Source organism: Parasteatoda tepidariorum, chromosome 1, assembly GCF_982258835.1.
Source record: "Parasteatoda tepidariorum strain Cologne lab strain chromosome 1, Ptep-v5.0, whole genome shotgun sequence".
NCBI classification, from domain to species: Eukaryota; Metazoa; Arthropoda; class Arachnida; order Araneae; family Theridiidae; genus Parasteatoda; species Parasteatoda tepidariorum.
This window is the reverse complement of record NC_141755.1, coordinates 97419657-97553180: the sequence shown is the minus strand read 5'-3', so window position 1 is coordinate 97553180 and position 133524 is coordinate 97419657. Positions and strand designations below refer to the sequence as shown.

The 133524-nt window shown below is 29.0% G+C and overlaps 6 protein-coding genes across 9 annotated transcripts; 2 read left to right on the top strand and 4 right to left on the bottom strand.

The window, feature by feature from the left end:
* The first annotated feature begins 9220 nt into the window (after positions 1-9220).
* Positions 9221-26228, top strand: LOC107455940 (uncharacterized). Of its 2 annotated transcripts, none has more exons than XM_087169489.1 (5): positions 9221-9297; positions 11077-13946; positions 15292-15454; positions 18387-18470; positions 24985-26228. In XM_087169489.1, exons 2-5 carry the CDS (start codon positions 11112-11114, stop codon positions 25158-25160), a joined length of 3258 nt encoding a protein of 1085 aa, XP_087025615.1. In that variant the 5' UTR covers positions 9221-9297; positions 11077-11111; the 3' UTR covers positions 25161-26228. The 2 variants fall into 2 exon arrangements, with proteins under 2 accessions (XP_087025615.1, XP_087025612.1); XM_087169486.1 differs by having other exon boundaries at positions 9265-9434.
* A 6935-nt stretch (positions 26229-33163) lies between these two features.
* Positions 33164-33938, bottom strand: LOC107455958 (SOSS complex subunit C). Its single transcript, XM_087169475.1, has one exon. It carries the CDS (start codon positions 33800-33802, stop codon positions 33458-33460), a length of 345 nt encoding a protein of 114 aa, XP_087025601.1. The 5' UTR covers positions 33803-33938; the 3' UTR covers positions 33164-33457.
* A 62-nt stretch (positions 33939-34000) lies between these two features.
* Positions 34001-41805, top strand: Srp19 (signal recognition particle 19). Its single transcript, XM_043040176.3, has 5 exons — positions 34001-34149; positions 34236-34311; positions 36799-36870; positions 38051-38162; positions 41614-41805. Exons 1-5 carry the CDS (start codon positions 34109-34111, stop codon positions 41739-41741), a joined length of 429 nt encoding a protein of 142 aa, XP_042896110.1. The 5' UTR covers positions 34001-34108; the 3' UTR covers positions 41742-41805.
* Positions 41806-44230: 2425 nt separating this feature from the next.
* Positions 44231-63186, bottom strand: Prosbeta7 (proteasome subunit beta type-4). Of its 2 annotated transcripts, XM_087169459.1 has the most exons (9): positions 63086-63186; positions 54251-54604; positions 52810-53016; positions 51189-51272; positions 49625-49687; positions 49416-49497; positions 46983-47099; positions 46115-46202; positions 44231-44349 (listed from the first exon to the last, which is right to left on the bottom strand). In XM_087169459.1, the coding sequence occupies exons 2-9, from the start codon at positions 54373-54375 to the stop codon at positions 44333-44335; spliced, it is 783 nt and encodes a 260-aa protein (XP_087025585.1). In that variant the 5' UTR covers positions 54376-54604; positions 63086-63186; the 3' UTR covers positions 44231-44332. The 2 variants fall into 2 exon arrangements, with proteins under 2 accessions (XP_087025585.1, XP_042896109.1); XM_043040175.3 differs by lacking the exon at positions 63086-63186 and having other exon boundaries at positions 54251-54729.
* On the bottom strand, positions 58580-86699 carry LOC107455970 (uncharacterized). Of its 2 annotated transcripts, XR_015435961.1 has the most exons (10): positions 86561-86699; positions 77378-77502; positions 73386-73544; positions 67158-67240; positions 66951-67046; positions 65247-65459; positions 61958-62107; positions 61777-61880; positions 59165-59323; positions 58580-58928 (listed from the first exon to the last, which is right to left on the bottom strand). XR_015435961.1 is itself a non-coding variant. In XM_043040174.3 (9 exons), exons 2-9 carry the CDS (start codon positions 77476-77478, stop codon positions 59255-59257), a joined length of 975 nt encoding a protein of 324 aa, XP_042896108.2. In that variant the 5' UTR covers positions 77479-77502; positions 86561-86699; the 3' UTR covers positions 59123-59254. The 2 variants fall into 2 exon arrangements, 1 of the variants encoding a protein (XP_042896108.2); XM_043040174.3 differs by lacking the exon at positions 58580-58928 and having other exon boundaries at positions 59123-59323.
* Positions 86700-91476: 4777 nt separating this feature from the next.
* LOC107455879 (uncharacterized) lies at positions 91477-103269 on the bottom strand. The gene is made up of 3 exons (XM_087169444.1): positions 103125-103269; positions 97300-97601; positions 91477-91718 (listed from the first exon to the last, which is right to left on the bottom strand). The coding sequence occupies exons 1-2, from the start codon at positions 103134-103136 to the stop codon at positions 97308-97310; spliced, it is 306 nt and encodes a 101-aa protein (XP_087025570.1). The 5' UTR covers positions 103137-103269; the 3' UTR covers positions 91477-91718; positions 97300-97307.
* Between the last annotated feature and the right edge of the window lie 30255 nt (positions 103270-133524).

The window sequence follows — 133524 nt, the reverse complement described above, 5'->3', positions numbered from 1 at the left end:
ATACTAATAATTTTTTCAATCTTTCCTATCCACGAAAATGTGGGTCAAATTTTTTGATCTTTATTACTTTTTGCAATATTGGCTTTGAAACTCAAGTCACTTTCTACCTTTGGCTAAGGGAGGGAAGCAACTTTCTCCCCCAAGCTCATACGACTGCGGTTTCACCGTGACTAATCTTCTCTGTTGGGGGTCTTCCTCCCTCTCTCTCTGAAATACTTTTACTCTGTTCACATTCTTTTGGAAATCTTTTTCTCACACTGCCCTTTTGAAGAACTGGTACGGGGACGGCGTTTTAAAAATCGATAGCTTACTTTTCATTTATAAGCTTATAATGTATTATGAAAAATATATTCGCTGTTAATTCGTTCCTTTCGTATAAATTTTATTTACTTAGAAGTAATATTTTTCTTGCATTTTACTAATTTTGAGAGTAGAATTTATTTTTTAAATATATTATCTCCCTCCCCCTTTTTTTGTAATTTTTTTCTTCTTCTTGTTTTTTAAAGATATTTTAGAATCAAAATATTTAGCTTTTGAAATAGTGAGTTTAATTAAATCAAGATAATGACGTAAAGATCTTCCACTATACTATAAAGTCGAAACTATAAAGACCAATATACAATATGAAAAAAACCTAATCTTTTCTTTTCCTTTTTTTTAAAAAAAAAAATCTGTCGTACACTCATTTGTCGTCTTAAACATTTACATTAAATATAAACGTAAAGTGGTGCAATTTTTCCATCTTATAAATAGTTTTAACTACTCTAATGGCTGGGATAATTTGTTTTTCCACGGTAAAAAAAAATAAAGTAAAATAAGCTAGTACTCAAGAACGCACATCCTCCAACCATGACCAAGCACTTAGCCCTGTATTGTGAAATTTCTATTCAATTCAGTAAACGAAGAAAAATATGAACATATGTATATGTAAGGTGTTAAGTAATAAAATCCTTTATTGAATTTTTAGAAATTTTTTAAAAAAATGAAGTAAAAGAACATTAGTGGACACATATAATATTTACGGGAGAAAAATACAAACGATATCAAAATACAATGAATCACTGCTGAAGAAGGTAAGACTGAAAATATTAAAACCAGTTTGATTGCCAGGGGAAATAGAAAGAATGCGAACTGTGATTATTATAAACACCACGAAATTTCATCGTGATAATTTAAAAATTAAGTTGTAATATTTAGAGTTAAGCTTCTCTTTGTTACATCAGGCAATCAAATTCGTTTTGATGTTTTCAGTCCTGATTCCTTTGTTGTATTTCACTAGATTTTGAAACTATTGCTTTTTTTTTTTTTTTTTTTTTTTATTATTGCTTGAACATTAATTTGTCATTCCAAATGTATACTTTTTAACACTTTTTTTTTGCAAGATTCTAAAAATATATATTAAGGGTAGTAATTATGCAATCACTTAAGTATTTAATAGCGAGAAATTTTTCAAATTCACATTAAAAGTGTATAATATAATTTTTCTTCACATTTTTTCGTTCTTTTACATTGGTAGAATAAAGTATGTGAGCAATGTGTTATTTTAATTTCTCTTCCATGCCCCTATTAGCCATTCCCAGAGAAGTGTTTTCTGAGAAAAAATTTTTGCACTGCAAACAATGACGGAATTAACTTTAATTAATCTAATTATAGTTTATTAAAATATTAGAAAGCTAAATTTAAGAAAGCAAAATTTAAAAAAGTGAAGTTTTAAATAAAGTTAAATTGAAAATTTGAAAGTTAAATATAATAAAGGATATTAATATAAGAAAGTCCAATTTTTTTATTACAGGAATTTACAGTCCTTGTTGTAGAAAAATTTTTTTGCTCAGCCCTTCGTCAAAATGTTATAAACTTTAGGACATGCAGAAAAGTGTTCTTCAAAAATTGAAAAAAAATTTAAAATGATGTGGAATTAAAATTTCCGTATAAAAATTAAATTATTGCGTGTGATGTGTATTTGGTAGAACATTTATTAAAATGATTTTAATACTCTTGTTTGAACGCTCCACATGTTGGTATCAAACTTTGGACGAAATATTCTTACAGATAGGAATGCTTTTTTGTAATTTTTTTTTATAAATGTCGTGAAACTGCCGACCCAATTACGAATATTAATGCTTAACTTCGTAGTCTTTTTATCTTGAATCCAATCCAAATGACAAGGGAATTTTTCGATCAAGTATTGGGAGAAAATTTACCTTCGTGAAAGACTTTTTGAAGGAAACTAACCCGCATTTGGGTTACAAGGAGAGGAAAAACACGAAAACCTCCCAATGTTAGATAGGAATTCGCATCGACCAGTCATGACTGGGATTCTATTCCGGTTCACCACATTGGAAGTTAGGTATGTTTCAATAGATTTCATTTCTTTAAAATGATATGAAAAAAAAAGCTTTAAATAGGTTATTTTTATTTAATATATTCCTTGAAATAACATGGAAAAAAATAAGCGAAACATAGGATAAATAAAAATGATATTAAAACTATGTGTGTCTCAAAAGTTGAAGACACTACTATTTGTGCTTATTCTCCATTTCAAAATTAACTCCTATTTCAGCTAGTATATAATAAGTTATTTAAGGTATCAATGGGCACAACCACTCACAAGTTCAAATTATTGCATTAAAAAATTTCCCATCTACTTTTAGACTTATTTTCTATAAATTAAAATTCAAAGTTTCTATAATTATATTCCACTCCACATAGTATAATATTCCACTCATACGATAAAAAAGAGTGGAATTCTAATTAATATAAATACTTCTAAACAGGGTTGGCAGGTTTTTGACATGTGACAGTTTTTGACAGTTTAAACCATGGTTTAAACCGTCACGTCAAAAACCTCACTGTCAAAAATGTCGAAAATGTCAAAAACCTATATTCATATGTGAAATTTAATTAATACATAAAATTTATATATTTTTTATAAAGGATAGTGTTTCTAAATATGTTCTAGAAAAAATAAATTCTAAATTTTGAAGGAACACTTATATTTTGAATAGTAACCAAAATCTTGTACTTTTGAAAGCTCACATCTTTTGTAATATTATGTATTCATTTTCATGTGTTATTGAAAATCTGCAGTGATATTATTAAGAAATTTATTTATAACCAAATTTAGTGTATAGTATAGATTATACTAAAAATTAGACATTTTTAAATATAAACATTAGCAGTTTTGCACATTAGACATCTTTTAAAGAAAAATCTTTTTAATATTCTTTTAAATCTTCTTAATAATCTTTTAACATAAGACAATACAAATTTAAGTGCTTTCTGTTAAATACACAGAGTAGTTAGTGTCGATTTACAGTATATTCAGCCTATTCATTTACTATGCTGAAAATTTAGTTTATCCAAATACTTGCGAATTTCATTTTGCTGAATACTATATACATAGTTTTGTTGAATATCTAAATATTCAGCTGTTGAATAATTACTTCTTGCTTTCAAGATATGCATTATTTTTTATTCTTAATACAAGTAGGGGGAAAAAATTAAGAGGTAAGAATTGTTTTAAAATGATAAGTGTAATAATTAAAAATAAATATAATAAACAATATGAATTATATTTATCATTATTCACAAATATAACTACTTTTAAATTCAAATTAACATACTGGATAATAAAGATATTCGGTATAACATTAAAATTTTTTTTCATACACTTGTATCAAGTTTGTATTTATACAACATAACTTGTAAGTTCCTTATAAATATTAGTTATATGTTCCTTATATGTCAAAAATGCATAGTAATAAACTTTTAATTTTCTTAAGTATCAAAAAAAAAATTTTTTTTTTCAAAATATAAATATTTAAAAAAATTTTGTGCAAAATTTTTCTGCACATGCATTTGAATATAAATTTTTGAGATTTTAAATCTGTTATTTTACCTTAATTTTAATTAAAAATATTTTAAAACCTGCTGATTACCTAAAGTATAATTAAATTTCAATATAATGCATGGCAACTGTTGGTAGTTTTGAAGTTTATATATTTTTTTGGCAAACTTTAGTTTTTGACATTTTTGACGGGTTTTTGACGGTTTAAACCAGTATTATACCCTTGTCATGTCAAAAACCACTTTTTGACGTCAAAAACCCAACCCTGCTTCTAAAGACATTAACCTTTTATTTACCATATTATTAAAAAACTATCAAAAAATTGCGAATATCTTTTGTCCCACTTAATAATATCAATTTTAAACTTCTACAAATATATATTTAATATCCAATATTACTTCCTCGTTTTTTATAAAAAAAATCAATTTGGGACTTAAACCATTTTATAAAATTTTAATTAAAGTAGAAAATTTATTACTTTGTCTTATAACTGTTTGAAAATGTTAATAAATCAATAAAAAATATGAAAGACGTACTACTTGCAAATTTTAACGAGATCGAAAGCTGAAAATTAAGGAATGAAATTTAAAAACCATAAAATGTCGTCCTCGAACGAAATATCAATAACTAAATAGTTCCATAACCATAGATGAAGTTCAACTTCAAATAATCGCGTGGTGTCAATAATTAGTGATAAACGGAAAATCAGATTTCTGTAGGGAGATATTTGTTCAGATGGGTTATTTTGCTCTGTTTAAATGCTACAGAATTGGTGTTAGTGGGATTAAAAAGTCCCGCTGGTATACAAAGGCTAAAAAAAATTTTTAAATATTTACAGAAAAAAAAACACTGAACTTTTTCGTATGAATGTGACAGCTAATTAATTTGCGTAATGTTATGTAAGGCATCAAAGATTATTTTCAAAAGTCACATTCTAAAAAGTAAATCTGAAATATCCTAAGAATTTTCACTGAAATGGCAATAAAAACATTCGTTTGTTATAATTTCTACAATAAAGTAGTACAGCACAAAAACTTTTATAGAGAAAAAGTGATGACAATACAATTAGTATTGTCGTACTGTTGATTTGAGTAAACTATTGTGAGTAAAACTCTTTATATATATACTTAGAAAAAAAGAAACACAAGTTATGTTTCATTAATAATATTAATTGAATAAATTTAGTTAGCCTAATATGTCTTCTTCTCTCCAACTTAGAAACATTTTTGCAAATAAAAAGTTTAGTGCTCTAGCATTCTTATGATTGACAATCTACACGGATTCAAACTTTAAGCTTCCAGAAATATTTTTAATGTATGCTATGAAAGGTTAATGATTAAAAATCTACCAGGGACATTAAACAAATAAACATACTTAGCATATAGTAGGAAGACTGATAATTAAAAAAACTAATGCTCATTAGAATTCAAATAATTGATTATTATAAATAAATAGATGAATAAATATAAATAGAAAAACAAATAAAAACAAATCTTACAGATTTTACCAATTTAATTAATATCTAATCAAATTATTAAGAAACACCTCATTCATCTTCTGTAAATTTAAATTTTTGTCTTCTTTGATTGTCGATTAAAAAAAAAAGTTAAACCGAAGAGAGACAATTTATAAAAGGGAACATCTGCAACACGTCATCGTAAAACCATCTTTTCAAAATCGACCATGGAAGAAAGCTGGTCATCCTACTCCTTTCAGTATCATATTGAGCCCATTAAACTATTTCGTTTAGAGGGAGGAGGGGAGAGACCAGATAGGAACTCATGAGTATGGAAATTGGTTTTGGATCTTTTTATTTTCCAAATCTAAGTGTCAATATTTTCAATCTCATTTCTTTTTATGAATCTCTTGGAAAGTCATATTTCTGTTCATGAAATTATTTTTATTTATAAAAATAAAAAATTTAGATGGTTTAATTATAAAATCTGGGTAATCTCTTTTACGTAAATAATATTTCTTAAAAGCCATTTAATGATTCTTTGAAAAAATTGCATTCAACTCGACTGCAACAATTTCAATTTAAGAGAAAATAACCAAGTTTATAATTTTAGTTAGCAATTTTTCAGAGTAGTTAATTGGACAATGTTAACTTTTTCGTCCAATTAATAAGTGAAATAATTTTCATAGTCACTTTCCCTTTTTGTCAAAAGATAAATGTTGTATACTTTATTTTCAATCGTGCAAGATACTTACAACGAGTTCTAAATTCGAAATTTACTTTATGATTTGTTTGAAGCATAAATTTTTTGCTTTCAGGATTATCTATGTTTGATATTCTTATAATTTTTAACCAGGTGTTGCAATAAATTTAGTTAAAAAAAATATTTTTATTTCTAATTCATTCTAAGTGTATAGCGTTCGACTTTTTGTTACATATAAATAAAATGAGCTGTAAAATATTTTGTTAGAACGTCAAATAACTTTTGAAATTTTGACAAAAGATTTGGAGATTGAGCACCAAACGCATGAAACGTGCAAAAGTGACTGAAAAATAGGATTACAGTAAACAAAAATTTACATTCTTTTAGTTATTAATTCGTTCTACGCCTAAAAATTACATGATTAAATTACTAATAAACAATATATTTTTCGCAATTCTCATAAATCTTTCAGATAAAAATTATTATTGAAATAAGTTTGTAGTTTGTTTGTTTTTAAATTCTATTTTAAACGTTTCTAGAACGAGATCTCATGAATAATTACAAATAAATTTTCAATAATAGATGCATCATTATTGATTCAAAATTATTATTATTATTGATTCAGAATTGATTCAAAATTAACAGTGAGAAGAAGGAAAAGTGATCAAGCAATCTTGAATAAAGAAATAACAAGAAACAAGCATTTGAGATTTGTCAGAGAAACTAAAGCAGAAAAAATGAAATGATAAGATGAAATTAGTTGTAAACCTCAGCATAAAGTCTTAAAATCTGTGATGAAATTACTAATTACCAACATAGGGGGAGGGAAATGAATAAGCAACATCATGAATATAAATAACATCAAGAATTATAAATAGCTATATTATCTGAGAATTACGTTAAGTTAATAAAAAAACTTGACCTTGAAATATAAACCCTATTACCGGTAATCGTGATTTCTCCCTTTTGAATTAATTTTTACGAACAGAAATCGGGTCGGAGCACTATTCATTATGGTATGTATGATAGATAATCTAATTTTTTGTTTCAATTTTGCATGTATAGTCATCGATATTGATACAACTATTTTGCAGATAATTATTATTTTGCATTACAGATATATTGATTACCGATATTATATGTACTATATTTGTTTTTACATCTATATACTGTCTTTTTGAATGTATAAAATTGATAATGATAATGATAATTTTGATACTTGATAAAATTCTGTAACTGAAACTTGTCTCAATCTGTTGTTAGTTTTAATGAAAATCAATAAATGCCTTTTCTTTCGCAAAATTTCGATATCGTAATTTTTTATTTTATTTATATCGATTATTTTGATAAATCTTAATATTTATTACAGTGAGCAGCCTCATAAATCTGAATCTTGAAATATAAAAAAAAAAACATAGAATTGTTTTATTTTGTTGTTTTTCAGGATTCTTCGAAATGATCTATTAGAGAAAAGAAAATTTAAACTAACTGTCACTTCAGCTTATTAGTTGAAAATGTTATAATTTATTTTTACAACAGAAACGATGATATTTTTTATGAACCAGCAAGACTGAAATGAAAGATTTAAATCAATTTTCCTATAATTTTACTTTTACGTTTAGAAAATTACACAGCTTATCAAAGATAGCTTTTAAGGATCTTCTTCGAAATAAGTTATTCCTTTGAAAGTTATTTATTTATCATGTCTTTTTTTAACGGCATTTACAAATAAAGTGCTTTTATTACCCACTTTTAGCATTATTCTCTGTTATAATTATTATGGTTATTATAATTTTAACTTAAAGGCCTAAAATTAAAAATGACGTTCCTTCATTATATAAAGTAATCACAAGACATTACTTAATAATTTAGTACTATTTGATGAAAATATTAATACCGTTTAACAACAAAAAGTAATAAGTTATATTTTTTTTAAAAAATAGACTTCATATAAGACTATGCTCTCTCAAAATATGCAGTTTAATAAATTTATAATAAATAACTGTTTTAGATCAGTAAAAAAAAAAAAAAAAACGTATTATTGTAAATAATATTTTTGCGATAAGTTTTTAAAGTAACAATAATAAAGTAGAAATCATGCAAGTAAAAATGTCGAATATGAGTTTGTGGATAAAGTTGCTATAGTATCCGAGTTAAAGTATTAGAATAAGTTTAGTGATATAATCGGAAACCAGATATGTATTAATATAATTTAAAATGTTGCGATCATTTAATCGATTAATTTTTAATTTTGATGTTACAATTTGCTTGTGATAAATAACAAATATCCCTGGTGTTTATTTTTTAAGATCGAATCATAATTCTAGTTTAGAGATATTTATAGAATAGTAAATGTAGTAGACAAAAGTAATAATTAAAATGAAGTTAGTTTCTAGTGAAGGTGAATTTAGTTCATTCAAATTGCAAAATTCAAATTTTTAGATCTAAATTGAATTTACATAGCAAGCAACCATATTTGTTTAAACAATGGATTAAATGTCAACATATTTTTTTAAAGTGGCGGAATTTAATTAGCTTCAAAACGGTGTAACTATCCTTAAAAAAATTGTAAAAAAAGAAAAAGAAACATTTGTCTTTGTAATTGAAAGAAAAAAAAGTAATAAAAATAAAACTCTTAACATTAAAATTTTTAAAACAATTTATCAAATAAATTAAAATTTTTTTTTAACAAACTTTATTTTATTTATAGAAAAATTTCAGATTTATTTTTTAATGAATAATTACTTTAAATGAATAATTAAATTAAATGAATTACTTTTATATGACTATATAGTAAAATTTTATAAATTTAAATATTTGGGTTATTATTAAATCCCAAAATAATTAAATCAAAATAATAAACAATTCAAGATATAATTAGAAAAAGTGCATGTTAAATAAAATGATAAAACATTTGTGTAAATAAAGCCGCTTTAGAGTTAAAAAGAAATATTTCTAAAATTTTTCTAAGAAGCGAGAAAAAGAATACGAGAAAAAGAAAAATAAGAGTTGTCGAGCGAGTTTCTTCAGATATCTTTTGGAAGGCACTCGCGGGTTGCAAGAGACAGTGGTCAGTCAATTAGTTTCGAGTTACTTAACACCCCTTACCCACCAAAAAAGTAGGGGAGACAGTGAAACGGGTTTTCAATTTGACAGCTTTGAATTATTACCCTCGCGGAGGGAGGCTGGAGGTGCACTATATTTTTGTTTCCACACTTACTGTAGGCTAGAACGGGAAAGAGCGGGCCTCTATATTTTGGTGGCCAAGGAAATAAACAAAATGTTGCCATGGTAAACAAAATAAAAAAAATTTGAGTTTTTTACGTGAAGTTAAGTTGTATAAATTGTTTATGAAAATGATTCCCAATTAATATTGCCAAGAAATAATAACAATAATGAAGAACAATTCTCTGTCTGTATATTCACCGGTAATATTTGTTTTGAAAATCGTAGCAAGTCTTAACTAATTTAAGTTTGTTATTTAAAGAGTTTAAGGGGGGAAAGTGATAAGTGACACTCGAGTGAATTTATAAACATCAACTTAAACACCAAGAAGTAGCTAATGAATCATAATTTTCTATTAAAAACCGATTATTTTTAATGACTGGTTGAGGAAAAATAACGTTTTATATTTGTAGCTGACCATGACATGCTTCTAAACTAAATATTCGGAGCTTTTTCGGAATGTCACTTGACATATTTTTCCTCTAAGTTTTAAGTAAGCTAAACATTTTCAGAATGTCACTTGACACATTCTTCCTCTAAGTTGTGATATAAGCTAAACATTTTCAGAATGTCACTTGACACATTCTTCCACTAAGCTCTGAATATAAACTATACATTTTGAGCTTTTTCAGAATGTCACTTCACTTTGTATCATGATTTATTTCCGTATCATGATTTGTTGTGTAAATTACAATCGCAAAGGAGCTTAATGGATTTAAAACTTTCAAACTTTTATAAAATAAAAACATATAGAGGATTGCTCAACGACTGCGATGAGTATAACCCTTCGAGTTGGACCCCTTCTGTGTTTTTTAGTTTCTCGCGAGCCACTACTTGGAAGACTTGGCGATTATTTTTTTCTTCGATCTGTATATGAAAATATTCCATTAAACTGTGTTATAATGATTTAAAGGAAAAGAAGTAGACTTTTTTTTTAGTGAGCATAAAATTTTTGCCGAAAAAAATTTATTTAAATGCTTTGTTATAAATACAATACTATTGTCCATATCTGTTTTAAAGTGTTATTTTTATGTGTATGAAACTCATTTCTAAGCACTACCTTATTTTTAAATACAAACTTATGGATAATTGCATTAAAAATTACTAATTAAAGTCAAATTTTGAAAAATAGGTTTAAAAATATAGCTCTATTTGAATTAAGAAATATGTATCTTAGTTATTAATGTAAGAAAAATGTATATTATCTTCAGTAGATCAAAAAGTTTTTAGTAATTGGCATTGTTATTTAATTTAAAAGTTGTAAACTTAAGGAAAAAAATCTCATTTATAATATAAGGGACAAATAAAATTATTTTACAGTTATATTTATTTTAAATTCACGGCTAAATGCTTTAGAATATTGGTTTTAAAATTTACATCTAATTCTAATTAAAATAGCTGTTATAGATTTTCATTAACAGTGTTTTTCTTAGAAAAAAAAATCCACTGTTAAGGTGCCTTACACTTGATGCAAAATCATAATTTTAAACTATATATACCATTTTGCTGTGAAGAATTATCTGGATTTTAGAACTTAGGTATTTAAAAAGTTATTTAACCTTTTTTTCCACTTGATGAAAACGATCAAGATCAATTCTCAATTTTTGCAAATTTTTATGAGCCCCGATAATGCAGCCTTGGAATAATTTCTTTTTATACTAGCATTAGTGTATAGTTATTAGCATAGTATATAGGCATTAGCATAAATTTATATTATCTCCACCTGTCAAATTAAGAACAAAGTATGATTATTTCACATCCATATAAAAATACCATTGCTGTCAATTCAGTATTTTGATATTGTATTAAATATTCGAATACAGAATATGTATTTTTTATTTTTAGAATGTGGATTAATTTGAACATAGTTGATTCTGAATATGGAAGATTTCAAAATTATTAAAACTTTAGGTGAAGGCTCATTTGGTTCTGCTTTCTTAGTTGAAGATATTGTATCCAAAAAGTATTATGTAATTAAAAAAATTTCTTTATCAAATCTGAGTGAAAATGAAAAAGCATTGGCTTTAAAAGAAGTTGAAGTGTTATCAAAGATGAAACATCCTAACATTATTACATATCATAAATCATTTGAAGAAAATAATAACTTGTATATAGTAACAGATTACTGTGATGGCGGTGACTTGTACTCCGCAATTAGAGCTCGAAATGGGGTATTTTTTCCTGAAGATCAAATTCTTGACTGGTTTGTACAGGTATGCCTGGCAGTAAAGCATGTGCATGATCAAAAAATTTTACATCGAGACATTAAAACACAAAACATTTTTTTGACAAAATCTGGCATAGCAAAGCTAGGAGACTTTGGAATTGCTCGTGTTTTAAACAACACTTTTGAATTAGCACAGACTTGCATAGGAACTCCATATTACCTGTCTCCAGAAATCTGTGAAAATCGTCCTTATAATAATAAATCAGATATATGGTCCTTGGGATGTGTGTTGTATGAATTAACCACTTTAAAACATGCTTTTCAAGCAAAAAATATCAAAAGTCTTATTCTAAAAATTATTAAAGGTTCTCTTCCTCAGATACCTGAGATTTATAGCTCTGAACTCAAGAACTTGATGGAACAAATATTTAATAGAAATCCTCATACACGCCCCTCTGTAAATGCTATTTTAAGGAAGCAGTTCATTGTAAATCGAATTGGCAAATTTCTTAATGAGTCAAAAATGAGAGAGGAATTTAAAAAATCAAAAAGCACAAAAATTCCATTCTCTTCACCTACAGCTCAATCTAAACTTGATAAAATGAAGTTTACTGATCCAGCAGCAAAGTATGGTATTTCTTTGGCTAAAAGAAAACCTTCAAAACAAATCAAAAAGTCTGCTGGCAAAGAAAAGCAGGTTGACAGCCATAATACTAACATGTTTAAACATGCCAAAACTCTTGCAAATTTGACAAAACATAAATTATCTCATAAACAAACTGAAAACAATGCTGATTCAATATTAAATAATCTATTACCCAATAAAGTACCAAATCATGAAGATACCAAGTTAAATCAAGAGATATCTGATGCAAATAAATCTATTATTGAGCTTTCATCTATTGAGTTCTGTGAGAAATCTCACAAGTTAAACTTTCCTTTGTTGCCATCACAAAACAGTTCAACCTATTTAGAAACGGATGCTTCTGAAGTTCACTCAGAAATTTCATTCCAAAATTCAACAATCATTGACACTGTTTTATCTGCAGATAACTGTTTTGATGATAGTCTTCAAAAAACTGTATGTGAAGTAAATCTCCCTGATATTTCTGATAATGTGCTTTTTAGTCAACAATCTCCCAGTCCTAAAAAGAGATCTAAATGGTCAAAGTGTGAAGTTGACTTTTTAAAAAACTTGCCACTAGAAGTTATAGCTTCAAAAGATGTTTCAGCTTCTAATAAAGTTACGTATCGTAATCGACCTCACTCTGCACCTCATGTTGGTCGAACGAGAATTAAATCAAAAGACCCAGCTGGTATAACTTCAAGTTATATGTGCCCTGTCATTTATCATAAGCAGGATTCCAATCATGATTTGTGTAATGATAATGAAGAGAGTAAATGCGAACCTACTGAAAAAAATTTGACTGTCAAAGAAAATGAGATTACGAACTCTGAAGCTGATATTATGTCTATTAATCTGTTTTCAAAAAATGAACTCCAAGTTTCAAATAAAAACATTGCTGGAAGTAAAAATTATTTGGAAAATGAGGACTTTGATTTAAAATCTGGCGTTTATTGCAATAAGACTTTCAAAGTGAACAGATGTGATTCTGATTTCTCTCCTTCAGTAACTTTGAATTTGGAAGAAGGAGATGTTATCTTACCAATGATTTCCCGTGGTAAAGTTAGCAATTTAAAATCAGACATCAATCAGAATTCTGATGCACAACAGTATAAAGATCGTTTTCACTTACCAATGATGATTGATGATGATTTAGAAACAAAAAATAATATCAGAAATAAAACATATTTGCTTAGACGTAATAGTGATGTTGCTTCATATGGCTTGTTTCATTTACCCACTCTGTCTGAAGAAAAGTCAGAATGTAAGAGTATTTCTGAAGTTTTTAAATGGGAAAACGAGAATGAGAAATCAGTCATTAATTCTACATTAGACTTGAATGAAACTGAAGGAAATTTGACTAATAAAGAATCAGGCATTAATTCTACATTAGACTTGAATGAAACTGAAGGAAATTTGACTAATAAAGAATCAGTCAGTAATTTTGCAATAGACTTGAATGAAATTGAAGGAAATTCGAATAATAACGAATCAGTCGTTAATTCTTCATTAGACTTGAATGAAACTGAAGGAAATTTGACTAATAAAGAATCAATCACTAATTGTACAATAGACTTGAATGACAATGAAGAAAATTCGATTAAGAATGAGAAATCAATTGCTAATTCTATTTCAAATTTGAAGGACGGGGAAGAAAAATTTTCTTGCAGCAATTTAAAAACAAGCCTAGCTGAAATAGGCATTCAGTGTAACTTGGGACTATATTCCGATGAATGTTTGCTCTTAAGAAACTCCTCTGATGCAAATATTGAAACTTCCCTTCTAAAGAATATTGCAAATAAAGATGTCTTGAACAGTAAATGCCCTTCCCTTCCTGATTTATCTACACATCATGAGGATTTAAAAGTGCCTTTCAAAAGAGGAAAATTGTATCCATCATCTTCTTTAAGCCCAATCCATTTTGTAAGTTCTTATGGCTTATCTATTCAATTTTCCATTATTGTTTTTATTTGGCCATTTTTTTACTGATAACCAATACTTTTTTAATTAGAAGATGTTTATTAAGTAAGGACGTTTAATTAACCCCTTATGCTGAGCGCAACCAACTTTCTTCGTTCCTCAATGGAATAGATATCCCACAAAAAAAAATTGAAAGAAATGTTATATTCCACAAGAACAAATTGTTAAGATAAGGCGTTCTGCATTCTAATTCCTGTTTAGTGTGCTCGAATTAAGTCGAGCGCACAAGTTAAGGTGTTAATAATGTTTAATTATTTGGTCATTGGTATGTATCCTAGTTGGTTTCTGAAGATTGATAATTGTGAGTTTGATAATTGTTAGATGGATTAAAAAAATTATCCCAAGAAACTGAATCGGTAAGGTATTATTTGTGTAAGAGCTTCATTTTCTACAAAAATATACAAATTGGAAATAGCAGTCGATATGTTTCAAGCATTCAAAAGTGGGCATCTATTTTTGAGAGATTGAAACATGTTGACTGTTGTTTCTAATTTGTATATTTTTGAAGTGAAGGAAATTTTTAATCAAGTAACTGTAGAAAGTCAATTAGAAATATATATTTTCAAAATTTTATATATAATTAATTCAATTGTTATAGTGTATTTAAAATTTAGATACGTTATTTTATTAACTCAGGAATATTTCATTATGATATTTCAAAACAGAATATCGATAAGAATAATTTTCAGTGTAGAATATTTGCTTAATTGATTGTTTTTAGGAAATCTTTCAGATATTTGAATATCGATTAATGATTTTTAACAAAGGAAAATAAACTTTCTGTATAAAGAAAATTTTACCTACTGAGAACATTATCAAAAACTTTACTGTAAATATTGATTCTGAAAACACTTTTGAAAATGTCCCTTTATATATAGTTGGAATTTAAATTTCCGTAAATGTTGTTGGTTATTTGCATTTATAAGATTCGAATTATTCAAAAAAAAAATTTCTTTTTTGGAAGAAATCTTTTATTTTTAAGCTTACCTATATAAATTAAACATTTAAAAGCATACTTTAAGCATTAGTCAATATACCAATATCATTAATAAAATTTAAATTTGTAGAGATTGTATCCTTTATAATAATGAAAAGAATATGTATTTTTATTATGCGATTTAGTATTTGACAGTTAAGTATTTTCATTTAGTCGCTGTTAAATAGTTAAATAAAAGGGAAACATTTATGAATTTATTATTATGGAATATTTATGAATTATCTTTCAAGTTAAAAAAATACAATAATCTTTCACATTTTTATGAATTTATTATGTTACTTTCTATTTCAGAATTCTGAAACAGAATCAGAAGAGCTTTCTCAAACTTCATCATCATTAGCACAGGAAACCAGTGAAGAAGATGATCTTTATCAGGTTTGCCAGACTCTAAGAGTTGTCTTGAAACAATCTCAAAATTTAGATTGCAGATCGATTTGCAGCTACTCTTCATTTGGTAACTCTTCATTTTGGTATTTCTTAGATTTTTTTGTTGTCTTTAATGCTGAAATAAGCTATAATGGGCAAACTAATTATAAGTTTTTTTGGGGGGGGAGAAATTTTACAAGGCATTTTTGATAATATATATATTTTTTTAATTTCTAGATAAATATACTGGAAAATTTATGCAATTTTATTGTTTAATAAATATTTATATGTTTAATAACTTGTGCCTGTTTATGAGCAGTCTATTTATATTTTGAATTTGATGCAATAACTACTCATATTCTTTCAATTTTGAATTTAACTCAAAAGTCAGATTAGTATCTAAATCAAATTTTTTACTTTAAATTAAAAAGTATATTAGAACTTTGATAACTGTAGTGAAGTTTTTATATATTTGATAGATTTCTAGAATGAGAAATTTACAATGAATATTTTATTAGCATTTCTGAATTTAGCAGATGTTTTCTTTAAAAACTGCTATGTCATCATTTAATAAATATTTATTTTGTATTATTTTGATACTAAACATTATTTTATTTATAGATACACCTTTGAAATGTGTTTTCATAAACCTAATAATGTCGAATAAAATAAAATAAGAGAAATTATGTACTAAAATAACAATGCATCGGGAAAATTGCTCGACTTTGATTTAAGTCTTGAATATAAAGTTTTAGATGCGATCAATAGTATAATTTTTTTTATGTCTAATAAGTTAATATTTTAAATTAGTTTGAATATAGTCAGTTTCTCTTTTGGTGAATTGAACGTCTTAACAAGTTGTTTTATTTTAATGAAGTAAAGTTTCTGGGAAAAGCAACAAACAATTAAGAGAAAAAGAATACTTGAAATTTTTTTTAATTGTGTCACTATAGGCCTCTCAGCGTTATGCATGATTGCGTAGTGTTAACCAACATTCTAATTGATTATTTACTATTTTTTTCTTAACCTTAATGAAAAACTAGTTTGTGCTGAAATTGAAGGAATATTTTTTCTATGGATAATATTTGCATAAGAAAATAAAATAATTATGTAGTTTCTAGAATGAAACTTTACAATTAGTATTTTTTTAAAAAAAAAACATCATTGAATAAAATAAATATATTGTCTAGAAAATTTCTACTATTATATTATTAAATAAATAATATTATTGTGCATAATTTGGAATTCTATTTTGTTTTTCTCATAGTGCATCTAGTTTGTAATTTTTATTTAATTGTATTTAATTTTACCTGTTAACAAAAAATCTCCATGTATGGAATGATTATAAGCATTTATTTCCATATCCTTGAAATTTTAAACCTCACGAAAACATCTAAATCAATATTTTTTTTCCCTTCTGTTATACTAAATGGTTATTTTTTTTATGTACTTTGATATTTGGTTAAGAAAGCAAAATAATTATTATAATTCTAGAATGACTATTTATAATGCATTTTAAGGGGAATTCTTAACTTCAGTTGATAAAATGCTGAACAATTTTTTTGCAATTTCGTTTTATAAAGTTCATGTGAATGAGAATTACAATAAAGCTTTCTTATTGCCTTTCTTATTTATGAGCTTTACACTTTATGTGTTGTTTCATCATATTCCTGGTTCATTTAAAAGCTTTGAAACAATTATGTACTTCCTTTATAAAATATAAAGTTTTGGATATACATTATTTTCACCATTTTGAGAATTCTCATATTTTCTCCCCATGTGTAACTTCTCAGTTCCCTTGAAGGATAGAGGTATGTTATACAAGGCTGCCAACAACAACTACGTTTCTTTCAAAATATTCTATAGCAGGGGGGGGCTACCTGCAGCTCGCGAGCCACATGCAGATTATTAGTGGATCTCAATAAGTGTACTGGAGTTCCCTTTTCATTTTTGTGCTATTATATTTTAAAACATTATTAGCGTTCCGTATGTGTTCTAAAACGTCTTTTAAATTACTGACAACAAAGATGAGAGACTAAGTGCAATGTTGTAGCAAATTTCATTTCCGTCCAAGTTAAGAATAATATGACTCATCGAAAACTGCGTGAATGTGAATCATTTTATTCCATTATTTAAATGATTCACTTATGTGAATCATTTCATTCATCTTTAAAATTCGTGAAATCCAAACACCGACCAGTATTAACTAACCAGCATCTCAAAGAATTACTGAGAAGTGCTGTCACCAATTATTCACCAAATTTTAAAGAATTATCAAGAGAAGTAAAATAAATGTGTTTAATTTTTAATATTTGAATTCAATACTCATATTTTGTAATTTTATTTATATGTTTTCAATAAATATAATTTCCTGAAAAAAGAAATTTTTTAATACCTTTTTTGCATACCTTTTAAATACGTATTTAATTGCGGCTCGCAAAAAATTTCGAATTTCGAAAAATGGCTCGACTATTAAGGAGCTTGGCCACCCCTGTTCTATAGAGTGATAGGCAGTTAAAAAAGCAAAGCTTTCAAATTTATGGTAATTTTGCCAACATCTTAAAGGCCTCACCACAAGAGAGCTGGAGCAAAGTGGATTTCATATAAACTTATGGAATCCACTCATATAAGTTTATATGAGTGAAATCCACTCATACAAACTTATGAAATCTACATGTAGAGTGGTGAGGAAAATAATTTGAAATCAAGTTTAAGAAACAAGGAATCATACACTAAAACATGAACTTAGCTACAATCAGAAGAAATTATCCCAAAAAGCATAGAATGTTGGAAGCCCTGCATTATATTGAATGAAAGGAAAACAGGGAATCTGGGAAACAAGATGCTCTCTCATACAAACAATAATGAGAGAAAAAAATATTCCATATTTATTTAAAGATGAATAGTGACTGTGAAATCTATTGAAAAGATTTGAATTTATTTTCACACACATTGAATTTATTGTCACATTATTACTGGAAAAAAAAACATGAACTTTATTCTTAATGCTCTTTTTTTAGATGAAAGTACTGATCTTTTTAATGATATTGAACAAATAAGGGTTGAATTGGAGAACAAGCTTGGCACAGAGATATTTTTACAAGGTAATTAACAAAAATATTTTCTTGTTTATCTCACTTTTAGTAGATATGAAGAAGAAATAACTTTTGCTTACTAAAAATTTCCTAAATCTCTCTTTTTTTCTGTGTTATTCTCTATTAACACTGATTAGTATGTTACTCCAGTAGTTACAATGCGCATATTTTAATTTAACACACCTTCTCACAATTACTTCTCTGGAAAAGTAATATGTAAGAAATGCTTATAAGATTTGGATACAATAATACATTTATGTAAAATCAACCGGTCAGTGCAAATGGAGTATTACTCTTCTAATTGAGTAAACATTGTTCAATGGTTTTAGTAGCTTATTTTTTTATCGCATTTATTTTTTGAAATAAAATTAAAGCTTGATATAATGAGTATATATATATGAATATTAGACTTAGACTTAGAGGTTGGGCAGCTCTGACGAGCAGGGCACATCGACCAGAGGTCTATTGTACCCAAACCCTAAAATCATGATTAGCATGAAAGCCCTATGGCTGAAATAAAATTCAGCAAGCACCTTACAGGAACATCTTGCAGTTCCCAGGCATTGACAATATGCTGTCCTAAATGCTCAAATCTTTGAGCAGAATAGACCTCACAATCACAGAGTATGTGTCGTGATGTCTCTTCTTCTAGATGACATCCCCGACAAAGAGAATTTGATTCTATTCCCATAATGTTTAGGTGTCTTCTGAGGATACAGTGGCCAGTAAGAAGACCAATGATCTTCCTTATACTGTTTCTGTTAAGCTTTAAGAGCTCCTTTTGACGTACACTAGGACAGTCTCGATTCAGCTCCTTAGCTTGTCTTTGACCGTCAGCAGCGCGCCACTGCTCATGGGCGATCTTGCCGTAGAGCTTGAATATGGTTGCCCTAAATGAGGAGGGAGAAATTCCCAGCGCAGGTTCAGGGCCCCAGAAAATTGCATTAGAGCCAGCCCGTGCTGCTTCATCAGCTAGCTCATTTCCACCGATACCCATATGACCTGGTACCCAATGCAGGGATACCTTGTTATGAGTGGACAGGTCACAGAGGACCGAGAAGCATTCCCACACTAACAAAGAGGTGAATTTACACCTTGAAACTGATAGGAGAGCAGCCTGACTGTCAGAACAGATGCGGATAGTCGTATTTTGATATCCTTTGTCTATGCATAACTTGCAGCACAAGATAATGGCATAGACCTCAGCCTGAAAAACGGTGGCATAATTTCCCAGGGGAAAGTGAAGTTTGGTACCATCATTGGAGCAGTAAATTCCTGCTCCTGATTTGGCACCAATCTTTGACCCATCAGTGTACCATATCAGGCATTTGCCTTTAAGCCACCGAGGAGAATTGAACCATTCATCTCTAGTAGGAAAATGGATCTTGAAGGGCTTGTGAAAAGCATATCTTAGTGACATAAAATCACTAGGCATAATAAAAGAGGATAAATCCTTCACTTGTGAAACAAGATGTCCCCATGACAAGTGTTTGAAATTCTCTTTCCATAGGCCAAGGTACATAAGACGCTTTACGCCTGTCTGAGCTTCAACTTCAATGCGTAAGTTCAATGGAAGAAGCCCAAGTAAGCTCTCTAGAGCAGCTGTAGGAGTGGTCCTGAGACAGCCTGACAGGGCTACACAGACCATTCTTTGTAGTCTGTTAAGATTAGACCTTGCAGAGCTCAATCTAGTCCTTGACCACCAGACGATTGCGCCATAAGTGATGATAGGACTAATAATCATTGAGTATATCCAGTAGACTATTTTGGGGGACAATCCCCATGTTCTACCAATAGCATTTCTACAGGACCAGAAAATTTTTCTGGCCCTGTTGGTGCAGTATTCAAGTTGAAGACCCCAATTTAGTTTGGAGTCAAAATAAACCCCGAGAAACTTGACTTTCTCTGTGAGTTCCAATTTATTGTCCAGGTAGTATACATTACCTAGATCAAGTTGCCTTTTCCGTGTAAAGGCTACATAACTTATCTTGGATGGATTGACAGATAAGCCTGATTTAAAACACCACCTAGCTACTTCTAGGAGTGCATTATTCATGATATCAGAGACAGTTTTTCCATGTTTGCCTCTGACAACAATAACACCGTCATCAGCGTACCCGATACAGGGAATGCCAAGAGTAGTTAACCGAACTAACAGGGAGTCCATTACCATACACCATAGGATAGGGGACAAAACCCCTCCCTGGGGGCATCCGGCAGTTGCATGCACTTTCATGCTTGCATCCAATAGAGAGGAACAAACATACCTAGAGGAAAGCAAATTCGCTATCCATCTGGTAATTATTGAGTTTATGCCTCTGTTCCTAAGTGCATTGATGATAGTCTCAACAGGGACTTTATCAAACGCACCTTCAATATCAATGAAAACCGCGAGAGCCATCTCCTTATCTGTGATAGATTTCTCAAGCAGGTAGGAGAGCTCATACAGAGCGGTGTCTGTAGACTTGCCTGGTTGATAGGCATGCTGTGAGGAGGACAGTGGCCTTTCTATGAGCACAGTGTCTCTGAGGTGTCTGTCAATTAGCTTTTCTATCGCTTTCAACAGACAGGAAGTGAGGCTGATTGGTCTGAATGATTTAGCCTCAAAATAATTCTCCTTACCTGGTTTTGGTATGAAAATCACCCTGGTATTCCTCCAAGAGAGAGGTATATACCCAAATGCTATGCAGGATCGAAAAATCCTACATAGAATAGGGGCCAGTGTATTCACCCCCTGGATAAGCATCATTGGTATGATGTTGTCCATGCCTGGTGACTTGTAGGGCTTAAAAGACTTTATGGCCCATACAACCTTCTCATAGGAGACCACCATTTTGGCGGCCTCCCAGTCATTCCTACTACAAGTAGTTGTGGTAGTAATATGTAGATTTTCATTCTCCACAGGATGAGATCCAGGGAAGTGTACTTCTAGTAATTCTCTAAGAGCCTCTTCTCCTGATTCACTGTATCTTCCGTTTGCAAGACGGATAGCATTTAAACTGCAATTAAAGTCTTTAGTAAGAATTTTTGCAATCTTTGCGGTGGCAGAATTAGTATTTATGCCATCGCAGAAAGTCTGCCATGAGCGACGTTTAGATGCTCTGATCGCCTTGTTATAAGCAGTTAGAGCGTTTCTGTAGGACTGCCATTCACCAGATTTCTTTGCTCTGTTAAATAACTTCCTACATTTCTTACGTAATTTACTAAGCTCAGAAGACCACCAAGGAACTCTCCTTGGGGAGCTAGTAGACGTAACCTGACAAGAAATATGATATGAATCGAGTATGATCTGTTGCACTTGGTCAACAGTCCACTCCACATCATTAACATTATTGTACTTACCAGAGAAGCTCCCCATCTTCCTCTCCAGAGCTGCTCTAAAGAAACCCCAATCAGCTGTTCTGGGGTTCCTCCTTACGACCTTCAGTCCTGAGAGGCCTTTAATAGAGAAAGTAATTAGTTGGTGATCTGAGGCAGTGACGGCCCCAGATACCTTCCAATCATTAACGTAATCTACTGTTTTAGAGTTACATAAAGTAAGGTCAATGACTTCCCTTCTGTTACACGTAACAAAGGTAGGTTCATTGCCTTTATTAAGGACATACAAATTAAAATTTAAAATATGTTCCATGAGTACATCCCCCGCTGGTTACAATCACTGCTACCCCACACTGTGTGGTGAGCATTTGCATCACAGCCAAAGATGAATCTACAGCTTGAACTACAGTGGGCAATTAGGGCCCTAGTAATGTCAGCTAATGGGTCCTTCTCCTCATAGGGGAGATAGGCTGAGACTATGACAAAATCAGAGATTGACTTATTATCATAGAATTTTAGCTTTACTGCAACTAAATCCCTGTTAAGAAATTTAACAAGATTAAGGGCATTTAGATTAGACCTAGCTATTATGCAGGTCCTGGGAAGATCGCAATGGGTATCATATAAGATATTAAAACCTTTAACATTGAGACCCATTATTTTGCCCTTGCGGGTCCAAGGCTCTTGTATAAGAGCAATATCAAGTTCTCCATCATTCAACCTTTTGGCCATAAGGCTTGAGGCAGCAATGCTATGATGGAGATTAATTTGACCAACCTTGATTGTAGCCATTGGTTAGCAGTTAGCAGTATGAATGAAACCAGAATGGCTCCTATCCTGGTTATTTTTTGGAAGAAAGATCTTCCTTTATCAGCTCCATTGCTTCATCAATACCAAGCATGGAAACTGGTGAGTCAGGTTGTAATGTTACGTCTGACCCAGAGTCCAACCCAAGCTCTGAAAAATCAAGAGCCCCAATTGAACTTACCTTGGAATCAGGGGAATTTGCCGGCCAAGGTTCCTCCTCCTGTTCCATGTCCTCTTGGACATCAGGTTCTACAGAGAGGTCCGATGTTGTTGGAGCCTCAACTGCTTTTTTCCTGTTAGGATCGTGGATAATTTTAAAAACTCCACGATCCACTCCAGTCAGTGCTCAAAAGTTAGCCCTTGCAATTGCTTCAGCGTCTTCAGGCTCCACCTCAAAGATCCATCTAGAGGTGCCAGGTCCCACAGCACTTTGCAAAACTCTCCACCCCATCGACTTCAACCCTGGGTTTAGTCTCTGAAGACGCCATAAAAAGGTGCTCTGGTCAGAGAATTGCTCCTTATTTTTAAAGGCAACCTTCACGGGCTTGGGAAGCTCGTTCGCCCCTATGACCTTGAGCTTAATGTTACCCAAGGCTTTGTTGTTAAAGTGGTCTTTAATCCACCCAACAGTAAAGTCATTACACTGAATTACCAGCGCTCCTCTTTGGAGGTGGTTATTATAGATCTCGGGCATTCTTTCGCCACCAGGAATGGCGTCAGTCTGCTCCAAGATTTCCTTCAAGATGTTATTTGAGTTTTCCAGAGAAAGCTTGTCCGGAGGAAAATCCTCCAGGACTATAGCAATCTTGGTAGACCCAGTTGCACAGGCAAAAGAGACCCCAGATTGGAGGCCCCCGGTTGGATCCCCCTCTCCAGCTCGGCTATCCCCACTAGGGGGAACCACTCCGCTGGATTGAGCTTTCCTCCCAGGAACAACATCCTCCCTGGGCTTCTTTCCGGTTTGGGTTGGCGCATTGGGAGAGGGTGTTGCATCAGAAGACCTAGGTCTCTTAGCTCCTCCACTCGCCGCAATGGCCCTCATTTTTCTCAACTTCTTCTTCCGGCTCTTGGACAGTCCAATGGTACCAGACACACTGTCCCCCGAGTGCCTCTGGGGACCAGAGACTTCTACAGAGGAAGGGCCTGAACCTTTGGACGCCTCACCAGCATCCGAAGCAGACTGCAAAGCAGCGGTATTAGCACTGGGCTCACCCGAGGGCTTACCATATGCTACTGGAGACTGTATTACACTTTTCGAAAAGGAACCTCTGCCTAATTCCTGAACGCATCCCTTGTTAACGGATCCCTTGCGCGACGGATGATGCCGTATCCAAGGTTATCTTTTCGCTCATCATGATGTTTGCCTGCCATTTAGTTACCCAGTGAGGGGTATCCAGGGGGCACCACGTGGAGGCGGCAGGCATTACCCCCCTATATGAATATTAGGAGATGTCTACTATTATGTTAAATAAGTTAATATAGTTTTACAATTCACCATCAAAATTCTAATATTAAAGACAAAAATTTTACATGCATAACAATTGTTATGACATATACATACCTGCTAACTTTTACGCATTGCCCGTAAAATTTTATTTCTATATTTAAAGTGGTAGTAAAATGTATGCTTTCTATATATTCCTTGCACTTATAAACTAAATTTATGATCTTATTGATCACCACTATTTTTAAAAAAATTTAAGCATGTATATAAATATGAAATACTGATGTAATAGTCCGTAGAAGCCTCCTAAAATTACAACGTAAGTTTCTCCCTAAAAGTGTAATTTGCATTCCATTTTACTACCACTGGGGAAAATCATCCTCGAAAGGATTAAGAGTTGGCAGGTATGCATATGACAACAGCCACATTTTTTTGAGAGCTAAAATATCCTTTGCTGTTTAAGTATGCAGCATTTTATGGAAAAAAGCAAAATGGGAGACACATTTTCTTATTTCTGGCATCAATACAGAAAAGTGAAAATAACATCATTTCGCCTTATTTCTTTTTGCAATTGTTATTATGCTTAGAAAGTAACTGAGTTGGAACCTTGGTCAAGTCATTTTATTATTTATACAAGGAAAGTTCTTCTTCTATTCTTAGAAGTCATGTCACATACTTCAAAAGAATGTACCTTTTGTTGACCTGTACCACCATACCCTTTTGTTTTCCTTTTTAACATCTTGCCATTGGAATCAATATTTAGTGTTATCAATGGCATCAACAACTACAATTGCATGATACTTTATCTTCAAGTCTTTCATATTTTCGTATAGTGACAAGCTCGCTATTTTGATAATTTCGCCTGTATTGGAGTATATTATAATAAACTTTTACTATACTATTTGAAATTTGTATTCATGAATTTGTTTCTAACTTCATTTTTTTTTCTTGTAGTTTATCGAAAGATGTTTTCTGTTTTCGAAAATGAAAATATTTGTTTTGAAGATGAGAAGAGCAAAATAGGGAAATTTTTTAACATAGATAGCGACTCTATTATAAGTGATATTTTACAATTGATAATTAAAGAAGAAATATACACTAATTCTTCCGAAGGGAAGAAATATGATTGAAAGATATTTTCTATTTATATCACTTTACTATTTTAGTGAAATGAATTTTCACACTCGTTTTTTTTCATTAATTTATCAAGAATGCAAAATACAAAATGAATAATTCAAAAATCATTCGTTTTTTGTAAAACAGTATTAATGAATCTAGTCAAAATGTTTAAACAGTATTTTTTGTGATGATGCATTTTACAAATTAATATAAAAGTATTTTGTAAGTACTTATATGTAGCTATTTTATGAAGCTATGGCAGTCAAGAGAGTTATCATTTTATAAAGTTTATTAAATTAAATGCATTGGTATTATAACTTCAAATTCACTTTTATTTAAAGGGAATAAAACACATGTCCAAGTACAATTTACAGTTAGTTTCTGTAGAATTACATATCTTCACATTTTAAAATTTTATTGTTGAAATGTTAGTGCAATGCCATCACTTGAAATAATTTATGTAAGACTGTTTGTTTACCTATTGAATGGATTTTACTCTCATGTTTGTCATTAATGTTATAATTTTCTCTATATTGCTTTTTCGATTTTTTTTTGTTTGTAAAAAGTGCCATTAATCTTTTCACACCAATTATTTTGAGTATTGCACCAACTTTTGATTAAATATAACCTAATTAATTACCTCTGATAAAATAAATTCTTTCGCTAAAAAAAAAAAAAGGAAATAAAGAAAGATGACACTCTACATCGTTGAAGTCCATTCCTTGTGTTATGAAGATTGCACTACTTTACATGAGAATATAATCATTGATCAAATTTTTTGCATTTTATACATATAAGTTTTAAAAATGAGAGTAATTATGAAGCTTTATTTTTCATTATTTCGCTATAGTTTTATATTTCAATACACTTTTGCATTGCTAATTTCTGTTAGAGTTCCTCTACAAGTTTGTATTGTATCATTTTAATAATTTTTATTTATTTATTTTAATTTTTTTATAAAAAAGAATTTTTGTACTCTTAGCAATACACTTTACACTATGAACAGTAAATCCTTGCCTATGTTTCATTTGTTGATTGAGTTGTAATTTTTATTTAAATAAAGTTGTGAACAAAAGTTTTATTTGTTTATTTATTTTCTTTTTGTGAATTATTAGTTTAGAGTCCCCAACTCTCACCAACTGACACGATTGATTCACAATCATCTTCGAATCTTCATGTGACATGATATTATTCACTTAAATGTGTGTATTGTACGGCTTTCAGGAGTCCTCCTCCAGATATTCCAGACATTGCTTCGCTTTATGGTGGATGCTATGGTTACAAGGAAAAATTACTTTGAATAGGAGTGTTGAGTGTATAAAATTCAAAGATGATCTATTGTTTTAAATAATAACAAAAATTTATATACTTTTAGTCTGGAAGAGTTCTCCTTACAGCTGCACGATACAAAGAATATTTTTCTATATTGTATATAGGTAAATAACTCCTTTCCCTTAAAGATTTCCTTTGTAATTCTCTTGAAATTCATTTGTGAATCCTAATTACTTTTCTTGATAATAAATTGTATCTGAAAAAAAAATTACTGGATAACAAATTTAATAAATTTGTTTTTATACTAATATGATGTGTTACAGATTTAGTAAATACAGCTTTTATAATATGATTTATCTTTTAATGACTTGCTAATTTTTCAGTTTTGGGGTCTGAAACCTGATTAATATTTCTCGCTAAAGTTTTTATGACAAAAGTTCAAAATAATAATAATAGAAAATAAATAAATGAGTTAAAATTTTGAACGTTTATTTTATATTCATTTCAACTTTACTTACAAATTAAGTTCTTGTCTGGACTTAAAATATTTGGACTAGATTTGTAATAATAATTTAAATTCAATTTAATTTTGAAAAGTAGCATAACAAAGATTAACAGTCTTTATTAACCTAAATATCTTTTTTAAGTGAATTTTTTTTAAAATAATTAAAATTAATGTTGATTGGTTGGTGTCGTGTCATGGACAGAAAATAATTTTAAATGTGATCAAATGTCCTATATACAACATCTGCAATTTGAAGACAATTTTCTTCATATAAGTCGGCCCACGGATTGTCACTTATTTGCTGCAATTGCGCCAGTATAGCGGGACAGTTGAAAAGATGTATGGGGGTTAGTTTTATGTCTGGGCAATTTTTGCAGCGGCAGAAAGTCCTTGTTCCGTCACCATGAATCTTCATCCCCCTAAAGTGTCCTGTCTGGAGTCTTGTTAGTGTGCTGGTGAGAGTTCTATTGGTACTGATTTCAGGTATTTGGTGTTTGATTTGGATTTTCCTATCATTGAATTTTGCTTTAGTCACTGAATTGATATCGCTGAGAGTGACATGAGTAACATTACACTAATTCATTAAATTAAAAAAAAATTAATGTTGTTCTGCATTGCATAATTGCTGAATCTGACTAGTTAAAAATTGTATTTACAATGTTGGTTTATTACCAAACCTACAAATTATCATGAAAAGCTATATTTACATAAAGATAATATTTGTGATGTAAAATTACAGCTTGATAAAATAATTTTTAATTATCACAGAACAAATAAAATTTTAATAGAACAGATGTTAATATAATACATCAAGTAAAAGTTTGTTAATTTTAACAAATAATTACAACCTTATTTATAACTTTTATTAGTTTCACGCTAATGACTATTTAATATATGTGCCTGGAGAAAAATTATATATTTTGTTTCTTGAGAATCATGACAAATTTTTTGGTACAATAAAAATAAGCGATATCTTAATTGGAGCTTTCTTTCTCTTTTGCTATCAACTTATAAAAAATGTGATATGATTTAGACTTATGTATTTCTTCTGTGATTAGCTATGCATGATCATTTAACTTTCATATTATTTAGAGAAATATATAAATGTGCAAACCACCTGATAACAGGCTTACTAATCTTGGTATGATTTAACTAGAAATATTAAATCATATTCTCTTTTAATGAAAATTATTTCTAGTTTGTATTAACTAATTCTGCCAAATGTTACCCTTCCATATAAAAGAAAAATTAAGATTAAGGCAACATGAATTTTTATCTTGAATTCCATATGGGGAGGGGATGACTTATTTTTTATAATTCTTGTTTTTATTAATTTCTAGTTAGCAACATAGTTAGTATAACACCCCCTACAGTAATTTGTACAGATAACTGTTGGAATATGTGTTGTAAGGTTGTTATGTCTCAATTTCTCTGCATATATTTTTTTGATATATATATATCAGGGTGCGTAACCAAATTATTCAACAAAAAATAGGCATCTTTTAAGCGCTTTTCAAGCACTCAAATAATATTTTTAAGCACTTTAAAAAAATATCACAATTAGGCAGGGTTGGAAAGTTTTTTGACAATCGACGGTTTTATCTGGTTTTAACAGTGACGTCAAGAAAAAAAAAAATCTTTTGGCATTGTTTTTGACAATTGTCGGAATTTTTGAATCATATAAATCGAATGACGTTTTCATATGCTACGAACTGACGATGTGCCGCAATCAACTGGGGTTGAATTAAGTGTGAAAACGTTGAATAGAACTATGTGATTTTTTGGTTTAGAATCATCTCATCTTTCTTTACAACAGGTGCTTTTAAAAACATTTTACAATGGTTAAAAAAAAAGTTATATCTTTGCCAATAAAATGTGAAAAAACTAGGAGATCTATTAAAATATTGGATAAAACCTCGGTTGGAGAAAATATTGTGGACAAATCTTGTATGAATTCAAAATTTGTAGGATAAAATTTGCTACGGAATCTATTATGAACAAAATACCATCAGATTTTTTTTTTTTTAAAATTTACTTACTGTAGTATTCCAAAGACTTTGTAATAGAACCAAATTTTGAAAAAGAAAAAAAATGGCTAGAGCAAACTAAATAAGCATAACATGTTATTTATTTGAGACATAGATATAGCAAAAAAAATTTTAAGGTGTAAAAATACTCCTTGAATACAATTTCATTATAGATTACTGATGTCCTACTATGGACTGATTGAAAAAAACATGGTTTCCAGTAGGACAGCGAAGTCAAGTATCGCTGGCTGCTGTCTGTAAGCGGGTGGGTCGCCACTTAAATTAGCCCGAGTAGGGACTGAAGGTGCGCGATATCAGTCCTCGTTAACACTGTTCTTCCATAAAGTGCTCAACTTCGCATGAAGGTTGTCGAGCTACCAAAGTGAAGGAGCCATCCCCTCTGCAGAGGATCAAAATTGTTTCGGAATGTCTTTGGATCATCTTCGGGGATGTTTCCCAGATCGCCGTCAATAGTCCATTGTGCAGCTTTCGCGCAAATTAAAGAAAGTACCTACCTATATATTACGAAAACCAATTTCATAAGGAAAGATAATTTTTATAGATTAAATAGAAGAGAACTATACTATTTTTGGCATATTTTGAATAAAAAAAATTTATTTAGATAAAATACAGTAAAATCTGAGGCCGGGATTGCCTGGTCGGTAGGGCGCTGGGCCCATGTCGGAGAGTTCGAACCCCACCGGCCGAAGACTCCTCCTAGTAAATGGTGACTGATGCACGTTAAATCTGTCGAGTCGCAAGGTCCTCCATGTTCCCACAAACAAATCAATACTTCTGGGGGTACTGGATTGGAGATCGATCGTTCTCTGATTGAGGTCAAAATTACGATCTGTGGATGAATGGGTTCGCCCTATAAACGGGTGCGGCAGAAGTTGAATTCTTGGCCAAAGATGGCGCAACTGGAAAACAAGAACAATCGCACCCCTCTGCCTAAAACAGGCATATGCCAACAAAAACAACAGTAAAATCCCACTCATCATTTTCCATGATTTTAAAGCATTATCAGAATTGAAATAAGTAACATTTCCGTCTTGTTCTTTAAATTTAAGTCCTCATCTTGATACTTAAGTCCTCATTCTGATACTTAACTGTTCAGTTGCACTATTTTTTATTAGTTTATATAACACAGCAATTGATGAGAAAATTGCTATTTGTGCTAATGTAGTACAGCATGGAATATATTGGAACACCATATAAAGATTATGCAAACATTAAATTATAAAACATAAAATTTTAACTTTTACACTTGGAACATAATTCCTGCTTCAGACCACCTAAGACTGGTTGGTGTTTTGGGCAAAAGGAAAAAAATATATATAAACTAGGAGGCTTCGCCCCCTGCTCGCTGGCGCTCACCAACCCCCGGAACTGCTTTTACAGTTCATTTCGGATTGCTTCGCAATCCAATGCTCGCTCATTGGATACGTTCTTAACGTCTAGTTTTTGTATACTTTTTTTAATACTGAAGTTCCGAAAACTTTTCGCTGTAGAAAATTCTAAACCTGTACATTTCAATATTCATTTGAAATTGCAAACAGATCAGATATTTTTCTTAATCACACTATTCTAAATTTCAGTTGTTGAGAAAAGTAACTGTTGTAAGTTTTGTTTTAAAGTCTTTCCCACCAGAAGGCTAAAGCCTTGTGTTGTAAAACAATATGAAATCGTAGTCTGCCACTGAACGCCGGATGTAAAGCATCGGCTTTGATGAAGATAATTTGTATTTTTTATTCTCTGATGATAGCCACCTTAATAATATGGAATTTGTAAAATAAATGTAGATATTTTTGATTGTTGATGAAGCCCATCCTTTTGTGTTTTCATCAGTGTTCAGAAGCAGAACAACTATAAGTTTTTTATTTTATCACAAAAAAATAAAATGTATGAAAAACAAAGAAAAGAGTAAGAAAATGAGTATAGTCATAGAAAAAGTTAAAATTATAATATAGTATTTGTCAGTTAAAATAAAACTTTTTGTTTAAGTCATTGCTAACAATTCAAATTTCTCCGAGGCAATTCTAAAGTATAAATTAAGGCAGTATTGTTAAGTTGAAACACAATATTTTTAGTTTTGATGTCAACAATACAATTCAATTTTTCACAAAAATGATTGTTTCCATTGTTAAATTCAATGTCAACAATTCAAATTTTTCTGAGGCAACTCTTAACCTCTAAATATTATTTTTTTATGTACACATTTCTAAATGTCAGTATTCAACCACAAAACAACTTAAGATCCTCAAATTCAGCATGAAGTAGTAAAATGTAATGAAAGAGGGTCATAGCAATAATGAAAGTAGAAGTAAAGTTAGTACTGTAAAATTAAAACAATATTTTTAATCAATGAGCCAAGTTCTTCAAGAAGCAGTTGTAAAAGTAGGTTGTTTATTTAAAACTTTTTATAGAATTTCTTTAAGAACACAATTGTTAATTTGGGCATTTGGCGATACAACACTTAGAATTGAAGGATTTGTTACGTCAAGCGCTCAGGTATCATAATTTTGATCTAGTTGCGCTTCTATGTCATTTTGATTTATGTTGCTAAGTCAACTTTCAAAACATTCTATGGCTGGCAACAGCATTTTTATTTTTTAAGTTGTTTATTTTTATTTCTTTTAGAATTCGTTATTTTTTTAGCGAAATGTTTTTTAACCTAACAGAATTCTTTGCCGACTGTTTTCTCTATGAATGAAGAAAATAAAGTAAATATTTAACTGTTGTAAAAAGAATCTTATTTAGTTGTACAAAGTACTTCAGCCAAAATTTTGGAGCCACGTAAGAGAATTATATATATTAGATCAGAAACACATCATTGAAAGGCAGAATGCTTTGGTGTTTTCAAAACAAAGCAAACGTTGCCACCGGCGGAAAAGAAATACAGCCAAAATTTGGGAGCCACGTAAGAGAATTATATATAATAGATTTAGGGAATACGGCTTTTGCTGTATTTTTATTTCAGATACAAAGTATGAAAATGCACCTAAGTACTTTTTAAGGCATATTTTTAATCTTCAATGTGTTAAATACACTTGTAGAGGCATAAAATATATCTCTAAATCAGAGAAATATGTAAAAAAAAAAAAATTCTTCATTTGACGTATATCTTTAATTTTTTAACCTAATTATCATCTATATATAGATTTTATGACAAAACAATTTTCTAAATGAAATGAAAACGACTATTTGAAAAATAGAATAAATTGCAGGTAAATCAAAGGAAAAAAACCCAGTAAAGTGAAAGTGCTTTGCATAAAAATCCTGCTTAAAAAAGAAATCTGACTTATGATAATATTAAAATTAAATTTCTTATCTCAAATGCTAATTTCACTAAATCTAAAGAAAAAAAAATGCTTTAAATATGAATGTTAAAATACACACTACATACTCTTAACAAAACTTAGAAGCTTTTTTAAAAAGAACAAAAAATAAGGATATTTTTTTAATAGATTCATATAGTTTAGAGGAGAAAGTAGAGTATAAGTTTTGAAGATACTGATACCAATTAATTTCTAGTTTAAGGCTGCAAAGTAAATTAAAACCCATAAGATATTTAGTAAGGCTCTACTAATCATAAATAAAGACAATACAAAAATTTACATGTTTGCGAAAATTTATATACAGCTGTAAAAACACTGATTAAAAACTTTAAAATACTTATGCCAATTTATTTGCAGCAGGGGTGGACCATCTATGGCCTGTCAGACAAAACTGGTCTCTAAAATTCATGCCTTTACCCAATAACTGATTAATGAAATATCAATAAAAATACATAAAGTCGTTTTAATGATCTTTGTATATAACTGAAGAATAGTTTCTTTTTTACTGGTCATCCGATTCTCTTATTTAACTTATTGTTTCAGTACAAGCCTGAACTCATTTGTAACTATTTTATACTTCAACTTTTATTTATAGCCATGAAATCTGTGCTTGTAGGAATTTTACATGTTATTATATATAATAGCACTTTCAATTAAGATCTAAATACACCTTACGATTACATATAGAACATTCTCCTGTTATTCTTCCATGTGGCATTTTTTTAGTTTCTTTGGCTTACTATTAAAAAGGATATATATGTTTGATGTCTAGTTTAATGTATCAGGACAAATTACCTGAGATTTATCAGAGATCTCTAAAGACTTGTTAGAGATCTGATAGTCATCTCTTTAGAATAAAAACAATACAAAAGTTAAGAAATGCATGATTTACTTCCATTCGAAACAATTCATATTCTAACAGAGGTGAACAATTTCATAGAAAAACTCCTATAATATTCGGTGTTTATTGATACAAAATAAAGAGAGAAAATGAAATTTCCCTTATAAATTTACACATGAAAACTGAAAGTTCAAACAAAGTTTTAGATCATTACATAATAATGGCGTGTATACGAAAAATTCGAGAACAATCGATCATCTCTTCGCCAATAAACACGAAACAAATGACCGGAAACGACATCTCACAAATTGTTTATTTCAGCCAGTTACTTATCGAATCTTGGCATTACAGGGAGAATAAGATTTCCAAACGATGAATCTTGAGGGATGAAACTTGCAAATGAATTCGCATGAGCGTGTTGCAGAGCGGTTCTTTGATTTTTATTAAGTCCTTGGTAATCTATAGAAGAATTTGACGGTGTTGGAACAGCTGAACTACTAGATGAAGGAGTTACGCTCGGAGTTAAAGTGGGAGCAACTGGAGAAGCAGGATTACTGTTTATTGTACCAGTTGTTTGTTGCTTTAACATCAACTTCTTTTTCAATTGAAGTTCTTCCAAAATTTTTCGATTTTGTTCTTGTTTTGCGTTTGGTTGTTGAAATGATGACATATCAGATTTTACCAAGATTTTTACTGCAATAATATTTAAACTAGATATGAAATTCTGTCACAGAGATCTCAATCTGAATAATGTATCACAAGGATTAAACTCATTTATTTCAGTTGGTAATGAAACTCCATTCTTTATCTTTGTGCGTGATGCAACATTTGCTTATAGCTTTCATAAATTAGTATAAGATATTAATTGAAAATTTTTTTTCTCATATTATTGGCAACAGTAAGCTTGACTACGAAACGAAACGTAAACAATCGTGAATGGTACTCTATTGTGGTAATATCACGAAATTTTGAAAATATGGTTCATTATTCCGAAAAGAATTATTCGGATAGAGAAAGGTAAACTCCCTTTTTATGTCATAAAAATTTATTTCATAATCTATTCTGTTTTTTTAAAGTATTTAATTCCATTCAATGATAATTAGGTGGATTTGCATTTATCCTGCATACATCAATAGCAAAAAAACAACTGCTGAAGGACGACGTATTAGCAAAGAAAAGGTAACACAATAAAGATTTTTATATTTTAATTTTATCCTTTCTTGTATTTTCATTTATTAATTAGAATTTCCGTATTACTGCTGTTATCAGAAGAAATAAATGTTAGATTTTGTGATCACTGGCCTTTGTATAATTTGTCTACGGTAAGAACTCCACCCGCCACAAAGTCTGAGGCCGTCTGCTGACATGGAAAAAAGAATAGCGCATTTCAGGGAGGGGAGCCCCTCTTCTTCACTCTAGGGCTAACACAATAAACCGAATAAAAAGATTACCTTTCTCCTGCTGAGTCAAAACTTGTCATAAACAATGATTCCATACCCCTACTTGAAATAGTTATACCTCATTACCATAGTCACCGCCACGGGTTCGGACGAATGGCCAGGGGAGTTCTTACTGTAGGCAAATATCCATAATTTTGTTTGTATACTAAGCAAGGTTGACAAGTTTCTGCCAAGGTGGTTGAAACCACTGGTAGAAACTGGCTAAAAGTGGCATGGCAGAAATCCATTTCTGCCACATTTGTGGCAGAAATTCAGAAAATGACATAAAAGTAAGTACTGAGATTGACATACAATGGATAATTCATAGAAAAAAACAATAAAATGTTAATCAAAGTACAATCTATTTACAAAATTATAACCATTCAAAATCAAATATTACATTGTTTGCACTCTGAAGTAATCTATAACCAAAGGCAAGTTTTGATGCAGTTTCTAAACCTAAGCAATTTCTCAATTTGCTATACACAAACGAGAAATTTGAAAAGATTCTCTCAAGTTCAGCAGAACTAGCAGGCATTGCCATCAAGGAACAAGCAAGATTTGTGAAACTTTCATCTATTGCATATTTTTTAAAACTGGACCACCAGGTAGCAGTCTAAGCAATTATATTACCTCTTGCATACAGCAAAGATTAAAAGTGTTACTGTTATAATAATTGGATTGTTGTCATGCAAATTATGTCTTGAAAAGAAAGAAACTATTTGAAAATAGCTCTATTCAGTTATGTTAAGAGTTAAATGATAATACAGTACAGAACCCGTTATCCGGAAATCAGAAAACCAAAAAACCGGAACGAAATTTGATACATTTTCCTGCCATTTTTTTAAAAACAAATGTTTTTTTCCTCCTAAGATTTTAGGATTTTTCTTTCTTTTTTGAAAGATGTTTACCTTACCATCATTTTGGAAATAATCATTAGTGTATTACTTCATCTTTTTTTCTTCTTTTTAAGATTATTTCCAACTATTTTTGTTTTTTTTTTAGTTGGGTTTAACAATAAAAAAAAAACGACTTTTTGTATCGATTCAGAAAACCTTTAAAATCAGTTATGCGGAATAGCGATGGTCCCGATCTTTCCGGATAATCGGTTCCCTACTGTAAATACTGAATTTCGGAGTTTAATGTAATAAACTAAAATCTAGTATTTATATTTATTATTACATTACTTTATTCTTTATTTCATATAAATATTTGATATACTGCACTCTTTATATTTAACATAAACAAAATAATATATATTTACAAACAATGAATTAAAAAGTTTGTTGCAGTTACATGGAGTTACATTTTTCAGTTTACTTAAACAAAATGTCATTAAGCAATTACTAGAACTAGTATAGAAGTTTTTTTTAGTTACTGCCAGTTTTTACCGGTTATAACCAGTTTCTGCCACTGGCATGGCAAAAACCAGTTTCTGCCGGCAAAAAGCCAACCCTGATATTAAGTATAAAAATATTTCCTTTACAAATTTTTGTTGACTAATCTACTAAGTTTATTAAAACATTTTCAGAATAATCACCAAGTATTGGAAACTTTCGGGCAGCAACCCGCGAGAAACTAAGGGGGAAGATTTTCTTAACTTGATCTTAATTTTACACGCAATTAGGATCACTTCTTAATAAAATAAATTGTTTTTGAAAAAGTTCTTCCTGTCAAATATAAAGATTTGAGTTAAAATGTTACTAACTTCAGATTAAGTAACTTTTTTGTTGTAAATTGTTGTTTCTAACGTGTTTTCTTTTGACAGAAGAGGAAGTCATAATGCTAAAAAACTAATCTGCAAAAAAAAAGTAGATCTAACATAATATTTCAGTTTCCTATTTTAAAAACTAAAATAGTTAATTATGTTATTGACTTTCAAAAAATTATTTGTTTTTCAGTACTAATAAATGTTTCCTCATTTATAAAAGTATCAAATTGTCCACCCCCTTTCAATTATTAAAATGATAATGTATTTGCAAAATTTCCTATGATGATGAATTCATTTATTTCAACAGAATTTTAAAAATTCGAGTCTTGTCTGCGTATTACAAAAAAGGCATGTGAGAAGTGTTCGGAACATCCACAAAAAATAGGCCTCTTTCAAAATCTGTAACTTAAATTAAATTTTCTTTTGTAATCTGTATATAAAATTATTAATGCATTTCTTGTCTTTCTATATCTGTAAAATTATGTATCATTATATCTTTGCATATCCATATTACAGTGTGTCGAGAATCCAACATGCCAAGAAATCAGAGATGTGTTAGATGCTGCTGCTTTAAAAATTGGAGTTGAGGTAACATTGATTTTTATAACTGCTTTATTTTATTTGGTATTTAGTATGATAAAGTGATTTGATTAGGCCATTCAAAGCTGTGATATATGAAAGGTAAAGTGAATTGTAATTGTCTGCATTTTTGACACCAAAACTGTAGAATATACTGTTACACTTTTCTGGCAGTTGACTCTTAATTTCTTTGTAAAATCAAGTTCTAATGCTTATGGTAAAAAATATTTTTCTTCAAAATGTAATTGCATATGCAATGTATGCTGATTTAAATTATCAAGATTCTGATAAAGAAGTATGTAAAAAAAAGTAGGAAATAAGAAATAATAGCTTGAAAATATTTGAGTTCTTAGAAAGTGCTTATTTTTGTTGAAAAATTTGGCTTCACAACCTGAATTTATTTTGTACAGGGTATCCACACACCTGGAAAGTCATGAATTTCGGTATTGAACAAAATTTGTCATGAAATGTCATAATTTTAACTATTTTTTTAAAAAAAATCATGGAAAGTCATGGATTTAGGTCGTCAAGAAATCTAATTTTTAAAATGGAATCCCACCCCCTAATTTTATAGTGTTTTGAATATCTGAATTTCTAACAAAATCATCACTCACAGTCATATTTTATTAAAATATGAAATGTTTTTATCATGTTTTTTAAAAATTATGGTATTCTCTCAAAAAATTAAAGAAAAAACATCATTTCTAGAGCAAATTATCTTTTAAAAATCTGTGATTTCGGAATTTTTATTATTATTGATTTTTTATTTTGTCAATTTAAAATTCCATCTGATGCAAGCCTGTCATTAGCGAATTTTTTTTTAAATTCCGAAATGAGAACAGAAAAATCAGGAGTATTTCTTTCCTTTCCGATGAACAAGAAAAGTATCTTTAGAATATAATTCTACAGAAAAAAAATTATTTGCTTTTGTATTATTTTCAGCTATTTTGTTTTTAAAATCAGTAAATATGAAGAGGCAGAATATAACAGTTTTGGTTATACCTATCGTTTCAATTAATTTTATAATGTTTTTTAAATTTATTGTTGTGTTTTTGTCGGAGAAAATAGTAACTTCGTTAAGTCATGAAAAATTCTAGGAATTAGTCATGGAAAGTCATGAATTTGAAAATCTAAAATGTAGCAGTAGAATAATATTTTTTTGCATATAACATTTTTTGTTTCTTCATAGAACAAATTGTATACCAGAGAACAAAATAAAGACAGTGTTGTATTCAGAGGACGTGTTCGAGTTCAGCTAAGAAATGATGATGGATCTTTAATGAATCCCAAATTTCAATCAAGTAATGAATCACTCTTATTTTTCTTACCGTTTTTCTGTAACATTTCTGAAATTTTTTCTTACATTATTTTTATCAATCCAATCTGAGACAGGATTGGCAAGTTTTTGAAGCTAAACACATGGTGCGTAGCATTTTTAAAAAGTGCTTAAAGGTGCTTATTTTATATTTTCGTTTTTTAAAATCCCTTAAAGGTGCTTTTTTCATTGGGTGTTTTTAAAAGGTGCTTAATTTTTCCTTTTCGAAAATGAGATTTTTTTACCATGTCCATTTTCTCCACATTTTATGCTAAAGCCTGATTTTCTCATTGTTCTATTCAACGTTTTCACAATTCATTCAACCATCATGGTGTGAGCGTTTTCAAAAGGTGCTAATTCTCGATTTTAGTTATTTAAAAGCCCTTAAAGTTGCCAATTTTTCCTTTCAAAAATGATTTTTTTCTTCTTTACTATGTCGATTTTTGCCACATATTATGCAAAAGCGTGCTTTTCACATTGTTCTATTCAACTTTTTCACAACTCATTTCGGCGTTACATCGGTCCATAGTGTATGAAAGCATCAATCATTTTACATGTTTGATGAAATACTTGTGAGTCTGTATGTGCGTCTACTGAGCTGGGTTCTGCAAAATAATTGCCTTCGCATGTGCAACTCTGCTGCATTTTGCAAGATATTCTCAATTTCAGACTTCATTTTCCACCGTACTGATATCGAACCGAAAAATCTCTCGATCATTTTATAATGGCTAATATAATCTAGAAAAGAATTCTTTGTCAGAAACTAGTTATTTTCTCATGATCATGTAAAGTCTTGGAAAATTATTTTGCAATTTGTTAATGTATGTAGTGCTTAAAAATATATTTTTTGAGTGCTTAAAAAGTACTTATTTTTTGGTGAAAGATTTGGCTATGCACCCTGACCGCAATCTATTTCGGCGTGCCGTTAGTCCATAGCGTATAAAAGCGCCTATCAATCGACATGTTTGATGAAATACTTGTGAGTTCGTATGTGCAACTCTGCTGTATTTTGGAAGATATTCTCAATTTTAGGCTTTATTTTCCACCCTCTGATATCAAACAGAAAAATCTCTTGATCATTTTATAATGGCTAATATAATCAAGAAAAAGAGTTCTTTGTCAGAAACTAGTTATTTTATCATGATCATGTTAAGTCTGTGAGAATTATTTTACATTTAGTTAATGTATATAGTGCTTAAAAATATCTTTTGAGTGCTTAAAAAGTACTTAAAAGGTGCTTATTTTTTGTTGAAAGATTTGTCTATGCACCCTGTGGACAGTTTTAACCATGGTCAAAATTCTATTATATGTATTTTTCTTTCATTTCAAATAATTAAAATTTAAATGAAAAGTGTATCTTAACTCATAAAGAACTAAATTTAAAAAAAAATAAATTATAAAAGGTATTTGAAGAAATGTGTCTTAAGATTATTGATAAAATATGATAATGTATTTTTACGACTTGGTTGTGCAGAACTAGTGATTTGCTATTTTATGCTTTGACACGATGAGACTGATTACTACAGTGCTATTCTGTATGCACTTGTGGTTTGTGTTAATTTGAGTTAAAACTAGATAATATAGCATTGGTTCTTCATTCAGTTTATCTTTAATTACAAATCTTTGATAAATTATTTACAATATGTATTTAGTTGTATGATTATATGCATATATTTAGTTGTAATGTAATAAATATAGATGCTGAATGACTATTGATAACAAAATAAATGTGTACAGCACAAAATGTTTTACACACATTTTAGTATTTTTAATTGCGAAATTTTAATTTTTAGTTTTATCGCAAATCAAGACTTAAAGGTATGCGTCACAGTTTTTAATAATTTATATTATTGAAATTTATTTAATTTATGTTATTATCTAATGTATTATCAATATGTTAAAATATTTTATATACATGTAACTAATAGCCAAAATTAATTGTAAATTACAAAGAAAATTTTGCTAAAAATATTTTTGTCTGCAGTATCATAACATAAAAAAGTAGGTTTTTGATGATTTTTACCTCTTAACCCTGAACTGATATTGTCTAAAACTTAACCCTGATCTGAGATTGTGTCCCAAATTTATCTTGTCATCAAGAGCAACGTAATCTGTTTTGAACCATTACTGGTATGTTCTATTAAGAAAATGACTTTTGGCATACGTAGTTAGTATTTAAAAAAAAATTTCATAATATAATGCTTTCAGTTAATTCTTGTCAAGAAATGCAAAAATATTTCTTTTAATACTTTTTTGATGAAGCTATTGTTTTTGTAAATTAAAGAAAGTGTATGTATAAATGTAATGTTAATAATAACTGATAATGTACAATTCAAATTTAAAATTTGAGATATTATCGAACAGAATTTTTTTTTGTTGCTCTGTCAAGATGTTATCAAACTAGTATTTTGTAATTGTCAAAAAGTATTTAATATAAATGTGCAAGAAAAAAAAACTTACTAAATTTTGACCTAATGAATTAGGTTTTCACTGACCAGGGGTTCTAGCAGTTGACATTCTGATAATTTAGTGCTGGAGATGATTTAAGTTATGAAATCAGACACTCATTTGTTATATTTTGGACTACCATTTTTATGTATTCAGATTTTTGACTCTCAAAATTTAAGGAACAGCCACAATCTAGAAAATTGTTTTGAATAAGGAATGTGGTTAAAAAATGGTAAAAAAGTAGTTTACAAGAAAAAGAATTTCATATTAAGTTTAGGTATTGTCAATTCAATTTACATTATTTAAAGCATCGAAAGGTGTATGTCTTAAAATTAAAAATAAAAAAAAATTCATTCATTAGGTAAAATATTTAATTATTATAAAAAATATTTTTTGAAAAGAAATATCTTTGTATAAATTAGATTTTAATGAGCAAAAATGCTAATTTGCTTTAATTTTTCCAGGAATTTAAAGTACTTAATAAAATTAACATTAGCTTAAACTCGAGACTTCTTTCCTGAATAAATAATTCGAAATCTATTTTTAAGATTACAGCTACTGCATTAATTAATCTGTGTACATATTTACTTTTTACCCTTCAAAATATTATAATAACATTTTAGTGTGTGAAAATCTGGTCATTACATCTAAAGTTATTCAGTGTGCTTTTAGCACTGATTTATTCAGATGTTTATTTAAATTATTGTAAATTAGTGGGTTTCAGACTAAAAAATAATTAGTGCCATCCTAAACAAAATGTTTAAGTTACAGTTGAACAGGAATCATAATTACTAATACTATATACATTAATAAGAATTTTGTTAAATAAGTAGTTTATTAGGTATAAGAACTACTGATTTTTAAGTAAATCATTGAGATTGTTTTACGATCTCAGTCTTTTTCTTTAAAAGATTATATTAAAACTTAATGTGTAGGTATTTTATTGATTTTTCATTTATTTGAGTGCATTTCTTTTTTTTTTTTTTCAGGAAAAGATATTATGATGCATGTGGCTGAAATGATCCCAAAATTAAAAAGCAGAAGCCAGAGTAAAACAGCAGATCAGTCGCAAAATGTTCAAAGCTCTAAGAAGGGAAATAAAAAGAAAAGAAAATGAATTTTGTAAATAACTATAATATTTCATTTAATTTTTGTTTATAAAAGTTTAATAATAAGCTGAATGATTTATTTTCTTTCAATAAACTTTTGAAGGGATAAAAATTTGAATTGTAAATTAAGGAAAATAAATCATTACTTGAACCAGAAAAGAATAGTTCTTATGTTTTGGTTTTAATTAAGAAATGAGTTTCTCTCTGCAATAAATATAAATAAAAAGTTTAAAGGAAGAACATGTTATTTGTCTATGACTCAAAATTTAGGGTTTAAAATTGTGCTAGGGTTAGTTATAATTAAAAAACAATATTTAGGCTGTTTTTAGTTGGAAAATATGTTTTATAAACCATTTCTTGCTGCTGCTACTGTATTTTTTAATCATGAAGCCTAATTTAAAATTTAGTACAAAACTGTGCAATAGAATTATGACATGCAACTTATTTAGTTTGATTGTTGTCCAAAAAATATCATTAGAATATGATAAATAGATTTAGAATATAATAGGCAGATTTTATAGTTGTTACACATATTTTAAAAGTTATTCCTTCTATTTATCAATTATTTTGAAGGAAAAAAAAAACTAAAATCTGTGATATGTTTGTGTTTGCTTTAACTAAAATTAAAACTTTGTTTTTGGCAATTTGTATTCATATGTAAAAGTAAGAAAATAGTATATGAAATTTTACAGGATACAGAAAATGTAATTCAAACAAATTAATTAAATTAAAAAGTGTAGAAAATTACATTATAAAGTGTAGCAATTTATCTAGTTTTTATTTTTTATAACTTCTAAAATTTTCCGTGGTTGTTTACAAGCAGCAAAACTTTACAGCTGCCTGGTTTTCAAATTTAGGTAATTTATCTAAATGGTATATAACTTTTAAAAGTTATGAATTATCGGAATGGCTATTAGGTAATTTATCTTGATCATTCAATTATCATCTCAAGGTTTTATATAGTTTTATTTAATAAGAAAACATTTGAGTTTTATATTAAATAAACAAAAGTAAAGTGATACAAATGCAATTACATATTTTTTTTATGTCAGTTATTTTGAATCAGGTTTTTTATTAATTTTTGTAATTTCACTACATTAAAATTAGAAAAAAATATAAATATATGAGTTTCAATGTTTTGTTTATATTCTAATGCTATGTTATTATCAACAGTTCTGAAGTTACTGTAATGGTTTAGTTTTTTTCCCAATTTATAACAGAATTATTGTTAGGTAAGTAAACTTTTCCTAAACTAATTTAAAGGTTTATCTTTCTTTAAACTCCAGATAGTATTGAAATATTTTTTTATAATTTCAAGCATTTACATTTAATTTCAATAATTTACTTTCGCAAAACTTTTTATCATCTGATGTATACATACAAAAGATTTACAATTTCTCATAGTTACAAATTATACAGAAATAGTTTCCTGAACAAGGGGAAAAAATTTCATCTCTACAAAAAATTAAATGCAGGTTTTGAAAATTTTCTATCCAAATTATAGTTTTATAATGTCATATATTAAATAGCTTTTAAAAAATTGGAAAGTAACTCCTATAAGTCCTTAAATTTAAATATAGGTTAAGGGTGGGCGTCCTGTAATTTTTTCATGTCCAAGTGTGTGTTTTTTGCATGAAAAGCAACAAAGATTATTTTTAGTCACATTTTTATATGCAAAAACTAATTTTCTTCATTTGAGAGAGGCATTATTTAATATATTTTACATTTTTAAAATAAAACTAGTCCCTTTCGATGGTCAATCAATTTCCCTTACCTAATTAATACATAATATTTTGGGTTCTTTGCAATTTAAAATTATCTACAAAGATGGGTCTGCTACAGCACTATTCAGAGTGTTTCTCATGCGTCCCTTCACTATCTCAACTATACTTGACTGTGATATAACTATGGTAAGGTGATGATATAAGGTAACTGATTTGACTATAATTAACATTAACCACCCTTATTTAGGTGTTCAAAATGCAATACTGCTGAAAAACTGCTCTGAAGTCGAGACCTTTTAATATCTGAAATGTCTTTCACTACACATGGTTTACTAGGTTAAGTTAAATAGAATTTTTACTGGTGCACAAATACCATAACAAAAGTTAAGGCTTTTTTCTTTAGTTGAAAGATAGCTTTTTGTTATGACTCCCCCTTATAGGATTTTTAAAGAGATAGAAATGAAATATTTAAAATTTTTTTCTTCCAAGTAATAGACTTGTAAGAGTGATAAGGGTTAATGAATAATTTCAAATAAAAAATTTAACTACTCATCCCTATGTAAAATGCACTAATGTGGTCCTCATAAATATAGATGTGTTTTCCTTCAGTAAGGAAAATTATTAATATGTTGGCTGTATTAGAATTGATTGATTAAATTAATTTTTAAAATACTAATTATTTTGTTTTAAAGTAAATGCTTTGAATGAATGCAGTAAATTTTAATGAAACCCATTTTGATACTGAAGATTGAAAGAGAAAAAATATGAAACAATTCTAACTTTTAAAATTTTATTTTTCAACATAAAATGTGTGAAAGGAGAGTGAAAAAAAAAGTAGCAAAATAAATACAGTTTCCATGTATTTCTTGATTATTTTAGGCTGAGTCATTCCCTGAAAATAAAATAAAAAGAGTTAAAACAGTTCAATGCATTTGCACAGTTCTATGAATGTTATGTAAAATTCATTTAATTAATAAATTAAACAATTTATAATAGTTTTTTTTAAATGAATACAGTTTGAGTTGCTAAAAGGTATAGAACTCAAATGTAAACTGTTCTAAATATGCATGTATAATTAGAGTTGTTCTATAATGTTAAAGAATTAGCTTGATTCAAAGTTTCTCATTTTTGTAAGAGAAATCCTTATTCCCCCCTTCCAATTTAAAGAAATCTTAAACTATTTGAAAACCTTCCAAGAAAAGCGATTATACTTGACAGCATAAAATTATTCGCTATTGTTTTACAAAACTTGAGTCATTTTTCTTAGTTAAGTTTTAAAATCTATAATGGGCAAACAAGAAACATCATCAATTTCTTAATTAAATTCTAAGAAATTTTCATTTGTTATTTTTTGTCACAAAATTAGAGGGGAAAAGATTTATGCACTGTAAAACCAATTTATGACAGACTATTTTAATATGGAAGCTTTTACATTTCTATATTAATCTATCTAATATTAATTAAAAAAGCAGTAATTCGTTTTAAAAAAAATATGTTGGCTTTAAATGAAATTTTAAGATACTAAAAAATTCTTTGTTTTTAAAGTAAATGTTACAGATATAGTGAATTTTGACTCAATTATTGATTCAAAATTCCAATAAATTTTAGTTTTTTTTTTTTTTTTTCTCTTGAAATTAGAGGGGAAAAGATTTATGCATTGTAAAACTATTTTATGAAACTAACTTAAAAAGGTAAACCTATACAAAGTGAGGAATTGGAGAGAAAAAAAAGGAGGGGGGGGGGCTTTTTTTTCCTTTAGAAAAGAGAGATGTGTGCTTTGCAGGTACTAGAGTTTTAGGTCTATTCTATAATAATTTTAAAAAAATTACTTTACTTAGTTTTTTACACCCTTATTTTCCATTAATATCAGTTATATAAATCAAGCTAACTTCAAAAAATAACCATTGCTTAAAAAGTATGTTGATATATTTTTGTTCATTGTGCGGAATAGGAAACTATTGTAAGGCATTAAAAAAAATCTGCTGTTTAAATTTCTCTTAAATTGTTGCACAAGACCTTTTTATTATGTGTTCTTATTAATATGGGACTAAGAATAGAAGAATACAATAAGTTATCTGAAAAGAATAAAAAATAAATATTTCTTAAAAGACAATAAGAAGAGTAACATTTCAAAATGAAAGTTAAAAATAACTGTGTATCTAAATTTTTCAGAAATAGTATTTAGTAAAATAATTTTACAAATTAAGTAATAACTTTTTATGTCTAAATTAACGATCTGTTAATATCCAGAAAAGGAATTTTAAGTTCAGCTAAACTTCTTCCTTTTAACATATTTTTGTGAGATTCCCACCCCCAAAAATGCTTGTTCTCCTGTAATCAAAGAAAAGTTAGAAGAAGAATACATCTTATATGGGAAATAGAAGACAATATTAATAGAAATTTAAAGAATTGAGAAAATTATCTAATTGAAAGAAAATATAAATAAGTAAATAGGAATAATAAATAGTTAAGAAAATATAATTAACTTGGAAACAAATCTAAAATGTACAGAGCAATTTTATTTTATTTTATGAATGTATATGTGGTAAACTAAAAGAACGGGAAAGTTTTAGAGAAGAAAAGATTACCGAAAATCTAGAACAAAAACTAAAGGGTTTTCTAACTTAACACAAACAAACCAGAAAATGAAAACTTACATGTCAGTTTGGCATTTGAAAAGTCTGAGTCTATTTCAAATGGACCTTCCATTTTTACTCCCTCTTTAGTACAGGTAGCAAGGGTAAACTAGAAAAGAAATAGTTTACATTGTTGCCTTATTTAGCTATTTAATTTTACATTAATATATTTCAAAAAGTCTACTGTGATTTCTTAATCAATCTATCGATATATATATATATATATAAATTTCAATTTTCTATACTGCAGTAATCTTTAAAAATATTTTATCTGCAATTTTTTATTCACAATGCTTAATTTTTTATAATGTTTAAATGACTAAATTTGAACATCAAAGTTCAAAACTATAAAAACCAGCCTAAATAGAATAAAGTTAACCATTTTAACATGTGTTGAAATAGGAGTTTAAATCTCCCTCAATAGGCATTTATAAGACACAGAATTTTGTTAATCAAGCCATTTATGTATTGCTGACCAGAAGAAACTTTTTTGAATTCTGCATATAAAGTGAAACTGGTACAACCACTTGCAATGCATTGCTTTAGTATACAACTTAGACAAGTGGTCTCAGTTAGAAGATGAATTTTCTTTCAATTTTATTAATATGAATAAATTTGGCTACTTTAATTAATTTCTAAAATTTGGATAATTTACACCGTGAATTTGGTTGAAATAACTAGATTTTATTTGCTGTGACTAAAAAAAGAAGAAAAATATTTAATGCAAGATAATGGCTTATCAAAAGCAAATACTTACGAAGTTAATTCATACAAAATTATTTGAGAGAAAGAAAGGAAAAAAAAACTTTGAGGAACTCTTTTTGAAGTTTACTTTGTTTTCCCAATGCTACTAAAGTTCAAATAAAATATGACATATAATGATACTCACTCTGGTGAAAGCCCTGGAGTCCCTATAGTATAATACTCTCAAGCTATCTTTTAATAATACTAAGGCTTCCTCTCTACTTAGATCAGGTTTCTTCTCTACATATGTTCGAAGGATAGGCTAAAAATTGGATTAAAAAAATTTTTATTTTTTAAAACTTAAGGCATTTTCCAAAACATTATTGATAATGAATAAAACAGAGAAACGTTAAAAAAATAACTTCAAACTTTATATTATTTTATTCCAAGCTTTTCAGAAAGAAAAAATATTAATTTAATTTTACATAATAAATTTATTGAATTTATATAAACCGACTGAGCATTTACAGCACCTAGAGGTGTTATTTTACCTGATTTTCTCTCTCCAAAAACCAGTTATTCACAGAGGTATTCAATGAGAAAATAGTGTCATATGGTGAAATTTTTCCACAAACTTGCTCAAATGTAAAATGCCCACTTGGTTAAAAAGCTATAATTTATTTAACTTAAATAGTTAAGTTTAATTAATGAAAGAATAAATGCACACATTAAAAAGTATATGAAAGCAAATTAAATTAAGTCTTGGTTATAAAAGGTTAAGAGCTAAAACACTGCAATTAAAAAAGTTTATATCAACAGCATCAATAAAATCATTGGATTATAAAATCAGCAATTAAAAATCTCAAAAATAAAATCAGCGCTGTTGTTGCCCCCTCCTTAAAAGTCTAGCGGAGCTAGACTAGGTCAATGAGGCCAAACACCCTCCGGAAGTCCAAGACCAGTAATGGACTACCAAGAAGAACTTGATAACTGAGCCCCAGGCACTTCAAGGTGCGAGTTGGAGAAGCCTGTTCAGAGAAGCAAAATCTTAAACCACCTGTGAAGGTGATAGTTCTGATAAGGCGGGTGAGAGTAGTCTGTCCTTGCCTGTCAAATTTTAGTGTTGAAGAACCTCCAGGTCTGTGGTCCCGATACCACTGATGCACCAGGGGAATGGACCATAATGCTTTTCCACTCGACCTGGCTTGCGAATATATTTCTGTATAGGTAAGAGGCTCAGGTGGAATCAAGACCTCATTGGTTCCTGCTTTGGCCAATGTATCTGCTATTTCATTACTCTCAAGATCCTCATATGAGAGCATCCATTGTATGTGAATCATAAAATCAGTAAAATATTAGAGAATGTTAAAATCATTTAAGTAAAATCAACATTTTAATAAAATCAAAATGTTATGAAACCACATGTTTCATAAATAAAAAGATTAGGCGTTTGCATTCTTTCTATATATATGTTACCGGCAAAGTATGAAATGCCGGCATTGTATATAATGCCGGATGTTTTTAGGCAAGTATGAAATGTGAGAAGTATTACATACTTTCCCTAGACATTGTATAAAATACCTAGGCATTCTAGAATGACAAATGCTATTTAGGCAAAGTGTGAAAAAAACATACTGATGAGGTTATTATGTAAATTATGTTCATTTCTGAAAAATAAAAATGTTATTCCAAAAAAATAATGAGAGTGCCATTAAAAAAATTTTATTCAAAATGCGTAAAGAAAAATGAAAGTTCTACAAAACATAATTTATGTCTTTCTTATTATGGGAACAAAATGTTCACATAAAAAATTCACATTTATGTCACAATTATTTTCAGTTCAGAAACAAATATTGTACAAAATATCCATTTCATCACCTTTACTAACATGGCCACAGAAAATTTTATACTTTGCCTGTTTCTCATTTGGCATTCTATAGAATGCCAACGAAATGTGTGAAATATAAATCGTTTCATACATTGTCGGCTAGTTTTAGGCATTATATACAATGCCTAGGCATTCTATAGAATGCCGGATTTCAAACTTCGCTGGTAACATATACATTACATACAGATTAGAAAATCTATCTACTGGTGTAAATAAAGCTATTTAACAACATGTTAAGAGGAATGCGAGTGTAAAGGCAATTTTGATGTACAGTAATTATGTTAATTAATTAACAAAGGAATTTAATACAATTCTTACTCAGTAAGTTAAATTACAGGATTAAAGAATATCTGTATTGTGAATAATTTCTTCGTGTAAAAACGCAGGCAGCAAGCAATGAACAATTAGGGAATGTTTACTTTTAAAATTCTGATACTCAATAATATACTTATTTTAAGACCCTTTTATATCAAATTCTTGGTTTAATAAACAATCAATTAAAATAGATAAATCTTGAAATATAAACTAACTTACCTATTAATGTGCATATGGATTTAAGAAATTGTTAGATATTTTTGGAAAAATTCAACAGCCTATTTATGAATTTCATTACTTTGATAATACAATTTCCTCAAGAGTGAAGGTGATTTTAATGTATGATTTGGTACTGTACATTTAAACTACAATAAACATTTAGTAAAATAGCATGTTTAGGAAACACTTAATCAGTCGTAGATTCAAAAAGCATACCTGAGCAATATGACTGCCAAAGCCGGTAGCAATAGTTTGGCTTTCATATGCTGTCCCAATTTTGTCAACGTACCCCAAAAAGCTATAAGAAAGAATAAAATATCAATCAAAACATAATTTCAACTTGAATTCTCTGACATGATTTATTTAACAGTCAACAGTTTCTTAAATATTTTATACACAAAATACAATTTTCAGAGAAAACTTACGGCTTATCATCTTGCATTCCACCTACAACATAAACATTCCACAATGGATCAAACTTGGATCTCCTGATTGAAGAAAGATAAATTATTAAAATCCTTGTTATCAACAATAACTTATATTTTAAATTTAAAATTACCAACATTTCAAAAAAGAAAAATTAATTTCGGTACAAAAGCCCTAAATTAGAAACATCTTTTAGATAAAATAAAAATTGTTTAGAATCATTTGACATATTTAGCTTTACTAACATTTTTAAAACAAAAATTAAGATTATTTATCCTTTTTTAGTACGATATATAAAAATGTGCTATATCATATCAGAAAAGAATATTTTGGAAATAATGACTTAATAAAAAATGAAGATTGATCAATCAAAACAAACATAAAAAAAATCAAAACAAGTTATAACATAATAGAGGAAATATAAAAGATGGAGAATTAGGAAGAAAACAAAAAAATTATAAATAAAAATATTCAAATAAGTCTTTCCTCACAGAAGATATAAAGTGAAAATTCGATTTATTAATTTACGATACCATAAACACTTCAGGTTTCATAAATGAAAAACATTGTTTTAAAAATAATAAATTCATTCATTAATCATTCTTGCAATATTGTTAATTCGTGAAAAATTTCTATGTGCTTCTATAATTTTAGTAGGTATACTTTATTAATAAGGAAATATTAAAAATAAAGCCAATCACAAGTTGGGATTTTAACATAATCAAATCTATATAATTTTTTTTTTTTTTTAATTTCTCATAAATGTTAATTTGTGCCTTCACATTTTTAATTGCAAAATTTAAGAAGCACACACACAAAAAAAAAGTGTTAACTTCCAAAACAGCAGTGAAACTAAGTTTTTAATCTAGAGACCTAGCTGCCAACATGGATACAGAAAAATCCAGTAGATTTTACGAAATACTGCAAATTTTATGATAATTGTTGCAAAATGTACTAAATATTTTACCCATGGGGAATTTTAGGGATTTTTAAATAAATCAAAACAGAAAAACTGCAATATTTTCCAGTTATGATTAATGATATGATTAAAGAAATTGAAATGTCATGTACTATGTTTACTCATAATTTCAAATATTAATAATAACTAATTCATCAAAGATAGTTAAAAGATTTTTTTAAGTAATTTTAAAAGAAGTTTTGAATAAAAATAAACATTTTAGACAAAAAAAGTTAGAACTGATTTCTATAAATGAGGTTTGCTTCATTTTGTATTAATAATACTTATTAAAATATTTAAGCAATAATCTGTATAAAAATTCTATTTCAATAGAAATATTTTTATGAAACTTACTCAATTTTAGAGAATTTTTTAAAATGTACAAACACCAGAATTTTAATTTACAAGTAGATCAAGAAAAATTGATGAAATCTAGTAGTCTACTGGAAAATCTAGTAGAGTTGGCAGCTATGTAGAGGTGTTCACCGATCTCTAAGAAAGGTTGGAGAGGTGCAATACTTGCAAAAAATAACTAAACATTTTGGGGGAAAAAAAACTGAAGTAAGAACTTTGTAACACATGAGAACAAGAAGACATTTGGGTACCTGTTATATAAAGCTCTAGTTAGCCAAGTATATAAAGACTTCGGTTTTAAAATAAATCCATCATTTAAGCACTCTTCATCAATTCTGAAATAATAAATGATAATATACTGAACAAAAATAGCTTTTGACATAGAAGAATTACAAACACACAAAAATGATGAAATAAAATACTGACAGAAATTCCAGAATTTAAATTGATATTTCTAATTTAAATTATACAGATAAATATAAGCAACATTTTTTAATCAAAATATTTACTGTTTCGAGAAGTACTTGTGGTTTGGCCATAAAATATGTTTAAAAAAAACTTACAGTTTATGAGAAAAGATAAATTAAATATTAAGATTAAATGCAATAATACAAAATGGCAGAAAACCATTAAAGAATATCCTTAAATCGTTTAGTAGGAAAATTAATATTATTGAAGCACTGCACTGATGTTTTTTAAGGTTAAAGAATTACCTGGATATTTTTTTTAAAATCTATCTACATTGACGGGAAAAACTAAGAAAGTTCAAATTAATTTTAAAGAAATGAGCAGAAAATTAGTACAACATGAGTGCAAGACTATAATTTTTAGTCAGGGGCATGTTTTGTTTTAAATAGAACCCTGCAATGTTGACATTGCAGCTTTATGTGTTGAGAAGTAAATTTACAGTAAGTGAAAAAATTTAATATGACTGTAAGCTCAATTTTATATTGCTGTGAATTTAATAAAATGATGATTAAAGATGGGTAGGATTTTAAGTTATTTTGAAGGATAGAAACAGGATTTTGTTAATGAGAAACTTCAATGTGTATACATTGCTTTATTTTTTAGAGCACTGCAGCAGATATGTAACAAAACACATTTAGCATTGTAAAATAATAGTATATATTGCTATATTTTTAAGAAATTTGCAACAGGCTGGTAAAAAAAAAATTGTTACCATGGGGGCTAACATTTGATATAGATTTGCAATTTTTTTATTCATGAAATGTGTGTTTTGTGTTGTCAAAAGAAATTACCATAATACAAGTGAATTTTGAATTTAATAGGATTGCGATATTTAATTCCGTTTTCGAAAGTGGTTAGGAAAAAAATTCTCCGAATATCAGGTACGCATAACAAATCAATTATGTTGTGCTATGATCTGTGTCTAAATGATATCCTATTTCAATAATCACATTTAAATTATATAAGTTATTCAATATTCACATACAAACTCATGTTTCAGAATAAAGTAATCTAGTTTCAATTCTTCAAATTTTGCTTTTTCATTTTTTTCTCTTCAAAGCATAAATTAACAAGTTTTAGTAGCAAATATGCGTAAAATCAATTTCTAATGATGTATTGAATTCTAATGATGTATTGATGATTGATTGTAAAAAATACAATTTTATATTATTCTTTATTAAATCTACTCAAATTTCCCCAAATAATATTTTGCCGAATATTCGCTTACATATATATTACATATACATACTTGCTTACATAAACTATATTATATCTATGCATTAAAAACAAAATAATTGTTCAAAACTTCAAAAAAAGTATTTTTGAATGAAACCTAATAATGCATAGTTCAAAATACAGTACATAATAATTTTGAAATATGATTGTGAATTCTGCATTACTCACATTTGTTGTTCAATAACACCAGTAAGGTATTGGAAATCTGCATAATCTCCTTCAGCTCCTAAGATAATTTGCTTATTTACTTGCAAAACTCTTGGACAGTCAAAGTACCGAGCCAAAGATCCATAACTACCCATAGTATCAGCACAGATCATTACGCCTTTGTCATAAGCAATGCCCAAAACTGAAGAACCGGTTACAATTGGATGTCTGAAAATGGTTAACACAATTTAATTCTACAGGATTTAAGGATAACGTTTTGAATATAATTTGTAAATTTTATGACTGCTGTTAGTTACTGTTTAAATATGTTAAATACATAGTGTAATACATGTTATTTTTCAATTTCTTTGCAAAATTTTCGATCCCAAAATTGCTTAAACATTTTATTAAAATATAATAACTTAATGAAGAAAAAAAAAAGACATTCAATACTTCTTAAACATATGTTTTTATAAATAAACACACCTTAAATTTTTTAATTTTTTTTTACTATTACTTTTTCATGTTATACTCTATGTTACACTTTCATAAACTAAGTTTTATTAATAAAATTAGTAATCTAAATTAGGTAATAAATAGTTGACAAGAAAAATTTTTTTTTTTTTTTGCCAAACATTGCATACAGTAATGGCAAAGTAGATGCATCTCTAACTATTAAAAATTGAGGTATATTTTCATTATGAATTTTACAAATAAGAATTTTATGCAAGAAAAAATATATATAATAACACTGGCTAGTTTAAATAGATCTACACATTTGGGGATATTTCTGAAATGTGATCTGTCATGCTAGCTACAATCGAAAAAGCACCAAAAATATTTATAATTTGAAACGAAAAAAAAAAAAACATTCAGATGTTTGCTTGATGATGACTTTAAGTTACACTCTTACAGTTGGTTCCCTTCAATAATTTTTTTTTTGGTACTTCATAGGCTACTTTCTATGAGTATTTTGGAAACAGTCCCATAAATTTCAAATGTAGATAAAGATATTTATATCACAGTTGAGTAAATGGAACCAACCAATTTGAAGTAGATGTTTACAGAAATATAATTTGCTTCGTGAATAAATTCAGCATTTATGGTTACAAAATAACATAACTTCAGATGCTCCTTAATTAACATATAATTATATAAACAGGAATCTACAAATCTTCTGCACCTGTTTAAGGCTTCCAATATTTAAGTAAATTTTTACCTTCCTTTTTTTAACTTGAAAATCTAATTATTTTGGTCAACTGATTCATTAAATTTCGTCATGACTTCCAGAAATTTTAAAACTTTTGTAGATCCCTGTCTATAAAACATATTTAACAGAAATAATATTATTTATCTAACATGAGACACATTGATTGTTTTTTAGTTAAATGCTGTAATAACGTTTTAATATTTCGTATAAGGATAAAAATTATATTTCTCGCAAAAAAAAGGTGTTTTTTACGTAGTGTGTTTTCTCGGATTATCGACGGCAGCAAAGTTCCAAGATGATTGTTTCGTGAAAGGCAACATATTATCAACATCTTTAGCAAACAAAGTAGATGTGCAGCTTCCATGAGAGAAATCCATTGTAAATGATTTAATTTGCACTTTAAAAATCAATTGATTTCAATAACTTGCTGCAAAGAAAAAGTTCAGACCGCTACAATTCCTTCCTTTTCAAAATTTTGTTAAATGAAAACAAATTTTCAAGCACTGTCATTCTTCTAGATAATCGTTTAGTTGTAGTACTACTGTTTTTGTTCCAGGGATACATTTGCTGAAGTTATATTCTGACTAGCGCTTTGAAGCATGATTTCTCATCAAAAGTGTTATTAAAGGAGCATTCGCACTGTATGCGATCATTTTACCACCCAGTGAAGTACATTCCCATCAAAAGCCCAAAAATTAGGTTCTCAATCATTTCTCAGAATTTGCATATGTGATTCCTTTTTTGCATGCATTGTGGTCCCGCAGTGGACAGATCGTAAGGATCTACACGTGTCGGTACGGTTTCCAGTATGACACGAGGTCAATCATCACTGGCTGCCGTCATTAAGCTGATGGGTGACCACTTTGATCAGCCTTTGTAGAGCAGTACGAAGTGTAGTTCTCGACTTCGCGAGTAGGGGAGCCATCCTCTCTGCTGAGGATCAAAATCGGAATGGCAGGTCTTCGGATAATCCTCAAGTATGTTTCCCAGACCGTCGCCAATACCCCATTGGGCAGTTCTGGCGCGACGTAAATAAAGTTTCTACCCACCTGCATTGTGAATCCTTTTTTAAAAAATTCTTCAAACCATTTTTGTTCCACCCGAAAAAAACTCTACTCCCACCCAAATAGGGCCATTTGCATATTGTATTAAATTTTTTCGTAGGCAAATGGAACCTCATTGGTGAAGTACCCGATTTGAATGCATAAAAAATAGCTGATTTACGGTATAAGACACATGGAAATACCTAGAAACTGGGTTCGTCTGGGAGTTATAGCGGCGACTATGACGAGGTTTAACTATGTTAAAGTGTTGAGTCAACATTTAAAACAAGTTTTGGCTCGGGTGAACGAGAAAAGGGGAATCCTAAGAGAAAGTAGCTCCCTATTTTGAAATGCATTACTTCTTTTTTCCATAACAGCAGACTTGGACGTACATTTCATGGCGAGGGGAGTTCTTCCTACAAACAAACTATAATGAAGCATTCTAACAGCATGTGATTCAACTAAGCGATTTAATATGGATGGTTGACCGTGTAAAGCTAAATGCAGATGACGCTAGGGATTAAAATTTGTTGCAAGAATAAATTCAGAAGACTCAGCAAGCTTGTGATGAGGCTACGCAAAAAATAAAAAACGATGCTATTTTACACAAATACAGCCAAATAACACTCACAACGTGACTAACCTTAATTATAAAGTTACACTTTACCTTAATTAAGGTTAACCTTATTTATTTATGCTGTGATTTTAATTTTGTTTTAGGCTCATGAGCTGTTAGAATTTATAAATTACAAAAAATTCTTATAAATGGTAAAATTAGGCGTAAATTTAAATAAAAATCACAATATTAAAACTTTCTAAAACATTAAGCCTGTTCACACATCACCTCGCAAGCATAAACAGAGGGATAAAATTTCCTGTTTTTAGGAAGCTTGTCATTGCTTGCACTCAATCATCCAGTGGATCTCCACTATACGTCATCGCCAACATCCACAGAGGTCTATTTAGTCATCAGGTGGACGTCCACAAGACCATCTCTATTTGATCCAGTGAAGGCCTAGTAGAAGTTCAACAATCCTCCATCTGACATAGCTTTTAAGTGGATAATTTGATCCATAGCATATCCAAGCATGACATTTCATAGTCATTCGCAGGAAATATTCCTGATGCGCTGATTAATAATGTATGTTTAATAACATATATTAATAATATTTTAGTTGATAAAATGAACATTAAAAGAATTATATACAGTTTGAGTTGAATGAGTAAAAATTGCTTAAATGATATTTATTGACTATTTGATTTCATCAACCAAAATTTTTTTTTTTAGCATTTGGTTATTTATCTAGACTGAAGTCAATAGAATAGTGAATATAATTAACTTAATGTGATCATACTTCTAGAAGTATGATCACATTATTTTAAAATTAAATTACAGATCAAAAGCCTAAAAATATTTTTTAGTTTTATCTCTAAATAATAGTCACAATAAAACTGGAAACAACAGAAAATATTTTATTATAAAATTTACATATTGTTAACATGAATTTCTACAGATTCTTTTTTCCAGATTGTCAAGGATGCATACTTATATCCAGTTACGCCTAAGGTCTCCAACAGACATAATTTAGTCTCCAATAAACCATAGAGCTATATTAGCAGTTTTCTTTCATTGCAATCTTTTTGAAAGACAAAAGAAAGTAGATCTCTCACATAAACTAGAAAAAATAGCTCCTTTCTTCCAAGTCTACTTTTAAGTTGGCCTATAGCTTTTCCATAGCTATCTCCATCAGGAGGAAAACTTAATTAACTTTTAGAAATACATCTGAAAATTTATCATGATTATCCAAATTGGGATCTTTATCAACTTTTTGAAATTATCCCCCAAAACCTAATCAGTTTCTGATATCTACATTAAAAACTGGAAGTAAAATTTTAGGATAATGTAACAACGTATTTCTTGACATATATAGAATCTTCTTTCTCAGAATTGGCAAATTTTATAAGTTTCTGCTCTAAAAGACGCCAACGATCAATATATGTTTCTGATTTATCAAATTCAACTCCACATGTTGCTTCATCAACTTAACTAACATTAAGATTGTCACGGATTTTCATTTCAGTATCTATCAATAAGTTCGCTTTTTGTTCAATGAGTTTAATTAACTAGTTATCACTGTTTAAATTAGACTCATCACTATCAAAATCATTGCAAGCATCGGAGAATAATCTTTGATAATATATACTCAAGCTTTCTTTAACTCCTCGATGTCTTCAGAAGCTATATTCTGAATAAAGAACTAGATTTCACTCTAATAAATTTTTAAAAAAATGTTGATTTTCTTTAATAGCAGATTTAACAGTACCGTCATGAATACCAGATATTCCTAAATTAGGTAGACATTGAATCAGAATATCAAGAGGTAATCACAAAACACTTTATTTGGTGACAAATACAGAATAGAGACGAACAACAGACTCTTAACGGAGATAATTTTTGCAATAATTAACTCAATGAAATAGTATATTAGCTCAAATGATGCATCTCAAATAAATTAAAATAGTAAATTACTCAGTTATCTCATTAAACTCGAAAAATACTTGGACTCAGTAGTATGTTAATCTACTCTCAACATTGAAGCTTTTAGAACACCAATAACAATCATTTTTATGGCGAAAAGAAAAAAAGAACTAAAAGCGTGTAGTTTGCACTCACTAGGAAAGTAAATATTATGTAAACATTTCAAATAGTGTATTTGTTAAATGTTTATTCATCAAGCTATTTATTTCGCTTTAATCCTATGTCTAATTTTTGACTACGCTACAAGAAACATTCTAAGGGACGTTGTTTTTTTATTGTTGTTTCATAGACATTTCCTAAGGTCCACTGTGTGTTTTATCCACATTACGTCTAGCATAGTTATTCAGGGTGGGTAGCCAAATTATTCAACAAAAAATAAGCACCTTTTAAGCACTCAAATAATATTTCTAAGCACTTTAAAAAAATATCATAATTAGGTAAGGTTGAAAAGTTTTTGAGAATTGACGGTTTTATCTGGTTCTAATCGTCATGTGAAAAAAAAAAGCCTTTTGGCATTGTTTCTAACAATTGTTAGACTTTTTGAATCAAGTAAATCGAATGGCGTTTTCATACGCTATGGACTGACGATGCGTCGAAATAGTTTGGGGTTGAATTAATTGTGAAAACGTTGAATTGAACAATGTGTCTTTCTGTATAATTTGTAGCAAAAATCAACATGGTAAAGGAAAAATCTCATTTTAGAAAAGGGAAAATTAAGCACTTTTTAAAAGACCCAATGAAATAAGCACCTTTAAGGGCTTTTAAAAAACGCTACGCACCCTGCTATTTATAAGACGTCTAATGGATCATGTGGAAGAATACTGGTCGTTTACTGGATGGATTATGCCGCATGGGATCGCACATAAATTCAATGCCCGATTGCGCAAGCAGCTCATACACATAGTTTTTAACCAGATTTTTTCTCTAAGGTGTGGCAATCATACCTTAATTATTAAGTATAATATCAATTTTATAAAGCAATAAAATTTACAATTGATAGTAAATTATTAAGTATGGTGTCAATTTTATTATGTAATAAATAGAAAGTGATTACAATATTTTACATTTAAGGATATAACAATTATTCTTTGCACAGAAGAAATGTTGCTTTATAATAAAATGCATTAAAAAATATTTGTAATTCACACACATTCAAAAAAGCAATAGTAAAATATTATCTACAAATGTTTTCCAATAAAAAATAATGTATGAAAAATTCTAAAATACAACTTGTTGGATGCATTAAAATAATATTTGTAATTCAGACAGATTCAAAAAAGAAATAGTAAAATATTATCTACAAATGTTTTCCAATAAAAAATAATTTATGAAAAATTATAAAATACAACTTGTTGGATGAATTAAAATAATATTTGTAATTCAGACAGATTCAAAAAAGCAATAGTAAAATATTATCTACAAATGTTTTCCAATAAAAAATAATGTATGAAAAATTATAAAATACAACTTATTGGATGAATTAAAATAATATTTGTAATTCAGACAGATTCAAAAAAGAAATAGTAAAATATTATCTACAAATGTTTTCCAATAAAAAATAATTTATGAAAAATTATAAAATACAACTTATTGGATAATTTAAAGTGTTGCATGCATGATTTGATGTTGAAATGGAATTTTAAAAAAAATTATAGGAAATTTAAAAACAAATTATTATGATTCAGAAGATTGATTCATCAACCACTGATGATACTTTTCAAGCATGTGGTCCTTTGGTACAACCTGGAAGCACACAAATAAAGAACTTTATTTTAAAGAGAAGAATCTAGCAAACACAAACAATATAGATATAATAACAACAGAGACATAAAGCACGAGCATATTAACAATGTTTAAAAGAATCACAATTTTTGGTATTAATTGAAAAATTATACTTAAAACAATTGATTAACAACCACAGAAAGCTGATAATTTTTATACCAAACACCTTTAACTGTCCATTTAGAAATTTTCTTTAAAATATATAAGGGATGAAAATTTTTTTTAGTTTATATGTAAATTCTGGATTTTTTTTTTTTAAAGGAAAGCCTCAAATTAATAACTATAAATGAAAGAGTTTCTTTTATAACATTTTCGATTCAAAGCTCACATCATAATTTACAAATCTATTCTTATTGGAAACTATCCAATTTTAAAGAATTTCTCCTAAATGCTATTTAACTTTCTTAATCAATTTAACTCCATTTGTGTTGAATCTAGAAATTCCACCCTCTTACCTCTTCATCCTATTTTATCAAGTTATGAACAAATGAAGTGCTGATTACAAAACCAAAACATCAACCAGTGAAGCCCAATTTATAGAGTTAAATACAAAAACACACAAATCTGTCTCATATGCATGAAACAATTGAAATCAAAGAGTTAAAAGTAGATCAAAACATGACAAGAACACACATGTTTTTAAAAAATTGTTTAACTGAAAATTGTTTGCTTTTTACCATATTATTTTAAAACTGAGAATGAATGTTATTAAAACAAGGGAGACACTTTCAAAATGAATGTTTAATACAAAATTTACCACTGCAATTTTTTTGTGGTTAACGGTAGTCAAATGTTGGTTTTAATATTTTCTTTAGAATTAATGGTTTTTAAAGTCAGTATGCACTAAACTGTTTGAAGAAAGGATACTATCGCATGTCACTCCTATCTATATCATATCACGGCACTCCTTTTGTAGGCAAGATTTTTAGTTCAACAGAAAAATGAGGTAGAGTTAAGTCGAATTGTTTTTCTTTTGTGGATAACTGAGGTCAAATGCTTGTTTTAAATGTCTGTTTAGAATTGATGATTTTATAAAAATAGCACATAATAAATTGCAAAATGAAAGAAGACAAATTTGTTCTCTGTCATAACATTTCACTTCTCTTAATCCCTTTTGTTGGCAGGAAATTCTGTTCAATAGAAAATGGAGAAGTTTCTAATTAATTTTTCACAATTGCAAATATTTTTGTAGTTTACTGAAGTCAAGTGTTTGTTTTAATTTTCCCTTTAAATTCAACATTTTATAAAATAATGCATACTAAACGGGGAAAAAAAAAGATTAACTTTTCCTCGGTCATAACATACAACTGCTACCAAACCCCAACAAAACACACAATCTTTTTTTTTTTTTTTTTAACGTTTGCAATAAAAAAATTCAGCGCTAACAGAATAAGTATATTGTTGTTAAACTTTTATTTTGAATACCAGTATGCGTGTTTAAGAAAATATACCTGCTACATTTTAGATTTTCAAATCTATGACTAATTCCAAGAGCTTTTCATGACCTAACGAAGTTACTATTTTCTCCCGACAAAAACAAAACAATAAATTAAAAAAGCATTATGATAACATTAATTGAAATGACAGGTATAATCAAAACTGTTATACTCTGCATCTTCATATATTTATAGATTTTAAATTTAAAAAACAGAGTAAAGAAAAAGTAGAAGAAATAAAATTAGTGAAAAAAATACAAAAGCAAATAATTTTCTTTTTTTCAGCAGAATTTCATTCTAAAGAAACTTTTCTTGTTCATCAGTAAAGGATGAAATACTCCTGATTTTTCTGTTCTCATTTCGAAATAAAAAAAATTCACCAATGACTGGCTTGCTTCATCTTGAAATTTAAATTTATAAATAAATAAAAAAATTATAATAAAAATTCTGAAATCACAGAAGTTTTAAAAGAAAATTCGTTCTAGCAATGATGTTTTTTCTTTCATTTTTTGAAAGAACACCATAATTTTTACAGAATATGATAAAAACATTTTATATTTTAATAAAATATGACTGTGAGTAGGGGATTTTGTTACAAATTTAGATATTCGGAACATCGTGAAATGGGGGGGGGGGGGATCCATTTTAAAAATTAGATTTTTCGGTGACCTAAATCTATGACTTTCCATGATTTTTTAAAAATAAATAGTTAAAATCATGACATTTCATGACAAATTTTGTTCAATACTGAAATTCAAGACTTTCCAGGTGCTTGGATACCCTGAAAATAGTAAAAGCTCAAATGCATGTTTAAGAAAATGGACACAGCTCAAAAAATATTTCCCATTTATTTATCCATGTTTTTTGAGTTGTGTCCATATTCTTAAACACACATTATTGAGGTGTGACCAGAATAATAAGCTCACTAACAACGAAATTTCTGAATTAATCGATGCAAAAACTAAAAATAAAACTCACTTGCTTCCACTCATTAACACAAAAGATTCTGTATGAGTCATTTCCATATTTCCCTATTCCATGCAGTTCAATGGGGTATTTCCATTGTTTTTTCAGGTATTCCTCTGAAAAAGGAATTCTAATTAAAATAAGTTTCACAATCAGCACAAAACTTAATGCTGAATGATTTATTTGTATTTACCAGAAAAGCGCAAAAGTATTTTCGATTTCTTTTCTTGCAGACCAAGAGGTTGTAAAATATTTATGATATCTGAAGGTTGTGATTTTACTAAAACTTGAGGAGTGGGAAATTTATCAAAAAATTGAGATATAACTTTTTTAACAGCCTTTCCTGAAATAAAATAAATTAATTTATAGGAATGTTACTTTCAATGCAGAGTTTAAAATTGTTGCAGAGATTGTGGAAAATGGTCACAAAAATAGTTATATAAATTTGGAACAAATATATGTCCATTTAAATAGTGAGCATTCTATGAATAAATAATTTTGAACTTCACCTTCATTTAACATTATATGAAACCTAATACAGTAGGGAACAGATTATCCGGAACGATCGGGACCATCGCTATTCCGGATAACTGATTTTTCCGGTTTTCTGAATCTCTACAAAAAGCCGTTTTTTTACTGTTAAACCCAACTGAAAAAAAAAAATATTAGGAAATAATCTTAAAAAGAAGAAATAACGATGAAGTAATACAGTAATGATTATTTCTATAATGATGGTATGGTAAACATCTTTCAAAAAAGAAAGAAAAATCCTAAAATCGTATGAGGAAATTATTATTTTTTTTTTAAAAATGGAGGGAAAATTTATCGAATTTCGTTCCGATTTCCGGATAACGGGTTCTGTACTGTAATATCAAAATAGAGTGAAACCTCCAGGATAGACGACCTCTATTTATTATCACTTTTGGGAGGCACAGAACTTTCTCCATAGACTTTGTGTCGATGAAAACCTTTAGGTCATTAATAAATCTCAAGGCAACACATCAGCATCAAATGCGGAAAAGGCCAAATAAGGAAAAACGAAAAAATATCAAAACAAATGAGTTCTTTTTGACGATGCAACCTCATGTTGCAGTCAGAGTGCACTAAAGATGATTCTATCAAGAATTTCCTTTAAGAATTGAATTAGAAAAATAAAGATATTTTATAAAACAGAAGCACCTGAAACAAACAAACCTCTTCTCATCTTTTAAAGCTAACTAATTTTTATAATATAAAATTAAATTCAAACTTAAAGCAAAAAACAAAATTGTTTATTTATTTAAAATGCCGGTCAGGTGGCTGAGCGGTTAGCATGCCTGACTGCGGGTTCGAATCCCGCTCTGGGCACGGATGTTTCTCTCTGTGTTGTCCTCTGTTGTGTGAATGTGGCACGCCCTATGAACGGGTTTGTGGCAGTGTGGCGTGGGTAATGTTGCTCGCCTCCGTGACTTAGGTTCACAGGTGCCCACTGGGTAACGCTAAATGAGCAACACTTCCGGCATCTTCCGAGGTGAAGAACGAGAGTTCAAGTGCCTGCCGTAAATTTTTTTAAAATTTTTATTTAAAATAGCTTTATCATCATTCATAATTGGTAAATTTGGTTTTGCACATAATTATATCAGTTGGGATAATTTTTATAGATGCCAAATTTTATTCATTGATCCGTCTTTTTATGATGCCAACAGAAGTGGCATTTACACACCAAAAAAGTAACACCGACTAAAATTAAAATCGTATGCAAAAAATCATGTACCTTTGCTAACAATTTTGAAGTCAATGGAGGTAACCTCTAAAAATGACCAACCTCATTTACTTAGACGACCCCACATTATTACAATGACCGTTTTACTTAGGAATAGAGAGTGGTCACGCCTGAGAGGTTTCACTGCAATATTTATAATTTTTTTAGCTAAAACCATAATAAAGGGTGCGTAGACAAATCTTTCAACAAAAAAAAAATCAACTTTTAAGTACTTTTTTGGCACTCAAAACATATTTTTAAGCACTATATACATTAAAAAAATGCAAAAAAATTCTCACTGACTTAATATGATCATACAATGATAGAATAACTAGTTTCTGACAAAGAACTCTTTTCTCGATTATATTAGCCATTATAAAATGATCAAGAGATTTTTCTGTTTGATATCAGAAGGTGGAAAATAAAGCTTGAAATTGAGGATATCTTGCAAAATGCAGCAGAGTCGCACATGAGAGATTGCAATAAGCTTACCGAAGTCAGCTCAGTAAACGCTCATGCGAACTCGCAAGTATTTCATCAAACATGTAAAATGATTGGGGCTTTTATACACAATGAACTAAGGTACACTGTAATAGATTGGGATTGAATGAATTGTGAAAACGTTGAATAGAACAATGTGAAAAGCAGGCTTTAGCATAAAACGTTGCAAAAATGGACATGGTAAAAAAAATCTCATTTTTGAAAAGGAAAAATTAAGCACTTTTTAAAAACACCCAATGAAAAAAGCACCTTTAAGGGCTTTTAAAAAAACGAAAATAGAAAAACCCCTCTATAAGCACTTTTTAAAAACGCTACGCACCATGTAATATAAAAAAAACCCTAATATTTTTAATACAAACTTTTATCCTATCATAAATATTATTAACACAGTTTTTTAAGTCTAATATTTTCAATAAATTGGTGAGTTAAATTACAGTTGCCAAATTAATATTGCAATTCAAATAAGTAGTATGTGAAAGTTTAAGCAGCTAATAATTTATATAGTTTTAAAAGTGTGTCTATTCATGAGCTGCATCAGGTATTTATTTAGGCTTTGTTTTAACTCTTTGCTTACGGCTGGTGCAGTAAGTGGACCAGAATGGTTTCATCGTGCTAAGCGCCGTAAGCAAAAGTTTAATAATTACTTGCAAAGGAAAAAATTTTATCAGCTAAATTTTTTGAAGAACGAACGTTTAGTTACTTTCATTGCTCGAATTATTAAAAAATATCATATGTTTTACTAGCAAATAATTTACATTTTTCTTTATTTTTTTCAACCCTTTTTTCATTGTAGTTTGATTTTTATTTTAAAAATATTACAGGAATATTTAGGGGCAATAATGGCAGTTTACAAGCAACCCTTCAAAAGTTTTAAAGAGCAATTTTTATTAAATTGATTATTAAAGGAGGTAATAGCTTCATGAGTTGTCAGCATTGTAACAAACTAATCACATCCTGCATAAATAAATAAAATAAAACATTAAAAACAACTTTCTTATTTGCCATTTTTAAGCAGGGCAAAAAGTCACCACCTTTAAAAACTGTTCATTGACGGAAAAAAAAAGCAAACCCGAAGCTATTAATTCTATTTAGAGAAACAAAGCTCAGTCACGGTAAAAATTTCATGAAGCACATAGCAATATGCATAGTTATGGTAAATCAGAGACTATAGTATATTTAACAAAATATAACTATATATTAATTTTAAATATTTAATAAATGTGTTAAAATTGGTGAAAACCTGTAGTTTTTTGTAAGCATATTGTAGCTACAAGCATTTTCCATGGATCATGATACAAGTCCTCTTGTATTAAATTGTAAGGAGATCGAGGTGGATCCCATTTTGAAAGAGTCCTGAAAAAACAAGGAACTGATTCAAGAAGCTTTTGCTTTCTAGATCTGAAATAAGGACTTCTTTTGCCTGATGTTCTTGTCTTGATGATTCCACTTGTACCTATGAATAATTCAATATAATAAATAATACATAATATTTGTGTGATTTTTTCATACTACAGTAGGGAACCGATTATCCGAAACGGTCGGGACCATCGCTATTCCGGATAACTGATTTTTCCGGTTTTCTGAATCGCTACAAAAAGCCGTTTTTTTTTTATTGTTAAACCCAACTAAAATAAGAAAATTTGGAAATAATCTTAAAAATAATAAAAAACGATGAAGTAATACAATAATGATTATTTCCAAAATGATGGTAAGGTAAACATCTTTAAAAAAAGAAAGAAAAATCGTAAAATGTTATGAGGAAAATGTTTTTTTTTTTTAAAAAATGGCGAGAAAATTTATCGAATTTTGTTCCGGTTTTTTGGTTTTCCGGATAACGGGTTCTGTACTGTATAAACATAAATTGTAAAAAGATTTTTAAGTTGTCCTCAAAATTCCAAAAATGTAGTTATTGTTATCATCACCAATATATTTTTAATACCAAGACATTGTAGAGATTTTCAATTAAAACTCGAAACTTACAGTAGTTTTGATCCATAACTGTCCTAGCAAGTTCTTCCTGATTTTGTTAGTAAGAGAGTTCTATTTATTTGCTACACCAAAATCTTTAAAAAAAGTTTCATTATTTTCTTTATCATTTGAAGTAAGCAGTTTTCTACAGCACAGTATAAACTATAAAATGAATATTTAATATTTGGTATTTGTAGTAAATAAATTTACACATCCTACAAGCTGCAACAGTTTTTAAACAGTTAGACAATTTGTGCATGATCTAACCTTAAAAAAATTAATATAAATTTGTTTCTCACAGAAGACTCGGATAGGAAAACTGACACAGAAGTACAAAATATAATATTAATCAAAAAGAAAACTGGCTACTCCCAATACTCTAATTTAAGTACACTTAAGTCCGGTTTAAGTTCAATCTTTCAAGTATACAGATAAAATATGGTTAAGAACAAACTTTGCAACAAAGAAACCATTATAGTGACTCCTATTATATTACACTATAATGGTACTTTATTTACAGCACTATATTAGACACTGCAATCTACGACATAAAAAATTCCGATATTCTTTTCTAAGATGCTATTCTCTTGTCTTTCTTAAATTTTGATATTATGGATAAAAAAATTTATTTCATGATGACTAAATTTGAGATCAATTAAAATAGTTCACTAATTAAATCAATTAAAATAATTGATCTTAAAGAAGAATATTGTTAAAAAAATGTTAACATAGAAGAACAGAAATAGGGAAAGTTAGGTGAAACTGAGTTCGTGAACATTATGCCTAATTTGTGATATTAGAAAATATTTATATTTCAAAGAAATGCAAACTTTTCAATATTACAGCATAAAATTAATGTTAGAGGAAATGAAAAAAAACTAATGCTAGATTTCATGATAAATAATACTGTTATTGATAATTGTCAGAGCTGAAAAGTAGAGCCATCTGGCGCTAAAGAAATACTATTACACAATACCTTGGGTTGTTGAAGAAATATTTGCTTGACCGGGCTTTTTTAATTTTAATTCATCTTTTACATCAGAAATTGTCTCATAATTAGTAGATGGAACTTCTAAAAACAAAAGATTAAACTTGGAAAATTGAACATAAATTATTTTATAGCATTGGAAATAGACATAACTTGAATATTAAAAGAAAAACAGAGCTTGATGTATAATAATACCTGTATTCTGATTAAGTGATAAACTGTTTTTGGAAACTTCAATATCTTTTCGAAAAACTACTTTTTCAGCTTCCTGATCAGAGCTGGGGAGATATATTATCAAATTTAGAATAGATAATTAGAAAAAAAATCAAGAAATAGAATAAATTAAAATTAAGATCTGTGAAAAAACTTTTTTTTCCCCTTAATAAGATAAAATGGTTACTGCAGCATGATTACTAGTACATGTTATAGCTATAAAACACATAGTCAATAAAATAATCTCAAAAATAAAAACACTTTGTAAATGCCATTTTTTATTAATTTGATTAATAAATAATTTCAATTGTATAAAATATTATTTTTGTGTTGAATATTCCTTTAATTTGACAATTTAATCTAATTTTAAAATGACATTTATTAATAAAACTAAAAACAAGCACAGGAAATTAAACAGCTAACATATTTGAGATTGTAAAGTTTATGTTAAAATTGTTTTCACCTATTTCTTAACATTGCATAATTTATTTGGTCAATAAATATTTGAACTTTGCTCTGCAAGTGTTCTTTATTGTATTCAGATTTTCTATATCAAGATGTGAAGTCTTCATTAACCCCTTGCCTGCCGCAGGGTGTACAGATACCATTCACCAAGTCGATGCCTTTCCGAAGTACGCATTGCCATACGTTGCTATCAGTAAAATTACTCTCACAGCTTTGGAGTGCAATAGAAAGATCTTGAGAGTATATTCAAAGGATTTCAGTCGAGATGGGGCAATACCTCCTAGAAAGGAATCAAGCCTCACGACGGGTTACTATAGGCGATGATGACGTAGTAGAGTTAGGCCCAGAGGGAAACCAGTCAGGGTAGCTATTTTTACGAAAAACTCCGAATCTGATCAAACGAGCCATTGGCGATATTCTCAAGTATTATAACCTGTGTCGGCATTCAGCCAATTGGCGAATATTTTTGATTTGAATTTGTAAACAACCGTCTGTGTTCTGGTGTCAACGTTCTTCGTAAAATTTATATTTATTCAACAAATGTTATAAATGTCAGCATTAATTTAATTCTTAGTGTTATGAATAATTGCATATGAGTGCTGTGTACCAAACTGCAGAGGATTTTACAAAGTTGATGGTACAAAAGTATTAAATTTTGGATTTCCCAATACGTAAGAAATGGCTTGCCGCCATGCCAAGAGATTTTGAAGTTGCAAGGAATTCTAAAGTGAGTAATATTTGTTTTTATTTTTAAAAATTTAATTATGCTTCTTTATTATATTTTTACTAAGAGTAAATTATTTTAAATTGTGGATAAATTATTTATAATAATTAAGTTGTTCTTATCAATCATATCGCAAACTATTGTAATATATAGTTATTTTTATAGAGTTTTATTTTATAAAAATATTAATAATTTTAGTATTTTATAAAATTTTTGCTCAAACTTTAAACATTTTTGTTTGACCATAATATATTGTAATTTATTTGATTATGAAATTTAAATCTATTAATTTTTCTACAAAAATCTATTAATTTTTCATACATGAATATAGTATGTACTATTTATTTTAAATGCACATATAAATATTGTATTCATTTTGTTATAGGTATGTGAGATGCATTTCAAGGAAAATGACATTAGAAAAGAGATATTAAATGACATTAGAATTATTTTTAAATGCTACTGAAAGTTAAACATATATCAGTAAAATTTATGTTTACATTTTATTTATCATTTTTTGAATTTGCTATTTAATAAAATATTTATTATCTAAGGTTGCTTACTTTATTTTAGTTTATCAGTGTGACGGGTAAAAATTATACTTTTTTAAATGTTACTGAAAGTTTAACATATTTCAGTAAAATTTGTGTTTACATTTTATTTATCGTTTTTCGAATTTGCTATTTAATAAAATATTTGTTATCTAAGGTTGCTTACTTTATTTTAGTCTATCAGTGTGATGGTAAAAATTATACTTTTTTAAATGTTACTGAAAGTTTTAACATATTTCAGTAAAATTTGTGTTTACATTTTATTTATCGTTTTTTGAATTTGCTATTTAATAAAATATTTGTTATCTAAGGTTGCTTACTTTATTTTAGTTTATCAGTGTGATGGTAAAAATTATACTTTTTTAAATGTTACTGAAAGTTTTAACATATTTCAGTAAAATTTGTGTTTACATTTTATTTATCGTTTTTTGAATTTGCTATTTAATAAAATATTTGTTATCTAAGGTTGCTTACTTTATTTTAGTTTATCAGTGTGATGGTAAAAATTATACTTTTTTAAATGTTACTGAAAGTTTTAACATATTTCAGTAAAATTTGTGTTTACATTTTATTTATCGTTTTTTGAATTTGCTATTTAATAAAATATTTGTTATCTAAGGTTGCTTACTTTAATTTTAGTTTATCACTTCTAACAATCACACTTCCACAGGAAAAAAATACAAATTATAATCATGCTTTTGATATGTTTTTTTTTACTATCTAAACCTTGTTTGAAGACTGCATTTGATTTTTTAAATTTTTTTAAGCTCATTTTATGTCATTGTTTATAAACAATTTCTATTTTATTTCGTATGCTCTAGTTCTAATAACATGCAAAACATAATCATTAAAATCCAAAATAATCATCTACTAAAAATGTAAGTATCATATTATAAAAATTAGACCCCTTTCTTAGTTTTATGTCAAAACTATAATAATAATAAATGTGTAAAATCCCTTTAAAAATATATTTCTTTGTTTTTAATCCATACATTTTATAACAAAAAGTTAGATAAAATTTTCCAATTTATAAAATAAAACTGATATTTAATGCTTAAAAATATATTTTTTTTCATTCACACAACAGTTATTTTTGTTCGAATTGATTTATTGTTAATCATTTCTAAAAACAAATAAATATATTAAGCATTTTTACACAATTTAAGAACATTTAATCTAGACAAAAAAAATAATAATAATAATTTGTAGAAAGTAAAAAATTAGTAGAAGAGTAACGAAAAAGTGTCGAGAAACAGAAGGGAAAAAGAGAAGCTTCGTCAGAAGTGATCAGCAAATCTGGGCCTAACTGTACGAGTCATCGTTTTCCGTCCTTCGGCTTTCTTCCATCTAGGAGGTATTGGATGGGGTGGGGAGAGAAGGAGTAGTTTCTGGAAAGTAAACCCCAGACTTGCAATTATTGCTTGTGTTTCTTTCGAGTAGTGCAAGCTTTTTTAGTTTACTAACATTTACTTCGTTTTTTAGTTTGCTGCTTAGTTTTCTGTTTTTGTAAACTTTTTATTTTTTGTGCAAATATGTCTGAGTGAATTATATGATTAGAGTTTATGTGTTCAAACAGATTTCAGGATATATCACACGACAGCAAATTTCTAACAATTTTTTCATTATTATACTTTAAATTTTGTATGCTTTCTTGCTTTTTTTGTAAAAGTAAAAAGTTTTTAGATTGAAAAGTGTGTCTTTTTTTCCCTAATACACACAAAACTATGAGTGCCTCTGTGGAAGCCGATGGCACTGGTGGGGGGGGGGGTTAATCTTGAAACTACAAATTAGAATCTTGAATTGAAATTACAAGGGGTTAAAAGTACAAATTTAAACATCTTTTCTCTTCTGACACTTCTTCTTTAAAGACATTCTTCTCTGTTTTTTCTTTTAAACGAATATGTAATGTTAACTTGTTAAATGTAGAAACATGTTTGAAAAATAACAAAAAATGGGAGAGACTGCCAAGTCCCAGATCAAACAGAATTAAATAGTTAGAAAGCCTATATTTTGACATTAATTACAATATTTTTTACTGTAATTACGACTCACAACTACTATCTTTATTGTTATAATCCACTAATACTACCTCATCTCCCATTTGCTTGGTTTACATTTTAATTTTCTGATTTTCATTCCTCTAAATCATTATAGAGCATAAGTAACAGATATGATAAAATTTAAAAAAACAATTTCTTAAAATTTTATTTTAACTCTAACAATATTGTAAACCTCAAATTCATTTCTCTTTGTGTGATCAAGGAATGTGAGATATTTTTAAAAGTTTTTACAGATGCATAATTCCAAAAATATTTAAGAAAATGCAAAAATGCTTTTTGAAATAAGTACTTCTGAATTCAAACATTTATTTTATCCATCATTAATTACATCTTGCAGAAACTATAACTAAATAAAAATTCTGGCGTGCAACTTGCACTGTAACTGAAAGTTGGTAAATTCTTCCAGCCATGATATGTACTTATCACTTCAATGGTGATAAGTCAATTATTTTTGAATAATAAAGAAAATAAGTATTGAAAATATAGGTAATATTTTGATTTTTAGGTAGTTTAAATTTAGTGTTCTAAAATGGATTTTTTTGTCACACAAATTCTTATAAGTTTGCATCTAAAATGATTGAAAGCAAGTATGATGCCAGGGTTATCCTAACTGAAGAACGTGTCAGAAATTAAAAACAATTACTATTTTAAACAAAATTTCAGGTGTCCCACCCTTTCCCCACTGTTTAAATATTTGTACCTTTATGTTATTGTTTTACAGATAATTGCAATTTAAAAAAAATTAGTGTAAATAAATACACACGCAAGAATTTAATCACAAGGAAAAAAAATACAGATTTACAAATTAAAGTTTTATTGAATGTTGAAGTTTTGGATCAATGTTTTGGTTCCCAAAATAGTATTAAAATTCTGCACCAGCTCCACCACACTTTGTATTAAGTCTGCTACACTAACAACTAATTTCATTACAAGGCTTTCACGAGTTACTATGCATCTCCTAATAGTCACAGCATAAGGTAACAAATTCATAAAAACTGATTCATAAGTTTAACATTTTGAAAATGTTAAAACAATTAGAAATTTAGCATTAGAAAATTATCTGTTTCTCAAAATGCATGTGTATAATTTTTTTTTCCTTCAGCAGTTTAAACTCACAAATGTTCAAAAGGATTTGTTAATGGTAACCAATTGAGCGCTGAAAGTTTAAACAAGAAGGATTACAACATAAAAACACGTTCAATAATAGAACCTTTTAAAATAGCCAGTATAAAATGGAAAAATCCATTATAATTTACAATTTTATGCAAACTATGACACAATATTTAAGATAATACTTACATAGAAAATTTTTCAGATTTTTTATAATCAATAAAAGGAAACAAAATTTACAAAACAATGTTATACTGAAATTTAAACACTTTAAAGTTTTTGATTTTGGGTCTTAGAAATTTTAAATGTTAAAGTAATTAAGTTCAAATTAGATAGTTACAAATTCTTGTACAATAGAGATAATACATTTCTAAATCTAAAAATAAATCAAGAAGAATAACAAAAAAAAGGTTACTTTATTTTAGAAACTAAACACTCTCAATGAAAAATATTAATAAAAATTCGTTGATTTAAAATGGATATGTAAACTTACTGTTATAAAATATAGTAAAAAAAATTTTATATTAAAGTTCACTTTCTATTTAACTCTCCCTCCATTTGTAAGTAATATTAACTAATTTATTTAATTTAAAATTAGCAATTCTAAAATTCACCATCATCCAAATTTTAGTTTAAGAATTTAAACAACAAACGGCAGTTTAAATTAAAATTTGAAAAAAAAAAAAAAAAAACAATTCTAATGTTAAAAAAAACACATATTTCAATACATTTTATAAATAATAGGTGATTTTAATTAAGTCAATTTTAGTGAGTTTAATTAAGTCAAGTGAAATCAAGTTTTTATAGTTTTATTCAATTGTAAATGATAATGAAATAAAAGACAGATAAAAGAATTAATAATATAAATTATTATAAATTAAAAAAAAATTCATTATTTTTCTTTTAATATGTTAATCTTTATTTCTTTTTATTTTAAAATAAGTAAATTAAAGGCACATTGAAAATGCAAACAAATAAACCATGGAAAAAATGCAACATTTTCCAATTCAGAGAGACTATTACACTACTTTTTTAAACTCTCAAGAAATAAATTAAAGATTCTTTTTGTTTTATCACAATTTTTTCAATTTTTAAAAATACTAAAGAAGAAGTTTTGATTAAAACAAGAGATTAAAGGAAAACAACAAAATCTAAGAGAGTTGACAACTATGAGTTTTTAATTTTTATGAAATAAAATCATAACTGCTATACAGAAATAGCTATGGTGGTGGTGAGTTATTAAACAGAGAGCTAAAACAAAAATATTTGAAGAAATTCAATACCAATTGATAAAACTTACTTAGTAAGAGATATTTGAGAATCATTTCCTATTAAAATGGATACATTTTTATCCTCGTCCTGAAGACAGAAATCAAAATCAGTAATTTTAAATGGAGAAAGAGTTTGTTCTAAGTACAGCTGGAGACTTCGCTTTGATCTAAAAACTTTCTGATCAGGGCTAAAAAAATAAAAACTTTTAGTTTACATGTTTTAAATTATTATTTATGCATATATATGTATGGGGTGTACCAGGATTAATGGGACAAACTTTATGAGGAAGTAGGCAACATCCCATGGATTAAAATTTGCATAGCAACCTCATGGTCGACAATGTCTTCATCCACCGCTAGGCGCTGTTGTTCACAAGATAGATAGGCTAGGGAACCGGTCCACCAAGCTTTCTTGATTTAAAGATAGATTTCTTTCTTTGGGATGCACTAAAAAGTGCTATGTGCGCAATGCCTTTGGATTATGAAATGAATCTGGTTGCAAAAATTGTCCGTGCTGCGGCGGATATGCAACAAAATCAAGTTGTATTTCAGGGAGTCATCCAATCCATGGCCTGATGAAATGAATCTGGTTGCAAAAATTGTCCGTGCTGCGGCGGATATGCAACAAAATCAAGTTGTATTTCAGGGAGTCATCCAATCCATGGCCTGATGATGGCACACTAGCAATGGTGGAAACTTTGAACATCTTTTGGGACATTTTCACATATCCTCTACCACAGCACATGCAATTTTTAAACTAATAAATATTTCAGATGACCTCAGTCTTGTGTCTCTTTGTTTCTTGTAGCTGTCATGTTACTTGACAGATATTATATCCTATGACAGGGATGGCGAACCAATGGCACGCGACACAATATTTTGGGCACTCCACCAATCACAATTGTTGTTACACTATGAATTGTTATTACACAAATGTTATTACGCTATGAAGCATATGTAACAATTAAATTAAAATTCACAAAAAACAAGCAAAATATTAAGCAATTATTAATAAAAAAATTAAAAATTAATACTAAAAAACAATTAATAAGCGTAAAAAACAAGCTAACAATAAATAACTAGCAAAAAAAATCAACAATCCTGCTTAAACTAACATCTTAGAACATAATATAAGTTATTGGTCATCTAATCTGCAACAACAGAAGTCACATTGATGTTACTTTAAGTTGAATTACTCGTATAATTGAGACATTGCAAAATGTATTTTTTTTCAATGTAAATAAAGAGTTTTGAGTTGATAGCATTTAGTATTATTATTTTCCCAATAATCGCGAAGTTAAAATTATTTGACGGCACGTCTATGACCTCATTAAGCAATTTTTTAGAGAAAATGGCAAGTTGGTGTATAAAGGTTCGCCACCCCTGTCCTATGACATTTCCAACCATGGGTTGCTGTGCAATTTTGAATCCTTGTGATGCCCCCTACTTGCCTTAAAGTTTGTCCTAATAATACTAGGACACCCACCTTGCATGATAACAATTTGTAACATGATATAAAAAAATATAATAACTAAAAAATGATACCAAATTATTATCAGGGTGGGTGGCCAAATTATTCAACAAAAAATAAGCACCTTTTAAGCACTCAAAAAATATTTTTAAGCACTTTAAAAAAATATCATAATTAGGCAGGGTTGGAAAGTTTTTAACAATTAACGGTTTTATCTTGTTTTTAAAGTCATGTTAAAAAAAAAAAGGCATTGTTTTTGACAATTGTCAAAAATCATGCAATTTTGAATCATGTAAAATGAATGGCATTTTCATACGCTACGGACTGACAATACGCCGAAATAGATTGGGGTTGAACTAATTGTGAAAACTTTGAATAGAACAATGTGAACTGCGTCTTTTTGCATAATTAGTAATGAAAATCAACACGGCAAAGGAAAAATCTCATTTCGAAAAAGGGAAAATTAAGCAATTCTTAAAAACATCCAATGGAAAAAGCACCTTTAAGCACTTTTTAAAAACATTATGCACCCTGTTAATGTACACGCTTTATTTCTCCCTCCCAGACTTACCACTTCACGGATCTCCATTGATTAATCTATAAAGTGAATTAAAATTAAAATGACATTAAATAATTAACTGGCAAATCAGAAGGAAAATTTGTGCATAGACTTGCTGTTTCTTTTTGTTTTAATATATTATACTTGCTAATTTTAGTAGCATTGCCTTGTACTTGCCACTGCACAGTCCCTCGAAGATAGATTTCAAATGTAAATTGAAACAAATAATTTCAGGATTATACAGTCAAATAAAAATAATTACAAAAATAAGGAGAACAAATGTTAAATATATTAATAAAAATCACTATTTTAAAATAAATAATGTATTGAATTGAAATTAATCATCATCTATCAGATTTTATCATGCTTAGAATTCTACAAATTAAAAAAAAATAAATAAATCATGCTTGATGCAAAATTAACTAGCTTAAACGAAAAATATTATTTCACTTCTACAGGGTTCCCACTTAATTTCAAAGTAAAACCAGACCATATTTTATCTATGCCATGCAATTTTTCATTGGAAAACTATGATTTATTTGTAATATTAAGTATTAGATTTTGAGAATAAAAAAAAACATCATTAAATGATAATGAACACATGTTAAAGTTTCACTAAACTGCAACAAACAATTGAAGCGGTAAATTTTAAAAGGGAATATGTAACAAATCTGCACTTTTGAAAAAAAAAAAAAAAAAAAAGGTGTCAATCGTGGAAAGATTGTTTTAATTGCTTCCAAATTGTTGGATTATCTTCTTTAGGCAGCCTAAAAAACTACATGGTATTTGATGATCGGTGATTGATGTTCCAAAACCAATAAAAAATTATTTTTGTAAAAGTTATATACCCCCTTTTAACATTGATCCATTTAATTTTAATTGATAGAATTATTTAACTCAAATCTCAATAACTGATTACTGTTACTGACGATTTTAAGACTGGTTATTTTCCAGATATGATGTAGGAATTTTCCAGGTTTTTGTAAAAAAAATGTAACTTCTCCAAACTATTACCAGCTTTTTAGAGTCAAAATGAAATTCCCTGACGATTCAAGGTTTTACCTGACCCATGGGAGCCCTGTTATAACATTTAAAATGATTATGAGAAAGCTTCCTGCATCATCAAAATTAACCCTTTGACAATAATGTCCCTTTTATATATTTTTTTTCCTGACTCTCCAAATGTAAGCAAAAATATATTTGTGTAATTTTTATTTATAAAAAACAGTCTAATAGTTACTTAAAAAATCTGTTAGAGTATTGCAATTACATTAGTACTAAAATATAAAATCCAGAAAAGTAGTAATTGATTTTGTAAATTATAGAAATTTTAATAATGAATAACTATATCTCTTAGATTTGAATAACTGCAAATTTGAAAAATTATTGTTTGGAAGTGAGCTGTGTTTAAAAGATTTTACCTTTTACGTAGAAAAAGACACCAGTAATTTATGCTATGTTTCATAACCATAAATTATTAAAAATTTATAATATACATTTTGTATATTTTGACCTAAATTAATGCAAAATAGAAAAAGTATGTTTAATAAAAATTCTCAGGGGTGATTGTGAGCCCAACTCAAAAATCCTGAAAATTTCTTAAATAAAATCATTACATAATTACTTATTGCAAAAAATTAATGTCTTTATAAATTTAAATCATTGATATTTTTAAAACATGAAATTCTAAATAAATTTTAAGCAGCATAATTTAAATTAATAATTATGCATAAGTTTACTTTTATCTCTAATCACATTTATTATTCTACTAGAAAAATTATTTACAAATGAAAGAGATGCCAAGTATAAATTCGAGTTCCAATATTTCAAAATAAACATACATTTTTTTTTAATACATAAATGTGATCAATAATTTCTTGAAACTTTAAAACCTCGGATTTTCGGAATTTTTCCGGAGCACAATCATGTCTGAATTCTACATCAAAGGGATAACGGAGTAAAAATAAGTCACAAGTTCATAAATTATGTACCTATAAAAATAGATGTCAAGTTTTCCAGCAGTTTTTCCTGATTTTCGTCTTCTGATTTCTCTTCGCCAGCCTGTTGGCAGAGGCATATTCCTCTGCGTCATATTTGACACCTCAGACTTGAAAATCTTTAAACAGAGAGTAATAAAACCAATTAGAATTAACTGAATTTAGTAAGTGCATGCTCTAACAAACTATGCATCAAAATCTTTTATTTCTTAAAACAAGGAAGGAAATTTTTGACATTGTTTCCTAAATCACTCGGTAAGATAAGAATGAAAGTGTTAGCTCAACTTTGAAGTTGATTACAATTGTAACTATTTTGTGAAGTTAGATTTTTAATAGAAGTTATTTATAACTACTCATGATAGATTCTAAAAAGAAATAATAACATTTCTAGAATAAATTTTATCTCATTGAAAAATTTTATTTAAGTTTTGTTTTAGTACTTCAGAAAAATTATCTGTGAAAGATTCATATAACAAAAAACATAAAATCAACAATCACATTCAAAATTTTTAGTGTTCCAGACAATAAATTCTTTGAGAAAAAAAAAAAATCCATTTATTTTAGCTCAGATTAGGGTTTGAAAAAACTAGAATTTTATTTAAAAAAAAAAGTTTTTTTCTATTTAATTAAAACAAAAATGTTTATATTTTTTGCACAAAATTTAAAGCAACTAAATCGTTAAAAAGGATTTCATTGAAATCTTTTCTAACTATAAATCAATATTTTCACAAAGTAATACAAAAATGTCCACCTTTGGTCCTTTACTATTATAGCATGATAAAAAAACAAACAAAAACTTAAGATTTGAAACGTGCATATCAAGCGTGAACTTTTTACTAGCCAGCTCATCATTGGCATCCAATTATTTAGGACTGGCAAGTAAATTTTGTTTTGTAAAATATTGTATTTAAAACTATCGTACTTTCCCCACAATTTGCAGACAAATATTAAAACTAATGAGCAAGAGTTATAGATTTTACAAGAAAGATTAATAAAGCAGGGGGGAAGATATGGTACATAAAAATAAAAGACTGAAATCTATGTCATCAGATGGGTTTAACATCTCTTGCCTATTTTTGACACTTTGGATTTTCCTCTATAGGAAAAAAATTATTGAACTTGACATAGAGTGTGGGGAGAGGAGTAATCCACTATGTCAACCGTCATCTATGAAAAGGTACTCCGACATAGAGTCGAGTTAACATGTCTTATATATTAGTGAATTGTAGTTGTAATTCTGTAGTGGTAGATATGCTACAGTACTCCCCCGCTAGAATTATATCTGTGATAGAATTCGATGAACGAATACCCCTAGTTGATTCATTGCTGTTTTGTGAGAAGCCGGGAGAGCTGTATTAAGATCACCGTACTTATTGAGTGCTGAATGTGAGAGGTGTATTAACTTCACGGTCGTAGTCGCTCCTCTGTTGCCGTTAGCAGTCGAGTAATCATAAGTATGCAAGCCGACGTTGTGCGTGATCGAGACTGAGTAGCAACAGTGCGAGGAGGTGGATAATGTCGCTGTCACAAGTCAGCTGTTCAATGTGGATCATCCATCGAAGTAGGCGTGCTCATATCGAAGTGGGCGTTACTGCCTAGGTAGGCGTGTTCACATCACGTCCGAAGGTCACCAATGTGGGGAGAGGAGTAATCGACTATGTCAACCGTCATCTATGAAAAGGTACCCCGGCATAGAGTCGAGTTAACATGTCTTATATACTAGTGAATTGTAGTTGTAATTTTGTAGTGGTAGATACGCTACAGTACGACCACATTGGTGACCTGGACGTGATGTGAACACGCCTACATTGACATGGTCTAATACTCCTCTCACCACAAGAGTATAAAAAAATGATTTATGAAGTTTACCGTAAATATCGCTAATGAACAAGTAAGTGGGCAGAATTCAAGTTTAAGTTCATTTCACTGATATACAGTCATATGTAGGTGAAGTTTCACAGAAAAAAAATGTTCAATGAGTTTCCAAAAAATAGCTTCAAGTTAAAGCATTTTGTGCTATTTTAGTTTTTAGAATTGGACAACTAAAAGCTCATTAAATTACACCTGTTAAAATTTTAAAAATTGTTCTAATTTTTGTGCAAATAATGGCGAGCAATAATGTCAGCCTGGCTTGTACTGCTAGAACTGAAATGTTATGCCCTGTGCTTTATACACAACTTTACAGAAGCCATAAAAAGCAAATGCTTAAAAGAACAATTTCCACGAAATTCATATCATGTTTGGATTTTATGCAGCATTTTAACGACAGAATAGATAGAAACATACTTTACTCTAAACAACACCACACCTAACATAAGAAAATTGAATAGTGTTTTGAACTCGTGGGTACCAGATGTTAAAACATGTCTAAAAATAATAATAAAGGGCAAAATGATTTATGGAAAAGGCAATTTTGAACATTTCTTTAAAATAATTCGTATCTTATTGGTTTTACTTAAATTTTTAGTACCGAAGAAAAGGAATTTTTTTAGCCTTTAAAAAAGGAGTTAACAAATATCTAGAATTGCCCTTTCCAAATACCAACTAAAAAAAAAAATATGCTAGGCTTTCAATCTCTATAAAAACAATAAAGATAGAAAAAAGGCAATGTAGTCAAAATGTCCCCACTTTGCTCAGATATTTAAATATTTATCCAAAATACACATTTATCTATTGGCGATTGAAATGGGCAACAGGTGGGGAATATTAGAACTCTTTACCGTTTCGGTCTTGATTTTCTAACCGAATAAAAATTTTTAAGCTAAGAAATTATATGAAACTCAATAAATTAAACATAGTGCCTAATCTAAGCATCATGGAAATATTAAAATATAATTTTAATATTCTAAATGCAAAAATATTAGGAAGAGGGAAACATCGTAATATATTACAATATGTCCTAGCAGAGGAGGAGAAAGAAAGGAGTAGGCTCTAGATATGGAACTGGTCTTTTTCCCAGATGGCATAAGTGTTGCAATCGCAAATAAGGAAATAAATGTTTCTATTTTGGCAAAAAGACAATTTTGAACAACTCGAGCTTATCTGTTTTTGTTCCCCATCAAATCTATTTAAATTGTATATGATGTAAATAAAAAAAAATCAAGTACCAAAATAAGAAAGCGACACATCACTTAAAAATTTTTTTAGATTTCAAACATATAATTTACTTTGGTTAATTACAGAGAACAAAACATTTAATATTATTGGAAAAACAGCAAATTTTTTTTTAATTGCTTAAAATGCTAACACATATAGGCATTTAATTAAAAACAAAATATCCAGATTTTTGATGAAAGTTTTGAGTTAAAAGGTATGAAAGCAGAACTGTTAAAAAAATGAATTAATGACTTTAAAATTTTTTTTTTTTTTTTTAAAAATTATACTTTGAATTTACTGATCATCAAATTTAAATTAACAAATTTATTGCACTAAAGGTCACCTAATAAAATGTTCCGAAAGTGTGATTTGTTAAATTTTTTTACCATAAAACTTAAGAATTTTGTAAAATTCTCAAATTTTTAAGACAAAAATTTAGTAAAAATAACTGCGATAAGAACATAAAAACACAGTTTTAAAAATGGATGGATAATTGAATGTAAACAATAACAAGCTTTCTAGAGCTGGAAGAAATATGGATAACTTCCAATGTATCTTTCTGGTTACGCTTCTTTATCCCTTATTTGACTATATTTATATAAAATATAACCATTTGTTTGGATAGAATAGCATGTTAGCAGAGTCTACAAAACTTAATTGTTTATTTCTATTGAAAGTTAAATTGAAAGAACACGCTTTTCCAAGCTTAAGCCTATAAATAAATTGGAAGTAGTAACCCTGAAGTCTTATGATGAATTTTAATCTTGTGTGCCACCCGTGCTCGCTTTATCGTGTTATCCATCCATACATAGCCTAAAACTGAAATATTTTCGAGATGACTGAATAATAAACTGTCATAGTAATTTGATAAAAATCACTGTTATTTACAGGATGTATAATATAATAACATAGAGGAGGTGCCAATATAGAAGTTTCTGTAAAGGAAAGTATGTATACAAGAGCAAATAAGAGAAAATTTTAAAATAATTGGCTCTAAACCTTTTAATATTGTGACAAATGGTTTTAAGACATTAGAATCTTTATTAGACATTACAAAATTTCTGGCAGCGTTTCACAACAGGATTAATTCAAATCTTCTTTACGAACAAAATGAATTTTTTTAACTGATTATTTTATTTTTCCATTCTCTGATTCCCACAGCTAAAATTCAAAATTTTTTTCTGAACTTTCGTATAAAATTAAATCACTAAAACTTACGCAATAGGAATAAAAAATTAGACAACTCATTACAAACATCAAAATTAGCTTATTTGATTAAATTCAAAAGAGAGGAGGTAAAATATTTTCAAGAGAACCTACATTAAAAATGATAATTTCAAAAATACTTAAATTTTCTCATTTTTTTAACTCCAAATTTAGTAAAAATAAGTCATAATAAATTATACAGTATTGAACTTAAAAAATAGAAATGACACTGGACACTAATATAGAACTTTCTTTTTCATTTATTCAAACACATTTAACAATTTTTCCTTTTTATAAACTTTGTTAAAATAGGACTCAAATGCCTATCCCTTAAGTATTTATAGTCGTAAACAGAAAATAACAGAGTTGTACAATATAACAGAAAAGAAAATGAAATAAGGCTGTTCTTCAAAGGCTCTTTAGGAATATTAAGTAACACCCTTTAGTTAATAACATTATTTTTGCAACTTTTATGAGTTTGTAACAGATAATGGTACTTTTAGGTTTACCAGATGCAGGAGGGAGAAACTTCACAGTAATATCAAAGCATTTGTGAAACAATTTTTTATTACGTGAAAAGATACTACATAAGGGCAATTGGCTAATTAAAATAGGAAAATTAGAATTAATTTTATTTAGAAGAAAATAATCTTGCCAAATAGTCAAATTTTTAAAATTAATTTTTATAAATTTTATGCTTATTGAATTCATTTTGACTAGATATTAGAAAGTGTAAGACATATTTGAGAATAAGACATGTCAATTGAGCTTTTAAAGAACAGCCATACAATTGTCCGTATTAGCAAAATTTATAGGACAATTATAAAAATCAATTTTTAATACATAAATATATCTGTTATCAATAAATAATTAAATAAATTTATAATGAATTTCTAAATAACTTATGTTTGAAGTATAACCTTATAATGACCAGTACCTTAGAAAAAAAATAATCAGCTACAAACTTAAACCTAAGCAAGAACTATCATTAAATTTAAACCTAAGTTTTTATAAAAAAATTTTGAGATTCAACATTGAGTACATAAATATAACTGTTAACAACAATGACCTCATATTTAAAATTGAATTATTAGCACACTAAATATCACAGTTCTAATTTTAGATCACAGCTTAAGACTCTAATAGAACACAACCTTGGATCATGTACAACCAGTTCAATTTTTCCAGTATAGATATGCATGCGTAGCAATTAAAAAATGAGCTCTTGAACTATTTTCTCTCTCTTTTCTGTGAAAAATATAACTTATCTTTAAGTCCTGTAAAGATCACACTTAACTCAATTTAAAATAAGCCTCTCGTTTTTGGCACTTAATAATTTTAATCTAATTTTTATACTCTAGAACATAACTTTGAAATTTAAAATTAAATACAAGTGATAACAATCGTATAATCTCTTATTCAAAATTGAATAATTTGCACATTCCCCTCCCCCGAGATATCACTGTTCTTATTTTGGATCAAAGCTTAAGTCTTAAATAGAACTTCCATGGATATGTGAATATCTACAAAACTTGTTCAATTTTTCCAGCAGAGGCATTTGTATATATTGATAAAAAAGCAGGTTCTCTATTATTTTATATTAAGTCCCGCAACACTTAACTTAAAATAAACCTTCACTTTTTCAAAACTTATCAATGCTGATTTAAGCTATAACTATAAAATTGAATTTTAATCTAATTTTTATAATATAATTTTGAAGTTCAACATTAAATACATAAATATAACTTTCAACATAAATGATAATATAATCTCATATTCAAAATTGAATTATTTACACACTTTTGTGATATCAGGTACGTATTTTGTGTCTTTATTAGAACATATACAATAAATTCAACTTTTCCAGTGGAATGGCAATTGTGAGTACCAATTAATATAATTGGTTCTAGATAATTTTTGTATTTTTCAATCATGTTTTGTAACCTTTTTTCAATTTTGAGAAAATATCACTCATGTTTCAGCTACTTGAAGAACACATTTCACTCAACTTGGAATAAGCCTCTACATTTTGAACAATTCCATAAGTATAAATTGAATCTTAAGCTCTTTTTCATAATAAAGATAATTATGAAATTCATCCTTAAATATATAAATCTTGCTATTAACAATGGTAATATAACAATCTCATATTCAAAATTTAATTATTTGCTACTTTCGAGTTACTACTGTTCTTACTTTGGATCTCAGCTAAAGTTTCTAATAGAACTTTCTTAGATTTGTGAACATGTACAACAGGTTCAACTTTTCCAGAGGAGGGACTTTTGTGCGTGCCGATAAAAACAATAGCATCTGGATTATTTTTGAATTTTTCAAGCATTTCTTGTACCTCTTTTCTGCGAAAAATATCATCTAAGTTTAAGCCATGTAGGGAACACAATTTACTCAACTTAGAATAAGCCTCTGCATTTTGTTGCATTTCATCCGAGGTATTTTCACAACTTTCAATTTCATTATTATTTTCTATTTTTTCTCTTAATTTAAAGGCTAAGGTCAGATCTGTATTCGGAACAGAAAGATTTGATTCACATGTCTTGCTTGTGTTCTCCTGTTTCTCTTCATTGTAAATGTTTGAACTAGATTCTTCTTTAGTTAAAATTTTCGATTCCATATTAGATATAGCTCCATTATTAGGTAAAACAATAGCGCTCATTTTTCTTCCAGATATACAACTTTTGTGGGGCTCTTTAGAGGTCTTAGAAGCTCTTTCTTCAGAATTCAATTTTGCTGAAGTTCCAGCAGATTTGACATAGTCATCGACAAGCACATAATTCAATGATGAAAGCTGTTTATTAATGCCATTTTTTGAATTCCGTATTTTTTTCTTAAGAGATTTTAATTTCAAATTTGGAGCAGATACAACTTTAGTATTTGACAAAATTCTTTTCCTCAAAGACACAGATTTTGCGACAAAATTCTGCTCATTGGATTCAAATTCAGTTATCGTTGGAGCATTTTGGTGGTCAACAGGTTTTGAAGCTTCAACGTGGTTATTTAAAGAAACTTTGCTGTGTGTACAGTTATCAATTTTGCTAGTATTGTCATTGGTAGGCAGCAAAGGAAGTATTTCAGTATTAGCATTTTTAATATCAATATTTTTTTCACCTTCAACAGTTACGGAGATATTTATTTCTGGATTGGAATCAGAACTTTTCAAGTTAATAATTTTGTTTCGATCAGAAATATTTACATTATTATCAGTAGAAGATGGCTTAGTTAAAGGCACATTAATACTGCTTGTTTGATCATTTGAATCAGTAATTTTACTAGTCTTTAACAATTTTAGATTCTTTTTTTTAGCAGGAGATAAATCAGAGCTTCTCACACTTATAATTTTGTTTTCATTAGAGATGTCATTTAAATTAGTATCAGCATTAGACGTCTCAATAACAGGCACACTTGTACCACAGTTAACAACATTTACATTATTATCAACAGTACATGGCTTTACTAGAGGCACTTTAATATCACTTGCATGATCACTAAAATCAGTAAGTTTAGTAATCTTCAAAAATTTTTTCTTCTTTTTGGCAGGAGTTGAATTAGAACGTTTTACATTTATAACTTTGTTTTTCTTACTGACAATATTAATTTTACTATCAGCATTAGAGGGCTCAGTTAAAGTCACATTAATATCATAAGAATCTGTAATTTTATCAGTCTTTAACAATTCTACATTGTCCTTTTTTACAGATGATGAATCAGAACTTTTTAAACATACATTTTTGTTTTTATCACAGACAACATTAAAATTACTATCAGCAGTAGCGGTCTCAATTACAGGCACATTAATATCAGAAATTTTATCAGCTTTTAACAATTTTACATTCTTTTCAGCAGCAGACGAATCAGAACTTTTCAAACCAATAATCTTATTTTTATCAGAGACAACATTTAACTTGCGATCAGTAACAGTAGTCTCTGTTACATTAATATCACAAGAATAAGTAATTTTATCAGCCTTTAACAATTTTAAATTTTTCTTTTTCCCACGAAATAAATCGGAACTCCTTATATTATTAATTTTGTTTTTGTCAGAAATAACAATCATGTTACTATCAGTATTAGATGTTTCAACTAAATTCACATTAATATTTTTATCACTTTTTAAATTTACGCCATTTGTTTTATTTTTCTGATTCAGTTTCTTATAAGATGTTCTAAGAGGTAACTTAATATCTACTTCAGATTTAGTTAAATTTGGAATCATTCCTTGTTTAGCTTCAGAATGTTTGCCCTTCTTGCATTTCAGTGAACTCTTTGACTGTAAGCTAGCTTCTGGAAAAACACTACTAACTTGAATTACATCAGAAGGTTGTTTATTAAGTGATAAACTGTTTGATGTTTCATCAGAACTTCCAATTTGAATATTTGCTTTTGTGTTATTAACAAGCCATGATCTTTTTTTCCTAATTCTTTTTATACCTTTTTCCCCAACATTTTGTTGATACACTTCTTCAGTTTTAACATCAGATAAAAAGGCTTCTTGAATTTTATCAGAGACAACATTCAAATTACTATCAGCAGTAGAGGAGGGCTCAATTAAAGGCACATTAATATCACAAGAATTAGTAACTTTATCAGACTTTACCGATTTCACATTTTTTTTATTTGCAGAACATGAATCAGGATTTGTTTTTTGCAAAACAACAGGATAAAAATTATTTTGAATGCATGCATAGTTGAGATTACTACTTTCTACAAGGTTATCTGAAACGGAATTAATAATAGATTGAGAATGTTTATTTTTAGAACTTTGTTGTGGGTTTCTTTCATGAATGGACCTAGGGCTATTTTGGGAAGAAGCGTTAATATCATTTAGGTTCGTATTATTAGTACAAGCTAAAGCATTTTTACTTTTTGTTCCAACTCTTTCAGAAAAATTAAGTTGATTTTTACAGCAAATAGATTCCGATATCAAAGTTTTTTCTGAAGATTTAGAAGAAGGCTCTCGTAAAGATCTCAGCTTATTAATCAAATCATTTCTTGAATAAGTTTCAAAAAGCATTAGCATTTCCTGTTTAACATCATCTGGAATTTCTTCGAAATGTTTTGATTCATTCATGATTTAATTGGAGGCATTACAAAACGAAATTTCAAATGAAATGCGAAATAAGATCATCAAATACGCATGATCCCCGGTTACTACGCTTTAGACTACCCATTTCTGTTTTCTTAGAAGACTGAACAGGAATGCCTAAAGTTTTCATCGGGTGCTCTTGGGTTGAAAAATATTAAATTATGGTTTTTAATAATATTCACTTTCGGATGAATATTATTTAATCGAACATTCAAAATTTGACACCATCGCAGCAGTTGTTGTAGTTCATTTACGTCGCACTAGAGCTGCGCAATGGGCTATTGGCGACGGTCTGGGAAACATCCCTGAGGATGATCCGAAGACATGCCATCACAATTTCGATCCTCTGCAGAGGGGATGGCACCCCCGCATCGGTAGCCCAACGACCTGCGCGCGAAGTCGAGCACTTTACGGTAGCACAGTTTAACGAGGACCAATATTGCACACCCTCGGTCCCTACGCAGACTGATCCAAGTGGGTCACCCACCCGCACACTGACCGCAGCCAGTGATGCTTGACTTCGGAGATCTGTTGGGAACCGTGTCTTAATGATCAGTCCACTGTGGGACCACCATCGCAGCAAAAATAAGTATTAATAAAAAATGAGCAAAAACAAACTATGAAAAGCGTATCAAAACTATTTGTTTTGTTTTCAGGGCAAACTAAACGCTCAATAACTTAGAGCAGATATATTTTTTTCTTTATTTTGAAAATGCATTTTTCGTTAAAAGCTCATAATTTCCTATAATTAAATGTACACATTCTTAGATTAGTTGAGCTTGAAAGTTATTTTTTTTTAAACCATGTAACTAGTCATAAAGCAAGGCTGGAATAAAATTGTGCCTGCCCCATGTTAAAAATTTTTTTAGATTGTGGAATGAAAATCTGAAAGATTTTCGCCATAATAAACTTTTTTCTGGAATAAAAGACCCAATAAATCACTGAAAGCAAAATTATGATTACTTTGTTTGATGAATTCATCAAACAAAGTAATCATCAAACAAAGGAACCATTTAATCATTTGTAGAGTGCCTGTATTGAAAAGAGTGATGACAAAACCCAAGAGCGCATGCACTGCCGTCATATTTTTGTCCAAGGGGGTTGCCAGATGATACACCGAAATTGGCGCCTCTCACTCATTTGGTGTCATTCTGAAGGACTTTCAACATTTTAAATTTTGATACAAACAAACTGTGAAAAATTAATTTGAAGGCATTATAATAAATTCAAATAAGTATTTACTTCTACCTTTATTTTAAGATTTAGAAATATATATATATATCAGTCTCGCACAATGGAGGGCAAAGGAGAATGACAAATTTACTAATTAATAATAGTAAATAATATATGGCATTTTGCTAATAAAAGAATAAATAAATAATTAAATAAATCGATACATTTAAAGTTTATACTAATAAAATGCATTTTTATAAGCAAAAATATAAAACTTTAATATATTATTTCATATAAAAAGAATATAAAATAATCTATTGAAGTTATTTCAATCCGAAATGAATATAATTGATTATTTAACTCTAACCATTTGCCCAAGAGTAAATACTAAAGTATCAATAATATAAACTATGAAATTGGAAAGCACATGATATTACAGATTTTTTAAGAAACATTGTAAGAAAAATTAGTATCTCATATTGTTAAAAAATTAACGTCAATGAGAAAAAAGACTTATGAAAGGACTTCAGCTTTAAATAAATGCCATAAGTATAATATAAAAATTAATAATGATTGTGTTACTCATTTCAGAAATAATAATTAACAGAACAAATAATAATTAACAGAACAGGGTCACTAAAAGTAAACTAATGCTACTTGGCAAACATTGTAACGTGCCAACATTTCAAAGTAATATCGCCAAACTCTGCACTTCTGAAGCTTTGATAAAAAGATGCTCAAATCTTAAAATTTATAGGTAATTTAGATAGAAATTACGTTTATTAAAAGTAAAAACATTTATTCTTATGAAATCATTAGTTATTTTATCACCTTGTTCTCTTTGCAATGAGCTAAATAAAACTTTATATGCGCGCAAGTAAGTAATAATAAGGATAAATTCAAATAACTAATAAATATTCAAATTTTCAGCCATAATTTTTACATTTACTGTAACTGTGAAGTTTCTTATTGAAAAAAAGTAAGTAATGAACTTATTACATGCCTCTATTAATGCAGAACATAAATTTTTTGAGGCAGATAATTTTCACTCAGTGTTATTCCAATGGCGAATTTTCCACTCTCGCCTTCGGCGGTAAAGTTCTTCTTTCCATCAGTCAGGAATCGTTTCTCTTTTGTGCACACTCTTCTACTCTAGGCACTCTAATAATTTGGAACCATTTAATCATGTATATGCATTTATTACAGAAGTTCCTGTCTTGGTGATTGACAGTTTAAAACTTATTACACTGTTTGCTTAGTTTGTGGCCATGTCCGTTGGTCTGAATGAGATAACAGACACTTTAATAACATTAATTAATTTTTTTTCTCAGTGAGATTCTTCTTAAATAGGATTCATATGATTTGTAAGGTGTCAAACCTTCAAAAATTATAATTTTCGCACTCTTTTTTAATTTTTTTTTTTATAGTTAGATACGTATTTAAGAAAATTCCGACGCATGTATCCTGTTAATGTATTGTGTTTAATGAATCACAATTGACTGTACTGCGCCAAACGTAAATGATATTACTTGCTCGAAGTAAGAAGATTAAATGATTGAAAATTTAGTCTGTTTATAAGTGCGGATAAAAATCCTTTCGAGATAAAATAGAGTTCTATGCTTAGAAAAAAAAATAAATAACGGGGTAGGTCTAGATTTTAGAATACTGATTTTAATAAAATTAAAATAAAACAATTTCTATTTTTTTTTAACAAAAATGCCATGGATTGAATGCAAATTAGTTATCATTGAACACTATTACACAAATTAGTAAATTGCTTAAAACTTTTTTTGCTTGTTTATGAACTGTTTGAAATGATTCACTGACATCTCAAACATCCATAGGCAGATTTACTTCCTTTCATTCCTTGTTTCATTCGTTCACTCTTCCTCGTTCATTCACTTATTCACTCGCTGTTAACCATACTTTACTTTTAAACTAAAGTCGCACTATGTCCTTTGAACCATCTCTCGTAAATGAAGATGTTTTGTATTCGAAATTAAAAAAGTCATAATTCTATAATGATCCGTCCGTTATAATTAGAAACTAATGCGCGTTCTAACTACAAAAAAAAAAAAAAAAAAAAAGCAAAATTATAACTAAATGTAATATTATGAAATGACTCAAGCTAAAATTATAAATATTTCATCAGCTTAAGATCGATGTAAACAACTATTAACAAACACATTATTTTATATAAATAAAAATGTTAGTTAAATAATAAATTCAGGATTCAACAAAAAGAAAAAAAAAGAGGCAAAAAGAAAGGCGGATTTGAATTTTTAGTGGCAGACATACTTAATAAAAAATAGCAATAATGATTTAGAACAAGTTTTAACAAGTGAGCTATAAAAGTTAGTTTTATGAGTTATTTTCACGTTTTATAATTTCAGTTAAAACTCAGTTCATTGTTTTAAAAATTTCAATTTTGTTCATAACAGTCGCAAGAGTTCTTTTTTTTTGTGTAATCGTTTATTAACCACGATTCATTTTTTGATGAAGCTATAATGTGCTACGTGTTAGAATATAACTGAGGATATTTATCCAAGATTAAAAATAAAAGAAACCTTTGTTTTTATTTCGAACTCTCTCCTAAAAAAACATTTTAAACAATAAAAACGTGAGTGAAACTTCTTTTCCGATTCATTATTCCAGCTGATCAGAATACAGCTTTTTATGTATTTATCTATCTAAATAACATCTCAGAATACAATCGATTGTTTTTTTTCCCCCCTTTACTTATTCTTTTTCTAATAACAAAGTCGAATTGGTCATGATTCCGATTCAATATTTTCATTGATTTTTTCGGGTCAAATACCTATTGTATTACATTATGAAGAAAATTAAACTTTCAAAATATCTGTTGGCATAGAAAGGAAAACATAAAATTGTTTTTCTCAAATGTTTCACTGTAATATTTATTCTTTTTCTTCCTCTTCTTTTTTTTTCTTACAAGCATTTTTTCTTTTAGAAATGGTCTAAATTTTTCTTTTGCTCGTTTATTTTTGAGATTTAAATAACTGCTTTAAAATTTTTTTACCAATTCGTGTGGATTAAAAATAACACGAAAACAAGTTTTATTTACTTACTAGATGAATAGCCGATTTTCGTACAGTGTAAAATCGGAAGTAAATAACACAAGGGAACAAATTTTTTTTGTTGCATGATATATTTTTTTTTAAACAGATCTTAGATACTTTCGCATCTCTAAATTCAAATCTGTAATCGATTTCTCTCTCTAAGCTAACATTTTTTTCAAATGACATTTTTAATTTATTTTTTGTCGAAAATTACAAGTTTAAAAAAGTGCATATATAACAGGGGATTGTTACTCATACAAACTCCCTAGGGGAGTTAGGGTACTTCCTCAGGACTAAAGTTGCATGGAATTCCATGTCCTAAAATAGCTTAACATTCGATTTCGTCTAAATATTTATATATTTTGGTAAAACGAGAGAAACAAACACGTATTACCTCAATAAAATTTGAAGTGTCAATTAAACAAAATTGAAGACAACAATTGCACACAACAAAAATACTTTATTTATAACAAAAAGTAAGAAAGGTAAAAACAACAATTTAATTTAAAACATGTTAGTGGAGGGGAACAAAATTTAAGCTATAAATCCATTCGAAATGGGCGACTAAACAACAGTGACAGCAGCTATCCTGCAAAATCTACTGGACAGACATCTGTTTTGAACTGGATCGAAAGCATTTGAACGTTTTTCAGCGGGAAGGATTGCAATGGTCATATTGTGTCTGTAAAACGTTAGAAATGGAAACAGTATTTTTTAACATGGAAATATATAGAGATACAGTTTTATACAGTGATAACACAGCCCAACATAATATTTGAGTTAGAGAACTATAAAGTAATTATTTGCAAGAACTATAAGGCTCCCATAGTGATGTGGGGAGTAAAAAATCGACCATGTCAATTTTCATCTATCCAGAGATACCTTTGGATAGAATCAAGTTAACATGTCTTATGTACTAGTGATTCGGTATTTAATATTTATAGTGGTAGTTACGTCACATTACTCCTCTTCCAGAATTTTGTCTAAGATAGAATTCGATGAGCGGATACCACTTGTTGATTCATGCTGTTTATTTATTTTTAAAATTTTTGCTCATTATATTTTTTCTTCATTTTTTTTTGTTTTATAGCATTTCGCTCATTTTTTTCTATATTGTTTATTACCGGGAGACTTTATTTACTTCACCGGATTTTTTTTTGCGCAGTTTATATTAAGCAAATCAACTGTTTAATGTGGACCATCCATCATGTTAGCGAGCTCTTATCACGTCCGCAGGTCACCATTGTGGGGATTTAATTATCGACTATGTCAACCTTCATCTATCAAAAGGTACCTCAAGATAGAATCAAATTAACATGTCTTATATACTAGTGATTTGATATTTAATATTTATAGTGGTAGTTACGCCACAGTGGCAATTATTTACAAGAAGGAAAAAAAATTAATAACTTATGAATCGTTAATGAGTTTCAATTAAAAATTGCCCGATACATTTAGGAAACAATGAAGTTTTTCAGGGAGTTTGTGATTTTTTTGTCTATTTTTCGGTGAAAATGTTGAAATTGAGCATTTTTGAGCGTATATCGTCCATGGAGGTTGCCCTATCATTTTGATCTAAACCCTTACAACTAATTTTTTGGGACAATGTTAAAGGCAAAGCTTACGCAAATAACCCCAAAACCATTTTTGAACTCAAAAAGGTCATCCAGGAAAAAGCATTTCTGACATTTTAGTCATGACTAGGACTGGGCTATAAATCGATATATCGCGACATATCGATTTAACGCCTATATCGGCAAACCGATACAGCAACTTTCATTCCAAGCGATACATCAGAAATGTGATTTAAGCCGTCGAGTGAAGAAGACGATATAACGATATAGCGATATAGCGATACACGCAAGGACTTTCTCTTACGTTCCGATGCCAACTCGCGCTGTGGAAGACGATATTGTTTCGTTATGTTGAGACGGCCTTGACTGATGAGCGGTAGAATCAGAATCACTTTTGAGACCTTATATCGTTATATCACATGTTCGTTTTCGCACCTTCGCGATTTGAAATCGTTTCTTGTAGATTATTTTCAATGGGATTAACTTCGTGATCGCCGTCGTAACCTTGTTCTGAACGCAATCTATTATTGAAAAGAATTTATAAAGAAAAGTTTCTTCATTAATTAGGTAAGTTTTTTATTTATTTTCTGACAAAACTTTTTTTATATTTTTAAATGTGAAAATTATCGGAAATCTAATTTAAGGCACCCATAAGGAATTAAATTACAAAGTAAATAAATTTGTTAGGTTATTTTTTTACTTTTTTTAAATTTATTAAAAACTTTTCGGATAAAACTTCTAATTATTTAATGGGCTTCTATTACTGATTTTAAATTTATAAATCTTGCGTTGTTTTTATTTTTAGAAATAAAGTTAAAACAAAACTTATTTTTTGGACATAAGTCAATAAACTTTATTTGTTCAAAAGAATTTGAAAAGTTTGCGAATTTTATTCATTTCTTTTTTTTTTTTTTATCAATTACTACTTCGTTTTATTAGAGAGTAAAATCATTATTTTTTTTTAATTTTCGTTTTATATTATTAGTTAATTAGCTAAATATATTACCGAATATCACAATTCTTTTGTTTTTATTTTTAAGAATTTAATTAAGAAACTTTGCCTTACTTTGTTTTTCGTTTATAATTCGGTCATTATTTAATTTAATTTAATTATTTATATGAAATAATAATAAAAATAGTGTTTAAGAAGCATTTTTTTTCTAAAATTTATTTAGCTCTTTGTTTTAAGCATACAAATAATTTTTTAACGAACTTATTTTTTAAATTTTGTTCCTATGCTGTTAGGTAAATATATTGATAAATTTCACTTTTATTTATTTTTTTATTTTTAAACTAAGAAATCTTTTGTTATTTGCGTGATCATCTTTAGAAAATATAACAAAACTTGTGTTTACTTCTTCATTAAGAATTTGAACATTACGATCGAACTTAATAATTCTGTAATTATTTACGCATAATAGTACAAGCAAATATTGATTTGTTAAAAAAAGTTTCTTTTTTTTTAAAAAAAAAAAATATATTTTTAACACTTTGTTTTAAGTGTATAATGAATTTCTTAACAAACTTTTTTTTAAATTTTTTAAATTTTCTTTCAATAATTTCAGCTAGATATCTTTATAAAATTCCCTTTTTACTTTTAAACTGAGAAATCTTTCAGAGAACGAAAATTTTAAGAAATTATTACAAATCTTATGTTTACTTTTTAGTTTAAAATTCGAGCATTTTTAATTTTAAACTTCGGCTTTTAGTTAATCTAACTTTTATTTTAATTAAAATATATTTTGAAATCAGCTTTTGTTTAATAAAATTTTTTTTTTTCATTAAGGGTGTTTTAGGGGTGAACTTAAATTAAGACTGCTTATACCTTATAAACGATAAAGAAGTGCAAATATTTCATTCTGTATCTACACACATTTTTTCAATAAATATTTTAAGTAAGATTTGTACATCTTAGTCAATTTATTTAATATCTTTCTTTAGCAAAACATATATATTTTCAAATTTATAAATTGATTTAAATCAATATGCGTATGAAGTCTTGATAGAAATCTGACTTTCTGTGCCTTAAAGTAAATGAAATTCAAAAATACTATATCGCGATACATCGCTATATCGCGATGCAAAACTGACGATATATCACGATATATAATTTCTAATATCGCCCAGTCCTAGTCATGACATGACACTTTGTGACTCGCTGGAGTCATGACTCTTTAGCGAATTTTGCGGAGTTCTGCTATTCGTCTGAGCCACAACTGATGGCAGGTATATCGAACACGACAAATCCAAATATCTGCTGTTGCTTTTAAAATACGCATGAAATCATAAATTTCAACAGCATCAGAGGTGGTGGTTGTGGTGCTCCTCTCATGCGTTACCCGGAGTCTCGTAACGACGAGTCTGATATTGTTTGAAACTTTTGTATTGTTGCGGACGTTGTTATGACGGCGATATATCAATTCTGGGATATGGGATTTATGAGTGTGGGTCGCCTTACTGATAGTTCTTACTCTTATTATAAGCTTTGTGTCCAGTTGCGTTAAGTCACCTTATGCAATTAAAATAACAGATATAAAATTGTAAAGCATCATTAGGAATTAACTATTCGCACTATTGCTGAGAAATTTCTCATCGAAAAATATTTATCGAGTTTTTATGGTGATCGAAAATTTAATAGGAATTTTATCTTTTAAAAAAATTGCAGCCGAAGTTGTAATGGCAACTGAACAAAATGATTAGGTTTGAATTTTATCTAAATGGTATTGGTAACTAGATTTGTGAGATAAAATTTGTGTTTAATGCAATAAAACTGTTTGGGATCTTTCAGATGAGTACTTTTTAATCGAGATTTAACAATATGTTTTATATCAAGAAAGAGAAAATGGTTGTAGCAGTCATGGGGGTCGATGAGCGAAACGAACAGAGGGAAGAGCCCATTAATAATTTTATACTAAATGATATGCAAAATGTTCTACGAAAGGATATCCATAAGAATCATTTCTAGAAACTTAGTCGAAACTCTTATAAAAATACTGAATTTTGTTTTTGTTTTTGCTTTTATCTCAGAACACAAATTTTTATACACCTTCGGTACACTTTTTTCGAAAACTACTTTAAGTACCAAAGGAAATTTTTGTGGAGATTTAGTACAAATAAAAGCGCGTAATAAACTAAAATTAAAACATGTTTTGGTAAAAAAATGAATTTTATTAATTGTCAAATATTTACGATTGTTGGTAAAAAAATATTTATTCAATTTTTTTGACAAAAAAGTTTATTCTACTTTTTAACTATTTTTTTAAACCATTTAAATTAAACAATTTCAAAAAGTTTCTCGCGAATTACATCATTATCGTATCAGCGAAATTCAAGTGTCATTTAGTTTTATGTAAGTTAACGTCTAAGAATTTTCTTAATTTTTTAGTATCGAGTATTTCATTTTTTTAAATAGCTAGTTTGAAGAGAGATTGCTCATTGAAAATATGATGGGCAACGTTGCGTAGAGAGCTACAATTCTCTATTTAATTGTAGAATAATTGATAAGTTCTTAACTTTGATAATAGATAACTTCTAAATATAATTATTGAAAAGAAATCCAAGTCTGATATTTATTTTTATAAAATCTGCTTTGATCAATGCCTTTTTTTAGTTAAATATTTATGCAAGGTGTTCTGTAATAACCACTTACAATATTTACTTTTAGGATACACACCAAAAAAAGGTTAAATAAATAAACAATTCAGAGATCGCAAATTAATATTTATTATTATTAACATTATTTTAATTTAACGAATCATTATTGAGGATAGCAGGATTGAAGGCATCAGAATCAGTTTAATTGGTAGATGAAACTAAAAGATGGGTGTTCTAAATTTTGTTTATCTCTTTGTATTTATAATCGCCTATATTTATAATTGTTATATAATTAGTTGTATTTATAAACATTATTGAAATTTAACGGATCAGTATTGAGGAAGCTGGGGCTGAAGTAATAGAAAACAGTTTGATTGTCAGATAAATCTTAAAGACGTGTTTCTAATTTCGTATATATTTTCTACTTTTATAACCACTTCTTTGCTTTCTCCGGTAATAAAATAGATTAATTTTTTAAATTTTTAATCCCGCTTTCCTTGTCAATGATTATTTGTGCTTTGATTAAGGTTTTTCTTTGCTTAAAAATAAACTTGTTACGCCTAATATTAATAATTTTTATTCATTGACTGTTAAAAGTGGGCCGTGGGAACCCCAGTGGTTAGAGAATCGGACTGCGGTCAAGAGGGGTCAAGGTTTAATCTTCGCTTAAGAACCATCTAAGGACATGTGATATACGTGTTCGTAAAATCTGTGGAATCGAAAATCCTGTGCTTGGTTGCTGAGCGGTGCTATGGGTTAGGGATTTGGGGTAAATTTCTTTCCCCTTCAGATCTAATTGAGGAAGTGGCTTCACAAATGGGTGGTCCTGCCACCTCTGAGCTAAGACGTACTTACACCCTTACGGTGCTCTCTTGTCACTTGAAGGACTCACCTTTCTGATTAAATTTGCAAAAGGCCAATAGCTGATGGTGAGCTGGGTTTGCCCAAGTGTCATTAGAAATGACAACAACATTAAAATTATTACAGTTAACGGAACAACACATGTATTTTTTTTGAGGACATGAATATCATATTTTTTACATTTTAAATGCTCGGTTCTTTAAATAATAAGAAATTATAGATGCATATACTTACAGCATCATCTATTTGAGGGGAACGACGTATGGAGATGCTACTACAGGAGGAGCCACGTATTTGTAGGGCGAGTATGGTGCATAGTAGTAACCACCGCCATATGGAGTATAGCCTGTGTAGGAGGCAATAGATTTGTAGTAAGGGCTACCTGATGGAACTACATATTTGTAAGGAGAATAGGGTGAATAGGAGGGGTAGTAGTAGCTTGGATAGGAAAATACTTTGGCTGGTTCTTCCTTTTTCTCAAAATCGAAATCTGCCAGAGCTGATCCAGCGATGCACAGGAAAAATACGGTTAAAATCTGGAAAAGTAAGTATGTTAGTAGAAAATAATACTCACATAAAAAGCTAGCTGTATTCATTTTTGTCCTGGAAATGATTCCGAAAAATTCGTTATGTCTAAAAAATTAATCGTAAAATAAAATTTTTTATTTTTTTTTTCTCAAGGAAAATAGGATTTGTATCTTGTCAAATGTTTTATGTCAAAAGAAGTGACACATTTTCAAGTTTAATGTTAGAGCTTTCTAAAGTGGCGCTTTTAGTAAGCATTCGAAAGTTTCTTTTTTTTTTTGTAAGCGGGAAAACTTTAAAGCCTGACGATGACACCAAAAGCTCAAAGCTTGTGACTTCCTTTATGAACAACTGAGATTTTGAAACTTTTCAAGTTATCAGCTAGTATCAAGTTTCAAGCGTTCACCGTAAAATGAGGTGAAAACCAGGTTCGAATCCCAGCGATGGCTGGTCGATATGAAATCCGCACCTGGCTTGCATCGACCACTATGCTAACGTAAAATATCCTCAGTAGTAGATGGATCACGGGTTGGAACACGTCAAGCTAACCGTGGGAAGTTTTAATGGTTTTCCTCACCATGTAACGCAAATACGGGTTAGTGCCATAACAAAAAGTCCTACACGAAGGCAAATTTCTCCCAATACTTAATCCAGAAGTTCCTTCGTCTTCTGGATGGGGTTCAAAATTACAAGGTTACGGAGTAGTCGTAAACCCAAAACAACTGGCTCCGTTGTTCAACAATGGTTATAAAAGTTATAACACTAGAAAATTCATATTAAAATTCAGAATTTTTGAAGAAGTACGCCCAACGTGCAGCTGGAAACTACGACCCCTAGATTTAGCACTAAACATATCATAACTGGTCAAAAGATCGGTTATTGTAAGTTGTATTGCATTGTAGTGTTAAGTGTTGGTATGTTTTGTGTTAAAGTCTCGTGCTTTATCGATAGAATTAGTCGGGTATGCTTGTGTTTTGATATCACTGAAATTTTTGATTGCATGAACTTACCCATCTATTTATGAAGAAATGATTGTAACAAATTGTGTGTGTGTTTTGGAATAATATAAATATTTTTATATTGCCAAATATTTTTAAAATTGCAGTTATTTAGACAGAAACTAAGCTCTTTATTTTTTGGATTTCCATATTTGCAAGAAATTTTGTTCGGATTTAAAACAACACTTCTTCTAAAAGTTTGACCATGAAAATATTAAGATATGCAATGAACGAACTTTTTTTGTTTTGATAAAAAAGAAAAAGACGGATAGGAAAAGAACCCCCCCCCCCATAATTCTGAGGTTGTTCAAAATCAATGTTATTATCAACCGAATTCTCCCAACTCACCAATTTTAGTTCGTCCTAGAATGAACTGAAATTTCCCTTCTACGCTTTATACTCCTCTGTAGAATAATTCAGGGAAAAAAAATTTTTTTTCGAGCAAGAAAGTCGATAACTGACAGCAAAAATATTTTAAAATAAATTTGTGTATCGAAAAAATGTTTTTAAATAAGATCAATAATTCTGACTTAACTTTTCATAATTGATTTTTTAAAATTTTTTGTAAAAAGTAAAATAGATTTTAAGATTATTTCGGTAACTTGTAGGTAAAGCCCACTGCTCGCCCCGCTCAAATTCCCGCGATTGCTTCTTAAAAGCCTATCAGGTTCGGCACACACGCGTGACGTTGCTGACAGATGTCCAATTAAATCTGATTTAAATCATATGGTTAAGTATAATCACATCACTTCTTCTCGAGTTGCAAATACCCAATTGTGGCTTTATATAGAGCAAAACTAAAGTTGAAGGTATATCTTTTGTAACAATCTTAATAAAAAGCAAGAGTAATTATTTACAAAACTAAGAAACAGACATTTCTTTTATTACAATGTTACAAAAACATTAAAAAAAACCAATTCTAAAACTATAATTCTTCATTTACAAGAGGAGTGGAAGTTATAGGGATAATTTTATTCTAACAACTTAACCTAATGTATTTTTAATTTTAATTTTTGATGAAAGAACTAAAGAGATTTTTTAAAAGTAACAGCGAGAAGAAATTAAGTACATTAACAATTAATGGCTTAGTAAAATTTAATTAAAAAAATTCAATTACCAATATTTTAACCCAGTAACTTCAGCAAACCTGGCAAAATTTATTTAAGCAACGATTGAATCAAATGTTGATGCTGATGTTTTGACTTTAAATTCTAGTTTAAATACAAGCAGCTGTAGCTAGTAATATCTATAATTCCCGCCTCCTAATGAAATTGATTTTGATTTAATGTGGTTCGCATAAACCAACTCTTAAATAATCCAAGAATTCCAAGAGATTAAGGGACAACTTTATTTACTTTAGCAAACAGAAAATTGAAAAAAATCTTGATTTACTATAGCGGAGAACTGCCGAATGTTAAGTTCATTTTTTGCATATTTCGTCTTATTTATTCATTTGTTTAATCAATATCAAAATTTTTTGCACACAATTATAATGCTAGTTAATAATAATAATAATAATTAGGATGATGATACTGGTGAGGATAGTAATCAAATTATTATTATTATTATTATTAATAATAATATAAATAATTTGATTTTTATAACGTTATTTAATGACAATTGAATATATTTTGAGTTGTAAGATGTAAAATTATTTGTATTAGCTGAATAATAAAACTTAAAACAGAATAAAAAAATCCAAAAATTAATACAAATTAGTTAAATAGTTCCCAAGAAAGGAAATTTTAAAAATACAATTATATATTTTTTTTATTCAAAATTTGAGTTTTGTCATTTTAAGAGATGCAAAAATTTGCTCATCTTTGTCAGTGTTAGATTATTATTAAATTAAACAATAAAAAATAATAAAAAATTTTAAAAATTATATATTGCATTGCAATATTTTTGAATACATTGCAGAAATTTTCGGATCAAATTACGATATATAGTGCCGGCAGTTTGGGTGCATCATCCGTAAAATATAATAACATAATTTTAACAGTAATATTTATTTAATTAGAGTGATTCAGTGATTTGACTGCAATCATTGCTGTAAAAATTACGGTATATCAGTATTTTTTGTTTCGTTACATGTTCCTGTAAAAATGGATTTTACATTAAAAAATGACGGTACATGCCGAGCTTTATAATTATGTAAAAAATGATTCTATCTGCATTCTGTTGATGAAGAAAAAGCCGCATAGAAAAAAAATTAGCTTTAAAGGATTTAAACTTTCAACCAATTTCTAATTAAACTATTGAGAATTTACTTTTCATTTGGGCAACCCCTTCCTACAATATTTTAAGGGTAAAATTATCACAATCCCCCGAAAAAAAGTTTTTTTTTTGCTTGTATTCGAAGAGTTGCGTTTTAGGGTTGTTTTTGTATTCACTGAAATAGCTCTATTACACTGAGAAAAAAAGTATGATTGAAATTAACGGGATATAGCAAAATTTACCGTATTTTTGGCTCTATGGCAACAACAAAAAGAATTAATAAAATGCGGTTTTATAATATGTGATGAAATTTGATAAATGTGGTAAAATTTGGTAGTGCCATTTATTCGGTAAATATCGTGTTTCAGTTTTGTATTTTCATTAAATATATGGTGATATGAGCTACAATTTTCGAAAACCAGAATTTATATATATATATATATATATATTCAGCGTTATGTATATATATAAGAAATGTCATTACCGCACAGTTAAATAATTCTGCCAGAATTTTTTTCTCCATGTAGGTATGGCGAAATCCCTAAAAAAATTTACATTAAGAGGTGGTCCAAACTTTTAAACACTTTCCGGACACAATTATTGGGAACGTACCTTCCACCATATATTGAAGCTAAACAATGACTGCCTTAATTTGATGTTGTGCTAGATTTCTTAAAAAATAATATATAATAATAGCTACTTAAGAAAATAGAAACTATAACAAAACTAATAAATAATATAAAAAAATAATAAATAATATAATATAATATAAAAAAATAGGTATTATAAATATTAAAAAAAATAATAGCAATTCAAAAGAATGAAGTTACACAGTAATGTAGCGATTAATTCAAATACAGCTCATCTACGAAATAAGGCAGGCATTATCTGATAGTAAGCTAATTTGTTCAGCGAATATTGGATTTATACAATCAGTTCATATCAAAATCAGTTCAATTAAAAAAAATTAATTTGTAAAAATTAAAGCTTTTTGACGATGATAATTATCTTAAAATAATATGCATATAAAAGAAAGAAATAAAATCTGGAAAATATAATTCAGGAAGAATTCTAAATGAATCAACGAAATAAATTTAGAACTTAAATATATCTCCGTGATACGATTTATATAGTAATTAATTAAAATACAGCTCTTCTACAAAAAAAGGCAGGCATTGCTTGATAGTAAGCTACTTTGTTCAGCGAATACTAGATTTAATACAATCGCTTCAGATCAAAATCAGTTCAATTAAAAAAAATTTAATTATGAAAATAAAACTTTTTGACGATGATAATTATCTTAAAATAATAATCATATTAAAGAAAGAAATAAAATTTGGAAAATAAAATTCACGAAAAATTCAAAATGAATCAACGAAATAAATTTAGAACTTAAATATATCTCCGTGATACGATTAATATAATAATTAATTAAAATACAGCTCTTCTACAAAAAAAGGCAGGCATTGCTTGATAGTAAGCTACTTCGTTCAGCGAATACTAGATTTAATACAATCGCTTCATATCAAAATCAGTTCAATTAAAGAAAATTTAATTATGAAAATAAAACTTTTTGACGATGATAATTATCTTAAAATAATAATCATATAAAAGAAAGAAATAAAATTTGGAAAATATAATTCACGAAAAATTCTAAATGAATTAACGAAATAAATTTAGAACTTAAATATATCTCCGTGATACGATTTGTATAGTAATTAATTAAAATACAGCTCTTCTACAAAAAAAGGCAGGCATTGCTTGATAGTAAGCTACTTCGTTCAGCGAATACTAGATTTAATACAATCGCTTCATATCAAAATCAGTTCAATTAAAAAAAATTTAATTATGAAAATTAAAACTTTTTGACGATGATAATTATCTTAAAATAATAATCATATAAAAGAAAGAAATAAAATCTGGAAAATATAATTCACGAAGAATTCTAAATGAATCAACGAAATAAATTTAGAATTTAAATATATCTCCGTGTGATACGATTAATACAATAATTAATTAAAATACAGCTCTTCTACGAAATAAGGCAGGCATCGCTTGAGAAACTGCTACTTTATTAAGCAAATACTTGAATACTGTCGGCCTATATCAAAATCAGTTCAATTACAAAAAAAAAAAAAAAAAAAAAAACTTGTTTGTCATAGAAGTTAAAACTTTTCAGCGATGATAATTACTTTAAAACAATAATCAAATAAAATAAATACGAAATAAGATCTTGAGAATATTTTTAACACGAAGAATTCCAAATGAATAAACAAAATAAATTTAGGACTTAAAATTCAAATAAAATAAAAAGCTTACCATAGTTTTCATGATTGTGAAAGACGGTGGGATATTCAAGAGCTCAAAAGGCAGGAGAAGATACTAATTTTGAGTAAATTACCCTCCTTATATACTAAAATTTCTAACTACATTGCAATCAAAATAAAAAAAAATTTGCTAGAAAATTATAAGTATATCGGTGTGTTTTATCTCGGCTCTTCTGTGATTGGTTAGTGTATATTAAATATATTACAACAAATAAATTAAAAGAGAAAGTTTCTCACGTGCCTTTAATGTGAGCACAAGTGGTGTAAGTCTAACGTACAGTGAAGAACAGGCAGAGAACTTGTTGCTTTATCTTTTAACAGTTTTCTCCAAATCAATTCTTGGATTATTTAAAATTATAGATCTGTTTCAGTTATATTTTTTCATATAAGCTTTGCTAGAGCAGAACATTAGATATTCAACCTATATGAAAAGATATATGGTTTATTTTATTGTTTAGTTTTTAAAGATTCAACCATTTCATTTTTTAATGGTAGTTTTTAAAATTATATTACATAAAGCATAAAAGAATAATAATCGGTGAAAGAAATTAAAATTGAAAGGTATTCAACTATTTGGACATTATTCCCATAACTGTTTATTTTTATGTCCTCAGTAAATGAAACGAGCTTTTTTATAGAAAAAAAAGTATGTTTATTGAATAAGTCTTGAAATTTTATTCTTTATTGTCTGAATTTGTACATTCAAGATACTTATAAGTAAGAGTTTAAAGCAGTTTTCCGATGCTTTAAGAATGAAAATAAAAAAGTCGTATTTTTTAATGCTTGGAATAAGGCTTTAATTTTATGCTATTAATTCTATCCTGTTAAGAGAATCGACTGAATTTAGAAACAGACTAATATTTTAAAGATTTAAAAAAAATTATTAATAATATTATTATTTTTTATTTCCTAGCTATTTAAAAAATCATTAAAATGAATGAATGAATTCATTATTTTTGTGTAATCTAACAATGAGTAATTTTTAAAGTAAAACGTACTAGATAACGAAAGTTTTTCCTTTTTAAAAACAAATAAGGATTTTCGTGTCATTGAAGAGCTGATTTATGCAGCTCTTGTGGTGCTTCCATTGCTTTTGTATAATATTGAAGTCTGGCGGTATTTTGATTATCAGCGAAGAGTGATACCCAAATACTTGTTTGAATTTTCTTATGAAACGTAAGATTTAGTACGAAATCCACCAGGAATTATTTCTGCTTGAAAACTTTCCGATATTTTGCGCAAAATGATTTTCACAAACTTGAAATGGATTTTCAAGATACAACTATATGTATTTGAAAAGAAATCAGTCACAAGAGTTAGGTCTTCACTGTGAAATTCTTATCCTTGAGTCGCAAAAAGTATTAACAATGCAGTGCTTCGATTCGCTTTAATTTTTCTTATCGAATTAGGCTTTTCAAGTCAGGAACATTGAAAGTGATCTGCTTTGTAAGTTTTCAGCATTACTCCATGTATCAAAACATTTACAAAGAAAAATTAATTTGTGATACCGCTTTGAAAGGAAAGTTACTATATGCACACTGGGTACCGCGATGGCTCAGGGGGTAGAGCGTTCGCCTTTGAATGAGTTGAACCGGGGTTCGATCCCGGCGATGGCAGTTCGATACGAATTCCGCATCCGGCTTGCACCGACCACAGTGCTGACGCGAAATGTCCTCAGTGATAGACGGATCATGGGTTAGAGTCCCCTTGCCGTCAGGCTAACCGTGGGAGGATCTCGTGGTTTTCCTCTCCATGTAACACAAGTGCGGGTTAGTTCCCTCAAAAAGTCCTCCACGAAGGCTAATTTCTCCCAAGATTTGATCCTGGAGTTCCCTTGTTTTCTGGATTGGGTTCAAAATGACAAGGCTAGGGAGTTGTCGTAAACCCAAAAATTGGGTCGGCTGTTCAACGACGGTTATAAAATAAAAGAATGTATATACACACTGGGGGCAGGGATAGCCTGTTTAGTAGGGCACTGGGGCCATGTCCAAAAGGTCGTGAGTTCGATCCCCGCCGGCCGAAGACTCCCCGTGTAGTAAATGGTGACTGATACACGTTAAATCTGTCGAGTACTAAAGTCCTCCATGTTCCCATAACAAATCAATACCTCTGGGTGTACTGATCCAGGAGTTTCCCTGTCTTCTGGATTGGTTCAAGATTACAAGGCGATGGTGTTGTACATTAGTAGTCCGAAGCCCCAAAATAGCGCCAGCTGTTCAACGACGTTCATAATATAATTATAATATATACACACACTGGTGCACCGACCACAGTGTTGACGTAAAATATCCTCAGATCATGGGTTAGAGTCCCCTTACAGTCGGGCTAACCGTAGGGGTTTTTCATGGTTTTCTTCTCCATGTAACGCAAATGCGGGTTAGTTCCATCAAAGGCAGATTCCTCCCAACACTTGAACCAGGAGTATATTTTTTCTTCTGGATAGGGTTCAAAATTACAAAGCTACGGAGTTGAACATAAGAAGCCGTAAACCCAAAACTTGGGTCTGCTGTTCAACGACGGTCATAAGCTAAAATACAGTGAAGCCTACAGGAAGGACCACCTCTATGTAGCGACCTCCTCTATTTACGCCCACTTTTAGGAGGCACTGAATTTTTTCCATAGACTTAGTGTATATATATATATATATATATATATATATATATATATATATATATATATATATATATATATATATATATATATATATATATATATATATATATATATATATATATATATATATATATATATATATATATATATATATATATATATATATATAGGTATTGATATACATGTATATATACATATACATATATATGTATATATATATATATATATATATATATATATATATATATATATATATATATATATATATATATATATATATATATATATATATATATATATATATGTATATATATACATGTGTATATATATACATATATATATATACATGTATATATACATACATGTATATATAGAGCTTCTAGCAATAGTAAAAAAGATGGGTCAAGATTGATTGGGAACCACTGGCCTTGAAGACTTTGGCTGAAAGATAGGCAAAATTTTATACACCAGTTGAAAACAGCTGTTACATACTCGAACAGTTATAAAAACAGCATTTTGTTCGTTAAAAAAATTATTTAATAAAACGAAAGCGTTTTCAAAAATAGTCTTAATATGTTTTCTTTTTTTTTTAAATCAAATGGTTTTTCCAAGTGAAATAGTACGCTGCAATTAGTTACACAATTCGCTTAAAAACGATTCTTAGGAAATTCTTTTTACTGTTATAAAGGCTTTCAAATGCCCTAGTGTGGTTTCTTTAGGAATTAAAAAAATTTATATTTTAAGGAGAAAAAAAATACTTTTCAGTAACTTTGAACCCAACCCAGAAGACAAAGGAACTCCTGGATCAAGTTTGTTGTAAACTAGCCTATGTGGAGGATTTTTTTATGGAACTAATCCGCATTTGAGTTACATGGAGAAGAAAATCTTGAAAATCTTCCACGTTTAGCCAGACGGCAAGGGGATTCTAACCCATGATCTGTCTACCACTGAGGATATTTTACGTCAATATTGTAGTCGGTGCGAGCCGGGAGCAGAATTCGCATCATCCAGCCACTGCTGGGATTCAAACCTTGATCACCTCATAGGGAGGCAAACGCACGGCTCTACGATTCGTGGGTTGAAGCAGAAAACTTTTGTTCTAAATTTTTTTCAGTGAATTAAATTAACTGACCTTTTCTCTTTTTAACGCATTAATGCCCGGCCATCAACAATATATTCATATTATTGGCGGTAATAGTGAAAATACACAAATGCTTAAATCAAGTGAGTATTTCCTTTTGTTACAAACGAATTCAGCTTTGAAAAGGCATTGCTCTTTGACTTTAGATCCAAACAGTTTCATTATTAATATATAATGTAACTGTAAGTAACTGACTAAAAATTTAAAACATAAATTAAATTATTTATTAAAATTTAATAATTATAACTTTCAATGCATAAGATTATTTAATAAATAACAGGTTATTTTATCATAATAAGATATTAATATTAAACGTAAAATTATTTTATTTTATAAAAAAAACTTTTTTCTTCATTGAAATGACATTTAAGCTAAAACAAAACAAGAAATAAAAATAGTTTATTTTGGTTAACTATTTCTGATACATTTATTTATTTTAAATATATTTCATTTGATACTCAAACACAAGGGTAACAAAACTTTTAAATATTTACCATTTTATAGAATTTGAATCCTTAACGATATAGAGAAACTGAAGCTATTGATCTATTGAATCGTTATTGATGTTTTTAGCGACAACGAGCACAAGTGTTTTCTGAAGAAAGTGTTCTGACTTGTTATTAAAGAATAAATTGTGTATTATTATTATGAAAATGATTATGTTATTGTTGTTGTTTCTAATGCCACTTGCCACACGGGCAAGCCTGCTTGGTGAAACCGAGCAAATTTAAAGCCGAGTGTGCGTTTCTTGTTCTTCAGTGGCGCCATCTATGGCCAAGAATTCGAATTCTGCCACACCATACGTCGCACCCGTTTATAGGGCGGACTCATTCATACATCCATTCATACATTCATACACTCATTCATACATCCACAGATCGTAATTTTGACCTGAATCAGAGAACGAGCGATCTCCAACCCAGTACCCCCAGAGGTATTGATTTGTTATGGGAACATGGAGGACTTTTGCGACTCGACAGATTTAACGTGCACTTTACTACACGGGGAGTCTTCGGCCGGCGGGGTTCGAACCCACGAACTCTCGGACATGGGCGCAGCGCCCTGCCGATCTGGCTATCCAGGTCCCTGAAAATGATTATATTTACTGTCACAATTATTCATTAAATTTAATCGTTAAAAGCTAGTATAAATCTGTTTTTTTTTGTAACACTCACTAGTTACAAAAGAATTAACATTAAATTATTAATAACTCTTACAAACTAGAAAAAGTGTTTGACATTGTTCTACAAATTTTAATATTATATTCTATGACTGTCTCTTTCAGTTTTGCATGTTATACAGCAAACTCTGGCAAGCTGATCACTTGTCTAAGCTGACCTTTTCATTTGGAACCGTACCGAATCTTATATACTAGTATACGTACGTTTATCTTATATGCTAGTATATGAAAGAGAATTTTGTAATTTTGACCAACTTTCTATAGCGTATGTTGACAGAAATAAGTCAAATTTATCTAAAGTGCAACTGAATACTATTCAAAACACTTCATAAGTTGACCGACAAGGAAAAAACCTACCAGGAAATTTTCTATGTTACACTAAGAAAAAAAAAAGTATGGTCAGAAGAGCCTGAATATAGTAAAATATACAGATTTTTTTTCAGACGGGAAAACCAAAAGGATCAGTAATTTTTAGCGAAGTGCTTTGATAATGGTTTTGGTAAAATTAAGAATTTAATGTGGTTTTATAGTGTATGATAAACTTTAGTAAATGTGGTAAAATTTGGTAATTTTATAATGATCCTTAGAGCATAGCATGAAAACCATTTGTTCGATTCAATTTACTTTTCAGTTATGTATTTTTCACTAAGGGAGTGGTGATGAGAAAGATAATTTTGAAAACGAGAATTTTTGCTAAACCGTTTCCATAACAACGAAAAAATTGCCAAACAAATGGTTTAAATACCGTATATTTTGATTTTATTAACTAGAATTATATTTTTTTTTAAAACCAGATATGTTTTCACCAGAATTGTTTTTTCGTGTATATAGTTATGACTTAAAATTCTACTGATTTGATTAAATACTACTGAGACCTAAACTACTAGACTCTTGAAAATACTACTAGACTCTTGAGAGTTGATTACGGTAAAACTATAAAAGTATATAACGTGTTAAATTCGCTATTCTTATTTTATTTAATAATTACGTGGTAAATAACATGGTATAAAAAATCAATGACTCATTTCCCTCTATGAGTTGATCCCTAAGTTGACCAACAAAAGACTCATTGCAAGTAGTTAACTTACACGGGTTGTACTGTATTTGTTCGCTTGAAACACCAGATAATGAAATATTTCAACATTATTATGAAATAGATTGATAAAAATATATAGCTTACATCCAAATTCGAAAACTCTAGTAAGATCCATAGCATTAAATGATTTTTAGTAACAGCCAACAAAATAAAATAAATTATTATATAATAACAAAAATGAACCCAGGACCTACTGGTAGTACTCGACCTACAACGCTATTCCAGTAACATAGTGACATTATAGAGATGACTTACACCACTTGAGCTTGTATTGGCCAAAAGGGTTAGGCCTTCACTTTCGCCAAGGACGTGAGGTCGTGGACATTTTGAATGCCAAGGTATAACAAACACCTGAGATTATGAAGAATGTTTGGGGGATTTTTTTATCTGCAGAGCGTGCATCATGCCTCAGGCTTCATAAGGGGCCCCAAGAAAGGGTTGGATGAAAATAATATACCTTCCAAATAGTTCTGAAAACGAACCTTCAGAATATCAAGTAACGGAATGTTCTTAGAATGCATTAGTTGATTTATATTGGAAGCAACTAATCTTGATTGTTTGACGTCAGAGAATATTAAAAAAAAATTGAAAGAGGGGGCGATTAAAAAATGTACTATGCTTGTGACATTAAAAAATAATCAAGTTAAATTTTTATGTGTCCAAAAATTGATTTTGAAGTTTCTCTTTATATGCAAACATTATTTTCGTTGTAATATTATGAAATTCATGTCATACATTATACAAGAGTTCCCGAACTTTTAAATATTGCGACTCATGTAATAAAAATTGAATCTAGTGCGATCCACTTCAAATATAAAGCATAGATCTTTTTTAATTTTTTGTTTTTTAAACCAATTATTATAAATAACTATTGAATAAAAAGAAAAGTATTATTACGATTTATCTGTTTTTAAGAGAATTCTTTATAATTTATTAATATCATGAATGATATTAAGATCAAAAAATTTATTACGACTATACTTTTTTTTTTAATCGAAAAAGATGTCTTCCAAATTATTTCAAAAACAAGCCTTCAGAATATGAAGTAATGTGTTCCTTGTTCTTAGAATGCTTCTTCATTTATATTTGAAGCAACTAATCTTGATTGTTTGACGTCAGAGAAAATTAAAAAAATTAAAAGAGGGAGCGATTAAAAAATATGCTATGTTTGTCACATTTAAAAATAATTAGTTAAAATTTTTTGTATAACAATTTTATATAAATTTTGTATAACATTGACTTTGAATTTGCTCTTTTCATACAAATATTATTTCCGTTCAATTGTTATGAAATTTATGTATATTCTATTCTAATACCCAAACTTTTATACAATGCGACCCATTTTATAGAAATTGAATCTATTGCCAATCACTTTATGCACAAGTGCCTTCAATTTAGAGATAAATATATGTTTCTCCCGAAAAAAAATAATATGAATAACAATTAAATAAAAAGTAAGGAATTATTACGTTACAAAATACTTCATTATAATTTATTAAAAATTAACTGCGAATTTATTAAAACATTTTGTTATCAAAAAAGAAAACTTCCAAATAATTCCGAAGAAAGAGCATTCAGATTATTAAGGAATAGAAAGTTCTTAGAATGCTTCTTCATCTTTGAAGCAACTTATCTTGATTGTTTGAGGCAGCGAATATTAAAAAAATTAAAGGAGAATTAAAAGAGGTGATTTGAAAATATACTATGTTTGCTGCACTAAAAAACAATCATCCAAATATTGACTTTGAAGTTAATTTTTTATACAAGCATTATTTTTGTTGAATTGTTATAAATTTATATATATTATATTCTAATACAAGCTTTTCAAACTTTTAAATATTATGACATATGTTATGGAAACTGAATCTATAGACATCCACTTGCATTAAATTTTTTGTTGAGAGAGACAGCATACGTTTCTTCAGAAGGAAATTATTATGAATGACAAAAAAATAAAATATAAAGTATTATTTTGATCCATGTGTTATAAAAAATGTCATTATAATTTATTAATAATCAATGAATTTATTATAACTATGCCTTCTGTTCGAAAATAAAAGAAAACTTCCAAATATTTCCGAAAACCAGCGTTCAGATTATCAAGTAACAGAATGTTCTTAGAACGCTTTAGTTCAAAAGTTTCTCTCACTCAACTAATTTGTTAATAATTTGATTTTATTGGTTGAATTCTTAAAACAATAAAAATAAGTAAATGACATTATATTAATTCTTAAATTGTAATACTATTTTAGACGGTATGATTCTTAACATTATAGTTTTCAAAGTGATTGATGATTGATTCTAAAGTAAAGTGTTAATTACTTGATTGTAGTAACTTTATTTTTCAGACACCGAAAAATAAAGACATCAATTACTTTATGTTAATTTACTCATACATAAACGTTCATAATGTTTCAGTAAAGATTTTATTTTATCTTTAACGAGTGCCTAGTAGGTAATGTACAGATTATCTAGGTAGCTTGCAGATTACTTAGGTAATTTCAAAAGCGAAACGTGTTTTCTTTAGAATTTTAAAGAATCACCCGTTAGTTTGCACATTAGCCAGGCAAGCTACAGAATAACTAATTTCGGCACTTTAGCTGTAACAGATACAGAACGCTAACTGAGTAGCTATGGAAAAATTCTGAACAAATTGTGGCACTTTATCGGATTACTCGCTAGTTTTTACATTAGGTAGATAATTTGTAGACTAATTATTTCGACACTTTAGCTGTTACATATATATAACGCTAACTAAGTAGCTGCGGAAAAATTCTTAACAAATATTGGCACTTCAGTGGATCAGCCGGTAGTTTGCATATTAGCTAGGTAATCAGTAAAATAACTTAACGACAGTTTAGCTGTAGCGCAAGTCCAAAAGTAAATTACCATTTATTATGTAATTACATTAAATATTTTGAAATAAGGTATTATGATTGCGAAGCTTGCTAAGCAAATAAATAAATAAATAAGGATCATTTTACTAAATACCTTTAAGCTAATCTGGTAACTCTTTTCAAATAATTCCTTCCTTGAACGAAAGAAAATGTTTGAAAAAAATTGCCTAATGTTAGCAGTCAAAAATTAATAAAATAGAAATAAGGATCATTGCACATTCGTTTTAATTTTTCGCATATTTGGTAAAATTTATAAATTTTAATATCTGAAGAGGAAAAACAGATATGGAGAGGAACGTCAACGAGCCCGAAATGGCGGGACTGTTGGCGGCACCGCAGCGTCTTTTTTCAAGAATATTAATATTACAACAATCACAATTTTCCTCCAAAACTGCATTTCTCCACATTGGGAGTTTAATATTTTTATTGTTCACCCTCGTTTTGTTTAATATAATGTAATTAAATTCTTTACCATGCATGATAGTAGATTGTTTTATACTGCTTTTACGATTTGAAAGTTCAAATTATTTATAAACGATCAGCTTCTAAAAGTTCAACATCTATGCCTAAAATATAGAACTTTCTTCGAATTTCTATCTTTTTTTCAAAATAATTCGAATATAGAAAATATTACACAGCATAGAAACTATTTTATTCGAATTCTTAAAAATTTCAATCAACTTTTGAGTTATGTTTCTGAAATTAATTTGAAATTCATATGATTTCAAAAAACTTCTAATTACAGACCATCGAAAACTTTAGACACTAAAAGTATAAACAAACTAGGAGATTTTCTTTTTACTGTTTAGATAGGGATATTATTTGTTTAAAGAACATCTTAACTTCAAAGTATATTTAAAATTATAGCTTAGCTTCAAGTGTAAGGCACTTTAACTGCGGCTTTTTAAAAAATTTTTTTGGCAAAAGATCTTCGAAAAACCATGTTAAATCAAAAGTAAAAAGAATACTTGTGAGCTAAGCCACAAGATTCTTTATATCAACCATGGCAGGTTATTCGATAGAACATGCTCTTCTACCACCTCAGGCTACGCTACAAATAAATGACCCTTACTTCCATACATTCAAGGCCATTAATAGCATGACATAATAATTACAACACAGATCATTATTATAACCCTTGAAGGGTTAAGGAGTCCATAGGAGCATTAATTATGTAATGGGAAGAGAGGGAAGGGATAAAAACTTCGCTCGACTCGTGAAAGATTATACTCTACTCTTGAAAAGGTTGTTGCTATGGGAAAACCTTGCAAACATTGTCTTCAGAAAATTGTAGGAAATATTAAAATTTTTGATGTTTTTTTTTAAAAATAGGGTAAACTAACCAGTGAAGAAACACTTACAAGGGAAACTAGGGAAGTGTGACTCGCCAATTTTGAAATAAACTAGTGGGATGCATGCCTTATGAGGAATAATTTTAGGGGGCAACATTCGTTTTGGCCCATAGAAGGTCCTGTGTGAGATAAAAAATAATTCAATATATAGAAAAATCGGCATTTTATTACTTCAATGCAGACTATTAGTTATTGTAATTGTCTCATACTATACTCCAATTAATTTTGTGGTACTTTTACGTACTATATAATGAATATTTATTGTCAAAATTGATTTCGAAAATTTTATATATCTGTAGTTTTTCAGAAAAACCTGTTAGGTTAATTTTATAAAAAAAATTGACAACAAATTTTTTAAAATTTTTTTTCTTCAAAAAACTTTCCAAATTAATTGGAGTATGTAATTGCAAATCAATAAATTAATTAATAATTAGTTAACAATTAATTAATAATTAAATAACACTTAATTAACAATTAATTAACAATTAATTAACAATTAATTAATAATTAACTTTCTGATTAATTTAATTATTAGCAAATTAATTAATTATCTAATTAATTACAAATTAATTGGAGTATGAGATAATTACAATAACTAATAGTCTGCATTGAAGTAATAAAATACCGATTTTTCTATATATTGAATTATTTTTTATCTCTCACAGGACCTTCTATGGGCCGAAACGAATGTTGCCCCCTAAAATTATTCCTCATAAGGCATACATCCTACTAGTTTATTTCAAAATTGGCAAGTCACACTTCCCTAGTTTCCCTTGTTAGCTTCGATTGCCTTTTAAAAAAATCATATTAATTTCAAAATTCCTAATTTTAGCTTAATGACAGTGTCAACATATTTGTTACTGATTGCAAATTATGTAAAAAAATTGTAGAGAACTTATATAACATTGTTTTAAAGTTTTGGAGGTTCAAATAACAAGTAGTAAGAAGACCAAGTGAAGGAACAGCCCCTACCAGTGAATGAACACCCAGTAAAGGAACATTTAATTTTGGTTATTTTTTCATGCTCTTTATGAATTTATAAGCCATGCAAATATTTAAAAACAAGCCTATTCTTGAAATTATAACATATAAATACTTGGAAAATGTAATCTTTTTTTTGTAATCATGAATTGAAAATTAAAGTGTCAACATATTAACACATACTGCTCATTCACTGGGAAATCTATACCCAGTAAAGGAGCATGCCTGTTCCCTCACTGGTTAGAAGTTGTTTTTCGTATTTTTAACATACTTTTGAAGCGGAATATCACTAAAGGTACAAGAAAATTAAAGTTTATCTTTTATTTTCATTAACTCAGAAAAAAACCCAGTAAAGGAACACTTGTTCCTTCCCTGGTTTTTCATCGTTTGGTGATCCAGTGAATAAACACCCCCTTATCTCAGTACTTTATTATGCTACGAGGCTTTAAAACAAATAAAACGTAACTTCAATGACTATACCGTAAACTGGGGCGAGTCTACCCATTTTAGTTTTATTTAATTTTCACTATTTTAAATTGCAAATAAAATTTTTTTACCGACGGAGGACTTAGTTCAGACTCCAAGGAAGATGGCGCTGTAGTAGTTCGATCCGTTTTTATTTATTTGGTGTCCTTTTAACCGTCCTGTTCAAACGTCTTTTGAGAGATTTGTATTGAAAATCAGCAAACTTTTATTTGGTGCTCCGTAAGTATATTATTATTATTACTATTTTCACTTTGGCTAAGTGATAAACTTATCTAAGACTAAGATTACATTAATTTTATATGAAAAAAAAAAAAAAAAAAAAAATGTAAGTTTTGCTGTTGTAAACAAAAAGCCAGAATTCGCGGGGCGAGTCTACCCATTCGTATTTAGTTTTAATAAAGCATAATAATATAATTTAGAACTTTGTTTATATTAAAATTAAGTCATTTTAAATGAATTTGAGTATATTATTTTAATTCTGCATTGATAAATTTATCATTAATAAGAACATTTATAGGTTAAATATAAATGTAAATATAAAATATGTTTATTTTACCTATTTTTTCAATTTTTATATTACAAAATTAACTTTTTTTATTTAATGCAAGTTAAATAAATTATTATTTATTATTACAGATGGTTCGAAATTATATTCGCAAAACAAATAGATTTAAATGTTTACTAAAAAATGCCATGATTTTGTTAATAATCTTTAATTATTATTATTTATTAATTAGTAAATTGTAAATTTATATTAATTTTAATTTATTTTTATCCACAATAATCAGAAAAAATTTTTATTTTATAATGTTAATGATTATAAAAACAAAACTGTGATCAAAATGTGATAATCGATCAAATACTCAATTTGTGTTATTTTATGAATAAAAAAATGGAATATATAATAAAGTTATGAATTTTACTTCATAAATATCCTATATAGTAACTAAAATAACAATTTAATAGTAAAATTTGATTATTTACAATGTTAACATTCATTTTAGTAGAATGGGTAGACTAGCCCCATACGAGAGATTTGTCAGCAGTTCTGTAAAAATATACAGTAACAGCGTAACTGTTAATATTTTCTAAAATCGATTTCACAGCTTTTAAGAGGGATAAATAGCGATTCCGAAACACCTATTAAAAGCCTTTTTTCTTTAATATTTACAAAAGTTTGACCACTTGAAAGTTGACAAACTGGTAGACTCGCCCCGGTTTACGGTATTTTGAATTCCCTTTTCACAGTGAGAAAAATAAAACTATTACATGCAATTGATTCTACTACAAATACATAAATACAAACACTCACCTTATAATTTTTTCAAAGAAAAAATGTGTTACAGAGATAGTAACAAATTCAAAATTTTTTCCAGAGAAGTCTATTTGACCAGGTAATCCAAAACATTGCTAGATGACTTCCTATTGTTTGGCAGTAAGCTATTGTTACCAATCAATCTAAAGAAAAACCTTCAAATTCTTATTTTTAATCAATTCACATTCACAATTTTTGGGCTTACAACTACTTATGTTCAACTCCGTAGCCTTGTAATTTTGAGCCAATCCAGAAGACAAGCAAACTCCTGAATCAGTACCCCCAGAGGTATTGATTTGTTATGGGAACATGGAGAATTTTCCGACTCGACTGATTTAACGCGCATCAGTCATCATTTACTACACGGGGAGTCTTCGGCCGGCGAGGATCGAACCCACGAACTCTTGGACATAGGCTCAGTGTCCTACCGACCAGGCTATCCCGGCCTCAAGATAGGGTTTATAAATTTAATCGCAAAACTCAGAAATGATTTTTCCCCTCTATTTTTTTTCGTGTTTTTTTTAAAAAAAACTTTAAATTGAAGATCCGCGTCGGCTCAAGGGATAAAACGTTCGCCTTCCAATGAGGTGACACAGGCGAATAAGAGCGTTGCCTTGTTGGTAAGAATTTTACACCTGGCTTGAACCGACCACAGTGCTGGCGTGAAATATCCGTAGTGGCAGACGTACCATTGGTTCGAATCCCCTTGTCGTCGAGCTAACCGTGGGAGATTTTCATGACAGTCCTCTTCATGTAGCGCAAATGTGGGTTTGATTCAACAAAAAGTCATCCAAGAAGGCTAGTTTGTCCCACGGCTTGATAGAGGAGATCCCTTTTATAATCGTTATCGAACAGCCGACTCAATTTTTGGGTTTTACGACTACTAATGCTCAACTCTCCAGCCTTGTAATTTTGAACCCAAATCAGAAGACATGGGAACTTCTGGATCAAGTATTGGGAGAAATTTGCTTCGTGAAGGACTTTTTGATGGAAACTAACCCGCATTTGCGTTACATGGAGAGGAAAAGCACGAGAACCTCCCATGGTTAGGCTGGCGGCAGAGGGACTCTAACCCATGATCCGTCTGCCACTGAGTATTTCACGGCAGCACTGTGGTTGGTGCAAGCCGGATGCGGATTCATATCAACCGGTCATTTGCTGGGATTCGAACCCGGTTTACCTCATTGGAAGGCAAATGCTCTATTCCCTGAGCCATCGCGACTCTAGTGTGGGCATATGACTAAAATTGTGGTTTTTTAAAACGAAGCGCTTTTGCAATGAAGTTATTAAATTGATTCTAATGCAATATGTGTTGCCAATGAACAAGCACAAAAAAATAAATAAATAAATGAATAAATAAAAACTATAACAGTAAAAAATTAAATAAGTTGCCTACACGCGGTGTATCTTTTGGGTTGGATTCAAAATTACAGGACTACGGAATTGATTATTGATAGTTGTAAACTAAAAATTGGGTCGGTTGCTTATCACCGGATATAAAAAAATAGAATAAAATAAAACTTTAAATCGATATATCTAAACAACTATTAGAATAAAACGGAATTAAACTTAGAGATAAAAATTTTAGACAAATATCACTATAGTTAGTTTTTAAAAAATAAATACTGTATTTTAGATTTTCGTGCATATTTTTTTTGAAAAAATACTTAATAAAAAATGCATATTTTTAAATAAAAAGCCTTTTTAAGCTTTCTAAAGGCTAATAGCAATGCTATAAGCTAATGGATAGTTTCAATTAAAACGAAAATTATTCATTTCTGAGGAAAATATTTTCTGGTAGATTTACCAGATTAGATTTGGTAGATTAAATGCAACTATTAAAACGTTTTTTTGAAGCATAATATTTGTGCCCATATGCATTCTTAGATCATACTTTCCTAACATAACATGAAAAATTCACACATAAAGAAACGTTCACATATAACGTAACAAAAATTCACAACTTTAAAAAACTGCATTTTTTTAAAATTTAATTTTAATTCTTTTGCTTTACTTATTTCTAATTCTTTTGATTTTTTTATATGTAATTCTTTTGATTTATTTATATTTAATTTCTTTGATTGAACGGTTTATTTTTGGATTATTTTCTTAAATTATTCAAAAATGTTTCAAAATATGATTAATATAATAATTTCTAGTTCAATAATTATGTTTTTGTTGCTTTTTGAAATTTTGAATTGCACTCTAGATGTTAATAAACTTTTGGTCTTTAAAATTATTAGTAGACTGCCAATTCCCATTAATTCTTCTTATTAATTTATTATTTTTCTTTAAACTGCCGATTTTTAGCAAAAAAGAAAAGTTTATTTTTAATAAAAGATAACATTCTGTTAATATGGGGATCGTAATTTCTTAATAAATACGTTGCTTATTTTTCAAATCTAGGTAACGTATGAATGAATGTATGATTACCTGCATATCAAAAATAATCAATTGTACTTGAAAAAAAAATTAAACTTTGAAAAACAGAATGTGTGATACAACAATCAGAAATAAAAGAGAAGTAATTTTACTTGTTAACGATGCATAATGATAACCTTATGCTATTACACCAATTCAAATGAGAAACGGTTTTTATCGTTCTTGAAAATATTCTAGTATTTTTAAAAATTTCAATATATATGTTTAGATGTTAGATTCAATAACATCTGATTTCCATTTATTATTTTATTTAATTAATTAATTTACTTTTGTTACTTCCGATAGGTAGTCAGGCGTGAACTTATAAAATAAAGATCTCGTGAGACATAAAATTTTTTTATATTTCACCAATTCAAATGAAAATCGGTTTTTATCTTTATTAAACTTTTGTATTAAGTTTCTTTAAAAATATTTTAAAAAATTTAAGTTTATATGTTTAGGTGTTATATTTGATAACATCCAATCTCTCTTTATTATTTTACTTAATTAATTAATTTATTTTTGCTAATTCTGACAGCCACTCAAGCGTGAGCATATAATTTTCTTTATTTATTAATTTCAAAAATTTCAGCATATATGTTTAGGTGTTATATTTGTTAACATCTAATCTATCTTTATTATTTTATTTAATTAATTCATTTATTTTTGATACTTCCAACAGCCACTCAAGCGTGAGCATATAAAATAAAGATCGCGTAAAAGATAATTTTTTTTTATATAATTCAGGATAAAAGTTCATTATTTGAAGCAAAAAAAAATTGCAATAAAAATAACCTAAAATTACAATAACAAATTGAGATAAAAAAATCATGTTAAATTGATAAAAAAAAAAGATTTTCAGCACGTCAACTTATAACTTTTTTGAGGTGAATTCCTGCGGAATGCCGAGTGTACATCAGGGTATTTTTTACTACAAATGTAACAGTTAAAAATTCTAGAATAAATTATCAAACGTAATTTTTTTCTATTCTTCCTACTCTTGGTTCATTTTTTAAACCTTTACACATTTTCAATTTTGTAAGTCTCATAATTCTTGAGCAGCAAAACATATTGTAATTTAAAGTTGAACATCCAAAACATCAGCAGCTATTTCGATTTTTTAATACAGAGAGAAAGAAATTATTATCAATCAGGATTTGATTTTTTTTCGTAATTTAAGTTGATATTGCGCCATTTTATAGTAATATACAACATTAAGACTCGAGTTGATGTTTAATATCTTCTGTTAACTATACATAGTAAAAATGTTCTTATAGATTCATGTACTTATTCTTATAGAAATTTTATACGATTGCTTATGAGCTTTTATAATGTGCTTCTAGTTTTCATTTCGCTAAATTAAAATATAAGAACAAGATAAAATTACGAACCTTACAGATTTTAAAAACAATCAAAAATAGCGCAATTCATGTAATTTAATGTAAATTAATGCAGCTGCGTCTTGTTTGAAAAGTTCCTAAAAATATCCTGCCATTTTTTATCTAAAAACTTTCAATGCTAAGCATTGTAGAGATGCAACTGTTACGAATAGAAGATGCTAATAAAAGAACGTGGTCGAGGTTAGCCAAGGCCTGCAAGGGACCGTTTGGTTTGTGAAGAAGAAGATGAACTGCTGCTAATAATATGAAATAAATATAAAAAAAATAATTTTTTTTACAGATTTTAAACAGGATAATTGAAAATATTCCTTTCAATTTTAACGAGCTATGCAATAACACCTAATATATACATATATATATTTTTCGAATGCCCACCTGTGTTAACATCCGTCAATTCAGGCATATACAGGGCGATTTTGTTGGCCTCTCTTTCAGGCGCACCATATTAGGTGGGCCAACGTCGCTCCCACAGAGAGGACAGATAGTACAGAGAAGGAAAGAACATCCATGTCTTGTCCGGGATTCGAATCCAGAACCTTTCTGATACAAGGATAGTTCCCTGCCCCTTACACAGGCCGGTCGGCGCACCTAATATAGATCGGGTAGAAAGTCTTTCACACCTAGCAAAAAGTAAAGTTTTTTTATTCAATTACTTTATGAATTAATCGAATAAAGAAAAATTCCACCTAATTAGATGTTCAATTGTTTATGAAGAGCCACGGGGGCTTATGGGATGGATCATTCGCCTCCCAGTGGGGGGACGTAGGTTCAAATTCCAGTTATTCGATACGGATTCTATTCCCGGGTTGCACCAACCCCAGTGCTGACGTAAACTATACTCAGTGGTAGAAAGATCATGGGTTAGAATCCCCTTGCCGTTGGGCTAGGATTGGATTTGATTTGTTTATTATTGTGTGGCTGAATTAAGAGGCTAAACTGAGAGTCTTAAGAAGAGAATCAAGCATTCAGGCCAATGCTGCCAAAGACAGCAGTAGTGACGTGGAAGAACAGAGTGGTGAATCCGTAAATGAGAACGTAAGCGATGCGCAGCGACTCAGGGATAGAACATTCCATTCGAGTTCCAGCGATGACCATTCGATACGAATTCTGCACCTGGGTCGCACCAAACACAGTGCTGACGTAAACTATACACTCAGTGATAGAAGGATCGTTGATTAGAATCCCCTTGCCGTTTTGCTCGCCGTGGGAGTTTTCGTGGTTTTCTTCTCCGTGTAACGCAAATGTGGGTTAGTTCCTTAAAATTGGCAAATTTGTTCCAATGTTTGATTCAGGAGTTCATCTGTCTTCTGGGTTACAAGGAAACAAGGTTTACCTTATTAAAGGTAATTTCTGTGTCGTATACTCAGTCGTAAACTCAGAGTACCGATCGATCTGATCGAGAGTATCGATCAGTCGTAAACTCAGAATTGGGTCGGCAGGCAAACGCCGGCTGTAAAATAAAATAAAATTACTTCAGGAATAATACACTAGTATCATTTAAAATTGAAACGCTTCATAAAACTATAATTATAGCTTGTTCATTTATTTTATTTACTAAAATTCCTACAAATGTGATATAAATTTCAATGCGGAAGAAAAAAATACCGCGATCAACAACATTCTCAATAATTTTATTGGATAATATTTCAGTTTTTTTTTCTTCTAGCGCGTAAGAAAAGGTACGCTGTTTCTATGTCAATGACATGTGAATGATATAAAACCCTTATTTCGGCATTAAACATTTTGTAAAAAATTGAATAAAAAAAAACGAGCAATTAATCATTGAGCAGTTGATCCAACCGATGTGAAGAAAAATGCAGCGTTTATTAAAGCGTTAAAAATGTCTCCCATTTCTCATCGCCTTAATCTCGGTTGGAGTTACCAAATTAAACATACGACTTTCCCACCTTCTATTTCACACAATAGAAAAATCGGAAAGTGCCATAAAATAGGTGGGTCAATGCCACACGCACGCACACTTGGCGATGAAATCTCGGTTGGCATTTGCATCGCACCCATAATATGCCTATTTGTCTATTGTATTTGTTCTCTTAGCAAAAGCCTTTCATTCCGAATGTTTGTGACATTCGAAAACTTCTCTTTTGTGAATGGTTGTGCAAGTGAAGATGAATGTAGTTTCTTCTTCATTTAGAGATGTTCCAGCTTTAATAACGCTGCCTTGCAATTTTTAGTTTTGGAATTGGAAAGAGTTATTGTTTTAGGTGTCACTATTATTTATGAAGGAAAGGTCGAAACTTGGAGGAAAAATGAATTTCATTGGAAGGAAAAACATATATTTTTTTTATTTAAAATTAAATTACACCAACATAAAAAATGGCATGATGTTATTGTAATGAAAAAAAGAAGTTTCAATTTTTTTAAAGTTGTTCACGAGAAGTGTAAATTACATAGTTCTAAAATTTCTTAGAGATTAAATTGAATGTGCAGTTTACTGGTGCAACAGTCAAATAAAAATACATTGCGTTAAAATTTTATAAAATTTCGTTCCCAAAGATTTTAAGTCTTATGACACTGCAAACTATGTCTGCCACAAATTTAAAATGGATAAGGAAAGGGTTATAATGAACAAAAAAGTAGAAATTATTTGGGAACCTCGAAAACATGTATCCCGAATTTGGCCGGAATTGATTTAAATGATAATAGTTTAACAGTATTCTACATATGAATGAACTAGGCTTGAAGTGAATGAACTATGAGTGAACTACGGTTACTACTATGAATGAACTAGGCTAGGCTTATTTGAACTAGGCTATAACAATCAAGTAAATGTAAAATGCCATGTTATAATGTAGATAATCAATGTTAAAAATTAAAAATACACACTCAATTAAGCAAAATCAAAGAACTATGTCTGATACTAAAGTAAAAGAAAAAAGAACAAATAAAATAGGTAATAGTCACCAGAGCACTTCGGGAACGAGATACTTATATATAAATGTAAGATAGAGAGTGATTCATATTCATAAATGGAAGATAGTAAATAGAAGATAGAATTTTTATGAATTCTGAATTAAGCTTTAAAAAATTTATAACTAGCAGTATAAATTATGTTAATCTCCATACTTTGAAAAAGCTCTTTTCTTAAATGTGGATGAGATTGTATACTATGGTATGGTACTATTTAATATGAATGAGATCTGTACCTATATAAAATTCATAGTGAAACTATGCGGTCAAAAACATCGTCATTTTGTAAGTTTCACGACATGGAGCATTCGGAACCAGCTCCAAACTGTTCAGTCGATGCCGTACGAAAACAAGCTTATAAGTTTAATCGGTTTTAATCTTTAAGGAAGATTGGAGATATTATTTCTTTCTCTTTTTGTTATAAATAAATGATTTTGTGTTGAATTTAAATGTTTTGAAAACAAACTTTTAATTCTAATGAAAATATTTTTATGATGTGTTATTTTGTCGCTTTGTCGTAATCTTTGAGACTATACATTTTACTCAAAAGTAAATAAATTGCTGTTTCAATTTTGAGCATGTCACTACATTCAATAATGAGTGCATGGATTTCGAAATCAACTATATTGTTTCGGAGCTATTTTGACCTATTATATTATAAATGTATTTTTACAGTGAATAAATTAAGTTTACAGTGATTGATCACTCCAAAAAATAAAAATTTAAAGGCATACCTGATAATAGAGTAGTGGAGCTTTTAACTGATGGTAAAATTAAACAAGTTTTTCTCATCTTAATTGCCATTACACTACCAGTTCTTAGGAATACAGAATTTCCAAATTACTAACTATGAATATATTGTATTATTGTTCTTATAGTTCTGAGAAAAAATCAATAGGGATAGCAAAAAGGAAGCGAAATTCAATCATTTAATATATCTGTGACTACCACTGTATGCTATTTTGTAAAAATAAATATATTACTGTGAGAACTGTGCTCTACCAGACCTCTAAACCATAAAGTGGAATTAAATGAAATTCCTGTAAGCGTTACGGTAAATTTATTAACAGTGTGAGACTTGTGGAAACCCAGTTAAAATTTATATGCCCATAGTAGACCTACACCCATGTGTACACATTTGTTGTTGTTGTTTCTAATGCAACATGCCACACGGGCAAGTCTACTTGGTGAAACCGAGCAACTTTTAAGGCAGAGTGTGCGTTTCTTGTTTTTCAGTGGCGCCATCTATGGCCAAGAATTTGACTTTTGCCACACCATACGTCGCACCCGTTTATAGGGCGGATCCATTCATACATCCATTCATTCATCTACAGATCGTAAGTTTTGACAGAATCAGAGAACGATCTATTTACAATCCAGTACCAGTTGTTGATTTGTTATGGGAACATGGAGGACTTTTGCGACTGGACAGATTTAACGAGCATCAGTCACTTTACTACACGGGGAGTCTTCGGACAGCGGGGTTCGAACTCTCGGATGTGGGCCCAGCGCCCTACCGACCAGGCTATCCCAGCCTTCAAACACATTTGCTCTGTGGAGCTATGTATTCATTTAAGTCCACTATTGATTAATTGAAAAAATAAATCAGAGTCTACAACTAAATTGCGTATTAAGCATATTCATTCAAAACACAGTTTCTGTAGTTAAAACGATGAGTATAGTATAAAATAAGAATTATGAGTATAGTCTGCTTTTGCAGTTTGACAATTGATGAGTATAGTCTGCTGTTGCAGATTAAAATTTTACTTTTTCACCATAAAATTTTGCGTCTTAATTTCCTTCCTAATAATCAAATGTTTTCCTTAAATAAGGATTTCATTCGCTTCAAAAATATACAAATTGAAAATAACCGTCGACATGCTTCAAGTTCTCAAAATAGGGGCCCATTTTCATCATTTGCTAGACGTGAATGAGAAGAAACAAAAGGGATTTGAAATATAAAACATGAAGTTGCCAAAGAAAAATGGAAAAATAAAGGCGGGAAACAAAACAAGAAAAACCACAGTAACCGAGAGGGAAAAAAAAAATTAGAGAAAACGATAAAATACAGTGGCCGATAGGGGCAAATCAGGGTAAAATGCGTTTCCAAATTATTCCAATTTTTTTATTTTAATTAAATGCTTTGTCATTCATTTACATATGAAAATGTAATACAATTTTGTCATATTTTATTAGAATTATAATGTATATCTAGTGATGTGAAATTATACAAAAGATACCGTATCTGTATCAATTGCATTTGTTTACTATTACAATTCCAAGTTCCGTTCTTCATATTAATGTTCTTAAAAAATAGTAATGATTTGTTATGATTATATAAAATATTCTTCTTTATTAAAACGAGTGCGGCCTTTATGGAAAGTATTTTACTTAAGTGCTACACTTAGAAAAAAAATATGGTCGAAACTATCAGGCTATGGTAGAACTTACCATGTTTCTGACTCTCGGCAATTTTTGATGAAGATGTTTGGCAATGACTTAGACAAAATTATCAATAAAATATGGTTTGTAACGTGTGATAAAATTTGGTAAATGCGGTAATATTTGCAATTTTATCATGATACCTTAGAGCATGGGATTAAAACTGGTTTTATTTATTTTTCAGCTTTGTAATTCTTATTAAGTGTGTGGTAATAGGAACTATAGTTTTGAAAACCAGATTTTCTGGTATACGCTTAGCATGTGAGCGGAAAAAATTACCAAATCAGTGGTTTAAATACCTTATATTTTGGCTTTATTAACCAGAAGTATATTGTTTTTTTCTTTAGCAGAAATGTCATTAAAATGCAGTATGGTAAATTTATCAGAATTGTTTGCTTCGAGTAAAAACAATAAAAAATGGAAAATTTTATTAACATTATAATGTACATCTAATAATATGAAATAGATCTTTTTTTTTCCAATGCCCACTTGTGTTAACATTTTTCGTCAATTCAGGCATTTACAGGGCAGATTTGTTGGCCTCTCTTTCAGCGGCACCATATTAGGTGGGCCAACGTTGCGCTCACTGTAAGGACAGATAGTACAGAGAAGGAAAGAACATCCATGCCCGGGATTTGAACCCAGAACCTTTCTGATGCAAGGGTAGTTCCCTAATCCCTACGCAGGACGGTCGGCTATGAAATATATCTGAAATATCTGAAATAGATCTGATGTATGGCATTTGTATCAATTCTTCTTGCTTACTATTTCATTTCAGAGCTCCACACTTCATTTTAAAGATCTCAATAAATAGTAATAATTTGTTATGATTATAAAGTAACTATTAAAACGTTTATTCAAACGGCATTATTCTTCTCTATTTATTAATTTTTTATGAAAAGTATTTTTCATAATTGTCACAAGGTCTGTAGCGTAATCTATTTATATTATCGTTAATTTAACCAATACTTTGTTTGAGCAAGCTTATAAAGATAAGATACGATTTGATTCTCATCTACACTAAAATTATACCGTATTAAACGCTAACAATGGAACTTCGATGTTTTACTCATGAAGTTCTAATGAATATGAAACGTACCTTTTGTTCTATAAGTCTGTTGTTTATGTTTGGGAAATGCCCAAATATTAGTATTCTGCCTGGGGTTTCAATTAAGAGGAAAGTGAAAATTGGGGTGTGGTCATTTTGTTAAAGAAGCTTTTCTTCGATGAGAGATGACCTTGGTATCTTTTTAAGCCATTTGATGTGACAGGTAGTGCATTAAAAAAAACCATGATGGGTTAAAAAGCGAGAGGCCCTGATAATAATTAAGGGGCTAGATCTATTATTTGTTATGGCTTAAAAAAAAGAGCTTTCGCTTTAAATGTTGTTTTGCGTGAGGGATGTTGGATGATATAAGTAAACACACAAGTCATATTTATCTGCGATATGACATCAACGTGTTTCAAATATAAACAATTGACAAGTAGATATTTTTTTTGTCGAATCTTAGGGGTAAAGAATTTGATAAAGCATATTTTTTTTCTTTCTGGAAAACAAATATATTTTTTTGATTGATAAGAAAATGTCAAATGACGGGAAAGGGGAGGCATCAGAATAATTGAAAGAGTTTTAAGATCCATGAGAAAAGTATGAAGCCTTAAAAAAATGCGTTGATTAGATTTTTACATTAAGAGGAATATATTCATTCTTAAGTGTTATCTTAAATTATTTGCTTCTGGTCTACTGACTAACAATGAAACAGTCATTCATTTTTTTTAAGATTTGAAATAAAGCATTTTAAATTATAAATGCCTCAGAATATTCAGACAAATGAAAGAAATAAAAAAGCACTTTGGACTTTTTTTTTCTTTTTTAACAAATTCATAATAGCAAAAATGCATTTACTTATAATTGCGTTAAATATCACAGCTTTACACATATACTTTAGATTGTGTTTTGTGTAACAGTTTTATAATAATATTTACTTATGACTGTGTTTCAAGTAACAGTTATACTCATTTATTCAGGATTGCGTGTTATGTAACATTTTTTAATGAAATTCCTTTATTATTCTGTTTTTTAAAACAGCTTTCTAGTGACACTTACTTTTGATTGTGATTTCCAGATTTTTCACAATCTTTGCACTTGATTGTGCTTTAAGTAAGTGCTTTTTAATGATATTTACTTACGATTGTGTTTTAAGTAACAGTTTTGCGCATTTATGTTTAATTGTGGCATGTGTAACATCCTTTTTAATGACATTAACTTTTGCTTGTGTTTTGTGCTAAAGATTTTTCATGATATTTACTTATGATTGTCTTTAAATGAACTGCTTTTAATATCAAATATTTCGGTCTGAGTTTTATTTCGGTCTGAGTTTTGTGTTTCATGTTTTTAATAAAAAATTACTTCTGTTTGTGTTGCATGCACCAGATGTTTAATGATATTTACTTTTGATTTTATTTTAAGGTACTAATTTTTAATGACATTTATACTGGATTGTGGTTTAAGTAACAGATTTGCAAGTTCACTTTTGAGTGTACTTTATATAAAACCTTTTTAATGATGTTTCTGTATGTGTTTCATGAAGCAGAGTTTTAATAAAATTTACTTATGATTGAGTTTAAAGTATCAGCTTTAAAGGGACTCAAGATTTAGTTTTGTGTAACTATTTTTTAAATAAACGTGTTTTATGTTATGATTTTGTTTTATGTGTTGAAGTTTTGCTGACATTTATTTACGAATGTATTTAATGAAACAGCTTTTAAGTTACATTTACTTATGATTGTATTTCATATTTCAGATTTTTAATGAATTATGAATATGTTTTATGTTACAGTGCAGTTTCTAGTTTATTCAATTGGTACTGTTTAAACTGTGTAGATTTTTTAAATTAATGTTTTAATTGCATACTTAAAAGAGGTGTATTTTTAAAAGCTTTGTTTATAACTCAAAAAAGTTTTCCTGTGGCATGGTTGCTTTCCAATATAAGAAACAGCTTCAAATTGTTTTATATGATACTGTACTACTCTGTGAAAATATTTTATAATTAGGATAAGTTAAAAATTATTCAAGATTTTTAAAATGTAATTTTTGTAAAATAAAATCCCTACATTAAGTAAAAAAAAAAATGTTTGAACGAGTAAAATTGAGACGATATGCACCGTAAAAAAATCCGGAGCAAATTGCGTGGTTCAAAGTATTGGCACATAGGGTGCATCAACCGTATAAAATCCTTTTTACTGTATAAATCATTTTAATCGTAAAATAAGAAAACCTAATTTTTACAGTAATATTTATTTAATTAGATCATTTTAGTGATTCTAAGGTAATTATTATTATAAACTTTGCGGTATACAAATTTTTTGGTCCACAACATGTTCTGGTAAAATGCATTTTATGGGAAAACATACCGGTACTTGAGTACCGGTACTTTTTACCGTACCTTACTTTTCTTTACTTCGCACCGTAATTTTTTTTTTTTTTTGGAATTTTGTACAGTGCATCACACATTTAAAAAAATGAAAAGTAGAATATTTAATTGAAAATAGTTTCACAATTAAATTAGAGCTATCTTCCTTAAAAAATTGTAAAATTATCGAAAAGTTTCTTAAAAAAATCACTCTTTCTATGTAAGTCAAAATAAAAATCAGATTAATTTATTATCGAAAGGTGAGCTTTTTATGTTAGTGGATTTGTTTTTTTAGTGTTACTACAATGTAACTTACATGTTTTGTCATCCGTTTCATCCGGAAAAAAAAATTTCGGCAACCTAGTATCTCGCTGTTAAATTTTTGCATTTATTTCTTAATAGATCAAGTAATAATATTTTAAATAAACTAGTTGAAAGATCGCATAGCAAGAGAAAACTTTTCTCCACTGAAAATATCATGTGCGTTAAACAAAATATTAGATAACAAAAAATAGGAATGATTCTAGATTATTTTAAAAAAGAGCCAAAGAAAAAAAAAGTGTGTCCGGTTGAAAATGATTTTAAGAAACCCTGTCTAAACATCAAGTTGTGGGATAAAAAAATCTCCAAAATTCCTTTAAGAAGCGTAATCTCATAATTTGAGAAATTATCGAATGTTAGGTAAATTGGAAGTCGGTAGAAGTTATCTGCTTTATTTTGGAGATTCTGGAAAGCGAATTGAGAAATAAAGTCTTCACAAAAGTATTAAAAAAATAAAAGCTGTTAAAATGCGGGAAGAGAAAGTAAACAATATCTTTACAAAAGTGCTTTTGCAATGTCAGTAATTCACTTAGTGATGGGGAGGACGTTGCGAAATGGGAGCAAGTTGAGAGTTGAAAAGTGTTGAAACAATTTAACAAGTGGTGGGCACAACTTCAATGAAGCGATTGAGCGATTTATTGATTTTGATTTTTTTCAAAAGACTTCAACATTTGAAGAAAAAAAATAACGATTTGAAAAAGGAAATTTTTTTGTATTTCAAAATTTCCCAACCAGAATAGACCGATAAATTTTATTAATATTAAATTTATATAATTAAAATTAATTAATGAAAATTATTTAATATAATTAAATAAAATTATTATTAATTAAATAAAGTTATTAATTAATTAATTATATATTTAAAATTAATTAAATTTATTGATAATTAAATAAAATTGTTAATTAATTAATTATATATTTAAAATTAATTAAATTTATTGATAATTAAATAAAATTATTAATTAATTAATTATATAATTAAAATTAATTAAAATTAATTAATTAGTTATGTAATTAAAATTAATTAAAATTATTTTAATTTTATATTAAATTTAAGCAAAAAATAAAATTTAACTCTTTGTGGCAGATCGGACATTGGTGTCCCTTTTATAAATATTTTTTCTGGCACTTTCGTTACAAGAAATAATATATTTTGGTATTTTTTAATTGTTAAAAAGCAAACTAATAGTTATTAAAAAATCTGTTAAATTATCAGAGTTACATTACATTAAAAAATTGTTTTTTTTAATAGATATTCAAAAATTAATTATCTAAATTATATTTATATGAAGTTTGGAATTTTTCCTTGATATTCAATAATTGATTTTGTAAATAAAATTTTAATGATGAATAATTGTTTCTCTTAGATCTAAATAAATGCAAATACGTTAAAAAATAAGAAAAATATTGTTTGGAAGCGAGCTGTGTTTGAAATATTTTACCTTTAGCACAAGCACAGAAAAAGACACGCGTGTTTTTAGCTGTATTTCATAACTATAAATTATTAAAATGCTAAATATAATATTCAGATCTGAATTAATACGAAATAATAAAAAAAAAGTATGAAAAATATATTTAATAAAAACTTTGAGTCAACTTAAAACTCATAAGTAGTATACTTTCTTTCGCCGAAGAAAAATTTCTGGTATTCTGGTTCGAAAAAAAATTGCTAATTAATTGCTAAAAAAATGCTAATTACATAATATGAAAATGTTTGGTATTTATAACTCGAAACTTTTTTCGTTCGTGTTAATAAAGGTAATTTATTTGAAATTCTTGTTTTCAAAATGACAGTTTTTATTACCGCACATTTAGTAAAAGTTCAACATTGAAAAGTATATTTAATAGAGGAAATTTCTCATTTCATACTGTGAAAAATCACGATATTATAACCAGATTGTCTTCAAAACACATAATTCATTTAAGCATTTATTTGGTAATTTTAAGAGTTCAGTTTCTACATTTCTAACCAAATCTGCGTTTCTATCCTAAAAAGAAACCATTTATCTGTATACTCATTGGTTTATTTAAAAGAGCAAATCAATTCGTTCAATTAAAATGGGTTGATAGATTATTTTTTCTCTGAAATATCTCTGAATTACAACAAGCAAAAAGAACTTTTGCTTCTTTTGAAATGTATGGAGAAAAAAATCAGCCGCGATGGCTCAGGGGATAGAGCGCTCGTCTTCCAATGAGGTGAACCGTGGTTCGATCCCGGCGACAGTTGGTTGATACGAATTCCGCATTCGGCTTGCACCGACCACAGTGCTGACGTGAAGTATCCTCAGTGGTAGACGGATCATGGGTTAGAGTCCCCTTGCCGTCAGGCTAACCGAGGGAGGTTCTCGTGGCCTTCCTCTCCATGCTACGCAAATGCGGGTTAGTTCCATCAAAAAGTCCTCCACGAAGGCAAATTTCTCCCAATACTTGATCCAGGAGTTCCCTTGTCTTCTGAATAAGATTCAAAATTACAAGGCTACGGAGTTAAACATTAGTAGTCGTAAACTCAAAAATTGGGTCGGCTGTTCAACGACGGTTGTAAAATAAAAAATAAGATGTAGGAAAATGATATTGGAATTATTTAATTTAATACTAATTAACTAACTAGTTAACACTAACTTAACACTTTTTTTTATTTGTTAATGTTAATGAAACTATAGAAACTTGATTTATTTGGGCTTTCATAAGAAGATAAAAACATTTGATTACGTTAAAAAAATAACACGTTCCGATTGTTTAAAACCCAAACCGGTAAAGTGGGGCACGTTCTGTATTCAAATAAATGGTGTTGAATCCATACTTGACAGGGATTCTAGAAACCATGGCACCAAAAATTTATTTAAGAACATTAGATTGATACCAAAGAAAAGTTTATCGTTAAAACCTTGACATTGTATTTTCTTCTCTTGTTTCACTTCAACTAACAACATCTTATGTTATATAATTAATGATATTCTTGTAAAGAAGTCTAAGACAACTAATTTTTAAAGCTTATCAAAAGTATTGTAACGTGATGTTGAGTGTAATATATATAACTGTCCTTGGAAAAAGCTAATTTTTTCTCAATGTTAAAAGGTTACAGGAACTTGAGTAGAGAATCTACGGAAGGGTTTTTACATCCTTCGTTTTCCTTAAGAAAACTCTATACAGCGGGAAAAACGTTTTATGGCAAATTCTGTTTCACCTAAGACAGTAGTTTAAGATTTAAAGTTTAGAAAAAAATGAGTTCAGATAAATTTAGAATAAACCATAAAGTTTTAAGAGCAGATTAATTTTTCTTCTTCAAAATATCAACATGCAAATAAATTAAGGCAGGATAACTTCGGATGTGAAGTAATCCTGCTTTTGTTTTGAAATATTGTTTGCATTTTGATATTTTGAAAAACAAATTTAAGCATTTGTTTTTTCAAATATCAAATGCAAACTCATTATGGCAAGTTAACCGTTTACTCTTAAATTTATTTGTCTCGCAGTGGACTGAACGTTAAGACACGGTTCCCAGCAGATCACCGAAGTCAAGCATCACTGGCTACGGTCAGTATGCGGTTGAGTGACCACTTGGATCAGTCTGCGTAGGGACCGAGGGTGTGCGGTATGGGTCCTCGTTAAACTGTTCTACCGTAAAGTGCTCGACTTCGCGCGCAGGTCGTCGGGGTACGAAGCGGGGGTGCCATACCCTCTACAGAGGGTCAAAATTGTGATGGTATGTATTCGGATCATCCTCACTGATGTTTCCCAGACCGTCGCCAATAGCCCATTGTGCAGCTCTAGTGTGACGTAAATGAGCAACTACTACTTAAATTTATCTAAATTCCTTTTGTATTTTATCCAAGTGGGCATTAAATCCAAGACAAAAAAGACAAAAACTTAAATTTTTTTAGCAGTATAAATTTGGTTAAAAATTTAATTTTAGGAAGAATAAAACATAAATTTTAAATTTATTTAGTAATGAAGTCTGAGGTTGTTAAAATGAAAGTATTCTCCACATTTAAGAAAATTTTTGTTGTTGTTTGAAATAATAAATTTTTACACAATGATTTTAACTCGCATTAACATAAAAATGGATTTAAAATGTAATTTAATTTTTAATAAATATATACCTTCAGTATATTTTTAAAAATTTAGTTAGCTCTTTCAAGTGCATAACATTACCCTTTCACGGGCCTCTAATAGAGGAGTTAGCCTTGGGCATCTTCACACTTCTGTAGGCCACTGGTTTGAGCTACATAACTTTTGTCGTGACTTAAATCAAGATCAACGAACCCTGCAAATTACCATTATTAACCAAAATCTAAACTCAGTGGCGCTACAGCCCATACAAAGCCAAGGCCTACTGTGCCCATCTCAGTTTTCTTGACCTTGGGCTCTGGGATGCTGGAGCAGCTGTTCCGGTTTGGTGGTCAGCC

Excerpts from the sequence above, each read along its gene's own strand:
- Srp19 (XM_043040176.3), top strand. The coding sequence starts at position 34,109 with ATGGTTCATTATTCCGAAAAGAATTATTCGGATAGAGAAAG. Across the intron at positions 34,150-34,235 it reads AATTATTCGGATAGAGAAAG|GTGGATTTGCATTTATCCTG; the intron begins GTAAACTCCCTT and ends AATGATAATTAG. Across the intron at positions 34,312-36,798 it reads GACGTATTAGCAAAGAAAAG|TGTGTCGAGAATCCAACATG; the intron begins GTAACACAATAA and ends TCCATATTACAG.
- LOC107455940 (XM_087169489.1), top strand. The coding sequence starts at position 11,112 with ATGGAAGATTTCAAAATTATTAAAACTTTAGGTGAAGGCTCATTTGGT. Across the intron at positions 13,947-15,291 it reads CTTTAAGCCCAATCCATTTT|AATTCTGAAACAGAATCAGA; the intron begins GTAAGTTCTTAT and ends TTTCTATTTCAG. Across the intron at positions 18,471-24,984 it reads CACAGAGATATTTTTACAAG|TTTATCGAAAGATGTTTTCT; the intron begins GTAATTAACAAA and ends TTTTTCTTGTAG.
- LOC107455958 (XM_087169475.1), bottom strand. The coding sequence starts at position 33,802 with ATGTCATCATTTCAACAACCAAACGCAAAACAAGAACAAAATCGAAAA.
- LOC107455970 (XM_043040174.3), bottom strand. The coding sequence starts at position 77,478 with ATGACGCAGAGGAATATGCCTCTGCCAACAGGCTGGCGAAGAGAAATC. Across the intron at positions 67,241-73,385 it reads TCTCAAATATCTCTTACTAA|CTCTGATCAGGAAGCTGAAA; the intron begins GTAAGTTTTATC and ends ATATCTCCCCAG. Across the intron at positions 61,881-61,957 it reads AATACTTTTGCGCTTTTCTG|AGGAATACCTGAAAAAACAA; the intron begins GTAAATACAAAT and ends TTCCTTTTTCAG.
- Prosbeta7 (XM_087169459.1), bottom strand. The coding sequence starts at position 54,375 with ATGGATTTCTCTCATGGAAGCTGCACATCTACTTTGTTTGCTAAAGAT. Across the intron at positions 53,017-54,250 it reads AATCCGAGAAAACACACTAC|ACATCCAATTGTAACCGGTT; the intron begins GTAAAAAACACC and ends AACCATTTTCAG. Across the intron at positions 49,688-51,188 it reads ACTAGAGCTTTATATAACAG|GAGATCCAAGTTTGATCCAT; the intron begins GTACCCAAATGT and ends TTCTTCAATCAG.